Here is a 144179-nt window from a genome sequence, read left to right on the forward strand (position 1 = left end):
CTTCCCAGTGTTTTAGTTTTACAATTTTGTGTGCTGACATGAAATCATTCCTCTTTTGTGTTCTCTTACTTAGCTAAAGAAATTTGTATATCCTGGAAGTTTTTGTTGGAACTTGTGCAGAAGTGGATTTGACCTCAGAAGGCAAGTACTCAAGTCTTTTTGTCAGGTGATTTCTGTGAATTTTTATTTCCTATTTCTGGTTAGCATTTCCACCTTTAAGAAAAAAAGAAACTCAGGTGAAAACAAACGCTTTTAATTTAAAAATAGGCAATAAACAGGAAAGAGGCATAGTTTTGCAGAAATATAAATAGTAATATTACTGAACTTCTTTAACTTGTTCAGATGCAACTTCAACATGAAGTTACAAATATGTACTAACATACACTTCTGAAAAAGGCTTACTTTGTATGTTAATCTTGCTCTTCCAGTGGCTTTTAAAAGTCATAACCTTGTTCCAGATTTGTCAAATGAAGCTCAAGTACTCTATCACAAAATAAAGCACAGAACAGGTTGAATGGCAAACCTATTTCATCTTGGTTTATAATAACAAATATTGGTCTTTTTATATTACAAATTCATGAAACGGTTGAAGGGAAATTCTCACTTCTCCTCTGTAGCTTGCAAAGTCTTTACTTTTCTAAACTAATGAGGTAAAATCTGCATACTTTCATTTAAAGTTGTCTCTTTTTGTCCGGTGAGTTTAGGAGGTTTTGCATAACTTAGATATTCCTTGCACTTTCAAATATCTTCCATTTGCTCTGATGCTTTTTCTGTTGGATCCTTTAAAACCTCCTACATAGGGGTTATGAAACTCTGAAGATTTATTTAATGCAGCCATATTAATTTTTCTCAGTTTCTTTTATGGTTACTTCCCCTTCCTCCTGTTTTTAAAAGTAGTCACTGAAATGTCTGTCTTCTCTTCCTAGAAGAACCAGCTTTTTTGGTATATTGTAATAAGACAGAACAAGTTTTATGGCAATAGTTTGAGAGAAAACTGTTGGATTTTCTAATAGGTCTCCACTGACTTTGTTGAGTGAGATATTTGGACAGCTCTTTGATAAAGAATCAATTTCCATTGTCCCTGAGAATTTGTTTTCCAAAATGCCCTTGTGTTTCCTATTTCTAAATTTCTGTATGACTTACGGGTTTTTTACTTATGAGTCTTTGTGTCTGAAGACTGCAAATTTAAATAGTTCGAATCATAATGTGTGGACTAGAGAAGACTTTTTTGGTCATGATGACTTCATGTGGAGAAATTGTTGCATTTTTAACAGCAAGTCCTCGGTGGGGGATAACTAGACCAAATAAATACAATCAACAGAACCTTAGAGCAAATAGTGAAATGCAGTTCCCTTAATACAGCGACCATTACATATGTTGCAGTACAGTGTGGGGTATTAGAGTGACCAGTTCTGCTTACTTGATTCCAAAAGGTGATACGACTGCAATGGGCTGCTTTTGCTGTAGACTTACATACTCTTTAAGGGAAGCTCCACCAATGCTATCAGTTACGGGCAGTTTCATTGAGTAGTGATTCTGATAGCATCCTATTCCAATACTTTCAAAGCCACTGCAGTCTTACACTGTTGGGGAGGGTCCTGCTGCAGCCTTGCGTCTACTCACTTCTGCATACATTCTTATTACGAACTCATATATAGTCCACACTACACAACAGTGGTGTTCAAAAGCATATATATTTGTATGAATATAGATAGATACATGTGAACAAGCATGTATGGGTATAATACTTTCTGAACTGCTTTTTATTAATAGCCGTCTGATTGTAGTGCTGTTACTGTATGGACATGAATAAGATTCTTTTCAGAGAAAGAAAGAACAAAGAAAGGTTGTAAGAAAATACAATATACTAAAGAGTTGGTGAGTGTATTAACAACATTTTGAGAGTTATGCTGGTGTTTGTAGAAGTGTTTTGAAAAAAATTTTTTTTTTTCTATTTTCTTTTGAGAAAAGCTGGTAATGTAATCTTGAGATGGAAATTCCTGGAAAAGCAGTAAAGGCTCTGGCAACAATCAAAAACTGTTATTGGACTTGTGTTTAATTCTAGCATGATTTGTTTACCTATGTTTTTGTTTCAGAAGAAGAGTTTTGTTTCCAGAAATAGTAGTTGTTAATTTTTCGAAGTAAAGGCTGCAGTATTCAGCATGTGTTCTAGTTTCCCTGTATTGATAAGCTCACATTATTTTCCATGCTGGTTGTTGCCTGGCAATAATGTATTCTTTAGTGTTCTTAATAAAGGTGGCAATGCAAAATTGGTTTGCAGCATTGCCGTCTGTTAGAACTGTTTATTAAGCTGTGGGCTCTTTTTTCCTTCCTTTGCTAGTCATGTATCACTGCTCTGTTTTTTTTAGGCATCAAGAAGGATAAGCAACTGGTTGTTTCTTTGATTGAAGCTGCCAAAGAAACCCCTCAAAGCCGTACAATGAAACACCTGTATTATTGCTACCTGCTGCACTATTCCACCAATGCCAGAACGTATGGAGTCATTCAACTTTAGAGCTGCATTTCTTTGGTTTTTGTCTAGGCTGGGCATGTTTTTTTGCAACCGGTGCTTACCAACAGGAGCGGCCTCCTTATCCATGCCATCTTTCCATCTGATTGCTGGAAGGTCTGGGTTTTAATCAAGCTAATAATAATTTTTGGCCCTTTGTTATTTTTATTTTGTGAGCTCAAATTTTTTATGCAGGCTGAGATGATGATTTGACTTCCTTCTTTTTTTTTTTTCTTTTTTAATGCATCAGAATCCCTTGAGAATTTTTGGCATTGTACTTGCAAAGGTGATGTTTTGCTCCATGTCATCAGCACAACTTCTACCATACCGATGATTCTCTCACAAGCAACTCAGTCTTCAAATAATTCCGTCCTTTATTCCCCACATCACCTATAGCCTGTTCACCATCTGAGGTCAGTGTTTTGCTTTCCCCCTTTTTTTTTGGTTGTCAGTGGGGTTTGGGGTTTGGAGTGGTAGGATTTTGGACCTGAGTGGTGGATGATGAAATAGTCTTTCAGTGGACATCCTCTTGGACTCTTTTCTCAGTGTTTTGTTTCTCCTCTTGTGCAGTTGTTTGTGAGAATTATTAATGTCTGTCTTGGCCCACCTACTGTGTGTAGGCAAAGTAAAGTTGTTTTAGCATGTGTTCTCAGGATTAAAAGTAACTGTATTGCCGTCTGTCTTAAGAAATCTCTGCCCATCAAAAAGACGTTACTGCATGAACTTGCAAACTGGAGCATGCCAGTTACAGCATGTCACCCAAGTAGTAGTAGTCCCTTAACTTAAGGAGGCTTTGACTTGATTGCTTTTGATGACAGGAGGATAATAGGAGCTCTGTGTTTTTAAGGAGAAAATTCATTCAGGCTTTCTAAATCTTAAATGTGACATTTGTGTTCTATCTCAATATCTATTTGTAAATTAGAGGAGTCAGTGTTTAACTGGAATGTACAAAAACATTAACATGTCTGTGCTTTGCTGGAACTGCTCTGCTTTTCTGAAGATAAGTAGGAATGCTTAATAGGCCACATACTGGAACATTTCATCCACTCATACTGCATTTTGTACACTTTGCCCCTCATTGTGTTGTGAAGTGAATGGATAATCCTAAACATGATCTCTTTCCCATTCATTTTATTCTTCCTAAAGAGTGTTTTACTTCAGTGTGAGATCTCCTCTATCTCATTTCCATCAGATTACATCCTGTCACTTAAATCAAAAGTGACTTCTCTTTAGTGAGATTTTAATAACATGGTCTGGTTCCAAAGAGAACATATTTGAAGAAAATATTGTAAGCTGTGCTTTCTATGAGACTTGCACACATCTCCACATCTATTTTCTCACACGACAGTTATAGCATCAGCTTAGCAGGTGATTAGCAGTAAATTGTATTTTGTTGTATATTTTTCCACTAGGGGAGTGTTGGTGGCTGAAAATGATTATATTCCTGTTGGTAAGGAATCTGATGCATGGGTAGTTTTGTCCTATATTTCCTTTCCTTGATAAAGCTTAATTTCAAGCAGATGTTCTATGCCTTCAGAGTGATACTGTATAATTTTAATCATGCAGTAGATGTTGTGTGGGTTTTTTTGGGTATGATCAACACAGGTGTCGTAGGATGTGTTGCTCTCAGTATCTGTTGGCAGTGTTTTACTGTTGGTGATATTTAGCTTGTCCATGCCGAGTGAAACAGCAGGCTTTACAGGGTAAAAAGAGAGGTATTACCACTGCTGTTGCTGCCTCTGGCAGTTTTGTTAATCCAAACTGTCATGGTTTAACACCAGTCGGCAACTGAGCACCACACAGCCACTCGCTCACCCTCCCCCCGCCGTGGTGGGATGGGGGAGAGAATCAGAAGAGCAGAAGTAAGAAAACTCGTTGGTTGAGATAAGAACAGTTTAATAATTGAAATAAAATAAAGTAAAATAGTAGTAATAATAATAATAAATTGTAATGAAAACAACAAAAGAGAGAGAGAGGAACAAAACCCAGGAAAAACAAGTGATGCAACAGCTCACCGCCTGCTGACCGACGCCCAGCCCAGCCCCGAGCAGCGATTGCTGCCCCCCAGCCAACTCCCCCCAGTTCATATACTGAGCATGACGTCACATGGTATGGAATGTCCCTTGGGCCAGTTGGGGTCAGCTGTCCTGGCTGTGCCCCCTCCCGGCTTCTTGTGCACCTCCAGCCTTCTCAATCGGTAGAGCATGGGAAGCTGAAAAGTCCTTGGCTAGTGTAAGCATTACCTAGCAACAACTAAAACATCGGTGTGTTATCAACATTGTTCTCATCCTAAATCCAAAACACAGCACTGTACCAGCTACTAGGAAGGAAATTAACTCTGTCCCAGCGGAAACCAGGACACAAACTCTGGGTTCCTTTGACTTTTAGTACAAGTTCCTGAAAATCTAAGTTTTCAGCTTTGTTACAGTGTGCTGGTTTTTCATTTCCCAAAATGTATGGTGTGTTTTGGGCTTAGTTTTGTCTGAATCAAGATGGGTGCAAACTTCTTTGAGAAATAAAGGGAAACAATTTTCAAGATCTATGTTTTGGTTCAGGAGGTGAACCAAAATCCAAATTTATTTTTTTGCGCTTGGTCATATATGTTGTCAAAATAGTAAGAAAAATATATGTTCTTTCTTATCTTACTCTCTGTAACCTATAATTTGAGATTTCTGTACTTCTTTACTAAGACCAGAAGATTTTCATCACAAAAGTGGTAGCTTTGGTAGGAGGTACACTGTAAGAGGGGGAATTGACTTCCATAAAAGGCCACAGGGCTCTGAATTGATACTTTTGGTAGTAATGTAAGAACTATATCCTGAGGGTTATATTCTCCTCATGTTCCGTTCTCTCTATAAGTGTTCATTTGGTTTGACTTGAATATAGGATGAGGGATTGGATAATATTTTTTCCTTCCTGTATGACTCTGACTTCTAAAAACCTCGTGGGAGGAATTCAACCTGCTGACATATCTTTTGAAAAGTTGAAATGTTTTATATAGAAAATGTCAAGAATGAAACGTTTGGACTTTTCAGAGTGAAATGCCCTATTTTGAAAATGTTGCTGTAAAATGTGTCAATATTGTCAAATTCCCACTTTCATTAAGGCTAAGCTACTTTGCCAAATTTGACTTGCATATGCGATTCATTTTTCTTTGAGACAGAGCATCTGATTAATTTAGTATTCCCTGATGTGTTCTTTGAGCTTTAAAGAAAATGTCTGTCAGGTTTTTCTACTTTTTTCCAATTATATAGCATTTATAATTTCATTTGGTCTCCCTTATTTTCACAATTAAGGAGTACTGGCAATTGTAGCCTATATTTATGCATATATAATTTTAGCCTTTACCAGTTGTATTATGACTGAAATTAAATTAAAGCATTAACAAATAATGCTAAAAACTATCAGGCTAGACACAGCCTGAGGGGCCTGGGTTGTTTGAACTTTTGAAACAATTTCTGTTTCTAAAATCTTTGTGCAACCATTTCACAGCTCTCATGACTTTGTTGGTTTTAAAATCAAACTTTTACCAGAAGCAATTGTTCGTTAAACTGCCATTTTGATGTAAAAAATAAATGGGAGGCGATGTCAAGACAGCATTTTCCAGTGAAGCTATTTTTGGGGAGTTAGTGACATGGTTAGTCAGTGTATTGATGGTGCTACTGGTATTGAGGTAAGATGATGAGAAATCTAAGGTCTTCTATAACTGTTGCTATAATAAAGTTTACTCTCTCTCCTAAGTATTCCCATTATATGCATGTGGAAGTAGTCTGCTGTTTTCAATTTGCTTTGAACTGATTGTTTAGCTGTTTAAAATGTTTTCCCCCAAGTAATTCAACTTAATGTGTTTTTTCTTCTTAAAAAAAAAAAACTTGCTTTACCAATATTCTATTATAATCTGTAGCTTCCCTTTTAACGTGAAAAACTAAATCTGTTAAATAGAACAAAGTATGATGAATATGATAATGCCTGTGCTCTTTTATTATGAGAAGGACAGAGGTGGCCTCTAAAGACCAATGAAATCAAGGGAAGAGAGAAAATTTCCTACTAGAAAAGGTATATCTCTGGTCAGAGAAGGTATATCTATGTAAACAACTGGTACAGTGTGAAGAGGGGAGCATTGGAGCAGTGTAGGTGCAAGGCAGACGTACCAAAAAAGAGAACCTACTGTGCCCTTGTTCAGGTAGACCCACTCAGTGTCCCAGTGACTGACAGGTGTCAAGTGTTAAATGAAGGGACAGTAAAAATTTCTTCCTCAGGATGCTGCATCAAGTCTAGCAGTGATAATTCTAATTGTAGAGAAATTTCAGAAGTCGGAGATGCATGTGTAAATGCTAATAATACACTGCAGTGCTATTGGTCTTTGGGAGGTCTGAGCACAGTGAAATTATGAATTGAAGCTACTACAGTTACCTCTGAGTAATAAGAGATCATTTATCGGTCCTTGGATTATAGTTTTTGTGCATCATTTTAGGGCAAGATAGATTTTTTCTTTTTTTTTTTTTTTAAATTGATGTTAGCAATTGGTAAGTTAAAATACAGAAGTAATTATTTTGAATCTGGTCAATCGTTTTTCACTTGAAATTCTGCTGCCCTCCATTCATCTGGATTACCTGCAAGATTCCTGGTCATTATTTGTCCTTTTCTGGTAATGCCGAATTGAAAAAGCTTTCCTAAATGTCTCTCCTGTAATGAATACCTGTTACATTTTGAGCTCTATCTGCCTTGCTTATCTCTTTCAGTTTATGACTTGGGCCCACTTGAATGGATATAGAGTTCTCTGGCTCAGTCCTAGTCTGAGAAGTTACTTGCAGCTTCCAGTAATTCAATCAGAGCTGACGGATCCCCGCAGTACACCAGTCCTTTCTCTGTCACTCGGGGAACATGCTGCAAGGTGGCAAGAGTTTTTGTTCGCTCTGAGCACTGAGCTTCATGGGTGTAAGTTTCTATACATGCTGAAGACAACCTCTGTTCTCTAATGTGGGTGCCTACCACCTGGTGTCCTGTACAGATCGTTCACCAATTGCACAACTTGGGACACCTATACAATGACTGCTCCTTTGCCCATGCGGCTGGACATCCTCCCAAAGGAAACCAGCTTATATACGATGTGCACTTATGCGGTGTCCCACATACATTTAAGAGGTGCAAAGTGTGTGCTCAGGAATGAGGATGGTGAGGGCATCAGTGCTGTGGTACAGGCACAGCCACTATTAGTATTAGACACCTGCCTGCCTTCTTGCTAACTACTTCTCCATTATCAAAGAATTCTTGTTCTCCTGTGATGTGAATAATCTCTACTGAATAATTCACCTGTAGGAAAGGAGAGAGAATAACAGGACATTTATTATGCTTATCTCTGCTGAGCTGCATTGTACAGCAGAATTAGTTTGTTTTGCCAAATTTTAGAAGTTTTCATAGAATCTGAACACTTTCAAAACAACATGTGTGGCTGCTTTAGCTTCTTAGTAAGTTATATACATGTGTGGGTAAGCTGACAGAAACATAACTTTGAAAGCATTTTATTTTTAAACCAGGAAATAATGAAGCGATTGTAAATATTTATGTATTATTGGAAAAGTGTGAGAAATTTTGGTTGTCTTTTTTTTCTTCACATTGAAATTGATAATTTACTTGTGAAGTTTGCCATTCAATATTCTTATTTTAGTTGCAAAATTTGCCATTTAGTACTGCTTGCTTTAATTGTAAGAGTATGAAACATTGTAGTAATGTTTCAAACATTACAATGTAGTAAAGTTTCTACAATCAGTACCTGATTGTAGAAAAACCACCTCTAAATTAAGATGTTAAGCCTTTTTAACATACTGTACATGGCAATACAAAAGACAGGTTGTCAGAACTGGAATGGCGAAACCTGTGTCCAAATACTGTGTGGCGTATACTATGTTTACTGCAGTTAATGCTGTAGTAGAATATATGCTTTACGTACTTGAAACAAAAAAACCCCACGCTTTAATCTTACTTGTAAATGCCACAAATTCAAAGCATTTGGTAAGCTTGACTCAGATCTTCTATATTTACATTTTATTTATGGTGTAAACACAAAGTAGTCACTAGTCAATTTTTTATTATAATTAGTGAAGTCATGCTCGTCCCTTCATGCCAAACATTTGCCTTTGAGGGAAATGAGGGTAGAAAAATGAAGGGAATTTGATGTGATATGCATCTTTCATTGATTAGCCTAAAAGAAAGATTGTTATTGTGCTGTGGCAAAAGTAATTTGACTTGCAAATATGGATTCAGTGTGCCTTTTAAGTATCATTTTTGTGGTTGCTTTTCATGTAGGATGTAACCTCAGTCACTCTCTCAGTGCAGTTTAACAAGGTTGCATGGTATAGCTGCCTGCAGAATTATCTACCTAATGCAAAGCCAGTGGAAGAGATTTGGATTTCAGTAACCTTGAATTGTGTCTTCAGAACACTGACTTGGTATAGGGCAGAAAGCAAGATGTTTTCACGTGCCCTGTACAGTTCTGCAGTGGTCAGCGTGTGCAAAATTATTGCTTACAAGGTCAAGAGACCATCATCATGCAGGCCACCTTCCTTATGAGGAAATATTTGTCTCTCTTATAGCGTGATTTAAGATTTTTTCCTTCTTTTTTACGGTGGCACTCCTTATTTCTAACCTCAAACCTCTCTGCTGATGTAAATATCTTTTCCAGTTAAAAACAACTCTGACCTCTAGGGTAAGGTAAGCAAGCAAGCAGACATCTAGTAAATGTTAGGGCTTTTATATGAAATCATCATGGATGCTGCTGATTTTCCCCCCCTTCTGCTCCCCCCCGTGATAGCAAGGTCAATGACATTTCTATATCAAGTGCCATAGTGGTCAGAAGGGCATGCTATTGAAAAGGAGAATTATTTGCTCTTTGACAGAGGTCCCAATTGATGACAGGAAAGTGTAAGAAATACCCTCCTAGCTCAGAGTGGTGGTCTGTCAGTCCTCATACTCCATCTCTGATGGTGACAATGGGAGATGTGGGTTAGGGAGGGCTTGTGTGTTTGTACGTGTTCTCTGGTCCTTTGTCCTTGTACTTTTCCAGGATCTACAGCTGTATTAGACACATCAGAGTGTGCATCCTTGCCCAGTCCTTTTAGTACCCACCATGCATGGTGCCTGAATTTGTCTAACCTGTCTTTAATCGTGCTAATACTGTCTGCCTTCACAGCCTCCTGTGGCAGCAAGGTCTACAAGTTCTCTGCTTGCTGTCCAAAGAAGCACTTTTATCTGTTTTGGGCTATCTCCCACTGGTTTCATCAAGTGGCCACCTCATTCTTGTCTTCCAGGCTTTGCTGAGTGGCAGTTTATTGCTTTTGCAACTTTGTAAACTGCAATCCTACCCTCCCTCAGGCTTCTCCTGTCCAGACTTAGGGGTCCCAGTGTGTTGGTTTTTTTGGTCCCCAAGCTCTGTGTGTGTATCCCGCTTGTCTACCTGTGCTCTGTATACTCCATGTATAGGTGGAGTTCAGCCCTATGGTGTTGGACAGTCTTGAGGTAACAGGGCTGCCGGTACTGACCTTCAAGTATGATTTCTATGGTGCTACTAAAGTCTGCCACCTCTCAGATCAGCGAAACAATAATGTTATTTTCCACCTCTGTAGAAGTTTCCATATGAAAATCTGGAAATGTTTATATAAATATTAATGAGTTCTACTTTAAAGGAGTTTGAGGGTTGCAGTAAGAAAGAGAGAGAAGCATAATATGTTTCCAAGTGGAAAGTCCTAAAATATACTGTACATTAAGTGATATTCTGCACTGCCTAACTCTTTTTACATAAACTATTAAATCTGATTTTATTGCATTATAGGTTAAAATTGCTTCAATCAAGACATTGCTTTGGGATTTGAGTTTTTTTAACTATGATCTTTTGATTATACCCATTAAATCTGCAGAATAAAAGTGATTTAAATGTTATGTTCTGCATATGTCCCCAAGTATACGGAGTTTTTACCGCTTGTTAAAATAGAAAAGTGATGACATTATTATGAGGTAGCCTGTATATAACCTATTTAATATAAAATGATACTGAGCAAATGGAATTTAAAAGTCAGAGGGCACATAGATTCCTGTATTCCAAGTATTTTTAGGAGTTCTTAGAAATCCATAGTTTCTATTATGAATAGAATGTTACCCATATTGTGCTTATTAAGGTACAATAACTCCAAAATTTCCAGCTGATGATCCAAATGTTTTGAGAATTTCTTCTTGAAGCTTGATTAAATGCTTGCCTACAATTCAGGTTTTGTCCACACTTCAATTAAATTTGAGGATTACATTTAAGTTACTCTAAGGATATTTTTACTCTAGAATAATAATTCTGAATCTAGGATATCTATCCTAGAATTATTCTTATTATCCAGTGTCAGGACAGTATAAAAGAGGTTATGTGAAAAAGGAACATACTCTCTGAATATACTGTTACTACAAACTAACCTCTGAGCTCAGATTTCGGGAGAATAGGTTTCTCTCTAACTCCAGGTATGTTCACAATTGCTGATGGGGAATATATATTTTTTTTTTCTCTTTGCACGCCAGAGCCAACAGGAATGGGGTGATAAGGGAGGGACACGAAGATACCACTGTAGTACTGCAATTCTAAATAAACGTGATAATAAAATTATTTGCTGCTATTGAAAGACACTATGCAAAGTGCATGCACCCGTTTTGTCCAAAAGGCTTAGTAGTAATATCACAGTACATCGCAGTATTGAGATACTTTTTCTTCTATATTGTTCTGGAAGCCTTCACGTGGCATCCTCCCTTTCAAGTATGCACTTAAATTTCTGGTGACTAGCCCATTTTAAGTTGGCTCCATGGACATGGGGAGCGGTGCATACATCTGCGGTATGAAACTGTTCATGAAGCAGAAAACAAAGGTTATTTCAAGAAGAAATAGCTGTTTCTTAGGATGCATCTTTGGTTTCCTGGCATTATGTTGCCCACAGACGCTGCAGATTTCTCTAGCTCACCTTGTTGTTTGATGACTGCTTACACACTGCAATTTTATTCATAGTGCTTCTCTGTTACTTTTTTCTTGGTAGCTTACCTCTTTACCCACTTCAGGAAGAGCCTTTCTACATGTGATTTCAGACTCTGGACTGCACTAAATACAAATCACTTGCCTGTACTCTGGCTTATGAGAAAATATTTGTCTGTCATAGGCAATGCTAGAAGGAGAATTTGCTGCTTAAATATAGGTAATGAAGAGCTGACCCTCACCATTTTGCAGGGGAAACCATTTGGGCTTGGGGGAGAGGAGGGATAGAGGAGGGCAGAAAGAAGTCAACTCAGTTTTAAGATACGTACTGCTTTTAGATTTCCCTACTGGCTCAGTGCATTAGTTGGCTTGTCACATCACATTTTCTGAGCTTCTTTGTATTATGTCACATAATATGACAGAGATAACCCTCGTGACAAATCACACAAGCCAATGTGTCAGCAGGGAAATAGGAAACTGACAGTTTTCTGAACAGTCTCATAAAAACACTCAATAGAATTCTGTAAAAAGTAACTTTTTAGAAATCTAGACCTATTTTTTTCTTGCTGAAAGCCTTTTTTTCAAACAAACTTCAGAGTACTAATTTAAAAAAATTAAGAAAAAAGATGAAAATAACTGACGTAGGAGGGGCTCTGGCTGATGCGTTGGAAAAGCTTAGGCTGGGACGGTGGATAGGGGATCCAGCCCCAGCTTTCTGTTCTGCCCCACTGCACGGATGTCTGAGCTGCTCATCCCTCGCTCCTGACCTGCAGTTTTACAGTCTTAAAGCACAGCACTGGAAATTACACTGACTCATGAGCAGCTCATGTATGTAGCAGCTTCTGTATGAGGAGAGCCAGGTAGCATTTTGCCAGCCATATTAAAATAAGTAGCTGTTACTTGCCTTCATACCAAGGTGGGCAGAATCAGTAGATCTTCCCTCCCATCCCTAACCTGCTTTCTGTCTTTGCACTAGTAAGGAAATGCTTAGGCTCTCTTTCCTGTTGTAGGATGCTGACGTTGTTTGTGCATTCGTACTCATTATTTGTATTCATTCATGGTTTGCTGTTTCTAGTTCAAAGACCCACCTTTTTCCTCCTTAGTTTTCTATTTAGCAAGTGGCTCTATAATGGGGTGGGGGGGAAAAGTGGTTTTCACAAAATGTCTTTGGTTCTTGGGTGCTGCAACCCTGCAGCTGTTCTAAAAAGGGAAAGCTATTAGAGGTGAACTTTCACATTTTGAAACGCCTTTGCTGTATATTGCACCTGGTTTCTATTTTGCTTTTTTTTTTTTTTAGTGCATGGTGTGTGCTTGCAAACTACCCAAAGCAGCACATATCTCTGCTCAGTCTGTTCAAATCTAGCTGCAGCATTCTCACTGAAATTACAAGGACAGTCATAAATTTAGAAGTTTTGGGGGGAACCTTTGTCCTAAAATGAAAAAGAGGACTTATGCGTAACTGGAATTGGTAGCTATCTATATATGTAATGGGCTCTGTTTAATGTTATCAGTGGCTCTTTCCAAGTAACAATAGGAAAAAACCCAACTTCAGTACAGTCGGTGCTAAAGTTAAGTTGTTATGTACAAATATAGGACCTAGAACAACTGATATACCATTGCTCTCATTGTTTTCTTGTAGTTTTAAAATTTAAAGGAAGTTGAGTGATTGATAGAGCCCTCAGGCTCTTCAAAAAATATGATTATGTTTCTCTCTGCTACAGTTACTTCTGCTAGTTTGTGTTCTCCGTGTTCCTGGACAGCTAAAGCAGTAGCATTACTTGGAGAGCTTTATGTGCAATTTGACAAACTCATCTGGGGGTGGCATATCCCCATTTATTTTCCATTATTGTTTAAAATAAATAAAAGATACCGTAGTAGCTCCATCTCTCAGAGCTGTGACTTATGTTCCCTAAAATAAAAACATTATAGTAGTTTGGGATGCTACTGAAACTTTGAATGCTACGCTAGTCTTCTCGTAGAAGTTATGATCCCCAGGGTAGTCAACGCTTCCATCGATCCTGTTACAAAGCAATCATCTCTGGCAGAGGGGTATAATGGACAGTCAGAAGGGATATCTTCTTAAACTCTTGCGATTAGATATATATACCAGGGTCTGTGCAGCGTTCAGTTTAACCAGGTTTGTGTGGATAAGCAAAAGGTTTGTTGTAGTTGTACTCTGTTGTTGTACTGAGGCCTGAGAGGTTGAGTAGTGATAGGATGTTTGTTTTTGTAGAACTTCTGTATGTGAATAATGTCTGCATCCTTATTCTGCACCGGGAGGAGGTAGAAGACAAGAGGGAGAGAGAAGCGGTGCAGGGTTCTTTCTGGAACTGAGTAAGAAAGACCTGACAACAAATGAAGTAATAAAATAGTTGTTTTAATAAGATAGAATAAAAAGAGGAACACAGAGAGCAAGTAAATCTTAATGTCCATTCAGATGCTGGGAACTGCAGTTTCGTGCAGCATCAGAGGGATCCTGGATGGACTTTCCCAACAGCATGCTGCACAGATCCTGTTTGTGGAGAAGCTCCTCCTCCCTCATATACCCTTGTGCCTTTTATTTTGTGTAACAGCCAGAATAATGCATCTTCTGAGAGGTTGGATGTTACCTCTTCATAACATCCACCAGTGTGCAGCACAGGCTGGTGCAGGGCACTCCAGCACATTCCCTTACAGCAGCTAGTCATGCTAATATATGGGTTTCTCAAGCTAGTTTCTCAGCAGCTACCCATGCTAACGTACAGGTTTCTCCCAAGGTATAAGAACAAGTAGAGCAGACATGGCCTATTCAAGGCCTTGAAGTCTTCTGCAAGGTTCACAGTACAATCCTCTAGTGGATGTTAGCTACTGGTTTTCAAAACAATGTTTTTAAGTAGGGCTATGTTGAAGTTGCATGGGAGGAGAGGCTGGAATCCTAGAGAAAAGGGGGAAATTACATTTTTCCTGGATCCTTCATGAGTGGTCACTTGTGAACTTGAAAGGCCATAGTTATGTATTTTGCCACGTCTACTGTAGTGAATCTTGATGACATGCAAAAAAATCTCTGATGGAAACAGCTCAGGGATTATTCTTTGATCAGATAACTGCAAACATTATGAGTCAGAGATGTAGTTCTCTGTTCCCAAATTTATTTTCTGTGATGGCAGAATCAATTGCATTTATTCATGCTGATTCTGAAATAGGAAAATAATTTGTTGGATGATTCTTGCTGTTGTCATCAATATTTAAATATTCCTAAGAATTTGTAAAATAAGCTCCTGTTTTGCACTTGCGGGAAACTTTCCTGCACTTACAGGAGACTGTATAGGAGGTCCTGTAGAGTTTGTTACTGACTTCTCCTCTTCTTTGGGAAGATACTGCAATCTGTAAACCAAACCCAATCAAATTCTGCACCTGTACAGAGGGAAAATTCAATAAGGTGTATGTGCAACACAGACAATAAAAGAGTTCAGTAAGTTTTGGGGGCAGAAGGATCACTTAGTGTAATCTCTTGTAGATCACAGGTTGTTAAACCTCAGTTATTGCTGTTTTGAGCCCAGCAACCTGACTAAAATACATCCATCAGAATCGGATCTGCTGTTAACTTCCTTACTTCCATTAGCAGTCCCATGTACATCTTCTGTAAGAGGAAGAAATAGTGTCTGAAATCACAATTTCCCTGCATTCTTGTGGTTTGGTGTGTCATTTATGTAACATGGCTTTAGCAGTGTATCATCCTCCCTCCAAAACAGCTTAATCTTGGTTTTTGCTTGTTAATATTTATAAATTGCTCCCTATATAAAAGATTGCTTAGAGTTGATTATGTGTGGTGCATTGGTTAAGATAACTTTATTTTTCTTCATTTTTCTTACCTGATATTTAAAAGCGTCATAAGCCATGATATACTTCTGCAGCTGTTGCAGGAAAGCATGAAAATAGCGCCTTTCTTTCTGGTGTTCAGTGGGGATGTTTTAGGAGTCACTTCTGTTAGACAAGCTGCTTCTTGACCTCTTGTGTTTCCCTTTTGCAGTCCAACTGTGTGCAAATCTGTGGACTTTACCTTCAGCTGAATCTTTCATTCTTCCAAGCCAATTTCAAAGTCTGTGATAGCACCTGGCATTTGAAATTTATGACAATTCTGTACTCACTTTCAGCAGTGGTGTTGTATTCTCTCACTGTTAACCGTTCTGTTGTACAAACATAAACACTCTTCCATGAAAATGTTTAACTAGCCAGGAGTTTTCAAAGTTCAGTGCTGTGCTGTATCAGCGCATGGGTGGGAAAGTTATGCAGTACTGTATGGTGTTACGTAATTGTGTCAAGTGTGGTATGTCCATACGGTTCTATGATACACTATTATAACTAACACTTTCCTGATCTGATTTCCATGGTTTTTCTGTGTGGTTTTGTAGGATCTGTAATGCAATTAATTTGTCCCAGGAGTGAGGTTTTGCATCTTAATCCCTATTTGTTTTTAATACTCATTGCCTTTCCTACTTCATGACTGTTTTCATTTTTGTAGTTCTTACATGTATAACCTTACCACTGCTATGCTCAGTAGTAACGTGATATACTGAATACTGTGTTGAATTCACCCTTTTTTTTCTTTCTCCGAGTGGGGCATTTTCTCTGGTGGGGATGCAGTGACAGAAAAGCATTAATGAATAGCTTCTTCACATAAATGAGACCATGTAGTGTATCTGCATACTCTGTTTTACTGAACACACAAATATTACAAAATCAGCGTGCTTTTTTGTACTATGTAATTCCATGAAAGCTTTGGGATCATGTGAAGGCTATTTGGCTGACAAATTCATAGGAACGTCAGTTGAAGCTTAACTAAAATCTTAATCCAGTTTTGGTTGTTTAAGACAACGACCAGTTAGTTGAAAAGCATCTCAGTAAATGAAGTATATATATTTTCACTATTCAAAGTACTTTTATCAGTTCTTAGCATCTCCAGCACTGTCAGGAAGTGCAAGCGTGAAAATTTAGTGTTTACATACTTAGTATGTTGGTTGTGTACTCTGTGGTACATACTCCTGATCTTCAAAATGCTGTTAAGATCTCACATATGTATGTTGTTTGAAATAGTAGTGTACTTCAAATAAGAATGTGCTGTTAAATATGAATTTTATTTAGGAAGTATCTTGCTATTATTTCTGGCTCCCCCTCCCTTGTTTTAATGAAACTGTGGTTGATATTTTTTTCAGGGATACTTTTACCGGCTTTTACTTCTTTAAGGTTATTAAACCCACAGGGTCTGACTAACTTAGCAGTTTATTCGCTATTTGGCTTGGTCTTTCTGCTTTCTGTTTATAATCCTCCTCTTTCTGACAGATACATGTGCCTTACTTGCGCTTGGCCAATTTGTGCTTGATTTCCCTTTTCACTTTGACAATTGTATTCATGTTGTGAGCTTGCTAGTTCATTCTCTTTTTAATGATCATGAATAATTGAACATACCCTTTGAGTTTATTTTCTGCTTTACCATAACATGTGTGAGAAAAAATATCTTCCTGGAGTTATTTTAACACAGTTATGTTTAAAGTCAAAATTGAAGAGCTTTTTGTATGCATTCCTCTCTGTTTGCTTATATACTTGTTTGCCAAAGTGCACAAAAATCTGGCTTTTAAATGTTGCACGACAGTTGAAGATGGATATACCCGATCCCACTTGTTTTTATATAGCTATGATATTAAATGTCATGAAAATTTTGCACATAGGAAATTCAGTACAGATTGTTTTCCATAATGTTCGATTTTTCACAAACTTTTTATTATTAGTGATTTCAAAGTTTCTGGTAACAGTCATTAAATATATTGGGAAAGTTCTGTGTCTGTGAACATGTATGGATCACAAATATCAGAATAAACACACTGATTAAGTTTGTTTTTACCAAGTTAAATTCCTTTCATTGTCATAGGAAGTTATTTACTTTCCATGTTTGCAGATACACTCTATTGCAGCGTTATCAGCAGAAATGACAGGAATGTCACTGTCAGCTGAGCATTGATTCAATTTGGTGAAGTCGGACACCAGAGGTGGCTGGAAAATATGGCACTGTTGTGACATGTTTGAAGATTTTGAAACTTTTCAGTCAGCGATGAAAAAAAAAAACAAACCAGCCTGTGCATAGTTTCATGAAATGGGATTATGCAGAGTACTAGAATCTGAACTGGTTTTTTTCCTCCAAGTTTTTTTTTTCCTCTTGTGTACTTTGGGCTTGATAAGGTATCCCCCCCATACCTATTTTTGGCAAAGTTTGACTGAAGTTTCCAGCACTTATACTGGTGAGCTGCTGATTAAGTGTCAGCTTTTATCTGTTTGTAGGAAACAATAACTGACCACTGCAGCTTCAAAAGCTGGACAGATTGATGGTGTTCTGTCTTTTATCTCTATGGCAAAGCGAACAAGGTGGAGTTAGAGGGATGTTGCGGTGATGGATAAGTCTATACACGACTGGCAGTTATCAGGCTTCTTGTATGTAGTTTTTTCCTCTACAGCTTTATTTAATACTTTTGTTTCTAAGCCTTTTCTGTAGCATCATGCCAAAGATTTTGCAGCCATTTTCTGAAACCATGCATTTTAAAGACTCTGACAGTCTAGGCACAGGAGGGCATATTCCTTGCACATTGCTTCCTTTCTCTAACTGCCGGGTAATGCCTTTATGCCTGTAATCCTGTTCTTTTCAGGTTTTATTTTTTGGACATATGCCTTTACAGGACATTTCTCTCACATCTTCAAACTGCAGATAACAAGGATGATAAAGAGTAGGGGAACCATCTGGTATAAAGCTTAAAAATGGTCTCAATCTTGTAGAATTAAAAAAACAAACACCAGGAAAAATAGAAGAAGATGGGATTATATGAAGACAATACAGATATGTGCCTTGAGGAGCTATATCTCGGAGTTATGAAGTGACATCAAAGTTTCAAGCACTTTAGTGTTTCTTTTCTTGTTCTCGAATCTTTGTTACGCTGCAACTTACTTTCCCCTGGCATTGCCTTTGCACAGCTTGAGCTGCGTCCTGGGCAACAAAGTCCAGTTAGGAATCTGGCACTAATTAAAGGCCTTGGCCACCCTCCCCCTGAGTCACATGGCACGATGTTCAAGTAAAAATATCTTTGTTGGATCTCAATTACAGAATTTCTTCAGAAAGTTGGTAATGTTTTGGGGTGGAAGAGGGAAAGTTTCCTACGTTTATCAATTTAAAAAAGAAAAGAAAAAACCCACAAAATCAACCAGTTGGATGCTTTGGCTACTCTTTATTGCTTTTTCTGATGGTTTCTTTATTGTGTCCTTCATTAACTGGAAATGATCCTTTATTGGAGATAATCATCCAAGTGAACACTTGAAAGACATTTTATGTGTGAGACAGGAGTGCAGTTAGGTTTTTTTTGTAATGAAAGGAGCTTTAATCCTCTCCTTCCCTATCTCAGAAATCTGCAAAACAAGCTTTTTCATATTTGAACCAGCAACAGGAGAAGTGCTGTGTAAAGGTGCATGATGGTGACATATTGCAATGTACTTCCTAAATCTTAAAGCTGCCAGTGAGAAAATGAAATTTCAAGATCATTTAGTGGTAAAGGTGATATTCTGTTAAAACCACTTTGTTATCAAGTTATTGTTGCTTAATTATTACAAAGGTATGTTGCTGGAAAACCTAGTGACTGGTGAAATTAAAAAAAAAAAATTAAGAAAGCTGGGAATAAAAAAAATCACCTTTCACTTTGCCTTTTTTTGCTCTGTTTTTTTGTAATGATAGCTCATTTGGTACTGCAGTGAAAACTGTTCTGGTTATTTAATATAGTTAATATTTACTGAGTATGCTTAAGCATCAGCCAGTTAAATTGAGTGGTTTAGAGTCAACAACCTCTGGTCGTTCACTGTTTCCACATCTCTAAAATGATTCAAAATTAGGTTAAGAGAAACTGAGCAGGGAAAGAAGGAACAGAAAGTCTCCAGACACTGGAATTTATTTTGACACAGGAAATCGTTGCAGCCAAGCCAAACTGGTAGGCCTTGTTAATCTTCAGGGATATGCAGTGGGCACACAGGTTTTATCAGTGTCATTGGTATTGTGGTGTAATAATGTTGTCATGGTAAAATACACTGCAGATTTACTTAAACAACTGCCTTATTTTGTAAACATAGAGGTAAAGTTTCAGGAGACATAGGACTGGAGAAACATAAAGCTGATGGAACATGCCTGGGAAGAGGAGGTTTTTAGAAGAGCATTTTGGGATGAAAGGCAACAATTAAAAGGGGGAATCTGAGTAAACCTTTAAGTCAATGACTTATAGAAATTAATTTTGTTTCTAGTCTTTTACTGTAATGAGTTTTGTTTAGTGTTAGACATCCATACTCTTTTTCTCAACTTCTTTGATGATCCATCGAGATGCCTTGACATCTTGTACTTGGTCTTTAATCTTTTAGACACTTGAACTGTTTGGTGTTTTGCACCAGGGGGTACTGGTCTGTTATGACCCCGATCACAAAGGCACTTAGGTAAGGTATCATTTAAAAAGCTATTTATTAGAGCTAATACTATAAGAAGAGAATAGCATAGATAATCTTATGCCCCTTTAGATGCTGGAAGTCCTGAGCAGTGTATAGCATTGAACAGGACTCCAAGCCACACGCAGCACGCCATGCAGACCTTGTCCACAGCAGAGGTTCTCCCCTTTTGGTCATTCAAGCTGTTACAAGATTTTCTTACCAGGGAACAGCTCCATCAATCATGTCTACAGTCAAACAGAAATGATGTTCTCATGAGAACTTCTTGCTGCACTGTTAGATAAAGGCAAGGCCATACAGGTGGTGTAGTTGCAGGTACAGAGCAGGAGCTGCCTGCAGCCTCCTCTGTTACAATGAGCCGGTCAAGGTGATCCTGCAGCCAAGGTATTTGTGCAGCACAGCACAGGCCTGAGGGCCAGGCTGTATGTGCAGTAGAGCAGGATCAGGATCACTACATTTGCATCACAACTTTATTGCTGTGAGTCATCCTATTGATTTTTGTGGACTTGCTATCCGTCCTAGATAGGACCTTTCCACAAAAACAAGGTTCGGGGCAGTAGACTATCAATGTAGACCTCATTGGCCGTATCAGTGGACCACACTAGTCATAGGACCACATCAGTGCTCCATGATCCTTTTAAAAAAGATACTGTCTTTTGTTAACAGTCTACAATAGGACTCATGAACAAACCAAACAGCTGAACTGAGATGAGAAATGTTCCTTTGAAAGGTGGACTGTGGGGAGAAAAAAAAAAAAAAGGCACAGGGTAGCTAAGCCTAATCCTTCCAGAGTAAAACTGTGTGGAGAACTCCAAACTAGCTGTAAAATTACTGACAGAGTGAGAACATCACTGGTTGGGATTTCACATGATGTTAAGGGAAGCTAAGCTGCATGGGAAACAACATCCACAGAGCAATTGTATGCCAGATGAGTAAATTTGATAAAATATTATGCAGACAGTGTATTTTTGCATACTACTTTTCAGTCACATTTCCTTTGAAATATACTTTTTAGTAGTATGTAAGCACCTTTTGTGGTCTAAATACTATTTATTGTGAAATATCTGTTAAGCAACTTAATACAAAATTTCCAACCATTGTTACTCATGGGTGTGTTAAGTCAGGCTCTTACACGGAATTGAGCATGGTTGAATTTTTCTACTGACGTTTTCAAGTAATACTTATCTTTTGTCTCTTTGTCAGTGAGACAGTCTGTTGCTGGTTTTGTTCTTTGTTCTATGTAAAAAAAAAAAAATTAAAAGAATAAATTATGCTAACTTCATTGTGCACAAGAGAAGAAGGTTTGAGGTGATGCAGACGTCATCTGTCCACGCATTTACAGAGTGGAAAGAAAGGGAGAAGGGCTTGTAACATTGCTACGGCTGATTGACTCCAGAACTAGTATTATGTGGACAGGATGGTTATTTTGTTGCTGAAGTCAGTAGGAGACATGCCTTTGAAATGGTTTGCTCTGGGTTTTTACCGTGGTTCATGGAAATGAACTGTGCTGTGGGGTAACCTTGTTTTTTACTGTGTGCATAAACATGAGATATTCACAGTGCCTTGATTTTAAACTCCTACTGCAGGTTCCCGTGTCAAGCACATGATCTGGGCCCTTTGCAGTCAATGAAGACAGTCTTCTCCAAATGCAGCTCGGAGAACATAAATCAGCTCCTCCACCCAACTAACAACAGAACTGGGGAAGAGTAGTCTCTAACTATGATAAAGTGGTGTGGTTTTCCCCAGTGGTAATTCTACAGTGGCCTAAGTAATGAAAATTTTATTTATAATTCACAGTAGAAAAAGAAGAGAAGCTTGTGTTTTTATTTACACAGTACAGCCTGGAAAAATGTAATATTATTTTGGTAATGGTTGCATTATTTGACATTGGTCCTGGACTTATATTTTCTGTATGTTATTCCAAGAAGTACAGCAGAAAATCCACATTTCCTATGATAGGCCTTTTTTTGTCTAAGTTATTTATGCTGAGTATTTTTTAATATATTCTGTGCTTTAAATAGTTGTGTGTAAGGAAAAATGAAAATGAAGTTTCCTCTGGGAAATGCTGCTGTTATAAAAGGTCTTGTTTTAGAAGCTGTTTTTTCTCTGACATCCCCCTTAGGCAGTATCAGCTGTATTTATTGATATTGGCACATGGCATGTCTAAATCAGAAGCTGGACCAGAACTGAGGAAGGTTTCTGCCCCTCTACTCTGCTCTGGTGAGACCCCACCTGGAGCACTGCGTCCAGCTCTGGAGCCCTCAGCACAAGAAAGACACAGACCTGTTGGAGCGGGTCCAGAGGAGGGCCACGAAAATGATCAGGGGGATGGAACACCTCTCCTATGAAGAAAGGCTGAGAGAGTTGGGGTTGTTCAGCCTGGAGAGGAGAAGGCTCTGGGGAGACCTTCTTGCAGCCTATCAGTACTTAAAGGGGGCTTATAAGAAAGATGGCAGCAAACTTTTTAGCAGCGCCTGTTGCGACAGGACAAGGGGGAATGGCTTTAAAGTAAAGGGGGGTAGATTTAGACTAGATAGAAGGAAGAAATTTTTTACGCTGAGGGTGGTGAAGCACTGGCACAGGTTGCCCAGAGAGGTGGTGGATGCCCCATCCCTGGAAATGTTCCAGGTCAGGTTGGACGGGGCTCTGAGCAACCTGATCTAGTTGAAGGTGTCCCTGCCCACGGCAGGGGGGTTGGACTAGGTGACCTTTAAAGGTCCCTTCCAACCCAAACTATTCTATGATTCTAAGGTTATTTAAAAATATTTCAGATCCTGATGAGCAAACGGGTTTTATTGTCAATTTTCTCACCAATGTCAATATTATTTTAGTGCTGGAGATCACTTTGTTTTTGTACAAAACTACATAAATTTGGCTCTAGACCTCTAAAAATATTATTTGGACAAGCCAAACAACAATAAGAAAAAAAAGATTTAAAAAAACTTCTGTTGGTTTTGACAAAATAAAATTTCTGTATTAGTGCTACGGGAAACTGAGGGTCTTATCCTATTGCTTTCACTTGAACCCTCTTCAAAAATCAACACACTCTGTGCCAAGAGGCTTGTTCTCAACACTTACCTGAATGGTAAGCAGATAAAATGCTTAAGGACAAATAAAGGGCAAGCCTGTTTATCTGAATCTGCAGCTTTAGTTCTAGGGCTGTGTCTAGTAGCTTGAATAAAGCTGGCTGCCTTGGAGGTCGATCTGCGCAGGGAGTACCCGGTGAGCTGTTTCTGAGCACACGGAAAAAACTGCTGGGAAGCTTCTTGCTTTCCTTGATGACTATTGTGTTTGCTATCACTCCTTGGAAAAATTTTCTTTGTTAAAGCTAAATGCTCTGTATGTTGCTCTGTTTGGTGATACTGCTTCACATTCTTCTGTCCGACTAGTCTGGCCTCTGGTCTTAAGTCTCGAAACTGGTGTCAGGCGTGAAAGGGACTGATTTTTGTAATGTTTACTCGTGCCTTACCACTGGGCGGGGATGGGAGGGGGGGCAGTGTTGGTGTGTGGGTGTAGAAGACACATCTGTGCTCTGAATATACCATTTCAGCGGCACAGTTCTAGCCTGATTGCCATAGGATAACTGAAGGTTTGTGAGGATCTGTGCTACTAAGACAATTGTGTGAGCCACGTGGACATATTGTGAAAGTGTCACGGGACAGCTGATTAAGTATGGAGCTGCAGTCCTGGATAGAAGGCACTGGGGAAGTAGGACAGCCAGAAGGGGTGGAATAGAGGGGTAGGCATGAGAAGTAGGTTATGAAGCAAAGCAAGAGTAAGACTGGTTGGGAAACACAAAGGAAGAGAAAAAGAAGTAACTCAGAGGACAAATGGAATTCCCAATAAATTCTTGTTTATACTAAAGAGATTTTGCTAACTTCTGTGAAGTGCAGCACTAGATTCTGAGGGCTTGTGTTAACCTGCAGCCCGTTAAGTAAAGACAACGCGTAAGACATAGAAAGCACTCTAGCTTGAGAAACAAACAACAAACACGTTGGCTTGCCCTTCAGTCCATCTGATGTTGTTATCTGCTAGTGTATTGCCAATAGATTTTTACCTCTTTATTCTTGAGTACGAGCTCTTGTATTGTACATAAGCAGATGATCTAGAAAGAGCTATATAGACTGGGCTGTGTAAGAAGTAAATCCTGAGTATGTGGCCAGGCAAGGAAGAGTTCTTTTAAAGCAGTGCTTGATTTTTATTGCAAATGCTGGAAGAGGGTAAGAAAAGAAAGGAAGGAGAAGGTGACAGGCATGGAAGGTTGAGTTGGCCAAATTACTTTTAAGAAAGGGTTTTGCTCATGTTCTCATGTTAGGCTTTGTCTATAGCTATGTAAGCACAAAAGTTTCCAGTCAAAATATGGATTTCAAGCTGGTTACAATGCTTTAAATCAAATCACTTGGTTTCCAATTAAATTGAAAAGTTTTGCCATTTAATCTTCAAGGGGAATCCCTTCTCAGCAAGTGTCTGCAGGTGCTCCAGTAGGTATCTGAGCCATCTTCTGCCAACCATCTTCCTATTTACCCACTTAAGGAGGGGCGAGCACAGAAAATAATCAATGTTCTGCATGGAGCTTTGTTTGTTGTGTGTTTTCCCCAGCTATTTCTCTGTGTAAGAAAAAGGCAGGTAGGGCTCAGTTTGGAAAAGATACAAAATGCTGCTTTGCCAGCTTACCTGGAGGATATTTCGAGGTTCCAGCTTTTATAATGAAAGGGAACCACTCATGATCCTACCTAAGAGATGGCTTATCACCATTGTGCTGAGCCCACACAGTTCTGTCTCTGTGGGACTGGATAAGAGTGTGCCACATTCCCAGTTTAGAGGGCAAGCTTCATCCTTGCTAATGTAAATGGCATTCTTCCCCTCTAGGCAATAAACCTGCTAGAACGGCAGTCAGACACGAGAACCAACTTCTATTGCAGAAGGAGAGGTTCATTGCATGAATAGGGAGAAGCTTTCCCAGATGTCTTCAAAACTTCTGAACTCTCAGTATGAGAGGTAAGAAGCTGCTGAACTTTTATTGCAGGCATTCAAACAAAAATAGACAAGATCTTCAGCTAGCTTCAGTAGACCTGTGGTGTGTGTAGGAAACGGAGATGTCTCTCTTGTAGTCGAACTTGCTCTCTGTTGCCTATTCTTGATTATAGAAGAAGCATCGGGGTTGGCCTGTGGGCAAATAATCAGGAATGGGGAATTGCACATCAGAAGAGTCTTTTATCTTAATTTTTCAACGTGTTCTTTGTGAAATAAGGACAAACTCGCACACAAACTGAAAAATAAATAAATCTCTCGCCAAGGGAGACCAGAAGAGAAGATCCTTCCCTCTACCCTTACAAAGCTGCTGTATATTATACTAGGCAGTGTTTATGTTCACAGACAGTACAGACTGAGCACCAGAGAAATGTCAGTAAATAACAAAAACAATAATCAGTGAACTGCCTGAGAGAGTTCTTTCTCTTTTATTCTGGATCTTTGAAGTGATTTTCATATGGGGTAGCTCTGTTTTAGTAGTGATACATTTATGCAGTGCCTCAGACAATAGCTGTAGGCTGCTGGAAAAGATTCTGCTGTCTGTGTAGAAGAATAAAGGACATACTTCAGTAAAATATTCAAGAAGTGGCAGATATATTTTGTTACTGTGTTTTGCGAATGTACAAAATAGATCCCTGCGGAGAGGGAGAATGAGATGAAGGGAAATCCACAAAACTGATTATGCTGAAACCAGTGCTGCAAAGGCATGCTTGAAAGGACAAGGGGTAGGTACTTGAGAAAGTCTGTGTGCATGCACACTTGTATGCTAAAACAGTGGTAGGCCAAATCTCAAGAGCTTTGGGTGACTGAAATCATACCTATTTTTGATTCTCTCATGGTGTCCCTAATCATGTGTGAGAGGCATTTTGCAAGGGTGAAGCTATTCTCAAATGTTCTGAGGTCCAGGCCTGGACTTCTTTGCTGCTGTTTGCCATGGTGCTTACCTTTCTGCACAAATGAGCATGACAGCCAGTATTTGAGAATGACAGCCAGTATTTGAGAGGTGGAAATACATTTTCTTCCTTGGCATTAAGTGCTATGCTTAGCTTGCTGCACCTGGCTTGGCTTTTTCCCTAAAGCTTCTCTGGATTCTGTGGATTTAAAATTTGGAATGAATTAAATCCCTTGTATTAAACAGATGGTTTTAACAAGCCCGAAATATTAAGACAGTTATTCCTCCAGCATTTTGGTGATTCTTTTTTTTTTTTTAAAGACTTGAACAAACGTTTATTATATGCAGTGCTTATTTATAATCAGCTTCATAATCCATATGCTTGAACCTCCCAACCAAAAGCCAGAGCAGCTCTCAGAGTCCTTCCCCCCTTCCTCTAGGACACATTAGTAATCATTTTTAAAACTTTTTTATTAATCTGCTAAGAATAAAATTTTGCTATTAAAGAATTACATGTTATAACGTGTCAGTATTCCATACTTCCCTGTCTTGACATTCTTAGCATTACAAAAACGAAGGGACAGAGCCTGTGCATTGTATGCATGTGTTAAGTGTGACAGTAATTCATTTGGCTCCGAAAACATATATCTTTTCCTTGGAATGTGCATTTCTGAAGTCTGCATTTCACTCTGAATGTTTGTCTACCACTGCATACAGACCTGTCCTCTCCTTTTCTTCCTTTGCATAGCTCACTGCTGTTATTCTCTCGTTCCTCATGCCCTTGATGAAAATGTAGCACTTACGGTTAAAAAGGGAACTCTTTCTTGTTTCATTAGGATCTCTTTAGTTTGCCCTATTAACTGGTTGAAGGGGCCTTTTGTCCTTCAGCTGACCCTCTCTTGCTTTCACAAAGGGCTTGCGTTCCTCTAAAGGCTTTTTTCCTGTCACAGCTAGCTTCTGCGGCCATTAGCTTCAGAACTGGAGGGAGGTGCTTTGACATCCAGAGGGCCATACAGCTCTCTGCCTTGCGAGACCTCTTTCCTGCCACTGCAGTGGTCCAGCAGCCCATCTCCCAGAGTACTAGCAGTAAGTTTGCCCTCATTTGGCCCTCTCTTGCCTTGCTCTCCGCTCAGGTCAGTGTTTTATTATTTGATTAAATGCAATTCTTCATTGTCATGAGTTACGTGTTAAGTGAGATAAATTTTATGTTTTGAAGAAAGCGCAAAGAAAAAGAGACCTCAAGCCTTGTACAAATTAAATGTGTCAGACTTGCATATGACAGTCTTGAAAAAATTGTTTAGGGAGGAACAAGTGCTGGTTGACCTAACTGTTTTTTTTTTTTCTCTTTGCTGCTCACCCAGAATTGACTCAGGCTAATGTTATACACGTTGTTCTTTGTGTGATTTCACTAATAAATGCGTGACTATTTCCAGTGCTAGGTCAGGTCAGCCGTGACTTTGTGTAGCCACGGCAAGTCTTGAAAAGCTCCGAGGATGGGAATTCCCCAACCTCTGTGGTAGACCTAAGTATGTGTACACATATCTCTGAAGGACGCAGCAGAGAACAAAACACTCTGAATAGTAGGGCTGAAACACTTTAGTAGACCTGAGGTTTATTGCTGCTACAGTCACTGGTGCTAACAACTGTCAGCTTTGCAATGGCACAGCACAGCTTTGATTCACAAGCTTTTTCCTGGGAGGAACAAACTAAGTAATACTTCTGCAGTGTTTCATCTCTGTTGGTTTTAGGACAGGCGTAATGGCTTTCCCTTTCTTAACATGCAGCTTTGTTTGCAGTTAGTAGGTTGCTGATTATAATCCTTTTGTTTGCTTTTTATCAGTGTTGCTCAGTCACTTGTCCTTCAAACGGTGTAATCGTCCTTGTGGGTTTGCGCTTCAACCAGTACATCAGCGTCTGTCTCACTAAACACATGATTCCATAGTCACCCAGTGAGCTCTGGGTAATCCTTGTAGTTGGCATCTTTGGAGAAAAAAAGCAGCACTGTATCTTGTTCAAATGAAACAAAGGTGCAGGAATCCAGTACCATACCCGACTTCTGCATCTCATCGAAATTGGAGAGGCTAAGCATTCCTGCTACTGAAAAGAAATGAGCAAACAAAACATCAGCACAGCTAAGGCAGACAGCAGGAATTGAAACTGGAAAATTTGTGTGCAAAATTGGTAACAAAAAGAACCAAATGTATTCAATCATCATAAACCCATTTGTCTCACTGCCATAAATAACATAAAGAGGTTTTTTTTTAATTTTTATGTCTAGAAGACCTAGTTGTGGACAAGGACCGTTGCACTAACTATTGTAACAATACGCTACAGAACAAGGCATATTCCCTGGTAGCAGCAGAGTTACAAATGTACAGGCAGACGCAAACCCTGAAACTGATTGCAGCCACCAGTGGGGATTTCAGTGAACATCTAAAGACTTGTGCAGCACAGCAAATACATTGGACATAGCTAGTAAGGAGGGAGAGTCCAGCCCTAAACTCATAGAATGACAAATCTCATCTTGAGTCCAAAAGATAGATTTTGGTGTTTTGGGGGTTTTTTTAGAGCTGGCTGGTAGAAGTCAAAGCAAGCTGTTTCATGAGTAGCAGAATTAACATCCCTAGGTTTTCTATGGATTTGTCCCCCATCCCCTAGTTTTTCTTCCTTGTCTCCACTGTACTCCCCTACCAAATACGTTTGGCTGAGGAGAAACAGCAGCAGGTATGTATAGTTACAAACTAACCATAATGTGCTGACTTACCGGCTGGGCGCTGCCACTTGATTACATAAAGACCTAAGTAATTATTTAATGATCTACTCGGCCACCTATTTTTTTTAATGAAACTTGTAAGAATTTAATTAATATGTTTAAGGCATCTGCCTTCTGTCAAACTCACTCGAATATGGCTAATATATTCAAAAGTTAGAGGAGAGTGCAGTGCTACACTGTAAGGTCAATCTGAATGAGAGAACATCTTACAAGGCATCGTACGAGCATCATGGTCAAGTGTGCTCTTGTACGCTAGAAGCGTGGTGCAAGGGAAATGAGAGGTAATTAGTGGTGCCACATTCCACAAGGGCTTGGTAGCCTCACAAAAGCGCACCTGCAGGCACCGAGAGCAAAAGTCAAAGTAAAGGAAGAGCAGCAGCTGATCTCTGAAATGGAACAAAATTACCTTTTCAGTTAATGAAAGACTCTAAACAGAGACAGCTGAGGGCAAGTCTGTCATGTAGCAAACTGATTTTTCATACATGCAGGTTTGGACTAATGTTCTGTCAGACTGAGCAGAATAGTTTGGATTTTGACTAATACTTGAATTTTCTGTAGTAATCCTTAGTGTGTATTTGCTAGCAATAACGGACAGAAGGAGCTGGGAGCTAGATAAACCAAACATTGCACAGACTTACTGTCATCATCATAAAAAGAAACGGTCAAAGTTTACAGAAGGACGTGGCTGGGTGGAAGTTATGTAGAATATTTATGGTAGTTCCTTAAATCTGCCTGTTTTAATTTGAAATACCCACAGTGTTTTTAGTTGTTGAACACATTGTCTGCAATTGGTTGTTTTCTTTCTGTAAACTTAAATGCATAGTGAAAAACATGTAAAACAAGTATAAGGAAAACTTGCATAAGGCATACATTTCATATCTAATAGGAAAAATGCAGTCATGATTTTCACTTGAAAATAAGCTAGTGACATGCTTAGCCATGGTCTGTGGTCTGATGCAGCATTTTAGAAGTGTGGTGTGTTTCTTTAGCCGTTTGTATTTTGAGTAGCCACAAAATACTTGGCAATTCCCACGTATTCAAAAGTGAGACAGATGATCAGACTTTAAAGTAAAATGAACAGCAAACAGTGATCACTATATAAACTCCTTCACTTTGAGGCTGAGTCATGTAAACTCTCTTGGGCTTCGTGATTACAATATATATTCTTGCAGTAGGAGAAAGCCAGAGTAACTTTCAGTAAATAATGGTTTGTGCATTCTTCAAAATTGCACAGCTTGATTTCAGGCACACAAAAAACCCCAATGCTCCCCTCAACCCTCCCCAACTGCAGTGCTTTTCTTTAAGAAGCAATATATAAGCCATGGGTTTGTTGTCACAAAAATGTGGAGTCACGCTGTTATGTTCATGTAACATACAGTTTATTCAAATCATCCCTCATCTGAATGATACTCTGTAGTTCATTGTGGATGTGAGTCAGGCTGCCTACAAAAATTTCAGACTCTAGCTTGCTTTTGCTGTCACTTTTTTTGTCCTCTTTGTTCAAGTCCTTTATTTTTCTAAATGTATCTTATTCTGATTTCCTTGGCTTAGTTTTTGTTTCTCTGTTTTCTATTGTTACAATTCAAGCATTTTGTACTGTCTTTTTGAAAGCAGTGTAATCAATTCAGTATAGCATTAAAATAATTCACTGTATAATTAACTTCAGGTCTTTCAATACTTGCTTTTGATATGATGTACAAAGTTATTTCCCTTATGAATTTCAATAAGGTAAAACTCTACAGAGCTTAATGAAACGTTAATGAAATGATGTTTTATCACACTAGTAGTATTTTCTACCATCTTCAGTTTTGAAACGGGTGACAAATCAGTGAATGTAACTCTCGCATTTCCTAAGTATCTTTGTGGAATATAAGGGATAAATAGAGGCTCCATCCAGCTGCATTAATGGTTACTGGTTAATGATTGTTCCTTGTATAAACACATGTGAGCAATATTCTTTTCTGAGTTTTATTCACATTCTTTTACACTGGAACATGTTTCCCATCCTTTAAAAAAAACCCATAATGTTGGAATTAGATTCACCACTTGCTCAGTGTGTTCTTTTGCTGTTGATCTTTTTTCTTTTTTTCTTTCTTAAGTATCCAGTTCCTTGATTAAAAAAAAAAAAAACAAACAACCCCAAAACCAAAGCAAAAAAGAACCCAGCAGGAAGTGGATTAGGAGGTGGCATATCTGAAGCAGCTTTGGGACTTCATTTGGTTTTCTGATATGTGATACGTAAGGGACCTTTCCTTTAATAATAGAAATGTGCAGGAGTCTCACAAAGCAGTGAAAGGGAGGAATGAAATGGGGGGGCTCAATAATACAGATTACAAAAGGAATGGTGACTTATATGAATTGACTGATTTGCTGGAGAGTTTCAGAGTGACCTTACTGGCTAGCTTTTTTTTTTTTTTAAATAAAATGTTATTTCTAGCATCTTGTTTCTTCTTCCTGAAGTGTTTTCTTCAGTGTCTTATCACCATTCAATTCATGCAAGTTTTTCACATTAAAAAAAAAAAAAAAATCTGTTAGTTAAAAAAGAAAGATAAAGAAAAAATAGTGGTAAAGAGCAGGGCAGAAGGAGAATATTTCTACTTCAAGGTACTATAAAACCAACAATTTCCAAGACAGTTTTTGAAGTTGGCTGGAAAAGCTGTTCCCCCACTAGCCCCCCCCCCCTTTTTTTTTTTTTTAAATAAAATGAAATCTTGCATTGTATGTAAATCCAAGCTGCTTCTATATAGCTACATTTGATAAGACAGTAGGTCCATTCTTTTGGCATAGGAGGAGATTAATTTTTCCATTGCCAAAGGAGAGATTCTTGCTTTCAGTTTTAATCCTCCATCATCCCCCCACCACCTCCGTGCAAAAGTGCACAGAATAATTTAGATATGTTTCCAGGCTCAGAAGGGCTGAAGGTGGATTTGGGATTTAATTTAATTTTTCTCACAACTTTGTTCTGAAAGCATGAATGATAATTGAGTTGTGTGAGCCTACTTAGTACTCCACTATGAGGAAAGGCAGTCCCTTCTACAGAAGCTAGTAGTTAAAAAACTGTAGGCTACACAACTTGGATTTAAGGCTCACAATTTTTTAACATGATTAGCAATAGCTGAATTTTGATCTATCAAACTGACGATTGCGCCAGTAATTGAATGGAAGTAAAGTTAGACCAAAAGCATATCCAAGTTACATTGAACTTCATGAAAACTTGTTGTTCCTCTGGCATAGATATCCTAGCCAAAGTTAGAAGATAAGTAACAGCTTGTTGTCCACCCCATCAGTTTTTTATTTAAAGATTTGATCTAAGATGACTTATTAGGTGTATTTCAGATTAGCCACTTATGTGTAGAAAGTGGAATAGCTTGGTGACTGTCATGGAAAAGCACACCATTGAGAACAAAGAAAGGGAATGGTCAGGGGATGCATAAAAGTGGAATGAGTTTGCAGAGGAGATAACAAAATATTAAGCAGTGTATGTATGGAAAATGAGGATGAGAACGTAGTTTGGAGTGCACAGTTCAAAAGAACTATTGTAGGAGCTCATGAGCAAGCCAGGAGAGGGTGCGACTGGAGGATGGCATTTAGCACCAGTGTTTTGAATGAGCTGTATGTGAGGAAAAAAGATTAAAGCAGATAGGCAGCATGCAAGGAATGAGTAATTTAGTAAGGATGGGATTAGTCTTGAATCACTTTCTGTCAAGAAGTTGCACATATAGCTTAGTATGGTTTGCCTGGATTTGCTATGGAACAATTCATCCTATGTCTTAAATATGGCTCTTAAAATGGAGCCAGTTGTCTTTTGGAGGTGCCTGTTTCTCTTTCTTCAAGAAGAAGAATGTCTTAAGTGGTGGCCTCAAATGAACTTCTTAGCCTGCAGGCAGCTGGAGCTAGGAGCTTCTCATCCTAAAGAAGGGTTAAGAACTGGAGGAGTGCCAATAAAGCACAGGGACAAGGGAGTGTTGACGAGATTCCTGACTTTGACAGAAACCTGAGTTCATTGGTCCCCAACCCATGCTTGCCTGCACATGCAAGTGTCTGTCTGTCCTTCTGGCCACAGAAAGATCGAGTTAAAACTGTAACCCCAAAGACAGAGCTAATTGTGATGTAACCTGGAGCATGCTGCTTTCTCAGGAGGCTTCCCTGGCTTCTGACAGGATTAGGCATCCTTGCTTCAGTTAGCCTGAAGAGTCTATCTCTGCATTCAAGAACTCGTCCTTCATGCATTTTGAGTAGCTAAGATCTCACTGCTATTCCTGACAGTTTTTCCAATGGAAAGAAAGAACTATTTATTGATTTCTTGCAAATCACCTGACTCTAAGATTCTCTTTCAAAGGAAATCCCTAGAGGCCATAGAAATTGTAAGTAATACACAGAGTTTTCATGCAATTCAGTGGACTCATTTCTATGAATAATGAAAATGGAACTTTACCTAAAACTTAGAGAAATACACTATATGTTTAATTAGGTAAGTTTTCCACATACTGCATTTTCTCTACTGTTATTTAAAATGTTTGTCTTTTAGGGAGGATTTAATCCCCTGGGCCTTTTTAAGTCTCTAGAGTTTTCTCTCCTAGAGCTTAAAACATTGCATTCATCATACCTTTTTTCCCTTCAAATGGCAATTCTTCTTTCATAATTTTAGGGTTTTTTTTAATGTCGCTATCATGTTGAATAACAGGAGATTAGACTATGCTGCAGCAAATTTGTATTGAATGCGCATAGTTGTATTAATGAGAAAACACACTGAGAAACTTCTCAAAAAATCTTAGACTTGGAAGGAGTTAAGTTTTTCTTATGTTCTGGGAGGAAAATTCCTACTGTAGCACTCCTTAAAAATCCAACTGCCTTTGTGTGCAGAGACAAGAATTGATCTGTTTATTCTGAGCATTTTATCCTGGACATTCGGGAAGAAAGACATGGGGGAAGGAATATGGCTTGACTAAGCCTCCATTTTCACTTGTCACCTGGGATAACTGAATGTTAATGCATAGCAGAATGATGTTCTCATTCTTTTCTTGAGCTTTTCCATTTTTTGAAGGGGCTGTCCCAGTCCTTTCCCTTTTAATCAGTTCCCAGCCCATCACAGGACTTCTGCTGTTTTCCCTCAAGGATGCCATGCTTCCCTATGTAAAGGTGAAGGAGGCGTTTCAAAAGTTGTCATCTGTTCTGGATGTTAGGAGTCCTGACCTCCAGTTTTCAGATCCTCTAGGAATTTCCCTCTAAATCCATTACCTTCTGTATTATTGGAAAGTTTTATCCCATGAGTGACTTCTATATGCAAATATATTATCTCATGAGTAAGTAAATGACAATTTAATTAAGTCTAGTTGAAGTCAATTGGAATTCTCATGCACGTGGCTTTGCAGATGCTAAAGGGTAGGTCATTTTGCATTTGGGAACAGGGACTAGAAATCAAACCTTCATAAAACATGCTTGAGAATTTGTTCTGGTTTTATATTAAACACTTGTCAGTTCATATGCTATCCTCTATCAGGATAACAGTATTGTATGACAAATGGTCATTCACAGATATTTAAAATATTTGCTCTTTAATGCGAAACAGAGTCACCAAATGTAAGAATTTAAAAATTGTATTACGAATATTTGGGATTGCACTAGCCAATAAATAGAAAAATACATGTTTAAAGAGACACACTAATTTTAAAGAACCTAGAAGATTCCACACTGAGACATAGTGGGTCTTATAAAACTCTCCTAAAAGATTGATTTAAAGATGTTTCCAATTCAAATGTGAGTTGATGTTCTTTGCACCATTTTTTATAAAAGCTTTGCAGCAAACCATTATGCATATGTTCATCCTTGTATTTTTCTAAATGAATAGAATTTCTTGTTTATGTCATATCTGTGCTTTTAGTATTATCCTACTAGGTATATTAGGAAGCTAACCTTTAAAGGACACTGAGTTTTAAAGCATTCAAAGACTGTTGATTATTTTAACATCAGAAAAAAAACCCGAGATGCAAATCAGTTCTTCTGTATTCTTGAAGCAAAGTTCTGTTAAAAGTAAATGTTTTCTTCACAGTATTAGGAAGAAGAAAAGCAGACTCAGACTCTAAAGGAAATAATTGTGCAGTACATTGCATTTTTTAAACAATAAGTACAAAAGGTTTTGCTCCAGGGAAAGCTGGGTCCATTTTGCTGTCAGAAGAGTTAGAAATTAAGTATTTTTTTGGCATAAAGCCCTGAGGCTCCACAGATCTTCCCTTGTTTCTTTTACCCAGGTGAGTATGTGAACTTGGCTTTTTTGTATTAATTAACTGTTTGTACCTTTGCTTCTGATTTTTTATGTTATCTGGTAAGGTAAATCCTGGGTTTTTTTGTTGTTGCTGTTTTAAGAAAATGCTGAACTTCACAAGTTTAAGTTTGAAGCTTCTCGCTAGGTTTTAAGACGTGTGTGCTTTTCTGAATTAGTATTTAAACTTAAGTCTTTAAGCACAGCTTTCCACCTCATTGGAAATGTACCTGGACATCCAAATACAAACAAAGCAAAACCAACGCCAATAGCATTATGTATTTTAAAAATGCCAAGCCTACTACTGTAGAAACAGTATCCCAGTCCTCTTGTTCAGCCAGGCTAATTAGCAGTGCTATGTTAGATGAAAATTTCCCACATACAATTCCAGACCACAATTTGTTCAGAGCTGCCTCTGTTTCACAGGTAGGAATAGCTCACCCTCCGCAGTACTTGGGCTGGTGTGCTGAGATTCTGTACTGAGACAGAGTGTGTTAGCATATGTGTTCATAGGAGCTAGCTGAAGTACTTATGCTAGGAAAGAGATCTTGTGTCAGCTCACCTAGAACACTGGCTGCTTATTAAGCAAGAAAGTAGTCTTCAGCCAATCAGTCCAGTTAATTAAATGATGAACTATTTTATTAATAGCTAAGAGTGAGACTCAAGTGAGAAAAAGTAATAAAACAGCAGCTGGAGGAATTACTTGCTCTTTGGAGCATTTTTTAAAGTTCGTCTAATTGGAATATTTAATCAGAAATTGGAGGTGGCAGTTGCAGATTTGATTAAGGGATGGAATGAATAGGAGATAGTTAGTAACTCATAAAAAGAAACCTCAGGTCATGGATTGCAGGCTTTTGCTGCAGTGCATGGGCACTTTCCGCATTTTTTAGTAATATTCTGAAATGAAGCAGTAGTAGAAAATTAGCAAGCAAGTAATAAAGAATAAAATAGACTAATGTAAGAATTCTGAATACCAGTGTTTACCAGGTATCAATATTGCATAAGTATATGCATTTGTGTACACAGGCACACATATTTGTGTTACATATGTATAAAATAATCTAAGACCCATAGAAGTGTAAATGGCTGCCAACGGCTGTTTCATAAAACTATTGACTCCAGTTCTGTTAAGAGCTTTGGGTGTGTATGAGGTTGCATAGAGTGATTGGTGGTATGAACAGCAAAATTAGATACTTGCTTTTACAGCAGAAGTAAACTGTTGAGGTGCTACAGAACCTGCCACCGTCTGATGAAACACTGCAGATTGCAAACAGCAGATCAGATGTGGCAAAAAAACCCCATTATTTCAGTGTTTCTCAGCATCTCTTCCTTTTTAGTATTAGACTGAAGTTTAAATGTATGCACATTATGTTGTTAAATAATGCAAATGAAAATGAATGTGCTTTGAAGCTCATTGGAAATCTGCTGATGACAATGAAAGGAACACTGTTAACTTCAGTAAACACTGGGTCATGCTTTGCATTAAGAAACACTAAAAATGGAGTTTAAGTCAGCTCATATTTATTGAACTAATTCCTAATGCTGTTACCGGTTCATTGAGAAATACAGTCTTGCTCAAGATATTTCCTAGGAAACTTTCAGTCTTTAATTAGAGTCTTGTCATTTCATACCACATTTCTAAACACAGACACACACACACAAAAAAAAACCAAACCCAAAAAGCAGATTGTACATTCACAACCAGAGTCTGTTAAATGTTAGTGTATCTCACTGACATGTTATTTCCAACATCTAAGTTAATCTAACAATTTTAGTTACATTTAAAGTTTGGAACAAGGAAATTATTTTTATCATATCATATGTATGCATGCATATGTATGATACTGTAAATGTGTATTCAGTTTCTCTTAGGAAGCTTGACGCTTTAATGGTATTGGTGTGAATTGGTGCTTAAACACATAATATATTATGTATCTGTTGAACACTATTTAGTAAAATATAATTAACATATAGTTTTTGGTGATTTAGACTGGAGAACTGTACATCTTAATCTTCAGTAGCAAAAAACTTAGTAAGGTACAAAAAAGTATATGTATAAATGATCAATAGTTGTAACAATTATGTTAGTACATGATGAACCTGAAGTAATTCCTCTATCTAATTCCTAGAGGTTAGTGTGAGAGGTGATGCAAATGGAAGCTCATTGCCATTCCTCTATCTGTGCACATCGTACACTTCACTCGCTTCTTTGTGGTCCTGCTTTCAGGCTTTTGTGTTGACTGTGTTAAAGGCAAGATGCTTATTTATGGGGACTCCTGATCCGATGCGGTATTTAATTTCTACGTTTCTAAAGATATTTTTAATTTTCAATGGTTGTTTAAAATAATGTGTTAACCGTATCAAGCTGTCAAGAGTTTTGGAGAGAGGACACCATGCAGAGATGCATGCAGACACAAAAATTCGGACTGCCTAGGGAGCAGGTTTTAAGAACACACCTACAGATGGTCTGTTTAGTGTGGCTCAGCCCTAGACAGGTAGAAGCAGGTTCCATATCGCCGATGGCACAAATTCTTTTCAACTGGTTGGATGTCTCAACAGAAAATTTTCTGGTAGACCTGTGCGCGTGCATGTAGGATCTCAAGGGATGCTTTGGCTACTGGGCTAGTTCACTGGGCAGGGTTGTATGAGCAAGCAAGAGGACCTAGTTGGTACCAGCCCTTATTGATATGGGCCAGATTTAGTCATCCTTGCAGTACTTGAGATTATTTTGTATCCAAGGTACATAAAATACCCAGGACAGCTAAACTGCAACTGTAGATCTTAAAAACTACTGATTAAAGATGAATTTAGTAAAATTACTTATGCATATGTCTGTGGAAGACAAGCCCTTGGCACCTTGTAAGGTTCATTTTTTAAATCTGTATAACACAGATCAGATTTCAGAATATTGGGCAGCCTTGTCATTGTCACTCATCAGCTATTGTGCGCACTGTATTGATATCCATAGCTCCATTTGTTCTGTCCTTAAGTGTTACTTTATTTGAAAGATGAATCTGTAGTGAAGCATCATCTCATGTGCAGCATAATATACATCTAGTTCTGAATACTGTTGAAGCACTCACATTGCAATCATGGTGAATTTCTAGCCTATGGAACCTGCGCTTGATTAAATTAGCATTTTCTTGACAGCTTTATAACTTTCAGAGTTTGTGACTGTGACTTCTGATAAATGCTCTCCTCTTGAGAGAGCGAGAAGTACTTTTAGCAATCTGTGTTGTGGATGCTTCTGTGCCAAACGCAGCACATGGCATGTGTTCAAACCAGTTTTATCCCAGTCTGAAAAGATCTATTTTACTTACCATCAGATTTAACTCACCCACCATTGTTATATTTCTTTGGTAATTATGTACACAGAGCATGGGCTGATTAGGTACAGCAGACCTTTCCTTTTCATTTTGATGTCCAGCATGCAATGATGGCTTGTACAAGCACGCTCTGATGACAGTGAGCAAAAGCAGTAATGAACAGTGAACAGCCCTGAACAACTGTTACGTTTTTAAGTGGAAGTTAAGGATGTGATGGCTGGTAGCTTCTTGGTTATTGTTGGCCTTTTGTTCTACAACTAAACAGCATTACAAATAACATTTTCTGTTGATGTGTTCAGAACATGAATTTAGTTAGCAAGATTACTGTAGATAGGATAAAAAAATGTAAATGACTATTGAAAACGTTGTTTTAGCGTGTTGTTTTAAATCACAGGGCATAAAAGAGAGGTGCATGTGCCTGGGTGATAACTCAGTCGTGTTGTCCTTACTGTTGGCAGGTTATAGCCATCAGGGCCCCGGGTTCACCAGTAGGCTCCAGTTGTCTTGATCAACCTGTAACCCTCAAGTTTACCCAAGACACATTGGTTGTTCATCCGCAATCGCCTGGCTTTTGAGGATGGTGCAGGAGGACGTGGTTGCAGACGAGGGGGGGCTACAGACTGGCCAAAGCAACTGGAGCCTTCTGGCACACACGGGCCCCAACGGTGAGATGGAGCCTTTAGAGTTAATCCAGTTCACGTGGAATTCAAGGCAAAGGTTTCCTGTTGACCTCAATGGATTTTGAGGCAGGTTTTAAGGAAGTAAACACAGCTGTGCTTGCTCACTTAGCCCTTTTAAAAAATACATGATCACTCTCACTACCCATCTCTTTGTTAGCTTCAAAGGCCAGCATTTCTGTAGGAAGAGGAGGCCTTGTTTTTCTCTTTCTGCAAACAGATGTGCATATTGCCACTTCTTACATTTTGCTTGTACTTAAAGTTCATTTCATTGCTTCATAGAATTTTATTTGTGTTTATTTAAATTTGTATGAAGTCCCAGGTCAGGCTGTTAATAGATTATCAATCCCTTCTCTCTTTTTAAAGGAGGCAGTCTCCCTCAAAAGATTGCTTGCAATGCTAGAAATTCGATCTGTGAATTAATTCAGTGCTGCAGTTCTGGGGTTTTTTTGTGTTGCATGTTTTCTTGTATATAGCTGTCTCATATACCCTGAATTTGTAAAAATGGTAGAGAAGCATATTACAGTCTGCTGGCTATTTTTATGGTGTCTGAAGAATATTCTAAGAGGAGGTTTATTTATGTTTTCAAAAAGTAATGGACAGAATTAATTGATGGAAATTTCATGTTGAGTTAATGACCCATAAACAATCTGTCATCAGATTTCCTCCATTGCTAAAAATGGGATAAAGAGTTATTAGAGTGAATGTACAGAGACTAGAAGAAATTATGTACTGTGTTTTTAATATCATATGGTCACATTATTAGCCTTGCTTTTAAACGGTCTACATTTGAAGAATTAAATCAAAACATGATTAGTCTGCTGTTTATTGCCAATATAAATTCCACAGTTACAGATTTATGGCTGCTTCCTCCCGCAACTGTATTAATTTCAGTAATTTTAATACTTTTTGGCTAACCAGTATTTTTGAAATGTTCAAGATTGTTCTCTTGTTGAGTGTCACACATTTCTTTTCATTTTTGTAAGTTTATTTGGTTTTATAGATTCTATATTTAACACAGAAGGAAGTATCTAACCTTTCATAACACAAAGTGTGATCTTGACCATTGTCATCTTGTTTGCAGTTTGAATAGGGAAGGGATAAAATAATACTTGATGGTAACAGCTTTGGATTGGTTAAATGGGGAATACTGAAATGCAGCTTGATATGCTAAAATATTTTCAGCCACATGCAATCATTGTGATTGTTGCTGCATTAAGGTTAAAAGAAGTCACAGGATTTCAGAGTGGGTTTGGTTTGGTTTGGTTTTTTTTCCTCCAGAAGAGCAATGTAAATGCAACTTCTATACTGGAATAAAATCCAAGAAGCAGATATAAATGAGGCTTTAGGGGAAAAATCAGTGGTGATGACACTTGGTAAGTTAGTCTGTCCTGCACTTCAAGTGTGAAAGCTTATTATTTTTTTTTCTTGATTCATATTACATTTATAAAGTAATAGAACAAAATCAGCTTTTTATGCGTTGGTGATCTAAAATTATATAGATGCATACTGGGTGAACTAGTCTGAGCTAAAATCAGAACGAGGTGTACTGCGATGCCAATACATTAAGAGTTCTGAGTCTGTGAATCAAGTGTTCTGTTGATTTCATTCAAAGTAAGATTGTAAAACACAGTTTCAATGACAAAGTCATAATAAGGAAGCATAAAAATGAGGAACAGGAATTCTTTGTGTTCTATAAATTTGGAGAAGATTGGAGTATGGTAATCCAATGCTGTTCAAGTCTGTTACTATTATATTGAAAAACATACCCTGGAAATTACTGATGTCCCCTGTTTCTTCTTGCTCCTCCCAGTCTGATACCAAACTCTAATTGAATAATATATCCTTGGCCCCTGGATCTCTCCAACAGAAATAATTGTTTTCAGAAAGATGCAGTTCCAGGCCTGTTAGTATATTTGCTACATTTCAGACATAACAAGAACTTCTGCAGTTATTGCTGGATACCAGTATTTTTTCTTATGACCCCTCTTACTGAAATTCTCAAAACCAACCAGTGAAGTTTTGAGCAAAGACCTGTTTTGCTACTTTCTGCATACTCCGCACCAATCTGCTGGGGAGCATGTAGGAGGTATTAAGGATCACCATATGTGAAGGTCTGGAATACAATGAGGTTGAACAGTTACCAGGGGACCATTCTTAAGTTAAGCCAATTTAAGATAAAATACCAGTTTAAAATAGTTGCTTACAAGATTTGATAGAGCATATTGCATTTTGCTATGAAATGTACAGATGAAGAAATGAGAGAATATTAATCTACTTTAATCGGGATCAAACTTAAATGAGTTTCTCCCTTCACTCTGCGTTCAGTTGTGTTGCTGCAGGTATCAGGGAACCACCATGTTTCAACACTGTTCACTACTTAAATCACATTCATAAGACACAACAAATTCCTGGTGAAGCGTATAGTTTTTACAGCTAGTCTTCCCTGGAGTTTCCAGGAGTTCTGTTTATATCTGTTTTTTTTTCCTTCCTTAAATCTTTTTTGCTTCTGAACTTCTTGGGAAGCAGTCTTGCTGATTCTCCCCTTATCTTGTGAACTGCCCTTCTTCATTAGAAATACCAATGTTGTTTTATCAGATCTGTTGTAATCCCTGAGTCAAGACTGGCTGATTGATGGCTTCACTTGAGGCAAAGTAAAACTTTCTTTATAGCAACACAACGTGTGAATATATCCAGCATATTTATTTAGTGTGTCAACCTGCTGAACCTGGTGTTTCATTTTGACATGTGGAGGGTGAAATATTTTATGTAATCATATAAATTGCATCTTAATAATTGGTTTTTTGCTTGAGATCCGGTATGATAGTAATTGACCACTGTGAGCTGTAACAGTTTTGGATGTGACTGAGTGCAAGCTGTAAATACAGTCTATTTTTAAAAAAAAAAACAAAAAACCTCTTACAGAAAAGCTTGGGTGATTTTCAGTCTTCAGGTCTGTTCAGAAAATTTACTTTACAAATGGAATCGAGAGCCTTTTTTCTTGTTTCTGCAAGTCTGTTCGAAGATTAGAAAAAATTATACCTGTCCTTTATTTCATAGCACATTTGGTGAACTGGAGTTAGAAACTTTCACTGACCACCTTTCACAGAACCCCTGGGAGACCAAGTGATACTGGGCATGTATGCTAATATCCCATGGTTAAGATAAGGATCAACTACTCAAGCTCTTCCATTTTCAAAGTGCTCATTGGGTGCCTGGAAAATAACGGAGGAATCAGGGTGTGCATCTCACACTTCCTAGGAATGTCTGTGCCCTTTTGTTCCTAGATATCCACAAACATATTTTTTAATCTAACAGATTTCTTTGGCTGTATGGTTTGTGAATAAGACATGGCAATCTGTCAGAAATATATTTTTAGAGGAATGGATGTAGAAACAAGCAATGCTTTCTACCCCTTTCCTTCCCACACACAAATGAAGAAAAAACCCTATCCAAACCAAAAATCTTACCATGCAGACAACATTATCAGTCCCAGCACTGAACACTGAAGAGTGTTTTTGTTCCAGCTGTGAAGCTCTTCTCCTGCCTATAAGTAAATCTCTGATCACTGACCATACATAAAAAAGAACGAGGGGAGATGCGTCATAGATTGAGGTTCTTTTTTGGGATGTTCAACACTTTTAAGTTAATTAATACATTGCCTCTCTACAAAAGACTAATGAGCAAAATTAATGAGTCTTTCTGTTTCCTGCTAAAGTTAGGGTGGCTGAATGTAATTTTTGTTTTTTGATACTGATCTCAAGTTCTTCCATCTTTGCTCGTCTTGTCATATATTCATCTTCCAGACCTACACTTTGCCAATGTGTTAATCTACGCATTTGGCATTGTGAGAAAGAGAGACTTGGTTTTAATTAAATTGTTGATGGATCTCATTAAATAATGAAAATATTTTTAGACTCTGAACTGCAAAACCCCTATATAATAACATATAATATAAAAGCATATAGTAAATTATCATACTAGTATTTATATTACAGCAATTTGTATCACGTGGTTAAAATAATGTCCGTATTTCAATCACAGTTTCTATGCATCTTTCCCTTTCAAATTTGTATTTACCTACTACTCTGGTCTATATTCATTAGGATTAGAGGAGCTTCCACCGTATATTTAGTCTTGTTGTAAAACTTTTGAAAATGATCATCTGTCATAGGGGAATTAAACCTCTTGATGCCATATATACCAAAAGCACTAGTGAGACCAGATCGGTCAAGTTGTAGTCCTGAAAAGTAAGTGGCTGATAGCTGGCTTTGTCATTGTTACCTGTCAAAGTATCCATCTTTGACAGGACGTGATGTAATATTTTGACTATCGTATATGAACATTCAAATGTCATATGTTCTTCTAAAGCTTTTACCTATGGATCCGATGCTGTGAACATATTGCAAAGATGAAAGTCCATTCTGTATTGTGCCAACCTGCATCTAACTTTGCTTAAGGCTTACAATGGATTTATGAGGGATCCTGAAGGATTTTTCCAGACATAGAGCTAGGATTCAACCAAAGATTACTCATCTCTGGCCCTATAAGAATGGGTCTTTTGTTATTTTATCTGCTCTTCTCGATTGGTTTGTAGCCCTTCCAAACAGACTTCTCTTCCAGTTTATCAGCTGACAAGTAAATATGGTACCAAGTCAAGAAGCAGCCTAGTTTCTTGGTTAATGGCTTAGTTAAACCAAAGCGCCAGCATAGAAATAATTAAAATTACATCTTCTGCTATTTTTGTTCCGACAATCATATAGAGAAATGAGAAAAGTAATTTTACATCTGAATAAACTGAAATCTAAACACTAACAATAGAAGTTCTCACAGTGTACTTTTAAATCAAAAACAAACATTATGCCTCTGAACCAGTTGGTTATAGTGCTGTCTCACCAGGTTCAGAATCCGGCTCCTAACTTCAGTGGAAAATGAGCTTCTCTGATATCCGTTGCTTGTTTTTTATTTTTAAAGGCACTGTGTCCAGATTCTTTCCTGTCGGATTGAGTCTTGGCTCTTCCCACAGTGACTTACGGTGCCAAAAGGTCAAAAATGGCTTGCTAGTCACTTTGACACAGTGTAATGCTTAGTGTGAGATCCTTGTTGTTCTGGCCACAGGATGGGGAAGTGTAAAGGAAATGTGCTTTTCACTATATGGCTGCAAGCAGCATGGAACGTAGGTCTGATTAGCTTCAAGGGACATGTCAAGACTCAGTTTTATCTTGAAATGAATTAAAGAAAATGAGTTTTAAGGACCTTGGAGGGATCAGAAGTGCAAATATGGACTGTGAACCTATCTAAGATTGTACAACCAGTCAAAGCTTAAAGTTGTCTGAGCTGCAAAGTGGCTGCCCAGGAGCAGAGCAGGAGGGTGGGTACAAAACTTGACTCAAGTAGAAGAAATAACTGGAGGATAAACAATATGAATTCACTATCGGACTGAATGGAAATGGTGAGAGTAAAAGTTGCTGCCCCTGGTGAAACCTTCCAGTAGTAAACAGAATAAAGCTGTTAAGCAAAAGTGTCCTTAGCAGCCGCCCTGCTTTTTCCTTGTTTGTTTTTGAGGGATATAATTGAAATCTCCAGGTACGTGAAAATTACAGGCTGTAGTTGATAATTTCCTTTCTCTCAGGAAACAATGGTGGAGTTCAAGTTATAGTGGATCCGGGGCTATCATAGAGCTTCGGTCCTGCGAGGCTCCGAAACTCCTGTCATCACTCTCGCAAATCGGTGCTTCCCTTTTGCTTCTTTGTCTTGAAGATACAAAATAGTAACATTGTGTATTTCAAAACAACTTTCTTTTGTATAAGGTGTTTACTGAGAGTGAGCATACAGCACACACCCCTTCACCCGTGCCACTTTGTAGCGCGCATGGATTGTTAATGGACTTGAGAACTTGTGCCACCTTAGTCATATATTTTTTTATTCCGGAAATGGTTGCCTCAGTTTCCAGTGTGTTTGCCAAGACAGTGAGCTGTACAGTCAGTATGTTTGTCAACAGCTGCAAGTTTACTGACAAAGAGGTAATTAGATTCATGCCTAAGTGTACTTCCTAGGGAAAAGGACAAATGTTACCTGTCAACAGAAATGTTGTTTTCCCCAGAGACTGTTTTAAAGGGACAGGTTTCCCATGGAACTCCTGTGCTTTCATTTGACAATCTGGGGAAAAAAAGGCTTTTATCAAAGAAAGTACCATATGCGTGCCTAGGAATTCTTGTATCTCTCTTGTCGGTGTGGGCTGCATTCTTAATCTGTAATTGGAAAATAGGGGGGGCACTGAGAGACTGAGATCCAGATCCCTAAAGGTATTTAGATCCTGACACCACTGAAGTCATTGGACATTAAAAGCTTAGACAGGAGCTGGATGGTTAAAATCCTTTGCAGGTTACCTGTGTGATTTAACCAAGATTTTACATAAAGACCTAAAACCTAGTTTTGCATACTGTTGAGCAAGAGCACAAACAAATCTGATGATAAAAGACTACTCTGGTGCTATAAGAACATATATAGCATGAATATTAAAATTTAAAACAGTTTTGTGCTTACCCTGATTTTATTTTATTTTATTTTATTTTATTTTATTTTATTTTATTTTATTTTATTTTATACTAGGTTGGGAGAGGGAGATCCTTACCTGCTTATGTCCTAGGGGAAGTACAGTGATTGCTGTCCTGACTAGCTATTTTTGAGTCTTACCCTCTCGGAGATTTCCCTTATGTCCCACACTCACTTAAATAGCTGGGATTGAGATTCTTGGGGCTGAACAACTAAATGAAAATGTTGGGGTGCTCTTGGCACTTTTTGCCTTACCTAGACATGGAAAATAGCTATGCTTTAATGTATTTTCAGTCTGGATCAGACAGAGTTTTAAACCAGTGTTTTTCTTAATTCAGAAGTATGGATTCCTACTTGGTCCAGAAATGTTATTATTTCAGCCAGTAAACACATGTTGCATTATAATCTCTTGGGCCTTTCTGGAACAAATAGAGTTATCAATACTCTGATGTTTTCAAATGTAAAATTGGAGATCAGATAAGGCACTTGGAATTGCCCGACTTGTATTTTCTAAATCTTAAAAGTGGTGTCAGTGAAAAGAATTTTTAAATGTAATGTTTTACCTAAGTGGTAAATATACAAGGTGTATTATTCTCATCATGACTTTAGAGCATGTGTTGGTAGTTGGTAGACTTAATTAAAAAAATGAACAGTCATTGGATGTAATATATACTATTGTTTTCTGTTACTAGCAAAGACAAATAACTTCTAGTAGCATATAGCACATAAATGACTTTTACATTTAATTGTATTGCTTAGAGGCAAAATCATATCCCTCTGTAAGACAAGGGCAGGTGGATGGATAGGTAAATGGATAGACAGATGAAAACCTAGATTGCTTCATTTGATGACTGACACACTGGGAATAATAAAAAGGAAGGAAGAAATGCACAGGAAAGGATGCAAACTGCATCACTCACAATTTGGGACTCTACATATTTCTGATTTTCATTTAAAAAAATTGAAAGGAAAATTGCTGTAATATTCTGTGTGTGTGTGTATGGTAGGAAACCAATTTTAATAGAAATAATGGAAAATGTTTCTGCAGGACTTTGAAAGGGAAGAAGAAAATCCCTTGGACTTTTCATGTCTTGCTTCCTTTTATGTGTTGACAATATTATTGGTATCTGGAAATGGAAAATAATGAACTGTGATTTTACATCATGTTTTGGTAAATAATTAAGAGGACACATGTTTGGTCAGCTTTTAAGATATTTTGGACATTTGGGGGGAAAAATAAAAATTTTGGATTCACTTGGACCCAAGGGATTTCCCAAAGATCAGAACAGTTAAAAGCAGTTAAAATATAATTTAAGTTTTAAAATAAAAATTTAAAGAAATTTTCCATGAATTAAGAACTGACCCTGATGGAGAGCTTGTACAAGGAGGAAAGCAAGTAATTTCTGAGAGCCAAAGGAAAGTTATGTCAAATCTTGTTCCTCACATTTGGATCCCTGACCCAGTGAAGGATTCTGTCTTGATTTGCCAAAGGTCCTAAATTTGTACCAGTTAACATTGTTAAATGGCAGAAGTTTGAGACAAGTGTTTGAAATAAAAGAGAAAGGAGGTAGGAAATAACTTGCAGTCAAGTCAAAAGATAGTGGAAAGGTCCACACTGTAAGACATTGTAGTGTTTGGTAGGAACGGTGAGAGTGAGGTAGAAGTGGAAAAGGACCATAAAAGATGTAAAAGTTTTTTTTTTTCTTGAGTTTCACATGGGAAGAGAAAATTACTAGGTATGGAATTATATATATGTGAGCAGAATATCTCTGTATAGTAGACTTTCCAGTAGATTTATATATGTAAATATATAAATGTTATACATATATATGTTTCTCTTTACCAGACAATAATTTGGAAGAAACCACAAATGAGATGGAATTTTCAACTTTAATAGCTTGTAAATTGGAACATTGTATGTGTGAAGCAGTTTTAGGAAAGCACCATGAACTACCTAGAAAAAAAGAAGGTAAAATAAACTTACAGAAGAAACTGAAAAAATAAGAAATATTAAGCCATTTATATCCTGAAACAAAAAGGTGACGTTGAAATGTTGAAAGACTGACTAAAATGGCACTATGAAGAAATAGATAAGAAAACAAAAAGATGAGACAACTGGATCAATAAATAGGAAAAACAGGAAAAGTGGAAGCTGGAAGATATACATTGGGTATAAGTGTGCAGGAAGGTGACTAGAAATTCTGAAGGCAATTCTAGTCTGGTTGAAGACAGAACTGAAGAATGGAGGAAGATGGAAAAAATGAATCTGAGTGTTTTCAAAAATGGTTTCCTGGTGTAGCTGCAGGTGGTTGCCTGAATTCCATAACTGGTGTAGTAATCAAATTTTATTATAATACTTGGATGAAACAAATTATGATAGTAAGTAAATATGCAGATGAAGAACACTAATAACACATCAGGAATTCATACCATATCAGTAGGGTTCTTGAAAGTAAGAGGACCCTCCGTTGTGAAATTTTTTAATCCTTGGATAAAAGAAATATAGAAGAAATTAAGGTCTGGAATTTGAACGACTTGTCACACTAGTTACATTCTCAGATAACGCCACTGAAGATTAAGTTTTAGATGGTAAAATTTTGATGGTATCTCCTGCTCCACATCTTAACAATAAATTATCTCTCAAAATTTCTTTTCAGAAGAGAATAATCATTTACGTGCAATTGTGGTTGCTATTTATGTAACCATGTAGTCCTAATCATGATTGTATCTGGGCGTGTATTTAGAATCCTGACACCCAGATTACATTTTGTATACTTTCTTTAACAGCTACAAGTCTGATTAAGATGAAGATGTCTGCGTGACTCATTTAAATATTGAAAATAAAACAATTTTGAAAGCATTTTTATACAGTTACCATAATACTTTGCTACATACTGCTAAGTATTCAGAACAGGAATTAAACTTTATGTATGTTTAATTGGAGACATATGGAAAATAAATAGTCAAGAAAGACTTAAAGCACACTATGAAAGTTCAAAAATTCCTCTGTCACCAGCCCCAGCCTTGTATATTTCCCGTAATTATTTCATTAACCAGTATTTTGGCATCATCTTTCCCTTGCTCGCTTGTTTATTCATTTGACAAAAAAAAGGTTTAGGGAGGCTTTTCCTTTAAAAAGTTGTGATCTTTGACTGCAAGGCCTGGAAGTTTGTATCTTACCCTCTTAGTCCCAGTTAATGTTAAACCAGGCCATATGCCAGTGCTCCTCTCTCTATTTGGTCTGGTGAAATGTATTTGACTTTGTCCCTGCTCCATCTAATTACGTCCAAACTTCCCCTGATGGCTGCCTCCCCTTTGCCTCCATTGGATTCCCCCAGTGCTCTTACAGGGTGGCTTATACTTAACTCTGCACGTCCTATTCTTGTTTTCTTCCCTTGGAGAATAGTATTTCTCTCCTCTCTTTTCTTATCCTCTCATACTGTTTTTAAAACTGATAGGAGTCAACTAGTACGTCTTTTGACACCACCTTAAACCTTCTTAGGAGGAATCCTCCATGGGGAGCCTTTCCTCACAGTTTGTGTTTTTCCTCATTTCTGTAGAACTTATGCCACCTTTGGGAAATGGACATGTCAGATGGACAGCTTCTGGAGCAGAACAAGAAACGCTAGAAGAAAATGTTGAAGTATCTTGTGTGTGCCGAGGCCTCAGTTTCAGTCTTAATCATATTAAAAGGCTTGTGAATACACTACTTGTCCCAAACGCTTGATTGGAGTAGGTTTGAAACTTGGTGTTTGTAATTCAGTTGCTAATACTGAGCAAAGAGGATTCTAGAGGGCAGCCTGTTACCTTTCAAGATGCATCTAAGGAAACGGTCTTGCACTTGCTGAAGACCATGAGCTGTGTAGGGTCATTGATACAGCTGTCATAAAAACATTGTGTTTGGCCATTGAGTTCTGCTTGGATATGTATTTAGCTTTCTTAGACAGAAACTTTTGAAGATTTTTGTTTTTTTGATGAATTATCACCAGTACAGGCTGAACTATTTTGTAGTTCTTAATTGTACAGTTTGCATTATTGCTAATGTATTTCTGCTGAAGTACTTAATTTTGATGGCTTATTTTTGTTTGATAACATTTTCCTTTTTATGCACCATGTAAAGAGGTCCAAATCTGTTCTGATACCATTTTTGCAGGGATATCCTGTACAACTTTAACAGGTATTTCAGTAAATACAAAACATGAAAATTCTCACACTATAAGCTTAGATATCATTTAGTATGTGCAACACAGCCATCTAACCTGCAGCCCACTCATAGCTATTAGAGTGGTGCTGTGTGTTACCTCTTATAGAGAAAACAGCATTTTCGAGACTTTCTGACCTGCATAAAATAATGAAGTTCAGAGAGAATATTGGTGCATACTTAAGCAGACGATAGTTGGCTGTAAAGACAAGTGTCAGTGGTTTTATGCATCAGTAATGATTCCTAAGATTTCATTGTAAATCAGCCCAGGAAACAAACAGTAGGCGCAATGCCTGATGCGCATCAGGGGTTTGATTAGTCATGATTTCTTCACGTCTCCGAGCAAGCAGATTCAGCTGGTGGTGCTGTATAAGCGCTACTAAATCCGCCTAGAAACACATTAATGCAAATACAGAGACGTAATTAACCCTTATCAGACAAGTTACCTGAAGCAAATCCTCACATGCCTGTGATCAAAAATGAAAGACAGAATTTATCTGCTGGCTTACAGGGGAGCCTCTGTTTTGTTATATTTCTCTCACTGATGCTAAATACGCTACTTTTTCATTCTAATCAGGTTTGTTACTTTCTGCTGCTTTGATGAATGGAAAAGGTGTTGTATTCTTATATAGTCTCAGATGTCTTCCACAGTTGTTCTTTTTGTTTCTGATCAAGTTCTTTACTTCTTTTACTATGGTCTTGATTCTAATTAGAAGCCTTTTCCAAAAGGAGTTTGCTGGTTTTGTTTTTCTTTACAGTCATAAGGCTCTTCTCTCTTATTACCTTCTTTGGCTACAGGGCTAACAGAATTAAGCATAAAAGAATGTATGAAAATCAGTATGTTTAAACAGTATGACATAATGTAGAAGAAATATATAAATACTTACATGTAAGGAAAATGTTAGTTTTTGCAGCTGCTTACTGCTACAATATTTGAGGACAGAAAAAGGACTGTTTCAGTCTGAGCATGCTGACTGAATATAAACCCCTCCATATATATGTGTGTGTGAAAGGGCATCTTTTGAATTACTGAATTTTAAGAGTTAACTAGAAACTAGAAAACTAGAAAAATGGATCTTTTTTGTATTCAATCTCATCAGTTTTAATAGAATAAAGACTGATTTTTATGTTGTTTTTAGGAAAAGATCCGCAAAAAGGAATTAAATATTTCTTTAGATAATATTGGAATGGTATTTATAAATTTCTAAATTTCAATATAGATTTTTTTCTAATTTTTCTACTTTGTATTATGTTGAATATGTGCACTTTGAACTGTGAATTTACTGGATTATAACACAATGTTGCTATTATTCCTATTACTTTTATTTTTCCATTTATTACAGGTAGTTAAGAACAGTTGCTTCTTGATTCAAATCAGACATACCTTTCTGCACACACTTGTCTCTATTTGATTTATGATTTGACATAGCCCAACTGGGTTATGTGAAAGAAACACAGTTTCTCCTTTGCTTCCATCCTGCCGCAAGGTTATCGAATGCTGGCTGCTGGCCTCCTCCTCTCTGGATTTTTCTGTGACTAAACAGGTACAGCCAGTGGATGGCTAGAGACTGACTTGACTATCTCCTCACGTGCTGGTCTGTGTCGAGGAAGATATGTACTTCTTAAGGTGACATAAATTTACTTTCCCTCAACTTTTCAGCACTGTAAAGGAAAGGGAAGCATGGGGAATGGGATAGATGACCATTTAATGTCGTGGGCATTATTATTTAGTATTATTTTGTTTAGACCATCTTTTTCTAGAAGCCTTGAAAATTCAGGACCCCACACTGACTGGATTCCTCCTTCCTTCCCTCCTCACTCAGTGAAGTGCAGACTTACAAGAGATTCCTTCTCCCTGCCTTCTCCACAACCCCCCAAATTCCCCTCCATTTCCTAGTGATAATGTTTGCATAAATGTGGTCCTAACATAAAGGGGCTTTCTTGTATCATAAGCAGTTGCTCAGCTACTGCCTATGAAATAATAGGTTGATGCTTCCTCAAAACCTAATATCGAAAAGAGCAGCTTAAAATTACGTTCTTTTCCAGATGATGATGATGCATTTTCACCTATCTACTGTTTCTTATTTCTGTTTAATGTAGATAAGTGTATTTTTAATCAGGTTAAGCTATATAGTTCAAATCTTAATTCCGGTAGGTCCACGAACATTGCTTTTTTTAATATGTCATAACTTTGAAAATATTGCCATGTGTAAAAGGAAGGCTAAAATCATTCTGTGTTGCTTCAAATAGTCCGGTGCATGCAATGATGCTGTTATCAATCAAGAAAGTTGATAAAAATTGTCATTGGCACATGACAGATGCTGGGTAATTTTGGGTAAACAGTTCACTTCAGTCTGCCATACGCTGGGGAGTAATTTGCATTCTTAGTGGCTCAACATACTAAGTGCTTAATAGAACATATTTTTCTTATTGGTCTCCATGTGGCTGTAGTTCATCCACTTCATTGTTCCACCAGGTTTAACTGCATATGTTTGCTCAGTTTGTCTAGAGTTCAGATATTCTTCTCCTATTGAAGAAAATGCTTTAGTTCTCTCACAACTTCAAGATGTACAAATCGGTCCTGGATGACGCTCGAACTGCTGTTAGTTGTTTTTGGAGTGTTGTTTCTCGTGCAGTGACTGTCAAGTATCAGATCTTTGTTTGTGAAATAGATTCTATTTCTTTTGAACTTGCAATTTTTATTGGTTGTCAGAATGCTCTTTCATGCAGTTGTAAGAGTAAGGAGAGGCGTATTCATGGTATGATCTTAAATTCAATTTCAGCTCTTTCGTGAGCTGGCTTTATCCTTTAATACTTAACTTGGAAGGCCCTTAGGCCTTAGTACGTATCATAATTGAACATATACTGTATTTACACTATATTGATTCAATTTCCTATGGTAGTAAAAACTTCAAATGTAGTCCTTTCTGATTTCAGTGAAACTCTCTTACTGGTTTTATTGCCCAGTTGGAAAAATATTTATTTAGAAAACTGTCTGCGGAATGTTTTGCAAATTGTTTATTGAGATTTTCTGGAATTTTGGATGCCAGTGATTTGAAGCCTCAGTTCATTATTGCCATCTCCTAATTACAAGTGCACAGTTCACATACCAAAGTTACCAAGGCTAAGCCTCAGAATTAATTTCCTGGGAAAATTTCTGTAAAGCACTATAAAACTTCAACTTTATCATTGTTCTGTTGCTGTTCAGCATTGCACATTCATGTTCATGTATTTTTAATGTGTTTGCTAATGTCTTTTTTATACGGTGTCTGAACAACTACTAGCTGCTGCTTATTTTGATTGTGTATAAATTTTGTTAAGTAATTGTGATCTTGAGCTCCTGTCTCTCTTTGGCTGTAAACGTTTTTTCAAGCAGAAGAGTGACCAGCATGAATTCAGTGAGCTGACTCTCATTTGATAATCATATTCCACGTTTTTTTTGCTCTTCATTGTTTGTAGACAGGTGGCTGAAATTTACATTGCCTTTCTTTTAGCAGTCTTTAAAACTGTACATGTAGGGTGTCATTATGGTCTGGGCACCTTCAGCTTCATCTCACCAGTACAGCTACTTATTTTAGGATGAGAGAGGCCATTCTCCAGAGATTTGTATCTCTTTCTACATTGCAGAGCATTCTTCCTTAAGCCATAGTCAGAGAACAAAATAATGAAAAGACTCTTTATGTTTCTGATCTTGCACTACTTATGAAACTGCTATCTATGCATTGAAGTCATTAACCTGCTTATTGGCTGCCCAAAGAAAATTACGTTATGAACCCCTGATCTTTACATCCAGAATTAAATTAGTTAATTTGGGATTCATCTTAGATCAAGTGTGATTGTTGATGTTAATGGTGGTGGTCAGTTTATTGATAGATAAGCCAAACCATTTTCAAGGCATCAGTGCTGATTCTGAGATTCCACTATAATATGAGGAATGCAACTTGTCTCATTAGAGAGATGAATGTTACAGAAAATAGAAATTCTGTGTGATTGATTGTGAATTCATAAATTATTTCTAGGTGAGAGACTCAACTTACCCGTCATTAAGCTGCGGAGGATTGCATTGTGTCTTTTGAAAGACTTAGAGCATCCTTTACAAACTTCGGACTGGAAATGATCCTGCATTACAACTTTCACTTGTACTGTAAATTTTTTCAGATTAAAAGCTCTAGAGACATCGTAAGTCATAAATACTGCTGTGTATGTTGCTGCATATTTGCATTTCAGCTAGAATTACTTTTTTCAATCATACGTTAAAGAATAAAATCCAGCCTTTTTGAGTCTACTTTAGGTGGTTATTAGACTTGCAACTGAAAGAAGTAAATCATCTTAACTTTATTTGCTAGATTTTTACATGGAAATGTTTAAACCCCTCCCGCAAATAAACCCCACCCTCCATAAAGACAGATTTAGATATTTTTGTTTAAATGGATTCCCCTTACCATCACAGTGTTATTACTGTGATCTAAATTCATGTTAATTTTGGGAGTGTTAATTTTGGGCAATTTATAAAAATTGAATAAACATAATGATGTGTGTGGGTGTAATTTTATATACTTAGTTAGCTTAACATCACTGATGAGCTCTCCATAAGAGCTAACTCAAGATTTTTGTGCATTAAAGAACTTGTTAACTGCACTCATTTACATGTTCACAATATCTTGTTGCAGTGGCATCTATGATGTTGACACCTGAAGTGGCATGTCTTCCACAGAGAAGGAATAGGAGGAGAAAGAAGGAAGAGAAAATGATGAATGATAGGGACTTCCTTCTTATCACACTACTTTTCCAAAGCCTGGCTCCTGGAGAAGAGAGCAATCTCGTAATCTTCTGATAAGAAAAAGTAAAGGAGAAACACGCCACACAGGTCATTAAAATAGAGATGGATATTGGTGTGGAACTGGGTAGCAGAGAAATGGAAGAATATCTGCTGATAAGAATCAGATCATAATGAAGGCTTCTGTGGAGCTGAGATGGCAATAGGAGACTCAACTGATCTTTGACCTCAGAAAGGTAAGACAGAACAGAAAGGAGAAGCAAAGGGTCCTCCTAGATGTGAATTATACAGATCTGGTTCTTTAAGGGATTTGCGTGATTCCATTTTACTTGGAAGGAGTTGTAGTTTAATATAGCATTTTATTATTTTTAGGTACAAAATAGAAGAAAATACTCTGCTTGGGTTTTAGCAGGACAGAGCTCTCTGATATGTGACAGCCACTGTATACATAGATAAATATATGTATGTAAAGGTGGATGTATTCCTTTAGTTTAAAGGTCTGAAAAGGCTTTTGTGTTGAAGTTAAGATGTGATTTGCTCTAGTCCCCTAAGCAATGAATTTGGGGATTACGTGCAAAGGTTTGTAGAGAGAGAAGCTTTGGTATTTGCAGTGGCCTTGCTTCCTATACTGTGCACAACCTACTATTGTATAGTCTGAGCATCTGTAGCTATTGCCAAACAGCATTTTGCTACTCAAGATGACATCTGGAAAATTGTGTGAGGCAAGGTTGTAACTTCATCACTGTGCAAAACACGGATGGTAGTGCACTCTCTTGATCAAAATTATTCTTTACTCTTAGTAGTAAAATAAAAGGGATCAGAGAGGAAAGAAGGTCCTGCAGTAACCTAAGATACATGCATATTGTCCTAGGAGCTTGCCTAGGCCAACAAGTTACCTCTGACTCTTTGTGTCTGTGTATCCTAGATTCATGTTTTAGTAAGAAAAGTTGCACAGTTTTTTTCTTTGGAAGTATATCTTCAAAATGCCTATTCTTTCCTAGGAAATTATGTAGAGGAATGTGATATATATTATTGCTTATAAGCAGATTATATTAAAACTACTAAGATAGTAATTAATAGGAAAAATTAAATAGGTTCTGTTTAGGGGAATAGCTTTCTCAAAAATGTAGAGATTTAGTATACTGCTTACATGGTCTGCTACCAAAAGCGAATCTGCTTCCTTCCCATTTTGTAGACAAGGTATTTTTTCCTCGAGTGTAGACTGCGGTTGTAATTACTTACCTCTAAAACTATCTTGCCATAATATTAAATTGATTAATGTCGCAGTATTGAAATGACGAATACAGGTGTTGGACGTTCTTCTGTTGCTGTTAATCATGTGAAAGCCTCTTTACTTACAGCTTTCATAATTAGAATTCCTTCTTTTTGTTGTTTATTTATCATGATAAGCATTTTACTGCTAGGATTTGAAAATCAAATGGAAGGAAATACATTATTTAAAGGGGTAAGTGTGAACTTTTCTGGTCAGTAAGGGCTAAGATAATAATGTTAGAAGGTGTCTTTTCTCTGTGGTTTTCAGAATTTTTGTGTATGTGGTGTAGGAAGCAATAGACGTTTAACAAGCTAAGATGCCAGAGAACAGTAGAAATTTTATCAGCTTGTGTGATATAATGTCTAAATATTACCTGTTATATCTGTAGACCTATGAGAATGTAAAATATTCTTTATCAATTAAAGATGTTAGAAAAAAACCAAAACACAAACCAACAACAAAAACCAGTCTTGGAGTTTATTCCATCTAATACAGTTTTGAAAAATACGTATTGGAAATACATTATTTTAACATTTTAATGAATGTGTAGAGAAAAATAGAGCTCCAGTATTCGTGAAAAAAAAAAAGCAGCAGTGTAAACGATGTCTCAGAGAAAATTAGAAAACCTTTCACTTCTAGGTCATTTTTTGGAGTGTGACTGAAGGGATTTTGTGTTAGGTTGGGTGGCAGTCTCTGCCCAGTGTCTAGAAACAATTGCTGGTACGTAGGTAACAGCAGTGTAATTGACAGCAGATGTGAATTTGTAGATTCACTCCTGAAGTGAATTCATAGAGCATTTTTGCAAGAACGTTTTTACGTCCGAAATTGTTCTATATATACTTCTCATATCAAATGTTAGAAGCTGTCAGACTCCAGAACTCAAAGTGATGACTTACATAAGCACTGTCTTTGCTTTAAAAAGAAATTAAAACACAGCCACACACATGAAATGAAGATATCCACCCAATTAAAGTGAATATTATCACATATTTTCCTAGAACATAATTCATGATGTATGTTTCTTAAAGATGTATTAATTTGATCTAATTGCAATCAGTAGCTAATTAGATTAGGGAGAACTGGAAGACTGGTTTACAAGGAGGATTAGGTGAAATAAATGTGCATTGGCTAATCAGATGTCCACACCTATATTAGATTAAATCCCAAGCAAAGTAGATAGTTATTTAAGCATAAGAGAAGATGTCTTGCTTGTTAAAATAATTCAAGTTAAAAAGGCTGTTCAGTCTAAGTAACAAATCATTCTTCTGGGCTGAGGAATTAACCATGGGAAGCAGTAGCATAAAAGTATCTTGTGTATTTAAAATCAGAATCCATAATATTTGTAAAAGCAGTCGTATCCTGGGATGAAGGTGACCAACGTGATGCTGTAGGTGACCAAAGTGATGCTTTATGAATTCTGTATTTCTGTTACATTGGTTTTGGAAAAAGATCCTGAACTTTTTGGCATGGGAAATAGATAAAGTAAAAAAACTGTTAATCTTGGGCTCCAGCTTAGTGTATTTCCTCACATGGCACATACTATATGTGCAATGTATTCTTATATACAGAACCAGAATCAATACAGTAGGATACAGTATAGGGAGATGTATGGAAGCCAACTCTGCAGTCAGCTATTTAGCAGTGGAGGCTTTTTAAGCATGTGAACAGTATTGTTCTTACTACTTATATTTGCTGTGTTAGTAGCTGGGGTCCAGAGAAGTCTTTAGCTCTTCATGCATAGTTGTGATACAAAAATATTAGTAATGAAATCATCCTACCTCCCCAACTGATAGTTGAAATAGATGAGCTGGATAAAAGGGTGGAAGGTCCAACACAAAGAGAAGTAAGACGCTCAGTGAACAGTAAATCTCTGTTATTTTATTGCTCTTAAAGAATCATTGTTATAGCTATGTTCCATCTGTAATGATAGAGTAGATCAGGAGTTTTCCAAAATCCAGTAGTCCGGGCTGAAAGGCGTGGTCTGCAAAAGTTTTATTTAATGCCTTCTAGTTAGCCTCAATGCCACCAAGCATGCTCCGGACAAGACTCCAGGACTCTGATTCTTACAAAACAGATGTGTTCTATTAGCTAAATAAGTAGAAAAGCATGAAAAAAACCTGTGAAAAGTAACTGTGCTGTGGAAAAGAAACTAAATTGGAGCCACATGTGCACAAACAAGAAACCCACCCACATAAAATGGGTCAAAAAAATTTAAATGCACATTGTCATACTGTATAACTGATAATGTATATTGTTTCAAGCTATATTAATTTTATGTCGTAACTAGTAACTCATTATATCTAGATTAGAGAGTACTCCTTTATAAAGAGATTATTTGTACTTAATGTGCACTGATTAATCATGTAGCTGTACCTATTTTTAGAAGAATTAGATGTCTCAAGTTAATTATGTGGCATAAAAAGAAAATACAAACTTGTGATTTGCTGTAGGAGAGAAGGGGGTTTTATATTAAACTAGACTTGTTTTGAAGATTTACTTTACAGAGATTACAGATTACGCTAGTCATGACTGGTTTTGGCTGAATCGTGAATGATAATAACTACTCTATATGAGATTTGACATGTAGTATCTGATAGAATTACTGCATATTACTTTGCATTCTGCATTTGTTCTATAGGTTGTGAGCAGCTCACCAAGAGGAGGAATTCGGGTACTTGCATGCTATTATTTCTTTCATTTGTCCAACCAGAGCATCACAACAGAAAGCAGAAGTGGACAGAGCCTGTATCACCATGGCTATCACCATGAAGAGGGAAAGCAGACTTCCTGAAAACTTGTACTGATTTGTCCCTAGATTACAGTGCTTTGATTCCTTACAAACAAGGAAGGATGTGGAGCTGTTTTGCCCCCTGCTGCATTGACTGTTTTCAACCAGTTGAATGTATGACTGAGCCGTCACTGGCTTCCTTCTGAAATCTTGGATGCTTGTTCTTGTCACATAGGCAGTCGTTCTTCTGTTCCCTATAAATCCTCGCTCTAGACCACCTCTTCTTCCAGTAACACTGCAAATATCCTTCTTCCCATCTTTTATCATGTATGAATTGCAATACAGTCTTAAAAAAATCTACAGGTCAGTTCTAATAATTCTTGTTACTGCTGTTTGGCTGTTTTTATAGGCAACAATGAAACCAGGATGGAAAAAAGACTGAACACTCTTTCTCTGGAAAAAGGGTGTTTCTGGAAAAATGAAGTTTAATGACAGAGATATAGTAACATCTTCTCCAGAAAGTAGTAATATCATCTACACATAAGCATCTAATATTTTAATTTAATAATTGTACCTTAGCACTCGGTGACCACAATGTAACACTTGGCAATTACAGTTCAAGTACACTTTTGTTGTGGTTTATACCAGTGACTACTGTATATTAATCTAGCCAGAGAGTTAATTATATGAGCTAGAATATTTCAAAGTAAATTTGGTGTGTTTTATCATCCTCAACTTAGAAAAAGTGAGTAGGAAAATATGAACCCAGACAGTAAGTTAGTCTCCAGCTCATGTAACTAACCTGAGATTTGACTAATAAATGGTAATTACTTACCGTAAATTCTATGGCAGGGTTTTTGCACTATGATGGTGAATTTAGAACGTCACCGCAAACACTGTACTGTCATGTAAGCAGTGATTACAACATGTAGGTTGCTAGGTTTGAGCACATAACTTTTTTTTAAAGATACAGGATAATTAATTGTGTAGATCAGCATATGTTTCTTGCAGGTTTTTGTTATAGAAAACAGCTACTGTTAGGTTTCAAAACATGAGAGCAAACTTTGTGGTTTCAGTCTGTGGTGGTCTACCTTTTTCAAGGAAGGTGAGGCGTCTTCTAGAGTTATCACCTGCCCACATTGCTGAATAATATAAATTAACCAGCTTTTCTTTGTCTTCTTTCATGGATTGGTCAGAATTTGTTCACAGAGCATCCCCCAGATTCTGCAAACCACCAACTGAAAGTAGAGCACAGGACTGGAAATCAGTAGTATTGACTCACAGTCCTAATCTAGTGTCTGCGATACCATTTAATCTGTTTGCCTTACAATTCTTGATATTTTTTTCTATGTATCTATAATGCTGCTTCCTTTCTTCCATGCAGGGGACTTTATTAGATCAGATCTGTAAAGCATTTGAATGTAAAAAATGTTCTTTAAACCCTTAGGATTGTACCATGGCTGCTATTTGCACTAATCCCTGCTCTCTGCTGTGTGACAAATGCCATTAAACAAACAAAAAAAAAGACTACTTTTCCTTCTTAAGGAAGTTAAATGTACTGTTATCTGTGATACCAAGCAACTTAAATATATTAAATGATGGCAGTGCTTTGAAGGTGTTCATCTACTGAGGAGGAAGGTACTGATTTCGTTAAAGTCTCTCTGAGGTATGTGGTAGATTAACATCAGGCATCTGGGAGCATTTGCAGCTGTGGAATATGTAGTCTGTCTGGTGGCACAGTGAGGAAAAAATTATTTGCAGGGACAGTTGTCTTCCAACATTGCTTACAGGTTGACCTGTGTACGCTGAGCATTGCTGTGGTCTCTGAGGACACAGAGAAATTACTCCTGTTTTATTATTAAAATTAGGCTATTAACATTTCTGTACAACTTATAAAAGGTATTTTTTGTTCCTTATACAACTGGTTCTCATGGTTTGTATTAAAATAAAACACTACTATTAAAAGCTAGCAGGTAGCTTTAATAATGTGCATCAAACCATGTAAATATGAATGGATACTTTAGGGTATGAGCTCTAAATCAATTCATCAGAGATTCCTAATAATGAAGCAATTAATTTGAGATGGGAGAAGATATCGCTTGTCTTCCAGAGCTGACAAGTTGCATTTCAGTTCACTCTCCCCTCACTTCCTCCTTCCCTCCTCTTGGCACAGCTGAGTTTTTACTCACAGCCATGGGTGTCAGACTTGCCATCTGTCAGAGTCCTAGCACTGCCTGAAGAGACATTACACAAACACGCGTATCTAAGCAGTTTAACTAGAACAGGCTCTATGCCATGCACTGTTAAAACTGTATTCAAACCTGTTTGCATCTTATGTCGTGCTTTTCCAAAGTAACAGTGACTTTGGGAAGGGAAAAAACCCAAACAAACCAACCAACAAACCCAACCCCCAGTAAGTAGTGCAGTTGGAACATGTATCACAGCTCAGTAAAGGCAACAAGAGTATGGAGGAGAATTTGATGATGTAATTTAGGTGGTAATGAGATCATTGTTATTTCAAAGCTTATAGCACGATAACATAAATCCAGAGACTAAATCCTACAAATAAGATGTGATAACTGAGCACAAAATGAAGGTGTGAAGAATTAATGCTAATCTTCTGGGCAAATACAACTGCCACGTGGAGCTGTGCATTACGTGAAGCTGCTATGCTGAAACAACTTGTTGTATCTGTGGTATAGTAATGAGTTCAAGTACTCCCCAGCTGGGCTGGAAGAAGGCTTGCACATGACCTGAGCCAACCTTTTCTGTATCAGAACTGAGAGTGGCTTTGGCAGGTGAGCTGACTGTAATTGGCTGCGCTCAGCACCTTAGCAGATGGGCTCAGCGTGCATTAGGATCAGACTATTTTGTCTCTATGCAGCAAAACACCACTGAAAGCCACTGGAGGTTTTGCTTGAGTAAGGTTTCCAAATTGGCCACTGGGTCTGTTTTCACTCCTAAGAAATATGTCATTCTCCCATGTATGTTTTTTTTTGGACATCTTCTTAGCCTAGCTAGTATTTTGTGTGCTGAATTGGAAATACCCTGAGAGTGAAATGTGGTATGTGTTGGATTAGACAGGTTCACCTCTGCATTTGTACGTGTTTAAGAATGATGCAGAATGATTAAGATGATGCTAGGTGATGCGGCAGTGGGGGTTTATTTTTCACATAAAGGGTTAATGATAATATGCTCCCTAAGGAGTTTATTTTCTAGGGAAGTCTGTTTTTAATTCTATCACCTCACAGGCCTGGTCCAGCCTTCATAGTGGTCGTTATGGAAAGATAGAGGTTGTACTTGGGCAATATTTTGGTAATTTTAGTTCATGTACTCTTAACAAGTGTGTTTCTGTGTAGTAACAGAACCTTACAGTTATTTGCAGGATTATTATGTTGTTTAAAACTAGGAAGGAGATGGCTCCAAATAGTACATTTCCAGAAGCAATATATTTTGTAGTGAGTAATGTATAAGGCATTAAGATTCGAAGTCTCTGAATCCCTGTTTTCATTTGGGAATCCATTATTACTTCCCCACCAAACAGTATACTGGGGTGTTCTTCTTTTTGTCTGCCTGAACTAAAGCTATGAACAAAAGGTAATTGAAAGTGCATTGCCAGGTAGCCCTTGAATGTTCCCAGGTCAAGAGATACAGCCTGTCTCTAGCTACGAGTAGAATAAAAAGGAACATTTGCAGTGATGTTTGGTAAAACGAGGAAGGAAATGTCCAACAATTTACTTAATTAGTAATAACAGTGAGTGAAATACGTGCCAATAAGAATCAGACTGTAATCTGTATTTATACAAATCCACAGTGTGTGAGTACAGCACAAGACATTTCCTGGCTAGCTTTGCTAAATGCCAGCATGAATAGCAGGGACTCCGCTCTCATAATGCCCAATATGCTGGTCAGATTTCCCGTTGCAGGTGAGGAAGAGGCGAGGCTTTGGCTCTTGTCCTTTTCTGCTGGCTCAGTTCCAGGGCAGCAGGCTCTGTACCAGTGCTAATCTGGGCTGGATTACTGGTTGCAGAAAAATCATCTTCCAGAAGCATCAGACCTACTGTAGTGGCTGGATCTCTGAAGTTGGTTTCACTCCCAGCGCTTTCTCGGAGACTGTTTTCTCTACATGCTGTCTTTTGAGGGCAGAATTGGTTTTTAGCCTTTGAGCTAGCTTTTTAATACAGAAGTTGATTAAATGCTAGGTTGTAGATGATAAATAACTAAATAACCAAATTATATCAGATTAAGTAAATTGTTGGATGTTGTGAGAACTCGCTCTTGCCTCGTGTAGGAACTTTGACCTTCGACACAGAGCTTAGTACTTGAAAGAGTTCTTTATCAGAATACGTAAATATTTATGTTCAGCTTTTCTGCAAGGTAGCACTGTCTGCGTGCATTTATTCCATGACTACCTTGCATTGAGGACCTAACTTTCCCTTCCATGAATTTTTCCCAATGGGTTTACAATTATTTGTGTTCAGAGGGTTTGTTTTAGCCTGTTACCCAAGAAAGGGGTCTTACCACACAGCTGTAAAAGAGCAGTGAGTGCCTTTGCACCCATTAATTTTTCTCCCTGAAGATGACTTTAGACATTGAACTGAACTGTCTCTGTTCTTTTCCATTGGCTTAACTGTTTTTTAAAACATTTTATTTTATTTTATATTTATTGTATGTTATTTTATTTTACTTGGCTATTAGCTTAACTAGAGGTGTGGGAATAAGGCTGGGTTCTTTCCACCTCCTGCCTTGTGCCTAGTTTCTCAGTTCCTCTCTCATGTGGAGTTAACACTTTGCTATTACCCTCAGAGGCTGTAAGAGTGAGATGCATTAGTGCGTTAGGGTCATGCAGCTACCTAGGTAAGTGTTAGATAAATCACAGTATGCCTTCACAAAGTCCTCTTATGGCTTATTTGAATCCTGGAAGTGCCGTGGAGGTAGAGAGAGAAGACAGTTTTCAGGAGATAAAACTTTTTTGACTTTTGAAGAGATTAAGGTGAAACCGATGAAGCAGAAGAATGTCAGTGGATCTAAAATTCTTAACATGGCAGTTTTCAGAACTAAAATATGACAAAGGCTTCTTTAGACCCAGGAAGAAACTTTATTTCTTTGGAAACATTGGATCAGTTCCAGCTACTGTTGCTGGCTCTCTTTATGTACAGAGATGACTTTTTGGTATTTTAAACATAAGATGCCAATACAATTTTTCTTCAACAATTTGATCTTCAGTAGAGAGATATTTCTGTGGAAGCATACTTCCTTGCTCAGAAACTAATAAAACCTTAAAAAACCTCACAGCCCTCAAACCTCAGAACTTTTGAGGATTTTCATGTTTATACAGATCTAATCATAGTTGATTGCTGTTATTTTTACAATATACCAGTTCCCAGCCTGGTATGTGTTGGAGAGACTTCCCCTTTTCCCAGTGTCCTGATCCTTACCAAAGAAATTTAAAAATGAATTTCAACTTTGGGGGGGGAGGGGGGGAGAAAGCTCACTTGGACACATTCCACAACGGTGTTCAAATACCACTTTAGTGAAGAGAGAACCTTCTTCTGTGCAAATTTGAGTGTAGAGCAGAATTCTCATATACATCCCAGATGAAATTTCAGACCCCCAGGCTACACAGCATTCCAAAGCCTTGCAGTCACTGCCAGACCTTGAGAAATGGTTGAGGAGCTACTAATAACAATTGTAGCCTGGCAGGCAGAAGCAGCGAGAGTGCCTCATGTTGGATGGGTAAAAAGGGATCTAAACTGAGTAGGCTGCTTATGTCTCTCACCAAAGGGAAAGCAAAAGCAACAATATGCAATGTGGGTTCCCTTGAGATAGGTGTGAGAACATTGATGTTCAATATCTTTATTAATGATTTGGAGAGAGAATCAGATAATAAAAGTAACAACATTTCTTGCCAATGTACAGCCATCCCTAGGACGTGGAAAAACGGGCGAAGTAAGGAAGAGATTTTAGAAGTATTAACTGAATCTGTGTGTAAACTGCAAATAAATTTTATGTTCACTTCCTTCTGCCTGCTTTCCTAGTTCTTCTGTCTAATGCAACGCACTTCAAAATCATCCTAAATCAGAGCTTTCTGGTTGAGAGCCCTAATGAAGTCGACACATTAGGACTGATAGCAGGACAAAAAAAAAAAAGTAAGCTATCTGCAGATAGAGCTGGGAGTGTTACCTCAGTGTGGCAGGTTAACATTGCCCTGTGAATGACAATGGATTCAACCTGAAGCTGGGAAATGCTGTAGTCTCTCTTGTGACTGGGAAACCAAGAAGTAAAAACTGCATTGGTGATACAAAACAGGGCAGTATAACAGCTTTTACTGATGGCAGAAAACTCATTCTCACACCCAGGAGGTGTCTGGGACCTGACAGCATCTGTGTCAGGTCATGTATCTCACAGTTCTGTATGTTTCCTTTTTCTTTATTGTGGTGTTGCTCAGTGCTTTGAAAAATTCCAGCTATCTATTTCTTGAAGAAAACTAAAGGACCTATATAGTAAAGGTTAATAAAATCATAAAGGTCATAGAGAGGTAAAATAGCTTCCCACAGAAAGGATAGGGAGTGTCAGATGATGCAGGTGTAACGTTCATAACAAACCAACGGTAGGGGTTCTTTGACTTACACATAGCTTGTAAGTAACCTCTACAACCCCTTGCTTATTGTGGATATTTAGGATTTATGAAAAACAAATAGATAATTTCCCTAAAAGAAGGAATCTACAAGAATTCTTCCTGTGCCGACAAACACAGTGCTTCTGGCTCAAGGTTTCACTGAGCTGCAAATTGGAAAGTATTCATAGGAAACAGCAATGCCTGCTTGCTTTCTTTGTTCCCAAACTCTTTCCTAGGCATCTTTGACTGACCGTTGCTAGAGACTGAGCACAGATCTAGACAGATCTTTGGCTGGGTTTTGTATGGCTGCTCTTTGACAGCTGTATTGCATCTGCTATGCTCGGACTCACTGAGCTGTTGGCCATAGGGTTTGGCTATGTCTACGTCAGCATGTAATTCCGCACAGTAGGACAGGATCAGTAGACTGAAGCTGAGGCCCCTACATCTATGTTATACACTACTCGGGGTTTTTGTTTGGACTAGGTTTAATCTCGTCTTCTGGACTGAACGTCCTCATCACGTATGCGATCATGATGTATTTGTTTCAGTATTAGGGAATAGATAGTGGCTTGTGTACTGCTGAAGCAGAGCTTCCAGTTTGATTTCCTGCAGAGGTAATCTAATTCGTGCTCACCCAATCCATCCAGTGTGCTGAACCAATGCACAGTAAGTGGGGACAGCAGGGGATTTGTTTCAAATTTACACTGATACTCTGAACCAAAATATTAATACAGCTTAGTTCAGCTTTGTCTTGGTTTCTTGCAGACAGATTTTTCCTTCCATTTGTATAGCAGTGATGTTGGCAATGGCTGCTAGTTCTGAGTGACTCTTTTCTGGTATATGGGGCTGGTCTGATGCCCCAGCCAAACAAGTCCAGTAATTAGTTAATTAGTGTTATTAATGTGCATGTTTAATAGGTGTGTCTGCAGAAATAAGGGAATTAGCTAAGTTGAATATTCTTATAGAGCAGGTTTGTATCAAACGTGCTGAAGTCCATCCTTTTGCTTGGCTACACAGAAGAAGAGATTTCAGTATGACAAAACTCCTAACTGAAGAGTCAAGAACAAATTCAACAGCATGACAACATGAACATTTTCTGCTTGTATTTGTGAATTACATCTCTGTGACATAACAGAGATAGCAGCCTGATAACAGTGGTACAGGCACCGCAGAGCAGATCTGCGGAAGCTCGTTTACATTTAGATGGAACAGTGCTGCTGTCCCGAGGCAGATGGTGTAAGGCACTGACAGAGGCAGGACCTTCGTGGAGGCACTGGAGTGTAGGAAAAAAGTGTGAGGCCATGAACGCTGGGGAGACAAGGACCAGAGCAAATTTCCTTTGGCTTCTGTGCAGGTGGAGGAGGTTGGGATTTCCTTCTGGCATTGCAGAGCAGACTGGTTTGGGAATTGGACTGACAGTCAGTGGTTGTGGCACTGGGAGGAAGAATGTGGATGCCGCTGCTTTGAGGGGAAGAGCTGGTCAGTTGTGTCTTGCCTTTGCCAGCGGCTCCTGGTGATTTTTTGCCCGCGCTGAGACTGCAGTACTAAACTAGTCGATGGTATCTCATCACGCTGCAGGTTATCGGTGTCATGCTTATGTGGCTGAAAGGACTGAAGGGGCAAAAATCTTGCTTGTGACTTCTGTTCTTTGGTCTTTCCCAGCTCTTTTTGTCCTTTTGAAGTAAGGTTCTGAGGAGATTTAATTATGGAAATAATCAAGTGCAGACATACTGAGTTTTTTAAAACCTGGAGAGCAACGCCTGGTATAATTAACTGGATATAATGGGAATAGTCTGGGAGTAATGTATTTTGTATTCTTTCTACACAAAATCGCATAGCTGAAGCAGATGGCTAATAATTTTCATCTTCATCAAAAAAAAAAAGTCATGGCATTTGTTGGCCCTCCATAAATGAGAGAATAGACACCATGGGGTTCAAGCCAGAACTAAGAATACTTAGTTCAATTTGAAAAAACAGTGTAATGTATGTGATTAAATGTCAGCCATTCTGATAGAGATGAAAATTCCATATTCAGAAGGGGTTTTCCTTTATTTTTAAAAAATTTTTTTTATAATGAAGTTGTGTTTCATTCTGAATTTTGAGAGAATCACAGCTGATTTGAGAGGCGTATTTAAGGACTTCTGTGTGAGACATCATTACTTTTTGAAATCTTTGGCAGTATATTATCATCTATTGTATGTCATTTTAGATTGTTTGGGTACAAAAAATGTGAATTCGGACTTTTGGTGGTTGTTTTCAGGCTTTTTTTCATAATATAAAAGAGTGCTAGTGTTTAAGCCGGGAGGCCGCTAAACACCACATAGCCCTTCGCTCACTGCCCCCTCCGCCCACTGGGATGGGGGAGAGAATCGGGGAAAAAAAAAAAAGTAAAATTTGTGGATTGAGATAAAGACAGTTTAATAGGACAGAAAAGGAAGGGAAAATAATAATAATAATAATAATAATAATAATGATAACAAAGTAGACAAAGCAAGTGTTGTGCAATGCAATTGCTCACCACCCACCCACCGATGCCCAGCCAGTTCCCGAGCAGCAGTCACTGCCCCACAGCCAACTCCCCCCAGTTTATACACTGAGCATGACATCACATGATACGGAATTTCCCTTGGGCCAGTTTGGGTCAGCTGTCCTGGCTGTGCCCCCTCCCAGCTCCTTGTGCACCTCCAGCCTTCTCAGTCGGTAGAGCATGGGAAGCTGAAAAGTCCTTGACTAGTGTGAGCACTGCTTAGCAACAACTAAAACACCGGTGTGTTATCAACATTGTTCTCACCCTAAATCCAAAGCACAGAACTGTACCAGCTACTAGGAAGAGAATTAACTCTATCCCAGCCAAAACCAGGACAGCTAGACTTAACAGAGGGCTAACCACGTGAGATGATAAATCTCACAAAACACTTCACTGCCAAAATGAATGAAAACCTTCAACACCCAATGAAGTCAGTGAAAGCTGAGAGTTTCCTCTGAAGATTTGTCTGGTAAATTTTGGGTTAGAGCTTTCTCTGCAAAATACATCCTACTCTGAGTCTGTGCTACAGCCTTTTTTACTGGTTGGTCAAAGACCTAGATTTGACCTTACATTTAATTAAGCAAGGAATGTAGATCTTAACCCATGATTTACAGCGGGTTTATGTTCAGTTTAAGGGGAATAAAACGTTCTCCAGTTGTAGGGTCTTCAGTTGGATGATGTGAGTAAGAGTCTTCAGGTACAAAACATATTTATTTGTATGTAGTAAATCCTCCTATCATTCATTCAACTGCACAGATAGAATTTGCAGCAACATCCAGGAAGTAGTCCTAGAATAACTTTGTGGGTTTTTTTAAATGCAAAAATGACACATATCGCTGGCTAAGTCTAAATAATACTTTGTTCCTAAAAGCTTTTCCACATTAGACTATTACACTCTAATGATTATAGCTGTACTTTACATACAAATACTGTCATAATTTGGTGGTGAAAGAATAAGTCATGCATACATAAGTTTGAGCGGATTCTAGCTTTTGAAAAACAACCATTTACAAGCTTATTACCTCATTTGATGCAAAAATGAGTCATCTTTTGCAGTAATGCTCCTTTGAATGAGGTAAGATAGCACCCATACAGTGTATTGGACAAATCCATATGTAAATACTGGGGGTTTGCTGTGCGCTTTTGTATGGATTGTAACCATATGGTAGTCTCTTCCTTTTACAATACGTGATAATCAGCCAAACATTTCATGCATAATAACATGGTGTGTCTGTGTAATGGAGCAGAATGAAATACTTTTGTTTAAATGGGTAATTTTGCCTTGTTACTGAAATTCACAGTCACACGTTTTGGGATCCACGTATTTGTGGATGTTTGAGCATGACAGAAACTTTTGGGGTAGGTAGTGTTCTGCTAGGAATGAAATTCCTTTCCGTCAGCATTTAAATTATAAAAGAAAGGAAAACATAATGGAAAGGCAGTAGTCCTTGTTAAAGCTGCAACTGCCCTTTCATTAAAAAATGGATTTTAAATATTTTATGCTAGTAAATTTTGTGTTTCTTTGTTAAAAATGGCATATTTAATCTGAGCGTGAGGAAAATTTTGAGCTAAATACCAAGGAAAACTTGAGAAATTATTGCTAGAACAGGGCTATTAGGAAAAGGGGAGGCAAATGCTTTTTAAAAATTTAGAAATGTCTTTTTGCCCCACTCTTTTTTTTTTGTCAGAAAAGTGATTGGATTGGACATGCTGCTGTCTGTTTTACTGAAGAGATGAAGTTAAGAAATACGGGAAGGGAATCCATGTGGCTGAACTAGCGATGTTGAAATGGCTCTGAAGTATATTAAAACTTTCACACATTCACATTTCCAAACAAATAGTGGACATCACCTGTCCCATCCCAATATAGCCTGTCAAGAGGCATGACAGCTGGCATAAAATGAGAGTTCCTTTTAAGTAAATGGGGGAAAAGTGCTGATGCTTTTGCTCCCCTTGATTGTAGAACATGGGACACAGTGGGCTGCGTGAAGTAGAAAAAAGGGCTTTGTCTGAAGAGAGATGTAGTAAAGGAGGCAGGAGTGAAGCTGCTGCAGATGTTTCACTTTTAGTGATCTAGGAAAGGAGGAGTAAGATGATAATAGGGGGGGGAACAGTAAGGAAAGAATGAAAAGAGGAGAAAGAAATGGAGTATGTAAAAGATGCAAAGGGAGAGTAGTAAAGGTACGCAAATACAAAAAGAAGACGTTAACCCCAAGAAGTCACCTCTGGTTTATGAGAGCCGTGTTGGTGGAAGCTGAGAGAGTATGTGCAGGAATATGTATCACTGTGTGCTCTATACTTGCCTTCCTATGCTTTTCTTGCAGTTTTTGGTCCTAGCTGTTGCTGGGATGGGGCATGGGACTAGATGGCTTTGTGTGATGACCCAGGAAGGGCATTCTTGTATTCTTGTGATATTTTGCAAGAGTAGTGAGGAAACAAAAGCCGGGGGGGGGGGGGGGGGGGGAAGAGGCAGCCTTATGATGAGCAAAATGCATCCTTATAGTTCGATTTCACGTTTGCTGCCTGAGGATGTGATTTGGAAACTGGCCAAAGAAATAGGAATGCCAGAGTCTGAGTTTAACTCTGGTCTAGCCTCAGGCAAATTATATCATCTTGCTACATGAATGATAAATACAGAACAAAAATACAGGCTAGCCTCACCCAAGATACTGAGGGGATGCTTATGTCAGTGGTCATGTGAAGTGTATGTTGCATGCTGTGTAAAAAATATTAATGTGATTCCTTTATTTTTAACTGAACTCCTGATAAAACTGTGACGTGCTGGTGGAAAGGCTTCTGGGAGTCTGCTGCTAAGCTCTGCCTGCCACCAAAGTGAAAGCGAGGTACCGTTGCGTCAAGTGGAGTTCAGCTGCCTCTGTGTACTGTCAATCGTACCTTCATGAAATGGAGTTTTTTCTTGGCCTCCGTTAAAAATATTTCTGGAGTTCATTTCTCTTTGTTCATTAAAGGTAAGGAATTAAAAATTAAAAATTTCCTTGGGAGGAGATGCTTCTATTCTTCCACTGTCTTTTACACATATCTTTATGTGCAGGCATAAGTTCTTGCATCTGTAAGAAATATAAGTTATTTGATGTATACAACATTTATATGTACACATTACATATATTTAAAATAAATAAAGTTAGTAATAAATGTTATGTACATGTATACACACACGCAAATAAATATTTGTATTTATTTATAGAAGATGGTAATTTTTTCCAACCTGTATCACTACTAGGTTACTGCTCTGGGTAGTGCTGCACTTGGGGAGGAACAGCCCCAAACACCAGTATATGCTGGGGCTGAGTGGCTGGAAAACAGCTTTGCAGAAAAGGACCTTGGGGTCCTGCTGGACACCAACTTGGATGTGAGCCAGCAACGTGCCCTTGCAGGGCGAATTGTATCCTGGGCTGCATGAGCAGGAGTGTTGCCAGCAAGTCAAGGGAGGTGATCCTTCCCCTCTGCTCAGCACTGGTGAGGCCACATCTGGAATGCTGGGTCCAGTTCTGGGCTCCCCCAGACATACTGGAGAGAGTCCAGTGGAGGGCCATGAGCTGAGAGAGTTGGGGTTGTTCAGCCTAGAGAAGAGAAGGCTTCAGGGAGACCTTATTTGCAGCCTTTCAGTACTTAAAGGGGGCTTATAAGAAAGATGGCAGCAAACTTTTTAGCAGGGCCTGTTGCGACAGGACAAGGGGGAATGGCTTTAAAGTAAAGGGGTGTAGATTTAGACTAGATCTAAGGAAGAAATTTTTTACGCTGAGGGTGGTGAAGCACTGGCACAGGTTGCCCAGAGAGGTGGTGGATGCCCCATCCCTGGAAACGTTCCAGGTCAGGCTGGACGGGGCTCTGAGCAACCTGATCTAGTTGAAGGTGCCCCTGCCCACGGCAGGGGGGTTGGACTAGGTGACCTTTAAAGGTTCCTTCCAACGCAAACTATCCTATGATTCTATGATTAAGGGACTGGAGCATCTCACATATGAGGAAAGGCTGAGAGGGCTGGGACTGTTCAGCCTGGAGAAGAGAAGGCTCAGGAGGAATTTTATTAATAAATACCTGAAGGGAGGATGCGAAGAGGATGGAGCCAGGCTCTTTTCAGTGGTGCCCAGTGACAGGACCAGAGGCAATGGGCACAAACTGAAACACAGGAGGTTCCCTCTGAACAACAGGAAACACTTTTTCACTGTGAGGGTGACTGAGCACTGGCAGAGGTTGCCCAGGGAGGTTGTGGAGTCTCCATCCTTGGAGACATTTAAAAACTGTCTGGACACAGGCCTGGGCAACCGGCTCATTGTCAGTCTGTACAGACATAGTGGAGCATGTTTAATTAATGAAAAAGAAGAGCCTGTGAATGAGAATAAGTCAGCTGTGATTATTTGGAACAGTGCTCACATTTCTTCTGATCCAAAGGAAGATACACACGCACTCATGCTTTCTCTCATTACTGTGGTACATCAGAATGTAAAGGAAATAACTTACAGTAGTTTACTGCAATAAAGATAAAAACTGATTTTTATAAGGCTAAAGTGGCAATTTGCCACAGTGGAAAAGAAACAATGAAATTTTCTGTAAGCTTAATTCAAGGAGCTGAAAAGAATGCAGGTCATAAAATCAAATTTATTTTTGAACAGGTATAAAAATTCTATAGGTGATTTTACATTTAAGGAGAATGAACCAGCCTGAAGACTCCTCATTAACTTTCAAGGGCCATTTGGCAGATTATGGAACTCATCCACTAAAACATTTATTTTTCTTGTCTTATAGACACACATGCTTATCTCTGAACAACAAGATCCACTACAGGAGGAAAAAGCTGCTGCTTTTGCATAGAGGCCAGGAGGAAAAGTGGCAGAGAAATAAGACGGGGGAGTGATAAGGCTGAGGGTAGAGAGGAATATATAGAGTAAACTGAAAAACAAACAAACAAAATTTCCCATGCTACAATGAACAAGAAAAATGGAAAACTACTGGAGGCTTACACTTTTATCCAGGAAAAACCATGAAGATACAATTCCAAACTGACAGCCTAGCTTTAAAAATATGCATCATTTGTTTTACTGAAAAACTTGTGATGATATTTAGCTTTTTTTGTGTGTGTGTGTAACTATGGAAAAGTTGAGAGTGGTTTGTGTCCCCCGTCTGTCTCTCTCCCCCCCCAGGGCTTCAGCATCCTTTCATCATGGAAAGGGAAAACCTGTGAGTTTGTGGTTTACTAAAGCTGACATTGTAACAATCGGAAGACTTCTCAGTGGAAAGCAATGGATGCAATCCTTTTGGGTTTTGAAAATATCAATGAAACAAAGTTGAGAATCTGACATGAAAAGTGAAACCTATATAGTAACAAAGCAAAATCATTTATACTTCAGAAGTTATTACAGACTTAAGGTTTTTTTTGTGCTAAGAAACTCAAAGCGCTTTATATGTCAACAAAAAGTTGAGAGAACAAAAGGGTGTAGAAAAGGATTGGTTTTTTTTTAATTTTTGAATATGCAACACCTTTTATTACTTGGAAACGAATGATCCATACTTTATATTTTACTCAATGAAAAGCTATACAGTGGGTTAGTCTCTCCTGCATTCTTTCTGATGCCCCTAATTTCACCAACTCCTTGTGCTGGAGAGTACACTTTAGTTTCAACAACGCATTGAGAAACTGGAAGAAAATATAAGGCAGTGTAGGACCAACTCTCTAAGATGTTATGAAAATATACTGTGTATTCGCAGAGGATAGGTATACACCATATGTCTTCTCCGATTTTGTGTTAGGACCTGTTCAAGAAGTATTGTTTCTATTTATTTTCCTTATTTTCCATCATCACCCATGCATGCCAGTCTACAGCTTGAGAATAGAATCTGTAGAACAATCAACAGAAATGGAAATTGGTCGTCTTGTGAATTTATTTTTGTTGCAATTTATTTGCGTTGTAGGCATGGAAAGTGGAAACCAATCAGTCAGTCTCCAAGCCACAGTGAGTGCTTTCCAGTACCTACATTTGGCTTCAAGTTTTCCTCCATAGATTCTGTTTTCTGAGGTCCATTGATCTAGGGTGTCCCAGCCTTTCTTAGTGAAGGAATTAAAAAAGCACAAGCAGCCTTCCACACTGTCTGAATTCATTTCCCTTCCCATTGCTGCCAAAGGTTGCTGGTGTGGCAGTGGCCGCTGTAAGGCCTTGCAGAGAACAGCAGGCAAACAAGTTTGATCACCTGAAAAGGCATTTTATTTTTCATTTTGTTTGTCCCGCAAAGCTGCATAGGAAAGCTTCTGTCTGGAGAGAAGAAGGTATGCGAGCAGCAAAAGAGGTTTTCTATTTGCAGTGGGCTCTGATTTAAAGATAGGATAGAAAGAAATAGACTTGCATTCTTGATTGCATGCATTCTGTGACTACACATATATTTTTATTAGAAGCAAGTGTAGTTCAATCTATACCGGGATGTATGTGGTTTCAGTCAGAAGCCATCTTGTAACATCTGTTGCTGCTCAACAGAGGGTCAATGCTGGTGTCAGAGAAAGCCCCTCCTGAGCTGGTATGTTCTGTCACCTGCTTATCCCTCCCTAAGCCTCTGTAGCCCTGTTCTTTTCCTGTTCACTATCTCCTTTTCCCAGTGTCACTGCTCTGCCAGTTCTAGTCTCTTACACATGCGTCTCCGTTTGCCTTCTTGCCCCCCCTGCCCTCCTCCCTGCTGGGGCAGGTTGTTTCCCCATGTGTTAAAGGAGATCAGTAGAGGAGGGGTGGCAGCAGCACTGATTAATCATTTCCCTGGTCCTTTGCCTGTCTCTAAAACAACTCATGGTCTTAAGTTGCAGGGCAAAATTGCTGGCCTTAGCCATAGGGTGAGCTACTTGTTATGTGTTCTTTGGAGAAGGCAGCTTCCAAACCCTAAAAACGACGTCTTCAGGAAAGAAGCCTGCACTCGGTATATGCAAAATACAGTTTTTCTGTGGTTTATTATGTGGAGGCAGACAGCTGTCATTAGATGGCACATGCTTAGCATAAGGTGGATGCTGTCTTTCACAAACTTCTAATCTTTGTCCCACAGATAGACAATTAGAGTTTTGAAATAAAATGACTGTTGGAATTTTTATATTTAAGTAATTGGATTTTTAAAAGAAGCTGTTTTTTTCCTGATGGTTCTCCCAAACATTCAAACTACAGCAAATACTGCCAGTGGAGTTGCACTGAAGTGAAAATAGGATCTTGGAATGAGACAGGTTTAATAGGTTTAAGTAAATACAGATGTAGTCTCTGATATTTTTTGGTATGGGTACCCTGCTCTTCCTCTTCAGGAACAGGAAGAAACAGATTATTTGGTCTTGTAACCCATCCCATAATAAGGATGCCATTTGTATGGGGAAAATGGAGGAGAGGTAATTTAAGCCTTGTCTGTAACCCAGTGTGCTGGGCAGAGGAGTCCTAGGGAAGTAATCTACAAAGTAGAAACTAAAGACCTATTGTGCAAGGTCTTAGCAAGGAGGTACCATTCTGTGTAACTGTCTCTCTTCAGGCTGTCTTCTGGAGTCATGCCACCTGCCTGTTAACCATTGGAAAAGTCTTAAAAATTAAATGACTTGCCCTATGCCATTAATCAGGTACAGTCATGTCCTGTTTTTGGAAGGGAACTCAAAAACTTTTGTCTTCCATGCTCATGCTTTCACAGAGAAATAAAGAGGGGGGATTTTCCTTGGTAGCTCTGAAGAAACTGTTTGAAGACAAAGGTAAACTCAATGCTTTATGATTTAGTCCAATTATATCAAATACTCAGAGTAGTTACAAAAAAAAAGTTGTCTAAAAACCATCTGTTGAATGTGTTAGAAGTGGAAGTTCTAACTTTTTTTGTTAAGACCCACTGCATCTTTTTTTAGAAAGTGTGATGAGATATGACTGAATGAAACTAGTATGCATCTCATTTAAGTAAAAAGTAATTCAACTGATTAATTTTTAGGGACTTGGAAGATTTATTCAAAATACTGACATCAAAACTTGTATGATTCAGAATTCTGTGCCTTTAAAACTCCCTTCAAATATTTCATGTGCTTTGTACTCTCAGAGAGTAAGATTTGCATGATGAATGCAGAGTGTGCATTAGAATTGCAGGAACGTCCCAACATCTCATTTCTGTTTGAGGAAACCATGGTTAATTCAAGTGTGTTCCATCACTGTTCTAGCAGGCACCAATTCAATGGCAATAAACAATTACAGTACTTACCAAGGACTAGGCAACGGTTTAGCTTTATTCTTTTATTTTTATAAATCATTGCTTTTGATTCCCTCAGGAGTTTCAAAGTTATGCAAAGAATAACATTCTCCTTCTTTTCATGTTTTTCCCCCAACCCTCTTATAAATTTTGTATTTGTACTATTTCAAAAACTTGTTGATTCTGAATGTTTTGGGCTACTTTAGTAACAGCAAATGAGCCCAACCCAGTCTGTATAAGTCTTGTAAGCCTAGATGATCCTTTTAACAAGTGCTTTTGTGACTCTGCATTTATTCAATGTTGTGACCGGCAGTCCCATTATACTACCTTAGATTTCCTGACCCAGTTGATCCTGTATTCATTTAAAACTAGGTTGATGGGTTTTAGAAAAGAAGTAGTACTTTAAATTAAAGGATGTGCATTTTTATTGCTGTTGGAAATGGATGTGTTGACATTTCCATGAACAATTTCTTTCTCGTAGAAGGCTAGGTTTTTTTCTTTAAGAAAATAGGAATCAAAATGTATGATTTATGTCATTATTTAGTAACTGTTTTATAGAATTTTATTCTTGTGAGCTTCACTCACCATGTTTCATACTGTATTGCCTTGTATAATAAGTTAAGTCCCAGTCCCAAACCTCTTGAACTTTGTTTCTTACATTTCTTCTTAAATGAGTACTGGACTAGGCCTCTGACATGTACAGCTCCAGATGTGCATTTGCATAGTCCTACATAAAGCAATTTAGGACACTACTCACCATAATCCGAGCTTTTTAAGAAAGGAGCATGGCCTTCTTTCAGTTTGACAGACTGCACAAGGGACAGATGACAGGAATAAAGAAGCATGGTGTGTGGGGGCGTTTCTGGTTTTGGTAATTGTATAGGCCAAACTCTGCCTGCATTTGCTTGTGCATTGCAAGTGTGTTCCTTCTTATTGTGTATGTTAAGGAGAGCAGAGAAATACTTTAGATCAACTGCTTTTTTCCTGGTGGTACAGCTGCTGAGTGCAGACATTGCAATGCATCATTTGGGGAGGTTTACACGGCACTGGGCCTGCTGGCGACAGATGGAGTTCAGTCGTCTCACAGGGGAAAAAGGATTCTCGCTCATGAATTGGCGGGGCTCAATGAGAGGGCTTTAAACTAGGTTCGAAGGGGGAAGGGGATAAAACCAGGCTCACTAGAGATGAGCCTAGGGGTAGCATGCCAATGCTGGGGGCGAAATCAGTAGCCCAGCTCAAGTGCATCTACACCAATGCACACAGCATGGGCGGCAAGCAGGAGGAGCTGGAAGCCATTGTGCAGCGGGAGAGATACGACTTAGTCGCCATCACAGAAACATGGTGGGGTGACTCTCACGATTGGAGTGCTGCAATGGATGGCTATAAACTCTTCAGAAGGGACAGGCGAGGAAGGAGAGGCGGTGGGGTGGCTCTGTATGTTAGGGAGTGTTTCAAATGTCTAGAGCTCAATGATTATGATGATGGTACGGTCGAGTGTTTATGGGTAAGGATGAGGGGGAAGGCCAACAAGGCAGATATCCTGCTGGGAGTCTGTTATAGACCACCCAACCAGGATGAAGAGGCAGATGAAGCATTCTAACAAGCGGCTGGCAGAAGTCTCTCAATCGCTAGCCCTTGTTCTCGTGGGGGACGTCAACTTCCTGGATGTCTGCTGGAAATACAACACGGCAGAGAGGAAGCAGTCTAGGAGGTTCCTGGAGTGTGTGGAAGGCAACTTCCTGACACAGCTGGTAAGTGAGCCTACCAGGGGAGGTGCCTCGCTCGACCTGCTGTTTCCAAACAGAGAAGAACTGGTGGGAGATGTGGTGGTCGGAGGCCGTCTTGGGCTTAGCGACCATGAAATGATAGAATTCTTGATTCTTGGTGAGTAAGGACAAAAAAACTGGCTGGACGGCCGGGCCCAGAGAGTTGTGGTGAACGGAGTTACATCCAGTTGGCGGCCGGTCACGAGCGGTGTTCCCCAGGGCTCAGTACTGGGGCCAGTCTTGTTCAATATCTTTATCGATGATCTGGACGAGGGGATCGAGTACACCCTCAGAAAGTTTGCAGACGACACCAAGTTGGGCGGGAGTGTTGACCTGCTCGAGGGTAGGAAGGCTCTGCAGAGGGACCTGGACAGGCTGGATCGATGGGCCGAGGCCAACTGTATGAGATTCAACATGGCCAAGTGCCGGGTCCTGCACTTCGGCCACACCAACCCCATGCAGCGCTACAGGCTTGGGGAAGAGTGGCTGGAAAGCTGCCTGTCGGAAAAGGACCGGGGGGTGTTGGTTGACAGCCGGCTGAACATGAGCCGGCAGTGTGCCCAGGTGGCCAAGAAGGCCAATGGCATCCTGGCCTGTATCAGAAATAGTGTGGCCAGCAGGAGTAGGGAAGTGATCGTGCCCCTGTACTCGGCACTGGTGAGGCCGCACCTCGAATACTGTGTTCAGTTTTGGGCCCCTCACTACAAGAAGGACGTTGAGGTGCTGGAGTGTGTCCAGAGAAGGGCAAGGAGGCTGGTGAAGGGTCTGGAGAACAAGTTTTCTGAGGAGTGGCTGAGGGAACTGGGGTTGTTTAGCCTGGAGAAAAGGAGGCTGAGGGGAGACCTCATCGCTCTCTACAACTACCTGAAAGGAGGTTGTAGCGAGGTGGGTGTCGGTCTCTTCTCCCAAGTAACTAGTGACAGGACGAGAGGAAATGGCCTCAAGTTGCGGCAGGGGAGGTTTAGATTGGATGTAAGGAAAAATTTATTTACTGAAAGAGTGGTTAAACATTGGCACAGGCTGCCCAGGGAAGTGGTTGAGTCCCTATCCCTGGAGGTATTTAAAAGACGAGTAGATGAGGCGCTTAGGGACATGGTTTAGTGGGCCTGGTGGTGTTGGGTTGATGCTTGGACTCGATGATCTTAGAGGTCTTTTCCAACCTTAATGATTCTATGATTCTATGTGCATAGAGCAGAGCAGTCAAGTGGGTCAAGGTGGGCTCAGCATGAGTTGCTAGATACTGTCCTCCTGTCTGCTGCTACCTGCCGTCTGTCTCTACCTCGCTGCTTATTCTGCCTCTTGATGCTATTAGTAACGGTTTGTAGTCATGGCTCGATGGTTTCTGATGAGATTGCATTGAGAAGATGGCATACATTTTGGACTGTAGGACACCAGGAGAGGAACAGGAAAGCTTTAAAAAAGTAGGTTGTTAAATTAAAACCTATACACTCTTTATGATTTTAGGTAGAAATTTAGACACACACAAAAAGATCCATCAGTTCCATATATCATAGAATCATAGAATAGTTTGGGATGGAAGGGACCTTTAAAGGTCACCTAGTCCAACCCCCCTGCCGTGGGCAGGGGCACCTTCAACTAGATCAGGTTGCTCAGAGCCCCGTCCGACCTGACCTTGAATGTCTCCAGGGATGGGGCATCCACCACCTCTCTGGGCAACCTGTGCCAGTGCTTCACCACCCTCAGTGTAAAAAAATTCTTCCTTCTATCTAGTCTAAATCTACCCCCCTTTAGTTTAAAGCCATTCCCCCTTGTGCTGTCACAACAGGCGCTGCTAAAAAGTTTGCCCCATCTTTCTTATAAGCCCCCTTTAAGTACTGAAAGGCTGCAATAAGGTCTCCCCGAAGCCTTCTCTTCTCCAGGCTCAACAACCCCAACTCTCTCAGCCTTTCTTCACAGGAGAGGTGTTCCATCCCTCTGATCATTTTCGTGGCCCTCTTCTGGACCTGCTCCAACAGGTCCGTGTCTTTCTTATGCTGAGGATTCCAGAGCTGGACACAGTACTCCAGGTGGGGTCTCCCCAGAGCAGAGTAGAGGGGCAGAATCACCTCCCTCGACCTGCTGGCCACGCTTCTTTGGATGCAGCCCAGGATATGATTGGCCTTCTGGGCTGGGGGTGCACATTGCTGGCTCATGTCCAGCTTTTCATCCACCAGTCCCCCCAAGTCCTTCTTGGCAGGGCTGCTCTCAATCCCTTCATCCCCCAGCCTGTGTTGATACCGGGGGTTGTCCCGACCCAGGTGCAGGACCTTGCACTTGGCCTTGTTGAACCTCATGAGGTTCACATGGGTCCACTTCTCGAGCTTGTCCAGGTCCCTCTGGATGGCATCCGTCCCTCAGGTGTGTCGACTGCACCACTCAGCTGGGTGTCACCTGCAAACTTGCTGGGGGTGCACTCGATCCCACTGTCTAGGTCACTGATGAAGATATTGAAGAGTACCGGTCCCAATATGGACCCCTGAGGGACACCACTTGTCACTGATCTCCACCTGGACATTGAGCCGTTGACCACTACCCTCTGGATGCGACCATCTAACCAATTCCTCATCCACCTGAGGATGTCCACCCATCAAACCCATACCTCTCCAGTTTAGAGAGAAGGATGTTGTGGGGGACCGTGTCAAAGCCTTACAGAGGTCCAGATAGACGACATGTATATGATAAGAAGAATGAAGAAGACCGTCTACTATAATATTTGAGGAGAAGGATTGTATGTGTGCAATAAACATTTGCTCAGTGTGAAAATATACTCCTATATAAAGGTATGTATAGCTTGGTTTTTTTTTTCAAACTTCTCAGATGCTGGTATTTGTTTCTTTTTAGCTTGGGACATCCAATTCATGTGCGATAAAGTAAGTATGTGTATGAGGCTATTCATGCTTATTAGATATTTCCAAGATTACAGTACTGTAAAAATACCTAAAACATTTGCTATGGAGTTTTGTCTTAAATTTGTGTGCAGTGTCTTTATTCAAAGGAAGAAGGGTGGCTGGGTGGGTCATTTTTTCATTGGCATACTGACCTTTCAACTGCAAACTGTAAAGCTTTGGTTTTCTGATTTATGACAAAAAATATTTTTGTTGTAATATTTTTCCAGTGCTTTCTGAGCAATTCTGTTCCTGACCAAGTTTTTCAAAACTGTGTTAGTATCTTTAATTTCAGAAAGCACTGATCCTAGAAAATATTGACATTTGGTCGTCCCCCCATAGGGAAGTTTTCAGAACTAGATACCTATCTGTAATTGATTTATGAATTACCAGCTCTCTTGTGGATAGAGCATCTTCAGTGCTTGCTCTCTGCTCCAAGTTCTGATGAGATTGCTTTTTAGTGTTAGTACCATAAAGAAATTTATTGTTATTGGTACATGCACTCTTGTGCATTATCAAATGGGTTGAGACAACTGACTGAATTTGCAGATGCCAATAACCCGCCATCATATACAAAAGTAACTGATGTAGATTATTACACTGTATGCATAAACAAGGTGTATGAGCAACTCTGCTGATTATCAACAGAAGAGCTCCAAAGCTCATTAGCAGTTACATAAAGAACAGCTTTGGTCTATTAGATTGTAATAAATATCCCTATTCAGTTTTCCCTTCCCACTTGGTATTGTGCTTTTCTGTTCTTGTGCTTTGTGATGGTTCATGCTTTCCTAATTTATCGGGATGTCAGTTAAACTGGTCAGACTATTTCTCTGCATTTTGTTTAAAGAAAAAGATGTTCTTTCTTTACTCCAAAAAGTGAGGGGGATAGGAAGGGTAGGACACACCTATGTTCTATGAAGACAGTAGTATAGTTAGACCACAGTGTCTGGACGTGTGGTGCGTATTGCATTTATATAGCAGTAATGCAGAACAGAAGTTGAAAATATGGTATTTCTTGTGTCTTGGTTGTATTACTGTCTCAGCTGTATAATGGGTAGGATTGTGTTTGCTTTTCAGTGCCTGCGTTATCATACTTCTTATAAATAAATCTTTCTTCTGTTTCTTTACCTGCTGCTCCTAGCCACTTGTATTTTCTCTCTCCGTTTACCCTATGTTGTCTGTCCTAGGAACAACTTAGAAAAAGACCAGATTATGGTTCCCATTACACATTTCATAAGGTTACAATTCAGCTGTCAGTTCTGGGCAAATTCTTTGCCCAGTCTTCTAGTGTATTTAAATTCAAATTCTCTCAGTCTGCCATGGACATCACAGGGTGTGAATTATGATGCAATAGAACATTTATTCTTATGAAGTATAAGGCTAGAATTCAGGTACTGTTAAATGCACAAATGCGTGAATGGTTATGCTGTAAGTCACATATTTAAATGTCATGTGATTGTACATTGGCCCAGTGCAATTCTTTACTTAAAAAATGTTGGAGAGAGTTCAGGAATAATTTGTTTAAAATTATTTCAAAATTACTTTATAATTCTGGGTAATTCATTGTTTTAAATCGAATAAGAATTAAATGGGTTAAAATGATGAAATATATGGTCTCTATTTTAGGTTAACACTAAAAGGTCTGTAAGTGGTTTTAGATGGGAAAAGAGTGTAGGTGTGCATTTTCAAAGCTAATGGGATCTCTGTATTCTGCAAGATGAGGGTCCCTAAATTCTTTCTAAACCGTTACCTTTTTCTCATAGGCAGAAACTTACAAAAATGTCTGAGGATTTTGAGTATCCAGTCTAAGTCGTAAAGAGAATAGGTCCTCCAGTCTTTTGTTATGGTTTCTTCTTGCACTGGCAGTTTAGAAGTTGATCAAAGTAACCTTGCAGTAGAGTAGTATGTGGTAATTTTCTATTAGTAAAAGCATTATTGTAGTGCCCAATATTTAGAGCTGTATAAGATCTAAAATAAGGTTTTTTGTAGTCCTCAAATGCTTTATGCTTAGTTTAAATATTAGAACTTGGACGTTTTTGATTTTGTTGCATTTTCTGGTGGTTGTGGGTTCTGTCAGAGAAAAATATTTGACAGCTGTAATTGTGAGCAATGTTTAAATGGGTGATGGTTACAAAGGCCTCCTTTTTTTTGTATGGTGACTGAGAGAGGTATGAAAAATTAAGCCTCTTTCAAGTTCTGTTTTTTTAATATTTTTGAAAGATTATGTCTTACTGTACAGAAAAATAGAAGTGTGTTACCTCACACAAAATGAAACTCAGAGTACTTTGAAGTCCTGAGTTTGAAATACGGTAAATTCAATGGGTGGCAGTTTCACCATCTGTCAGACAAGTTTTACTCAGAGTAACTTCTCATAGTAGGAAAAAATGATGCTGAGATTGCAGAAGACTGATGAGTGAGGATGATCAAAGGAGCTCTGGGCCTGGGAAGTAAAACTTTTGGCCTTACTGTAACTTATGTACAAGGATTTTTGTATTAAAACTTTGCAGTTCTATGCAACCTTAATTTAATGAGGAAAATGCTCTAAAGAGGTAGGATAGCATTATTGGTTCCATTGACGTGTGTGACAATTGCAACATAGAAAAACGAAGGAGGAAAAAATGTGCCTAAAGACTCATGTTTAAAAGTGACCTCTAAACCAAACTTCAGCAATAACGACTTAGGTTTGGGAGCAAGTGCATGCCTTTAAAAGTATTTAAAAGTGCTTTAAAAGCGGTATCTGACGTGTCTGGCCTGAAAATGCACAATAAACAGTTTTGGGAGCAGTAACTCTCACAGACCCGTCTTACCTACAAGGACATCCAAATTCCCGTTGTTTTTTCTGCTGCAGTAGTGCTTCACACACATCTCTGCTTGAGTCAGAGTCCCTCTCTTGCTTAGCATTTGACTACCAGTAAATACCCCCACAGGCAGAAAACAAATCATGGGCTTCATTACTCCCAGCCTTCCCAGTTCAGACAACTTGTGACTTCTTCTGCCTCCAAACAAAGGTCTCTCTGTAAGGCAACTTGCCATTGGAACCTTCTCCATGCCTTTCTAATGAGCAATAAACAGGTAGTTATGATTTATTAATATCTCTGGTCACAAGCTCTACAATGTAATTAATGCACTGCAAATTTTCGGCTCATTTTACAGCATAATATGTGGCTATTAAAGTGTTTCAGGGAGCTGTGGAGGCCAGGTGTGTGGGTGGCCCTTAGGGGTAGAAAGATACAGGAATGGAGGAAGGTAAAATTAAAACAAGTGCTAAATGTAGTAGTTTATTTTTTGTCAGCAATTTTTTCTGCCACATTCTTATATAATCCCTTATGAGTATTAAAAAAAAAGCCAAAAGGTGTTGACATATGCTGTTCTTAGATCGGGAGCACTCAGGCTCAGTGAATGTCTCCCAGCTACTGACATCCAGTAGATGGTGGAAGTATGATTTAAGGTCAAAGAACAGCTTCTCTATTTGAAATAGAGAAATCTCTATTTTCATCTTTTTTTTCTTTATCTTAAGAAAAAAGTAATCAAAGCTTATTAAACTCCCTTTGGGAGGGTGATACCCAAGACTCGTTTTCGTGAAGGTGCTCCCTGAGTTTTAAATGTTGAAGTTCCATTTAATAGTATCATTCTTCTTCTGACATTTGGATTTGGATTAAAATGGTTCCAAAGCTTGTCCTACAGCTGCTTGTCAAGTGCTCAGACTGTAGAAGTAAGGGAATCTTGTCACATTACATCTAATTGTTCCGGTTTTGCCTGCCAGCCTGTGACAAGGTCAAAGCACAGCACAAAGCTCCGAGTTACAGTTAAAAACAAGATATAATAAATTTCTCAATATAGGTGCCTGAATTTGAAACAAATGTAGAAAGGGAACATGTCTACATTGCCAGAACTGTGAGAAAATGGTATTGCATTGCCCCTCGCTGGAGCCAGATTGTGAGAGATGCCAGGCACCTAGTATTCCAAGATAATTGAATGTGCCTTGGGAATTTTCATTCAGATGTTTTTCATGTCTGAAGATTTTGACCGATAATTCTCCTATGGATGTATTTGATGGTCAACAGATTTTATCTAATTATTGAGTGATGAAGATATAATTTCTTGTGGTGGGCTTTTAAATTATACAGTTCCACAGGTATTGTCACTACTAAAGATTCTATAACCATGCCTTCAGTGTTGCGGACGTAATGCATACGTGGGGCTGTTTCTTCTTTTTTTTCTTTCCTTTTCCTTTTTTCTCTGGGCTTCTAAACACTCACCTTCATTTTGGAAAGGTATTGCACTGGTACATGCAAATGAATTTTCACTGACAACTCCTTATGTGTGTATAAATGCAATTGCATTGCCAGCTCAGAACTAAGCCTCAGAAAAAAGTACAGAGCTGGAGGTTGGCGGAAGTACTTAAAGGCCTAGAGATGGAGGTGGGTTTTCAGTGGAATTTTCAAAAGAGGATATGAATTAGTTCATATCTCAGTTTTGAGAGGTTTAAAGGGAGTAAGGCAACTAGTCTGTCAGGAGATTAGTTATTTATAACACCTTCAAATTACATTTTGCTATGTGTGACTATGACTATTGTCCCCTTTGTCAGAGCATGGACAACATGATGGAAAATGCTAGTGAAGGATGTTCTTTTTTAATACAGTTTTGACATGAAAGCAGAATTCTGCAGTGGAACTTGCAGCATTTAGATTAACTACAAAATAAATAGGAAAACTGCTTCATTCAGATGTAAGTATGAGGTATGGAGAAGCTACATACTCTAATTAAAATAACCCACTTTAATCTTTATACCTTCTCATTCAGATAACAAAAAAGATCTCTTGGAAGGTGGACACATATTCTGTATTACTTAGGTGCTAAGTTATCCTGTGTGTGTTGGAACTACTAGTAGATATGAACAAATAATGCAACCAGTTTCTCTGTGGTGCTAAGCTTCAATTAAACAGCCCCTCCCACCAAAACACGATACTTCCCTCTTCCTGCCTCTGCAGATCCCAAATTTTTGTGAGTGGCAGAGTAATTGAAATAGAATTTCCTATGGCATTCAATCCACTGGATAGATTATCTAATGCCTGATAGCTATACATACAAGTTGAAGATTTTATTCAGGTGAATTTTCTACTGTCTTATTAAAAAAGTTCACTTCACAGTATGATCTTTTTTTACCAGGGCACTAATACTCTTTTTTTTCACCAGCCAGTCTTTCTGGATTCAGGAACTTATCCTGAAGTTCCTGCAGGAACTTAATATCATCAGAATATTTTTTTTGTTTGGTTGCTTATTAGAAAATTATTGACAGTAGACAAGAGGATAGATGTGTGCACATACAGATAGTAGGTCTGTGTAAGATTTGTCTCCTTAAACGCTAGCTTAGAGAGCAAATATCTGATCAGAGTTTGCAAATCTCTAATGGTTGTTCTTACCCCTTAGAGAAATAACCAGCTGGCTGATGGTACAGATGGTCACAACTGCACATTCAACTCTGATCGGTGCATGTGCAAATTAGAGTCATGGGATGCATATTAGCTTGGCTGTGACAAGGGATAAATCAGTAAAGTTGTTGATCCCTAGCTGTTGGAAAAAGAATACAGCCCTGGTCCTATAAGCTCAGTTGTATGCATGTGAGAAGGCCGCTTACTTCCATGGTGGTATTCATTAGGGACATTTGTCTCCCTCTCTCTCTCCCCTTAAAGGGCTCAGTAGGGAATGGTTTGGCATTGACAATAGGCCTGTTTACGAATCAGGCACTTGAATCATTATCCTGAAGTTATTATTTTTTATGTAAATATGGCTGCTATGATGAGGATGAATATACAAATTAATGAAGCCAGTTATAGGAATAAACATGTTAATCTACCAAAAGCTGTAAACGGTATTTTTAATCTTTCAAAGGAACTGCAGGTAATTCTTCCCTTGCTTTCTCTATCTTCCTACTTTCTCACACATCTGCGAACTGTTTAGAGAACAATTTGGCTTTTAATGTCCAGTTGAGGCAGTGTAGAATAAAAGAAGGTAGTGCAATCCAAATCCAAAAGTGACTTACAGCCTATATAAACCCACTAGAATTGTAATTGTAATGAACTGTGGTGCATCAGTCAGCTCCAGATCTAATCTTGTAGCTTTTAACAGAAGTAGCTCGTGGTAAAGCTTACTGTCTATGGGCTAAGCCAAACTGGAGGAATGCAATCATCTGTTTCTTCAATACAGATTCCTCAGTATAAGGCTTCTGTTCCTTGCAGGTAATCAAGGCTTCACTTGAAAAGCATGCAAAATTTATCTACCAGTAAAGTTAGTGAGAATATTGCTATTAACATCTAAGGGAATAATGCTGAGAACATCTGAAAATCCTTCCTAGTTTATAGACTTCAGAATGTTCTAGTTTTTTCTTCTTTTAAATTAAAGAGATTGTATATCAAAAGAACCTCAGAAGATCAAAAAAAGTCTGCCTGTACTTACTCCAGTGTTAAATTTTCAGTGATTTCTTCTGGAGGCTGCTGTTTATTGGAGCCCCTGGGAAAGGTATTATTACTTGAGAGATATATATGAAGATGGAGATGGTGTGCTTTACTTCTTGAGACATCTTTTGTTACAGCTATGTGCTGGTCTGCTTGCCTCTCATCTAATCCAGTTTCTCTTGGCTGCCCAGAAAGGATTATGATAATTATCCAATACTGTTTGCTGGAATTACCAAATCAGTATTGAAAATATGTCGGCCTTGGGTATTTCCAGAATCCAGCAGAACTTGCGGTATATATGACACGTATATAGTTAAATATGTTAAAACATTAGGTCACTAGAATTAGTTACAAGGGTTGAATGATGTAGTCTAGCAATTAGTTCATTTTTTTAATGAAGCAAACCCTTTGTGGTGAACTAATTAACTGTATAGCATACCATTCATATACTTTTTATGCTACATTTCCATTCATAAGTCCATAAGGACTTTTGCTGGAACAGATTTTATCTAGGTTTCTCTTTCCTACATAGTGAAAGTATGAATTATTTTGAATGTTAAAATATTATTATTACATGCTAAGGGTTCCCCACTTTAGCTGTTTGGAATAGGAGATAACGGTGGCAGACACTGATGATGTTTTAGCAAATATTGGTACTTTCAGCCCAACTTTAAAGTGCATTTCTGTTTCAAAAACTGAGTCTAAATATCCCTGTCTTTCATAACAGATCGGGTATGTTTGCATGTGCATGTATCCTTTGGGTTAAGAGCTGTATCTGTTTCTTTGGTATTAGTTTTTTCTTCAGCTGTAGATTAGGGATGTTTAAAAATAATACTCTGAGTTTGAAAAATGGGTAGATATTGTAGTTGGAAATGTTATTAAACATATTTATTTCAGTGTTCCTTAGTTTAGTGCCTATTTTCATATCTGAACTGATGTGATAAAAGATTTATCACAGGAAAAAAAATAACAGTTTTTAGTTGAGTGGATTCATAACTATCTTTGCTACAGTGGTTCTGTAGAGGTCAAATTGTAGCACACCGCCACATTACACATTTCATTACTCAAAAATCTTGTTGGGAGGCTTATTATTGATGTCAGCTAGCTGTGGTCGCTTGAATGCTTTTCCTAGCTGGACCACTAAGTTGCCAGAAAGCCACTTCATCTTTGTTTCTAAGTATAGGATACATGTATTTCCAGTAAAGAGTAGGAATACTGTGTAAAAACCTGACCAGTCATGTTTGAGAACGGTGGGTTTAAATTGGCATAGGTGCTAAGCTGAGCAGGAGAAGGGAAAGCCAGTGTTGCTCTGGAAGGAGATGAGAAAAGCCTGCTTTGCATCCAGTGGAACAAAGCTGGAGAAGATGTATGTTGAATTCTCTGAATTGGTCAGTGCACCAAATACTGAGGAAGAAAAACTCCTTAAGCAAAATGACAAACTTAGAAGATAAATGGACATAAATTAAGCATTAATATATTTTAAGCTGGAAATTAGGAGAAGTTTTCTAATGAGGAAAGGAATATGGTGGTGAAACAAGAATAATAATTGTGGAAAAGTGAATTAAGTTTGCATATCCAACATGATTTCTACAATTTCACTGGAATGTGCTCTGGTATCCCTTTTCCATTTTGACTGTCTCATTATAAGCTTTGCTGAGCAGCTCCTCTGTGTCTCTCCTGAACTTGTACAGAACATAGCACTGTAGGACACCAGTCCCTCTGGAGACTTTGAGGTCCTGCAGATATTAATGTGGGCAGAATCCGAATTATATATTCAATTCCAGTAGTGAATCAAACGCATCTTCTATCTTGTTTTGTAGCAACTTACGTATAACATCTAGAAACAAATTTAGCAATTAATAACAAAGAGCATGAAAAAAATCACTACAAAGGAACAAAATGTCATGGAAAGAATATTCAGCTGAATGAATGGATGGATGAGCAAAAATTTTTGCTGGTGAGTGAGAGATTTAGATTATGAAGTCACAAATAAAGTTTTCAAGGAGACCCGTTCCATTGCTTAGGCAGTGTTTAATTGCTTTTTCTCAAAGCAACAAATTTACAGCCTGGATTTATCGGAGTATTGATGTGACTCCCTGCAAAGGAAGTTTGTCTTAAGTGAGATAAATGGCACAGACTAAAAATGGGCTTTTATTAAATGTAGTATTCTAGTCATTTAAAAGTGATTGTATATCTCATTGTGTGGGAACAGGCAGAAGCATGAACTGTGGTGAGGCTTATTGATTGCTGCAGGAGTGAGTACTTCCTAAACAACTGTATCAGTGAAATGAAAAATTTATCAAAAATGTTGAGAATTTGTAAATAAAAATAGAATTTCTTAGTCAAAATATTAGCAAGTTCTGTCAATTTGAAAAATGGCACATGCATACATGGGTGTTGCTGTTCACGCTGAGCATTTGGAGTATTATGGCTAGCTCCAGTCATACATATTACTGCTACATAGCAGTGATATTGACATCATGTATTACTGAATAGTTAAGTATTCCTAATTACTTTGTGTCACAAGTCCTTTCATTTAACTAAAAGCATAAAACAAGCCAAAATTAAAAAAGAAGTCTTTCCCTAAGTCTACAGTATCTTTCACGTCTTAAGCTTTTCCTTTTAAATACTTAGTTTTGGCACAGTCTACCAATTGCAACCATTTACTTACACTGGTAGCAGATGAGATGACTTGAAACCCTGGATCAGCTGAGAACATGAATTTGTTTCAAATTCAACTCATTCCCTTTTGTCTTTCATTCTCTTCTGTTACCTTAGACTCCTCTTCTTCCTTTTGACTTTCAGCTTCTCCTTTTAATTTTTTCCTAATGACTCTGGACTGGTGTTTTTTGGTGCGGTGTTTTGTTTTTGTGTTTGTTTTCTTAGGCGTTATGCTTGGCCTCCTGGCTATACAATTTAGTGTTTTTAATCTTCATCTGTGTTCCTTTTGATGTCAGTCTACTCTGTTCTTTATTTCATCTTTTATAAGCTTCCCGATAACTTCTCTTTTGCTCCTGATATCTCCTCTTTTGCAGGATTTCCCTTTTTTGGCTGATTCATGATATCTCAATAAGGTTTAGTATTGCTTTCCAAGTGAATAGTTTTATTCAGTGAAAACTGCAGTTTTAGTTAACCTGAAACCTTTGTGACTTGTAAAATTGGGTGAATACTTTTGGACCTTTAATTTAAAAAGCAGTTCCACATTAATGTTTGCTGAAATATATCCAAAATATTTCTCAGTCTGGATTAATCGGGGTTGTAGCAGCATTTGTAAAAGCAGTTTGGAGGAGGTAGCTGAACCTTTTCAGAAGCTTGTTGCAGTCACAAAATTTATAAAGTAGTCTTCCATGTCTAAGAGGATAGATAAAAAATGAACAAGAATTTTGAATAGATTTTTCCCGTTCTTTCCTGCTGAAGCTGTTCTGTGTTAATAATTATATTCTTATACTCCAGGACATAACGTGAGAATGATCGTATGTGCAGTCAGGAAGATCTGGGTTCCAGTCCCTATTCCAATGATTATTTAGGTAGATGCCATAAAGTGAATCTGTTCAAAAGGAAATGGAGACAAGTCTGCACCAGAATATCTTACATTTTCAAGTTCGGGGAAATGCTCTGAAGGTGCATGGAGGGGATTTGAAGCCTGCTCTCCAGAGGAATCATCTAACCAGATGTTCATGAAGTAGAAAGAACAATATAACTTTCTTTGTTCACCTAGCCCTCCACTTGAACAAAAAAAGCTGAAAATGAAATAATTTTGCTTTAAAGTTATCAAAATGTATGGTTTCCAATGCAAAGTATTATGTCAAATTTTACTTTTGGCTCTGCTTGAAACACATTTTCACTACTTTGGCCATTGAATTGAAAAAATCAGTCATCCATTGAGCCGTAATCGAGACCAAAAAGATCAGACCAGTCATCATCTTTGTCAAATTCTTAAAGCGATGTGTCAGCAGCAGCTCTGTTGCCTTCATTAGAGCTTTAGCCATGTATTATATCAAACTTGGGTGTCTGGAAAGGAAATTAATCTTCTTTAACAAAAGCAGTTGGCTAGCAATTGACTTTTAAATCTCTACCTGAGTCTAATACCTTGGCTGAGAGATCCCAGTGTGCACCCAGTAAATCTAACCAGATAATTTATTTAGTGGTTAATTTCTTATTTTTCAGAGAGATCAACTTTGGAAACCTTGACATTGTTATTAAACTATGCTACGATAGTCTCCTGTCTCCTATTGTGAATATACAAAACCACTTTCTATAAAATACAAATGCTTTTAAAGTCTTTTTTTCCTTATTTTTTCAATGGGGGAAAAAAAAAAAAAAAGATTTATTCACAGAACTTGGAGGAAACTGGATTTTTTAGCTTGGTTGTTGATGGCATAAGCCATAAACTATCAAGCTATGTTCATGGGTCAGTGAGCATTTCATGACTGGAGATGTATGAAAGTCTGCTGAGAGAGCACATCACGCCCTACTCTCGTTCTAACATCATTCAATTGCTTTTGAGAGGTGAGAGATTTCTATTTCCCATACCATCCCTTTTTATTTTTTTTTTAACACCAGCTTTCTGAACATCCTTTTTTTCTCCCACCCTTTGTCCTTGTTCTTTTTTCTTTGCAAGAAGGTGACTGTGTGGAAGGAAAAATACCAAAAATATGATAGTGACGGGATGTTGATACAGACTAGTTGAGGTAGTGAGCTGCTCTCACTGTCTTCTGCTCCTGTCTCCAAATTCTAGCTACGTTTTAAATACTTTATACCTTTTGTATTTTTAGATAAGAAAGGGAAGGATTGGCTTGTGCACAGGCTGAGAGACTGTAAATTAGCAGAAATTATATTTATGCTTTAGCCAGAGATTTTGTACTGAAAAACACCTCTTTGTCCCAAAAACTTGAAAATATTCTTAGAGATCTCATTTTATTGTTGTGTACTTTAATAGCGGTGTATTGTACAAATAACTGTATCCATTTTACCTGGGACATGGGATTGTATGAGCCTCCCTCTTCCTCAGCAAAGCTCAGGGAATTTCTCACTGCCAGTACTGTGACAGGGAGGCCTTTGTTTATGCAGTCAGGTAGATTGAAATAACTGCCTGTCTTCTGATATATTTAATTTGGTAACCAAAACGCCAGATCATATTTGGATCCATTTATGTCTCATGGCATCCTCCTAATTTACACTCTAGATGCATGATTTTTCTGGCCACAAAGCAATGCTAATTGAGGTTGGTTTTGTTTTCAGTTGTACCGTTTGAACAACTACAGAAAATGGGTTTTTCCTTTTCTGTTGGGCTTTAATATATTCCTGAACCACACAGGATTAAGTTAATTATCTCTATAAATGTCAAAGTTACCAGTGTTCTCAAAAGTAAAATACAGAATAGCTGGCATTGTTAGTATAATGATGGACTTTTATTTAGACATATATCAATCACAAAAGCAATGTGTGATCCACGTTTAATACTTAGTCTCAGATGAACAAAGTGCTAAACACTCACCATTTTCGTGTTAATTGCAAAAAGTTGACGTTCTTACCAATCCTTTTTGTGAAGAAACAATACAGGGAAGGCAGACTTTGTGGTGGGTGGGTGACACTAAATCTGAATCAGATTGACTCACTTGTATGTGACTGTTTCAACACCATTAAAACCCTGCAGATTTTGGATTTTAAAACCAGTGTGAGCCTCATTTGGAATCATAGAATCATAGAATCATAGAATCATTGAGGTTGGAAAAGACCTCTAAGATCATCGAGTCCAACCGTCAACCCAACACCACTATGCCCACTAAACCATGTCCCTAAGTGCCTCATCTACACGTCTTTTAAATACCTCCAGGGATGGGGACTCCACCACTTCCCTGGGCAGCCTGTTCCAATGTTTCACCACTCTTTCAGTAAAGAAATTTTTCCTTACATCCAATCTAAACCTCCCCTGCCGCAACTATAGAACTGGAATTCTATTATGTTGTAATTCTATTGAATTCTATTATGTTGTACATCTTTGCTCAGCTATTGTTGTTAGTTTAGTTAGTTTAGTTAGTTTAGTTAGTTAGTTTAGTTAGTTAGTTTAGTTAGTTAGTTAGTTAGTTTAGTTAGACTGACTCTGCTTTACACGTGAAGAATCATGAGAGAAGGTCCTGTTTAGAAGTCCTTGTAAAGTGATGTACAGTTAATTGACGAAAGTTACACATTAGTAAATATTCTTAAAGTGATTGTTCATCATCATACACATGCATAATTATTTGGTAGAACAGACTGTGCTCATTGTCAGCTAGGTCCATGGAATGATACATAATTTTTAGCCTTACTGTTTATATTTAATTCTGAATATTTAAGCCTCTAAATAAAATAGGTCTGAAATATTTTATGGAGCTTTTTAAAAAAATATTCTGAATGGCAGTATCATCTTCTAATCAATGCCTTTGGTAACATTTGATTCTACATAAACTAAGCTAACTTAAAAATTGCTCAAACAGCTGCTTTGTCATCATATAACTGACAGAGTTTCTGCTGAAACATCTATTGCCATGTTGCTAAGTTTCCCTTTTTAATTGTTTATGTTCAATCTCTGTTCACAGAAGTTGTCAAATTACGGAAACATAGAAGTAGTATACTAAATAATTAGCAAGATAATACATTTTAATATTTTCATTTGATTATGGATACTTTTATCCCGTACCTTCATTCTTCTTTCTTCTTGCAAGCTCCATGTTCACCCTCAGCTCATTCCCATCCTTCCCTTTTTTCCTCTCTTCAGTGGGGGTCCCATTTCAGCAACTGGAATTTCACTCAATTCTCCCTGCCTTAAGAGGGTTTTGGATCAAAGCTCCATACAGGACCTCACTGTTATTTCTTAGATGGAACACCTGAATTGACACACTGAATTTGAGTGTGCCATTTGAAATATCCCAGGCAGATATAGTTCAATACCTGAACTCTCTGTTCTGTATTCATAGAATCATAGAATAGTTTGGGTTGGAAGGGACCTTTAAAGGTCATCTAGTCCAACCCCCCTGCTGTGGGCAGGGGCACCTTCAACTTGATCAGGTTGCTCAGAGCCCCGTCCAACCTGACCTTGAATGTCTCCAGGGATGGGGCATCCACCACCTCTCTGGGCAACCTGTGCCAGTGCTTCACCACCCTCAGCGTAAAAAATTTCTTCCTTAGATCTAGTCTAAATCTCCCTCCCCTTTAGTTTAAAGCCATTCCCCCTTGTCCTGTTGCAACAGGCCCTGCTAAAAAGTTTGCCCCATCTTTCTTATAAGCCCCCTTTAAGTACTGAAAGGCTGCAAATAAGGTCTCCCCGAAGCCTTCTCTTCTCCAGGCTGAACAACCCCAACTCTCTCAGCCTTTCTTCACAGGAGAGGTGTTCCATCCCCCTGATCATTTTCGTGGCCCTCTTCTGGACCCGCTCCAACAGGTCCGTGTCTTTCTTATGCTGAGGGCTCCAGAGCTGGACACAGTACTCCAGGTGGGGTCTCCCCAGAGCAGAGTAGAGGGGCAGAATCACCTCCCTCGACCTGCTGGCCACGCTTCTTTGGATGCAGCCCAGGATATGATTGGCCTTCTGGGCTGGGGGTGCACATTGCTGGCTCATGTCCAGCTTTTCATCCACCAGTCCCCCCAAGTCCTTCTTGGCAGGGCTGCTCTCAATCCCTTCTTCCCCCAGCCTGTATTGATAGCGGGGGTTGTCCTGACCCAGGTGCAGGACCTTGCACTTGGCCTTGTTGAACCTCATGAGGTTCACATGGGTCCACTTCTCGAGCTTGTCCAGGTCCCTCTGGATGGCATCCGTCCCTCAGGTGTGTCGACTGCACCACTCAGCTGGGTGTCACCTGCAAACTTGCTGGGGGTGCACTCGATCCCACTGTCTAGGTCACTGATGAAGATATTGAAGAGTACCGGTCCCAATATGGACCCCTGAGGGACACCACTTGTCACTGATCTCCACCTGGACATTGAGCCGTTGACCACTACCCTCTGGATGCGACCATCCAACCAATTCCTCATCCACCTGAGGATGTCCACCCATCAAACCCATACCTCTCCAGTTTAGAGAGAAGGATGTTGTGGGGGACCGTGTCAAAGCCTTACAGAGGTCCAGATAGATGACATCCATATCTCTTCCCTTGTCCGCTGATGTAGTCACTCCATCATAGAAGACCACTAGGTTAGTCAGGCAGGACTTGCCCTTGGTGAAGCCATGCTGGCTGTCTCGAATCACCTCCCTGTCCTCCATGTGCCTTAGCAGAGCTTCCAGGAGGATCTGTCCCATGATCTTCCCAGGCACAGAGGTGAGGCTGACTGGCCCGTGGTTCCCCAGGTCTTCCTTTTTTCCCCTTTTAAAAATGGGGGTTATGTTTCCCCTTTTCCAGTCAGTGGGAACTTCACCGGACTGCCACGACTTCTCAAATACGATTGATAGTGGCTTAGCAGCTTCATCTGACAGTTCCCTCAGGATCCGTGGATGGATCTCATGAGGTCCCATGGACTTGTGCACCTTCAGGTGCCTTAGATGGTCTCGAACCTGATGTTCTCCCACAGTGGGTGGCTGTTCATTCTCCCAGTCCCCGTCTGTGCCTTCTGCGGCTTGGGCGGTGAGGCTCGAGCACTTGCCGGTGAAGACCGAGGCAAAAAAGTCATTGAGTACCTCCACCTTCTCCGTGTCCCTGGTAACCAGGTCTCCTATTTTGTTCTGGAGAGGGCCCACATTTTCCCTCATCTTCCTTTTATCCCGGATGTACCTATAGAATCTTTTCTTGTTGCCCTTGATGTCCTTGGCTAGGTTTAATTCTATCAGGGCTTTAGCTTTCCTAACCTGATCCCTGGCTGCTCGGACAATTTCTCTGTATTCCTCCCAGGCTACCTGTCCTTGCTTCCACCCTCTGTAGGCTTCCTTTTTGTGTTTGAGTTTGTCCAGGAGCTCATTGTTCATCCATGCAGGCCTCCTGGCGTTTTTGCCTGACTTTCTCTTTGTTGCGATGCCTCGCTCCTGAGCTTGGAGGAGGTGATCCTTGACTATTACCCAGCTTTCTTGGGCCCCTCTTCCCTCCAGGTTTTTGTCCCGTGGCACTCTGCTAAGCAGATCCCTGGAGAGGCTAAAGTCTGCTCTCCTGAAGTCCAGGGTAGTGAGCTTGCTGTGCGCCCTCCTCAGTGTCCTAAGGATCTTCAACTCCACTATTTCATGGTCATTGCAGCCTAGGCTGCCCTTGAGCTTCACATCCCCCACCAGCCGCTCCTTGTTGGTGAGAACAAGGTCCAGCATAGCACCTCTCCTCGTTGGCTTCTCTACCACTTGGAGAAGAAAGTTATCATCGACACATTCCAGGAACCTCCCGGATTGCTTATGCCCTGCCGTGTTGTCCCTCCAACGGATGTCGGGGTGGTTGAAGTCCCCCATAAGGACCAGGGCTTGTGAGCATGAGGCTGCTCCTATCAGTCTATAGAGGGCCTCATCCGCTCAGTCTTCCTGGTCAGGTGGCCTGTAGCAGACCCCCACCATGATGTCACCTGTCCCTGCCTTCCCTTTAATCCTGACCCACAAGCTCTCGGTCGGCTCCTCATCCATCCCCAGGCAGAGCTCCATGCAATCCAGCTGGTCATTGACATAGAGGGCGACACCCCCTCCTCGTCTCCCCTGCCTGTCCTTCCTAAAGAGCCTGTATCCCTCCATCCCAACACTCCAATCATAGGAGCCATATTCTAAATATTTTACTTTCACGTATACAGATACTAGTGCCACATCTATGTATTCAGATCTCATTCTGGAGAATATTTTGTGAGCTAATTTGGTTTAGGTCTAATCTCTAGGCAAGATCCAAATGAAAGATTTCTGCTGACTTTGGCCTTTTTGTCAGATCCCTGAACTTTTGATGAGTGCAACTTTGTCTGATTCTGTGTATCTGTAGATTTTTAATGTAGCAAAAGCATTTGGAGCACTGTGAAATTTACTGTGAAGTTAACGCTCATAGTTTTTACTTTAAGATTTGACAATTTGTTGAAATCTATGTACTTATCAAAGTCATTTTGATCACCACAAAGATTTGAATTTAAGTAAGGTATAAAAGAGCTCTTTTAAAAGGCTACCATTTTTTCAGGAAAGAGGAATAGCAGGAAGAGGTGTTGCCTTCTGTGCCGATTGCTCTGAGTTGCAGGAAGAGGGAAGGTTTCCTTCCTTGGGGGAAGGGGATGGAGAAAAGGAGAAAGAAGGCATATTTAGAGTTTCTTATGGAGCACTAGGCAAGGGATATCAGAAGGTGATACTTCAGACCAATCATCCAAAGCATAGAGTTTTGTAGTGATGGGGGACTTGAGCTAGAGCAGTATCTGTTTGGAAAGGTCACAGCCTACAGCAATTTTTTGCAAGTTGCTGGTGAGAATTTTCATACAGAAGTTGGAGAAAGTCTCCAGGCCTTTCTGTGATTGACTAACTACTAATTTTAGGCTTACTCTTACATTTTCAAGTGGACAATTAAAATCCATTCTTAGAAAAGGCAGGTGGAAGAATGTTAAAAAAATAAATAAACCCACAAAAAAAGCCCAACCCAATAGACTTTAAAAAGACAACTTTAACAAATTTGAAAAAAAAAAAAAGATAAATTAAATCCTCTGAGAAACAAGCACATGGGTAAATGGAATTCAGAGTAGCTGACACTTCCCTAAAGTATAAGGGTGCTAACTCAAACTCTTGCACTCCAGAGGAAAGAAAAGGTAGTACACAGCAAGGGAAACTAGGCCAAATTATAAACTATATGCATGAAGTAAGAATACAGAAACAAACCCTGAAAGACTGAGGCACAAGTGGAAACCCGGCTATCGGTGTAACGAGTTTTATAGAGACTCACTGCTATTGCAGGGGCACATTCAGTTCCACAGAGGCCTTTCCTAAGACTGGTGCTACTTAATATTTTCAGTTACAAGTTGGATATTGGGAAAGAGAGTCTGTTTATTAAATTCACAGATTATGCCTCCCAGAAGGAAGTATGCTGGAAGGGAGCATTGGAATTCAGGATGACTTGGACAACTTATGGAAATGTCCTAAAACTGTGGTGAAATTCTTTAAGGTCAGTACCAAGTTTCCCACTAAAAAAGGATTAGTCAATCGTGTAAATGCAGGATAGCTAAGTAGCAGCTCTTCCAAAGTGGATGCAGGAAATAGAGAATCGCAAGCTGAACGGTGATTCAGGTATTGCAGAAAGGGAAAGGAAAAAGCAATACTGTATTGGGAAGTGTTAATAAGAATACTGTTTTCAGATATGTGAATTCATCTGCCCACTGCTTTTGCTGTCCAGAAAGCGTCAGTTGCAGAACTGCTTTCAGTTTTAGGCATTGCTATGCAAGAAAAACATGATGCTGGCCATGTGTGTATGTCTATTCAGAGTGTGTGTGCCACCTCGCTGCTGGCTAGGCCTGGCGATATGGACCTGCAGCAGCCTTGGTTCTATTGAGCTACCAGATTTGGCAATTCATGACAAGTATGTTTGGAGAAAGCTCAAAGACAGACAATAATAATTATGAGAATTGTGAAGAAATGAAAGTTTTCTAGGTAAAAGAGAAGTAAAGGAGAAGACAATGCTCTTTAGTATGTAAGAATAAATGCATAAGGGAGGGAAATAAGCTGTTCTCCAGATTCAAGTACTCACAGCAAAGGAGATTAAGTTTAAATATTAGGGCAAACTACCTGATAGATAGGAAGGTCGATGCTAGTGTAGTTTGCATGGGTAAGCTGTAGAACTTCCATCCATAGAGGTTTTTAAAGAGTACGTCCTACAGCCTTCAGTGATGAATGCTGTTGTTCATCCTGCCATCATTCCCCATATTTGGGGAATAGTTATGGCTTCCTTTACACTTGCATGCTTTGATCTTATTTCACTTACAAATTTCTCATTTTATTTTGATTTGACATTGAAAATCCCATGTTTTATGATGCCAGATGTGTATCTGCTGATAGGAAGTTGAGGGATTTGTCCTGTTGGACCTCTAATGTCCTGCAGCAACTGAGTGAATTCCAGGTCCTCTGCAGCTGGAAGGCTAAGCCTCAGACCCAAGCTTTCAGAAGAAGTTTTTGGGGTCTCATAGGCTTTGACTGAGGCTTGGGTCTAAGAGCTTTTTGTACGGAAAACTAACAATCAGGACCTGAAGACAAATTTTAAAGTTGACCGGTCCTTTGTGTTGACATAGCTTTTTAAAATGTTAATATAACTCTTGTTTTGTCTTTTTTCTGTGTCTCTTTCCTTGGATGAACATATATTGCTTTGCAAGGTGCACTTATTCTGTGTGAGGTGGCTTGAAGCAGCATACAGATGCTTCTTGCTCTTTGATGACAGATATTTAGCAGGCTGAGGGCTATCAAGGAAGGATTCTTCCAACATCATTGGTACTTATCTGTCTCATCCGTGTAGCTGTGCTAGGGGTTCATGGTGCACTGCTATATGAAGCGGTAATTATTTATTGATTTATTTCACTGCAGAAAGCCTTCCATCTTCATTCTGTGAGATGAAAAAGGAATCTTTAAAGCAGAATGTCACAGAAAATATCTGAATGATAACTCTAGGATAAGCCACAGCGAATGGGCCCTACTTCTAGCAGTGGACAAAGGCTGAGGCAACAGGCTACTCTGAAGCAAGTTCCCTCAGTGGACCCCTTTAGAGAGGGAGGGAGGAAAGGTAGTTCTGGTTCATGTGGGAGAGAAGTAGCTGTGGAGCCTTTGCAGGATGAGGGCCAGGGAGTGAAGTGAGGGAGATCTGAATAAGGAAGAGTGAACAGAGTCGATGTTTGATGATGGTGGTTCTGTTGGGAGAAATGCAGCCCCACAAGCACAGCTGGTCAGGGCTGCAGGAAGGGGAGGCAGGCGTTGGGAGGAAAGTGAGGAATTGCTTAGCGCAGTGTCAGTTGCTGTAGTACCTCGTTAGAACGCCGCTAATGCGGGTACTGGTGAGTAGTTTCTCTTCACACGTTGTTTTGCTACTGCTGTCAGCCTGGAAGGGATTTGGTAGTGGCTGCCCTTGGGCTGCACCTGCACACCTCATGGAGTTTGCTTCTTTCATGTCTGCTGGACATGTCTATCAGAGCAGTCATCAACCCCATTTGCCTTCTGTGAAGGGCCTGAATATAATGTCTCCTGGAGATGGAGTCATTTCTGATTTGGTAACGGGGACAGTGCCTAGAGTCAGCAGTACCTGTAAATGAACAGCCTCTGCTGCAGCCCAGAAGTCAGAGACTGGTTATAATTGCAAGAAGGAAGAGGAGGCTGGGCTTGAGAGCATGTTGGGCCATACTGAAAACACTGACAGGAGCTGTATGAGACACAAAACTTGGATAGGGAGAGAGATGGGAGCCTCCTAAACTGTTACAGGCTGCTAAAGAGCAGAAATTTAGTCCACATACACTCTATGATTTTGTTTCCAATCCCTGTTGAGCATATCTGGAGGGGAAAAAACACGGTCACATGTAGCCTAAGGCAGTGACATTGTCTACAAAGTACACAGGAATGGAGACTTGATATGTCCCCACTTTCTTGAGAAACGTTTCCTTTCTGCCATAATGAAAATAATGACATCAGACAGCTTGTTACTTTACTTTACTGTTTTGGGAGTATCAAATCTCTGTGCTGCTTTGAGAATAGCAGTATGGCCTTGCTGGAATAGTTGGAAGGTGGGGCCAGGAAACATGGAAGATCGAGCTCACATCATACTCTAAAACAACTACAAGCAAGATGCTGCATCTTTTGCTGAGAAGACATTCTGCATACATGTCTTAAAAGAACTATGGATATTAGAGCATCAATATGCTGTTACAGAGGAGTGGCTCTTCAGTTGCTGCCCTCTCATACCACTTCCTCTTAACAGGTTAAGTGACGTGCTGTGACACACTGAGGATTCAAAGGCAGTCAGGGAAGTTGATCTGGATATCATTTAGGTGAACCCTATCTTGTGGTCTGCTAGGGAGAAAGCTGACACACAGTGAGCCTCTTCCAACAGCATCACTGTACTGAGAAAGCAACAACACTAAAGAAATTCCTGGTGGGAATCTCACTGAGTGCTTTTCTGGAAAGTTTCACATGGGAGTCCTCAGTGGAAGGACTGCTACTTGATGTCAGCGAACTCCCTAACTCTAAGTACCTGTGCTTTGTTCAGCAAGGAACAAGGAGGCAGGAGTACTTCTGCAGAGGAAGAGGTTTCGGTGTTAGTCTTCACTCATGATCAGTCAAGATATCACCATTACTGGGCGTTCGTATTATTGCAGGTGCTGCAGCAGTAGAGAGCAAAAGATCTCTTTAGCACTGAATGCAGGTGCTTGTCCTACCTTTGGGAGAAGACATTGTATTGCTGCTGCAGTACAGGAGATAGGGAAGGAACAATAAAAGACACTGTGGTGTGGGGGCAGGGGTGGAGGTTTGGCTGGTCAATCCTTGTTTGTTAATGTGCACTGGGAGGGATTCTCGCAGCATTGCATCGAGAGGGTTTTTCACATGTTTCTTGCCCACCAACCAGTGCATGTTTGGAATGTCTCTTAAATCGCTGCAGAGGGTTGTGGTCTGGCCTGCAACAGCGCCTACTGCCAGGGAGTATGAAAAGCATTAAATTGCAACAGAGTAGTATTAATTTCCACAGAATGCGCCCTGAGGATTGCCAGAGGTTGCCAGAAGCATTTCAAAGGAAGAACCTGTCTTTAGGGCACATAATAACTTAAGAACAAAGTGTCTTTAGGTCATCTTTGTCAGCTCAAGGAAGGAATGAGAGTTAGGAACAATCCTTCCCTGGAAAGGAGGGAACAGGAAGAGGAGATGCTAAGCATGAACGAGTGTCATGTTGGTAAATGCCAGTAATCCAAGAGGTAGCAAGAGCTCCAGATTCCTAATATCTTACTACATCTATGTAGTGCTTTTTTGTCTGTGTAAAATTAGCAACTGGATTTTAATATTTATCATCATCTGTGGCCAGCAGGTTGATCTCCAAACACTGAATTAGCTTTGGAGCTGGATGGTAGCTTGAGCCTATCACTTCAGGCTCCTCCAGTGACTCTGAAAGCACTCATTAGTACTTTTCTGCGCTGTGATGCCCTGTCCAGGAAGCAACCCAGGTTGAGCCCTCACCTCTTCTTACTCCTCAGCAATGCTTCATACCTCTGTTTCCTCTGTTGTGGCACACTTAGTCATGCTAACTTTCAGTGCACCAGGACAGGATCTCTCTGGATGGAGAAGTGGGGAAGTTGGCCTGAGGAGCAAGCGTAACACTGGAATACAAAGCACTAAGGAATACAAGACAAAAAACCCAAAGCTGATTCCTTGGGGTCTCTATAGGTAAGTCCCAGAAATGCTCGTCTTTGATTCTGTCCTCATGTATGCTAGATCTCCCTTTTTAGCAGTACCAGGCCAAATGAAACATTCTGAAATGGTTAAAATGATTTGTTTTGATTCTGTCCAAATATTTTTCTTTCTTTTGTGGATACTGGGTTTTCTTCCTGTTTGTTTGTTTTTTTTTTTTTTTCTTTTTCTTTTCAATACTGTAGGATTTTTTCTCCAAATCAGAATGCAAACCAGACTTTGAATTTTTTTGTGAAAGATGCATTACTGTTCTTCATCTAGGTCTATAAATAGTGTTTTAATAGTTTGCATAGTTTTCCTTTAGGGCCCATTCCTTCTTTCATCTATTGTCTGCTCACTTTGTGGTTAATGCTAAGGGTTGAAAAGATTTTGTTTTTCTTCTCTGAAATATCCACTCTCTTGAAAATACTTTACTTCAAGAGATATCTTACTGGCACCCCAGGATCTTGAACTTCATAAGCAGAAAAACAGAAAACAAAAATGTAATAAAACCTATCAATTGGTTGTCCTTAATGACTCACTTAAACAGCAGTCATGCTGGTTTTGCCCTAATTATTATATGTTAGCCATCTTTGGTCAAAGGAGTCAACTGTGAATTCAGTAAAATATCTTGCCATTCTGGCTGGGAAGAGCATTTGTTTAAGTTCATGTGAGGAGTTAAAATGCTTTGAATGCTTTATTTTCCTTCTTCCCTCTGCCTTTCAAAAAGCAGTTTTGAAACCATACAGAGTCTACCAATTACTTAGTAATGCAGGATTACTGTTAACACTCAGTCAATTACTGCACCCTAATTAGAAATAAATTAGCACTCTTATAAAGACAGGCCTGGTTTCGATTCACCATTTTGGGAATGTGTGAGCAGAACAGTACTTCAAATCAGATCTCGCCCATAGCATCAGTACTTTCCTATTTTTACTGGAAATATCTCTGTGGATGCACTGCTGTTGTCTTATTTGCCTCTTTTATAGTAGCATCACACTGGTGGGCCAAAGTCATAATGGCTGATGGACTGATAACTTTAAGTCTTGATACTTCTTTATCCTTTCCAGCCATTTCCATGAGTGATCAATTTGAAGTTGACATTCTTCTAAGCCTTATACAATATTCCAGTTCCTCTCCTTGCTTACTGGTGATGCCACACATCTTCATGTCAGTGGGTATCACATGCCTACTTTTCAGGCTAATGCCATTAATGAATGTATGGAGCAAAATTTGTCCCAAGATTGATTCTTTTAGTACTCCATTAATGGCTTTTGTTTGTTCATTTTAATCTCCTTAATATGGTCTAATTCAGTTTGACTTTTGGATGTTTTTGTTTCACTCTTGCCTTTCCTGACATCTTATTCAGAGCTTTCCTTGGTGATATTTCTCATTTTCTATTCCGTTCCCATTCTTTTACATTTGGAGTTCTGCTTATTACAATTACTAGATATTCAGGTATTAAGTTGGATATTCATCCGGCTGGGTTTAAACTCTAGGGGAAGTTTTCTTCCTTTTCCTTAGATTTCACATTTGAGATAACTTCTGTAGCTTTAACTTAAAAGGGTTTCCAGATCTGATTTTTCACTGAAGTCATTCAACCTTTAACTATCACTCTCGGTTTCATGGCTTAATAGTGTGGTGCTGTGTGTGAAGGTAATCAGATATTCTGAAAAATTAACCCGGTTGGAGTTGTCTGTTGACCTTCACAGGAAACCTGGTACGTTATCGTTACCCTGATCAAGCAAAGGACTAAAGCATGTAATATGCAAGTAATCTATTGGGAACTTGGTGATGTTACTAAAGCAATTGCTCACGCTTTTTTCAACGTCAGAAACATTCTTTTCTTCTTCCTATCAGGTATGGTCTTTATATCCTGATTTAATGCAGTTTTATATATGATCTGCAGATTTCTTAATGCCAGAAAGGCACTGTTACAGCTTCCTAATTTCTTATGTGACAGAGTCTGTAGATTTTTACTTAGGGGAGCATCTTAGTAAATGCTTACTGAAGATCTCTCCCGTTTCTGCAATGGCTTTGGGAAGAGGAAGTCACCAAACTTCTCCATGAATAGCATGAATACCCAAGGCAGAATCCAACATACATCTCTGTCTAGATTTTCCTGTGATTTGAGTGAAATAACAATCTTTCAAATAAAATGTTTCTAAGAGTGTTGTGAACCCTTGCAGTCTAGGCTGCTCAAGACTGTTGTGTATAGGCTGAGGAAGTACACATGTACTGCTCAAGAAGTATGTACAAACTAATTCTTCTTTAACCAAAACGGTAAATATATTCATACATTCAAGTGGCATAAAAGTGGCATAGCTACCTCAATGTGCAATGCAGGTTTCTATCAGCTGAAGAGCTCACGCAGTATATCCTCACAGTAGCTTTACTGTTACTCAGATTCAAAGCTTGACAATTCAGTCTTTGGTCCAAAGGCTCTGAAGGCCAATGTCCTGTGAAAGAAGGCAGCTGACAGAAACACAAAGGCTTCCTTGAAAAGTGTGTGCGCTTTTGGTCTGTTACCAAAGAAAACGCATCCCCGCTGAGACTAGCACTGTTGGCAGTCTCAAGGGAAAGGGGAAGGTCTGATTTACACTTTATTCCCTGAAGAAGGTCTGTCTGGTTAAGAATCACACCAAGCTGGCAGAGCAGCATGCGGAAGCCTCTCCTGCCATGGCTTGCACTGTAGTTCCTTTGGGGGGAGAATAGATGGGTTCAGTGTACAGGTCAGTTGATCTTTGTGCTAAGGAGCAGATCTCCAACCTTAGATAGCACTCCTTCTGAGCTTCCCGGCAGTGTTGCTCTCCTGAGCAGTGGTGTGTTTGTCTACATGCATATTGAAAATATAGCATATTGTGGGGATTTAAAAATATTTATTTGCAGTGTTGCAATGCCTCAGTGTGTCAAGTTAATTCAAATCACATTAAAGACTAGCATATAGTGTGTGATATAACAGCAACGTAATAGGATTGATAGAATTCATCTTGACAGGACACAAACAGACAGGTCAAATAAGGATAGCTGTCATGGTTTAACCTCAGCTGGCAACTGAGCACCACACAGCTGCTTGCTCACTCCCCCTGCCCCTGGTGGGATGGGGGAGAGAACCAGAAGAGTAAAAGTGAGAAAACTCGTGGGTTGAGATAAGAACAGTTTAATAATTGAAATACAATAATTATAGTAATAATAATAATATTGGGAAATATTATTGGGAAATATTGGGAAATATTTTCCTTACCAAAGGAAAATGCATCTCCATGACTAGCATGGTTGGTAGTCTCAAGGGAAAAAGAGAAAGTCTGATTTACACTTTATTCCCTGAAGACGGTCTCTCTGGGTAAGCTTTGCATCAAGCTAGCAAAGCAGTGTGCAGAAACCTCCCCTGCTATGGCTTGTACTGCCATCTACTTACTAATTACACTGAAATTTTCTGTAAATCCTCTATTAAATAGTATTCAAATAGGCTTTATGAAAAAATAAAGCAAGTTAAATAACACACTGGAAATTCCTAGAGCCTTCTGCTGATTATGCATGAAGTTATTAGTTGTTGTTTTTAATACCGAGAACACTCCATCTTGTTGATTCACATTATTTAATAACATGCTATAGTTCTCTTAGGGTGCTTATAATTGTCTGAATAGTCTTTATGATTGCTTTTTATTACTTCATTTATGTGTAGAGCTGCATGCATTCTTAGTGTCCATCATAAAATCTGAGCTAGGAATTGCTGAATAAAATACTTGTGCAAACATAGAATGAATATTTAAAATAAAACCAGATAATTAACATTTCTGGTTTTTACAATCCTTTTTATTTGTGGTCATTCAGAAGAGTGATGTTTTTCTTTTTTCCAACCAATGCTTGTGAAAATCAGAAGTTTTGCCACTAGGTATAAATACATTTTAGTGAGCACATTAACATCAGAAATGCTCTGGAGGCTTCTCATGAGTAGTCATGCATCAGCTCAATTTTGAGCAGAAATTCAGGGGTGAAAGAGCTTATTCTCAGAGATTTGAAGCTAACTGCAAATTTTAGTGCTTTCTTGGATTGACAACGTGGTATGATCAGGAAATGGGAACTTTGAAGAAGTATAGCAGAAATGTATTATATAGAACCATAGAATCATTTAGGTTGGAAAAGACCCTTAAGATCATCGAGTCCAACTGTAAACCTAACACTGCCAACTCCACCAGTAAACCACATCCCTAAGTGTCACGTCTACATGTCTTTTAAATACCTCCAGGGATGGTGACTCAACCACTTCCCTGGGCAGCCTGTGCCAATGCTTGACAACCCTTTCGGTGAAGAAATTTTTCCTCATGTCCAATCTAAACCTCTCCTGGCGCAACTTGGGGCTGTTTCCTCTCATCCTATTGCTTGTTACGTGGGAGAAGAGACCGACACCCACCTCACTACGACCTCCTTTCAGGTAGTTGTAGAGAGGGATGAGGTCTCCCCTCAGCCTCCTTTTCTCCAGGCTAAACAACCCCAGTTCCCTCAGCTGCTCCTCAGAAGACTTGTTCTCCAGACCCTTCACCAGCTTCATTGCCCTTCTCTGGACACGCTCCAGCACCTCAACGTCCTTCTTGTAGTGAGGGGCCCAAAACTGAACACAGTATTCGAGGTGCGGTCTCACCAGTGCCGAGTACAGGGGCACAATCACTTCCCTACTCCTGCTGGAATCATATCCTACTGATATTTTTTTTGGTACTGGCTTGAACTGGCTGAGCAGAAAAGAAACTATTAATTATTTTGTAACTGAAACAAAAGAAATGATCAGTGAAAAAAACATACGTTTAGCATCTTGTTATTTATAATCCAAAGGTATATGTTCATAAAAACTTTCAAGAATCTGTTCCAGAAATTTTCATATGATTTTTTATTTTTCAGTGATTAGTAGATGTTTCTTATTTAGTTAGTCACTCTTCTCCTGCCAGAAAAGTCACTCATGCACTGAGTAGTAACACAGCTGTGTCATTTGGCAGGCCAGTTACACAACCCAAGCAATGGCAAAGCAGTGAGCTTACAAATAAACGCAAGATAGCGTTGCATGAAAACTCAGTAACCACCTTCCAGTAATAAATTAAATACTGGCTTATGAATGGTGATATCCACCCTGACTTTCTGTCTTCAGAGAAGCTATATGCTCTTTTTTAGTGAATCTCCTGATTGTTCCCATTTCCTAGGCATTCTTTAAGCTTGCCAAGTAGTTTTGGTACATGGGAACTGTATTTTTTTTGCAGGAAACTGATCTGCAAGTTACTGTTAAAATCTATTTTTTTAAATCTCTGCCCCCCCCTCCCCCCCTTCCTCTTTTTTTTACTCCATCAGGGCTTTCTGAAGAGGGGGAAGACCTGGCTATTTTGCCAACCTCAGTTTGGGTATGAGCTAAAATCCACCAAAATTAGTGAGAGGCTTTCCATTGAATTCTGTAGGTACAGAATCATCCCTCTAATTCTGTGAAGATTATCACAACATAAGCAAATAAATTTATATTGAGAACAAAAGATATATCTCACATCTATTGATATTTTTTCAGTAAAGAATAAATGCGTGTTCATCACAAAACCTATAGTTTAATTGCAGTGCAGTAAAGTGTAATTATAGTATTATTCTATCCAACTAAAAGGAATGTTTACATCTGTTTTTTCAGTAGTAGAGTTTTGTGAGATAAGTGGCTTGTATGAAAATAGAAGAAAATAAAAAAATATGAGAAAAAATAATCTGAGAAAATAAAAAAGAAATACTTTACTGCATCTGCTTGTATTGTTTTATGGGCGAGGCTAACTAGTATTTAAAGGCTAATATCTTGTAACTAACTCACTCAGTTATTTTATTGAACACTGAGTGTTTGTAAAGACTTTAGAGGGAAAGTCTCTTTTAATGGATGTATCATAAGCATGAAAGCTGCTGTGCATGAGGCTACCCAGAGATGATTTGGAAAAGTATAGCTTGAGCTTTTTCAGTCAGATCCCTATCTGAAGTTATTTGATTGTCTGTGGGAAATAAATGGAGCTCTGGGCACTAATGGGTTTGGTCCTGAAGTGTTCAGTCGTTGAGAAATTAAGGCACTGTCTAGAAAATTTATCTTATTTATTGCCAGGCTTCCAAACACATGGAGGAATTTGGGAACAACCTGACAGAAACTCCTGAGTGACAAGTCAGAGGATGATTAAGGGATGAATTAAGACACACGAGGCCAAACTATGCTCCTGATTACTCCTATGGGGACGTGCAAAGGCATCTCTGTGCAGGGTTTTGTGGACAGAATCAAATTTGCTCTGCCTGTGTTGCCAGATGCATTCAAGCTGATTCTGCACTAAAAGCTGGGAGACTGTGGGTTTAAGATGAGGTCTTAAGCCTGAGGTGAAGTGTGAAGTCTATTAATATTTAAGGATTCAGAAGTTTGTGGGATTTTTTTGTTGTTACTGCTGTTTGAATTGTCTACATCTGCTTAAGGTTAAAGTATTAAAAATAAAGCCTTCTGTCTCCCAGTGTTATATAGAATCATAGAATCATAGAATCATTGAGGTTGGAAAAGACCTCTAAGATCATCGAGTCCAACCGTCAACCCAACACCACCATGCCCACTAAACCATGTCCCTAAGCGCCTCATCTACACGTCTTCTAAATACCTCCAGGGATGGGGACTCCACCACTTCCCTGGGCAGCCTGTGCCAATGTTTCACCACTCTTTCAGTAAAGAAGTTTTTCCTTACATCCAATCTAAACCTCCCCTGCCGCAACTTGAGGCCATTTCCTCTCGTCCTATCACTAGTTACTTGGGAGAAGAGACCAACACCCACCTCGCTACAACCTCCTTTCAGGTAGTTGTAGAGAGCGATGAGGTCTCCCCTCAGCCTCCTTTTCTCCAGGCTAAACAACCCCAGTTCCCTCAGCCGCTCCTCATAAGACTTGTTCTCCAGACCCCTCACCAGCCTCGTTGCCCTTCTCTGGACACGCTGCAGCACCTCGACGTCCTTCTTGTAGTGAGGGGCCCAAAACCGAACACAGTATTCGAGGTGCGGCCTCACCAGTGCCGAGTACAGGGGCACGATCACTTCCCTACTCCTGCTGGCCACACTATTTCTGATACAGGCCAGGATGCCATTGGCCTTCTTGGCCACCTGGGCACACTGCCGGCTCATGTTCAGCCGGCTGTCAACCAACACCCCCAGGTCCTTCTCTGCTGGGCAGCTTTCCAGCCACTCTTCCCCAAGCCTGTAGCGTTATGTCTCTGTCTAATTTCTGGCTACCACCTGGAAAGGCAAAATAGAATGAAAAGGGACAAAACTGAAACCCAAAGCTTCCTACATTTCAGACTAGTCTATGGCTAGCAGAACTAGGCATGCTTGTTCTTAAAAAGAAAAAAGGAAAAAAATATACACGTGTTTATGTTTTGTTGACCTTTGTTTCTAACTCTTAATGACAGGCCCTACCATAATATTCTAAACACTGTACAAAGAAATGTTCATATAAGTTATGCTTAGATATATATTCCTGGAACAGTTACAAGATGTCTGTGGGCAAAATATAATAATTGGTGGATTATCCCTAACTTGTTTTTCAGGTCGGTTTTACTCAAATTACTGCAAATTCTGAATTACTTATTCCAGATTTACAGTGGTATGTAAAATAAAGGAAAATGAAGTAGTTAAACTTTGCTATTAACGCAATCTGTCAATCTCCCGTGTTGGTCATTTGATTTCACCACAAGAGCTGAGAGAAATGTATGGCCTTGACAGATACTGTCCTTTGGCAATTTCTTTAACTGAGGTAGATGATGATAGGTTTATTAAGACTGAAATGGAACAATATCCCTCAAGAGCTGAACACTGACATTTATTAAGGGGTTATTTTAAAACTAAATGTTAGCCTTGGCATGTTGCTAAGTTTCTATGAACTTGAAGCAATTCAATTTCAAAACAAACCCTCCATAATCTCAAAGTAAGGGCTGGGATGAGCAGTGACCTGGCTTTGAAGAAGGAGTTTCCAGAATATTGGCAATGAAGGAAATACAATTCTCAGTCACAAGACGTAGCTTAGGGCCTTCCAGTCCTGCATGCCTCCAGGTGAGAGGAAATAACACAAATAGTTTTGTGTATTCACCTCTCAGTTTCCAGGTAAGAGAGGGTTGGATTATTGTTCTTTGAAGATGTGGAGAGACAAGGTGAAAGTGGAAAATGGGAGAGAAATGAAGGGGGAAGGCAGGAAAACTGTAGGTTTAGTGTTCAAGGTAACCGGGACTCAAAAGAGGTGATTTTTAATGCTAGGCTCTGACAGTGGCTTTCAGCAGTCACCGTTCCCCTTCAGCTTCTTTGCTTCCACAGTGCTGTCTGCTTTGTAAGGAGTGAAATCCTCTGAGGCTCAAGTCTTTTGAGATCAATTACTGAATATATAGGAAGAAGGGAGAAATAGTCACAGGGACAGGACAGATTAAGAAGGGTGAGATGGGCGAGCAGAGAAAAATAAGGCTCAGTTGTGAAAGTGCTAATACAAACTGGGAAACTTTTGAAAACCAAGGGTAATGAACAGAAAAAGAAATAGGAAAAAGGGGGAAATCAGCAAAGAAAATTGAATGAAAGTAATGAAAGTTAGAAAAAAATCACACAAATCCCAAATTTTGTTAAATATTTTTATTTAAAACTGCCTTTTGAACAGTAACGATAGCGACATGTGGTGTCCTTTAATTGGTGTGTGAAGCCCTTCAAGGTTGTTATAGTGAAAGATTAAAAGAAGATAAGCTGGCCAGGAGGGGAAGGATTCATAATCCATCTATCATTAAAGAAACATGGGAAGTGGAAATAACTTTCCTATTTTTCTAACATACTTATGATTTTGTGTAGGTATCCTGACTTTTGGTAACTGTAAAATGGAAATAACAACAATCAATTTTTGCCTTTGAGCACTTTATCTTCCACCTGATTAGTGTCTTAGTTGTCCTCTTGTAATTTGGGAAAATTAAGCTCCAATACGATGCTGTCACTGACATGAATGGGAAACATTCTACATTGCAATGAAAACTTCAGTGCTTCTGGGAAAATGTGTCATGAAATTGAACAGCTGTGCAAAATGTTCATGCCAAGTCTGACCATACCACTTAATGGTATGATGGAAACTGACTTCGGTACGTTTGAAAATAGAGTTATACAGGTGACCTAGCTGGGACCAGGGGCTGCTTAGTCTTGAAATCCTTTCCTGCCTTCAAACTATCTTTGGCATAAATTCCTGTCTTCGCTTATCATGACTCATTGCGTAACTAGTAAGTGAATAAATAATTAGACAAAATATAAATTGGGACATTTCTGATTGAAGGGTCCTCTCATTTCTTGGTTTCACTGTGAAGATGACACTCTTCTTTAGGAGTTCTTCTCTGTCCTTTTTTTGCCAGTATTAAAGCTGTTTTGGACCAGACCAGAAGTCACTTTTTTTCTTTTTCAAGGTTTGTCTGCTTCTTCACAGGTGCCTATTTATGTGGTAACTTTTCGGGTGCCTGTCCAAGTATTTTTCTGTTCGTGCAATCTGTTGCTGGCTATGGATTTCCATCTTAGCCCCATCATGTAGCTGTTTAGAGTACAGCCAGTTCTGCCTGTCAGTGGACGAGGTATTTCTAGGAGTATCAGCTTCAGAGCTCTTGATGAGATAACACCTCTTACAGAAAGAACAGCTGACAGTAAAATAAAATACATATGAAGACTGCAAAAACTTTTCTCTCTGAGCTGACAAACATTTACACTGCACTCTCATGTCTTTTTTAAAAATGGTGTTGGTTCTACATTTTAGTCAACATTTCTACGTGATGACATTATAAGCATGATGATAATGGGTCTGAATGTCTGGTAAATTTAGGCAAACAAATTTCCACAACTATGCTTAAATCATGGTGGCTTGATCAACAGATCTTACAGTTGACTCTCAGTGTTTTTAGGACAATTTTTATCATCTTTGCTCATACAGTGGATGTTGAGCTCCATATTGTTCATGACTAATGACTAACATCTGGGCCTGCAAAGTATAAAGTATTATAACTGAGATATGCCATATGAAAGGAAAGAGAAATCTGGGCCAAAATCAGAATACTTAGCAAGAAATGCAGTTGTTCAGCTCATGTTCCAGAAAAAAATATTTTGGACGAAGACCCTTATTTTAATTTCCACTGAATTTTTTTGAAATCTCACACATTAATGAAATGTCAACAATTATAGTGAAAAGATACAAACCATCCAACTGTAGATTTACTACCCCTGCTCACTTCTTTAGTGAATTCATTTTAATAGCACATGCAGCTAATTGCTTCAATATCAGGTTTAATATGGAACGAATGATACATGCATGATTGCAAGTCTCTGCATTAGATCTCCCTGTCCTTGTGGGTTAAATATGGTAGTACAATTATTACTAAGAAATAAATTTCTCTGTAACTGCACAGAGTTGGCTTTTAGTAAAGTTTTCAAGACTACTTTAAAGAAGGTAATGTGTTCATTGAAAATAATGGATTTAGTTCTACATTTTCTTAAGCTTCTCTCCAGGCAACTGCCTGACAGTTTAATAATGATGGGATATTATTTCATGTTCTGCACTAATATTTTTAGCACTAACATTTCTAATGATCTTCTTTTGTAATCACCTTGTGAAGAGTTTTCCTGAAATATCTGCCAGGTAAAGTTTTTTCTTTTCTTCTTTTTTTTTTTTTAATTGCTTTCTTTTAAGATGGATTTTTTTTTTCTTTTGCAGTCCGGAATAATTTACACAAATTAAAAAGTTATTTTTAACTCTCAAAACAGCAGATGCATTTCTGGAATGTATTGTATGTTAGGCAAACCATCTTTACTTACTCAACAACCACAAGGAAAAGAGGTTGATTTTGCTTTACCCCATTAATAGTCTTCTTGAAGAAACAATGGAGAATCTATTTTCACCTTACAGATCAGTTCATTTATTCTTTCAAACTTGAACAGCGCCATCCTCAGACCTGAATATTTTCCCTGTTTCTTCAGGGATTACTTCTTCCATGAATCTTTGGCAAAAGCAGGTGATAAATGTTTTTTTGCTGCCTCCAGAACCAAGGCTGCTTGCAGGTATGTATTCCCTAGCCTTGCTTCACTTTTGTCCTGGTATGGCTGATGAACTGTTAGGACCTGGCAAAAGGCATTAGTGTCAGGCAACAAGGGATTTACACAAGGAGCCTGGACAAAAGGTTAGATCTCTGTATGCAGATCCAATCCTGCCTGGAAGATAGAAAACTCTCCCTGGTCAGTACAACAATTGAGAGAGACTAGGAAGCCCATTTTCAGTGCGTGGCATGAAGTTTTAAGCTGTGCAAATCTCATTAGTATTAATGGAAGAAGTATATCTCAATCTGTGTGGATTTTCCTAAAGCCTTGTCCTCAGCTGTCCGTTATTATCATGGAGAGACAGAGGTGAGAAAACATCTGTGTATGCTTTGTGGTGTTGATCAACAGCCTCCATCTTCTGAAGTCCACTTGCCTAGGTGACATGTCCCCTTACCAGCAACTGTATTTGATTCTTTCAACCATGCTCAGAAGGGAGGTGCTCACAAGTGACACTAAAGACCAATTTAGGTATGAAAGTATGGACAGATCTGTAACTCCATTGATAAATGAGTACAGTACTTCAGTGTTTTGGAGAGAAGAGATGACAGTAGAATGCCCGCTTGAAAAACCACATTAAGAAACTGTTCCAAGTATTAGCCAGATGTGAGGCTTTCTGGTATAAGCAATATGTCTTTCATATTTTTCGTATTTCATGTTTTCATATTTCACATTTTCATATGATATAAGCAACATGTCTTTCAAGGGCAGAAACTTTGGGTTGCTTTTCTAGCCATAATGACTTCTAAAATCAACTTGCATATCTATGAAAACTCACATTTGAAATAATGCTCATTTTCACTCCTTTTTTTTTTCTCCAGGAGAATTAGATCCTGATTATTTCATATTTATTCATCCTTCATGTGACCCAGACATGGTTCTTCTGCACGCATGCTTTTATTGAAAAAAATAAAGATGTGGAAGAAGGAAGCATGCCTATTGTAGCTTCACCAGTTTCTATTGGTGCAAAAGCGCAGATGAGGTTGCTAAAAGTAAACCACACACCTATAGCCCTTTTGTACTCTGTTACTTGTATAGGCTTGCCTTCTGAGAAGCGTGTCTGTCTCATCCAACATACTCACATTGTGCCCAAATTTTGCAGTTCTGCCTCTATAACTTCTGTTGCCTTCCTTTTTTCTTTTCTTTTTTTTTTTTTTTTTAGTTTTCTGACTAGTCTCCAATCATGAGTTCAGAAAGCTCCCATAGGTCCTGTGTCATACCAGTTGGCCCCATGTGGATATTTAGTATAACCCAGGGTATCTCAAATGCAAGAGGCCTATGCTTTGGCATTTAGCCTGTGCCCACCATGCCCTGCTTCTCAGATTGCCATACTTCGCTTTTCCCAGCGGTAGCAGGTAACTGCAGTCTTGTAAGCTGCTTCCCACAAGAGGAGAAATCAGTGATGTTGAGACTTGTTATTTTTTGAATTTAGCAGGTTTTATGTATTGGAATAGCGAAGTTTACATATAGCTGGTTATTGGGCCACGTTCCAAGTACCTCTGTTTTAAGAACTGATTTGAATTAGACACAAGGCAAAGAGCACATTTTCCTGCTTCTGGCATAATGCTGTTTGTAAGGATGACAAAGTGCTACATAGCTTAACCCTGTAAATACCTCTTAGCAACATGGATCATCTTCCCAACCAAGGAAAGAAAATCTCCGTAATAGTAGCTTTTGGTGATGCTTGTCATCCTAAAAAATCTTCCTCATCTCTTCTGAACTGTTTTCCAGCCTTCTTCGATTTGTTTTCATTAGTCAGGCATCTTTTACCACATCACACTTGACCTTCCTAAATTTGCATTAAGCCCTTTGTATAATAACATTTCCATGTATTTATCTGAGGGGAGACCTCATTGCTCTCTACAACTACCTGAAAGGAAGTTGTAGCGAGGTGGGTGTTGGTCTTTTCTCCGAAGTAACAAGCGATAGGACGAGAGGAAATGGCCTCACGTTGCGGCAGGTGAGGTTTAGATTGGATGTAAGGAAAAATTTCTTTACTGAAAGAGTGGTGAAACATTGGAACAGGCTGCCCAGGGAAGTGGTGGAGTCCCCATCCCTGGAGGTTTTTAAAAGACGTGTAGATGAGGCGCTTAGGGACATGGTTTAGTGGGCCTGGTGGTGTTGGGTTGACGGTTGGACTCGATGATCTTAGAGGTCTTTTCCAACCTCAATGATTCTATGATTCTATGATTCTATGATTTCTCTTCATGTTCTGGCAATTATGAAGGTGTAAAGATTGTTTCTTTTTTGCAGTATTTCTCTTACTCTCTCACATTATTTGCATGTTGCTTCTTACTCACATAATGTATTTTCTTATACAGGCTAATCTTCATCTGAACCCATCTTTAAATCTGTTATGCATAATACTACAAGAACTGAAAAAAAAATTATCTTGTATATAAATTATTAACATTAAAAGACTATATTAGCTGAAAAAGTAATTGTGCTGTAATTGTGCTGCTGCGCTTTCAGTCTCTCCTGTGTAAGTCATTGCATTTTCTCAGTATGATCATTGCAAGCAATGGAGAACAAGTGAAAATGGGCAAAACCTGAAAACTGACTGACTAAAATTAAACCCCTAAATCTATATCTAAACATCTATGAAAATGTCCTAATTTTTAAAGCTGAGGAGCCACGCTTGAAGTCACTGGAGCACAAAACTTTCTCAAAATCAGGCTCATTTGATTTAATGCTTTCTTATTGTTAGGAAGTGAGGGTTTTAGCATCCCACTTTTTATCTTTCTAAAATGCTGATCTATGCTTCTTCTAGAAGATGTACCTATGTGGTCTTAAGCAGACTTATCAAAAGAAAAACATCAAAAGAATGCTATTGAGCAATATTTTCAAAACTGACACTTCAACAATCTTTACTGATACTAAACAAACAAGTATTTTGTTATTACTCATTCGGTAAATAATAATTAAACACTGCTCTTCTGACTGGCTGTGTTTGTCAGGTATGGAGGTACCTGCATCAGGGAGCAGCACATTCACTTTGATACCTTGGGGCACGTGAGATTCAGTCTTCTAACTACCACAAGCTGTAACAGCAGCCCAAGTTTAGGCTGCCCACAGATGCCCATCTGCCTTTGCAGCAAGTGCCGCTGGGATCCCTCTAGTGAGGAACCAGTTTTTTTTTTTTTTGCTGTCTGGCACTGGCCACCAGATGAGAAAGCAGCTGGGCCATTCCTTTGCTGCTGGTGTATGCCTGGGTCTGTGGAAAGGCTGTATAGGCACCCACTTCTGCTTGCCTTCCACGGCTTCCAGCTTGCCCTTGATATTTCCATCTCATTTATCCATGATCATGGACTTATGTGAAATCAGTGTAGATGGCTAATGAGTTCAAACTCAACTGCGCACTCAGGTCAGTATTTGATAGGCAGTGGTATGTATCCTTATGTTCATATTTTCAATGCCTATATCATGTAACGATTTATCTGTAAAATATGTATGGTGTGCTTATCAGTCATAATGTGAAGGAAAAATAATATGGAAATGAACTTTACAGCTGATTTTCAAAAATCTCTCATGCTTGTAAGTTCATAAAAAAAGATTATCTGAACCTGTGTGTTTTCTTCTTTTGTGGAGAAGTTGCTGCTTGGGAAAGTTAGATTTCTTTTTTTCTAATTTTTGATAAAAGTTAAGCTGAAAATAAGTTAATGTGGTATGAAACAAGTTCTGTGCTTTAGGGAGCTCTTTATTCCCACACTGTATACAGCAATGGAACTGCAAGAAGTTTATGAAAACATGAAGTAAATGAATATTAGGTGCAAAAACTCAAGGGGCAGAAAATACTTTCCTTTTTTTTAAAAAAGAACTTAGCGGGGACAGAATAAACTGTCTACTTGAAGGCAGCTTGTCTCATTATTCTGTGTCTAGGTGAAGATGTCTCAGACTAGACTTTACATGAGCATGTTTTACTTGCAGAAACAATTAATAGACCCATGTGAGTTACAATTGGAACACTTGCACTATTCTGACAGCTTTTAAAATGTGATTTGAATAAACTTTTTTGCATTAATTTAGCTGTAAATCAAATGTTACTCTTCACGGTTCTAGTTCTTATACAACCTCCTGGGCTGGGATTTGAACTATTTTAAACCTGTGCTGCAAAGAGTTTAAGTAAGGGTAAATGTCGTATTTATTTCTGGAGCTCTCACTACTGGTAGATACTGTAGTATCTAAATGCTCAAAATGTGTTTAAAAGGAATTAATGTACTCAAATTTCAGTCTGATCAAAGCTACCAATACAGCATCAGATGTGTTCTCTGTTTTTTACCCTACAGCTTCTTTCTCTGTTTTTAAGGAGTTTGGGCCTGAGTAGATCAGATAAGAATTTTTCATCTAGGTTGCTTCAAAGAAAGATGTGCATTATGACACAGATTCAGCGACCGCAGAATCACAGGTTGGAAGGGACCCTGGAGATGGTCTAGTCCACCCTACACTCAAAGCAGAGTCAACCAAGCCAGGTTGCTCAGGACTGTGTCCAGTCGAGTTTTGAATATCTCCAAGGATGGAGACTCCACAATCTATTTGGACAACCTGTTCCAGTGTTCAATCATGCTTACAGTAGAATAACATATTTCGTATGTTTAAATGGGATTTCTTGGGTTTTTTGATTTATGCCCAGTGGCTCTTGTCTTGTCAAGGGCACCACAGAGAAGGGTCTTGCTTCATCTTCTTTACTGCCTACCATCAGTATTTATACACATTGATAAGACACCCCATGAACCTTCTCCTCTCCAGGCTAAACAATCCCAGCTCCCTCACTCTCTCCCCATATATCAGATGCTCTGATACCTTAATTATTTTTGTGGCACTTCACTGGATTCAGTCCAGTATGTCCAACTCTTTCTTGTGTTTGGGAGCCCAGACCGGGACAGAGCAGCCTCACCAGTGCTGAGTAGAGGGGAAGGATCACCTCCCTTGTCCCGCTGGTGACACTCTTTCTAATGCAGTCCAGGATGCCGTTGGCTGCCTTTTCTGCAAGGGCACATTGCTGGTTCATGTTCAATTTGCCATCCACCAGGACCCCCAGGTCCTTTTCTGCAAAGCTGTTTTCCATTCCAGCTGCTTGGCCCCCAGCCTGTGCTGGTGCCTGAGGTTATTCCTCCCCAGGTGCATAACTTTGTATTTCCCCTTGTTAAAGTTAATAAGGTTCCCCTCTCTTTTAATTTCTCCAGCATGTCCAGAACACCATTCTGGTGTATCAGCCAGTCGTCCCAGTTTTGAGTCATCTGCAAACTTACTGAGAGAAGATGCACACTGTCCCATTGTCTAGATCATGGCAGAAGATATTAAACAGTATTAGTCCCCCTATCAACTGCTGGGGTACACCACTGGTGACTGGCCTCCAGCTGGACTTTGTGATGCTGATTACAACCCTCTGAGCCCAACAGTCCAACCACTTTTCGGCTCCTACACAGTGGGTAAGTATTTATTGCTGCAGACTTTTCCACTGGTCTCAGAGACCTGGCATTCCTGAAGGCAAATCTTACCAATAAAGACCAAGGCAAAGCAGGCACTGAGTAGCTCGACCTTTTCCATGTCATTTTGCAGCAGCACTCCTGCCGCATTCAGCAGTGGGATCAGGTTTTCCCCTGTCATCCTTTTGCTGCTGATGTATACTTGTAGCATTAAGAATAATATTTCTGAATTTGATAGGGAGGTCTTACCAGTCAGTTTCCCTACTTGTGCTTCTGTTGTATCTCACGTTCGTTTCTGCTGGTGTTACGCTAGCAGCTTAATTCAACTGGGAGCATGTTGCAAGTTACAAAGTGGTTTTTTTTCCTGACTCTTTGGTAACTTAAAAGGCCTTGTGTGATCTCTTCCACTTTCTTCTAGCAGTGCAGAACTGGAAGTGTAAGTCTGAAAGATTATGCAAATCTTACTGGAGAGAGAAGAGTTTTGTCAGTATTGTCTGTGAAATACTAAAGTATGAGATCTTTTGTTAAAAGAAGTTTACCAACCAATTACTGCTGTCCCATAATCAAATTAAGACTGCAAGCAATCTCAACATTAGCACCCGAGGTTTGTGCATGCACTCTGTTGGTTATGTTTTAAATACGAGTCTTACCCTTTTGGGAGTTTGATTTCTTTTATTTAACTGATGTTCTTTTTTCCAGTTCTCTCTTCTTCATGCACTTCTGCATGTGTGTTCATGGCCAGACAGCACCCTGTGCCTATGGAACCAGCTGGCAGCAGCACACTTACAGGTCTGCAAGACTTAGTGTTGCTTAACTTAGCAAGTTAGAGCTCTGCCATACAAGTTGTTTTGGCTCTAGATGCCTTCACTAAATGCAAATGAGAATCTTTAATTTAGCACAGGAGGGAGCATTTATGTCCGCCTTGTGTTTCCTGCCACAGTGCAGTGGATGGATTACGTGTTGGGAAGATACACCACATTGACTAGAACGTGTAAAGCCAAAGTTGTACGGTTTGCAACTCATCCCCATACAGTGTGAAAACAAAAACCCTTCACTGTCCCTAGTCAACTTCATTCACACTTCAAGGAAAATAAGAACAGAAACACTAATACCAAGCTGTTTTCCTAGAATGACATGGTATTTAGACAACCCTTCTGTAGTGGTATAATTCTCCTGTCTTGTTTACCTTTTGAAGGGTAGGAAACATGAAGGGAATAACTCTAAAAGAAAACCGTACTGTTAGAGGAAAAGGTAACCTGCCGAAATAGGTTTTCTGATGCTACTTTAGCTAAATACCAGGCACCGATCATAGTTAAAACTGTTGTATGAAGTGGACCATGCTGAATCCCCCTACCTACCCTGGCCCCTGTTATACTAGTCATTTATCAAGGTTTATATCCTGCAAAGACCTACGACCTGTGTGTATCTGGAGACTTGCTTTCTAAGCAGATGCACTACTGATGCATGTGGTGATCTATGCCTGTAAGTCTTTTCACTGTGAAATAAATAACTTAAACCTTATCCTTCTTAAAGTCAGTAGCAAAAGTCTTACTGGACTGAGTGTAGCCAAGATTTTCTATTTTCTCTCTCCTTTATGGAACCAGCTATTTTCAGTAACTACTAGAAGCACTGTTGCTTCCTTTCACTTCTCTGAATGTCCATTTATATACTGCTGGGCAATTTTTATTGCTGTTAACTGTTACTATTGCTAATCTTTCAGGTCCCTATTAATTTTTTTTCTGAGTCACTATCACCCCAGAGTTGTGCCACTGGAACTTCTGGTCCATAGGCAGGAAACTGGGAGGAAATTTTTGTGCTTTCCCAGAATGTGCCCAGATTGGAGCTTGGTAACTGGAGAGTTCATACGGCTCAATGCCAAAGCTGCTTAGCTCCACAGTCAGGGGGTGGTGGAAATGTAAGACATCAGGAAACAATTTGTCTTATTTATGTCAGAGCTTTTTATGGAGTCAGCGTTGTGCTGTAGAGTGTTGAGATACTGTACAGTCAGCATTCCAACATAAGACTCTCCTAGCAAAAGATTTTCAGCTGACTCTACCACCTGATTGCATTGAGATAGAATTATTACAGTAGTGTATTTCATGAACTGTGCAGTTCACGAGCAATGAAATTTTAATCCAACAGCACAGTAATTTTGAGAACTGTGAGAATGTCGTCTTAATATACCTGCCACTTTAAATGCTGGCATATGCATATGGAGAGAAAGAAATTAGATTTAGTAGTAGCTGGCAGGGAAAGTTGTGAGAGTAAAAGGAACAAAGTTAGCTAATAGGGAAGTTTAGGGATTAAACTAAACCTTTCCAATGTTCTCACCCATTACTCAGTAAAAGAGAAAATGGTATATTGTGCACACAGCTTGAATACACTAATCAACAGTTTCCTGGGTGAGAATTGCACTAACGAAAATATATTTCTAGTGACACATGATCTGGAAACATCACTGTGTGTGTCTAGGCCAGACAAATTCATTCTCGACATAAGGAATGGGAACAAACATCAGCTATATCTCCGGTCATGCATAAATAGCTAAATAAATAAAATGGCTTGCTAAGGGTTTCCAAGGTGTCAGTGAAAATCATCTGTTTTGATTCAAAAAGGTGGCTGTCAAGTCATCATGTTCTCCAGATGACTTAGCGAGTACCAGCAGGTGCCCAAAGCACATCCTCAGTGCTCGTAGTTGCATTGTTGTGGGCAGAATGACCATTCTTAAAATAGAGAGCGCCACACCAGTTTTTAAGATGGATCTGGAAACTTGCCCAGATTATACATCTGTTTGGGTGCCTTCCACCTCAACGAGAAAGTAAAGAGATTGAAAAAAGCTTTTAAAACTATTATATGGCTTTTTCTTGAGCATATGCAACTATAATCAATAATTGTGACTTTCTTCTCAGCTTTCCTCTTCCCTTCTCCACACATCCACCCTTCCACCTCCTTTACCGTGCCAACACAGGGTCCAGCTGGTGACTGGCTGACTTTACACGTATGTACATGAGTGGGAGAGCTGTAAACTGTGGATGCACTGACGAACTGCGGGCATGCCACTGCTGACCCAGCTGTAGAACCAATTGCTTGCTGTAGGTGGGTAGAGGCAAAGGGGAAAGCCTATGTTTAGCTTCTCAGTTAATACATTGCTGCTTATTCATGTGGCCCAACTTATGTATTTCATTGCTACTGATGTATCTGCTGTTTCAAATCTATCAGATATTTCTTTCTGCTCTCACTCATCTATTTCCCCCCTAATTTGTTTTTTTTTTTCTTGTGAATACTGAGTTTTAAGAAGAGCTTAATGCTTTTTGCCCAAGCTGTTTTATATTCCTGTCTTCAACCTAGAAATGTTGACAATGGCAAGTTTTTTGATTGTGTTGTAGATATTTACATCAAAAGTATAAGCTTAGGTGTACAGGTAGGTCAGCTTGTGGTTATATTGCTGCTTATTGACTACTCCTGATGGACTGCACCATGCAGATCCTGCCTCTTCCCTAAGTATCTCCATATCTGCAAAAGATGGCCTTTAAAAATGCGAATTTGAAGCCTTGCATTCCTTTCACTTCTAGATACAAATGCTGCTACCTTTCACGCTTGTGGGGAGTTTGTGAGATAATAGAGATAGATGTACTGAATGGGTGGGGTTGCTGATGGTCCTACCCATAGCAGCACTCATTTCAGAAGTGTTTCATTTGGATGTTTTTTGGGTGTCCTGGTTTTGGCAGGGATAGAGTTAATTTTCTTCCTAGTAGCTGGTACAGTGCTGTGGTTTGGATTTAGGATGAGAATAATGTTGATAACACACCGATGTTTTAGTTGTTGCTAGGTAGTGCTTACACTAGCCAAGGACTTTTCAGCTTCCCATGCTCTGCCGACTGAGAAGGCTGGAGGTGCACAAGAAGCTGGGAGGGGGCACAGCCAGGACAGCTGACCCAAACTGGCCAAAGGGATATTCCATACCATGTGACGTCATGCTTAGTGTATAAACTGGGGGGAGTTGGCAGGGGGCAGTGACTGCTGCTCGGGAACTGGCTGGGCATCGGTTGGTGGGTGATGAGCAGTTGCATTGTGCATCACTTATTCTGTATATTCTTTTATCATCATCATTATTATTATTTTCCCTTCCTTTTCTGTCCTATTAAACTGTCTTTATCCCAACCCACGAATTTTACTCTTTTTTTTTTTTTTCCGGATTCTCTCCCCCATCCTACTGGGGCAGGGGGAGTGGACGAACGGCTGTGTGGTGTTTAGCTGCCTGCCGGCTTAAACCACAACAATGGGGAACCTAACATTTATGTCCCACTTTCATATGCCCCTGTAAGTTTTACGTATGCAAGAATTCTCCTGTGTTTGCAGGATTATGTGCATTTGTGTGTGTTTAAAACAGATCCTTGCCGTTGCATATTTGAGCTTCTACTTAACTGCCTAGAATGAACCTACTGGTTTAAGTCATCCTAATGTATGGGCCAGTGATCCTGCTGTAAGTGTTCTTGAAGGCTGTGTTATGTCTTTGCTCTGTATATGCAATAAACCAATTAGAAGAAATCACCCATAGCTGCAAATGCAGAATAATGGATATAATAAATACTGCTGTTCCGAATGATTTCTGGGAGCTTCTAACTTCCAACATAGTGAGCATAACTGGAGGGCTCAAAAACTGTTTAAAAGGTTGCATGATACGATTTCTTTTCTTGACAGGATCTTTTACTATTTTGGGGAAGTTGCACCTATACCTTTGCAATGCATGGGCCCACCTTCTTTGCTCCTGAAGAGCAAAGAGTTTCCTTCTCTCGTTCAATAGCCTGTGTAGTTGCAGACTAGGAAATCTGTGTCATGGAAAAAGGAAAAATCATGGGGTTTTGGGGCATTCCCTCTCCAGCTCTCATAATCAACAAAACAAGGACACTCTCGAGCTGTGGGGTGTGTCAGGAACACTTTATTTAAAAACACTGATTACCTTCTCTTCTGGGGACTTGTCTAATTCTTTTTTTAACTCACTTCTGTGTTTGGCCTCCATGTTCCATAGCAATGAGTACTGCAGTTACCTTTCCTTTCCATGGAAAAGAAATTCTGTTTATTTGTTTTAAACTTGCTACGTCATGATTTCATTGATCATTCACAGGTACTTGTCTCATAACAAACAGTGAAAATCATTCCCAGCTTAGTTTCTCCACATCTTTCAACACTTTATTGACTTCTAGCATATCCCTCTTTGTTTTGTATTTTTTCAAAACAAAACTATATAGTTTTCCACACATCTGATAACTCTTTTTTTTTTTTTTTTTCCATTTACAATACCTTTTCTAGTTCTTTTGCTTAGTTTTTTGTATGGGGTGATCAGAATTAGGCATAACATGGCTTAAGCAGTAGTAAAATAACACTGGTGATTGACATTCCTGTTAAAGCAATTGCAAATGTTTTATTTGCCCTTCTTTTGGTGGAGCTTTGAATTTTCAAAGGGCTCAGTATGACAAGATGTCTTTCTGAATTGGTATCAGCAGAGTTCATCACTGTAGATGAAGTGTTAATGTTATTTTTCCATGTGTGTTACTATGCACTTTTCTATGTTGAATTTCATCCGCTCCTGTTTTTATCAATATATTATCTTTCAGCCCCATCAGTATTGCAAGTGCCTTTGCAACTTTTTGCATTCAGCTTATATTTTGATGATCCTGAATAATTTGTATCTTCACTTCACAAGTCAGCCCTTTTCCCAGATCATTTATAAAGATGTAGCAGGTGACGTGCTTTGAGGTGCTCCAGCATGACCTCATGCACAGCCACTGACGCTTCAAGGTGTACCTGCTGCAGCATGGACTTATCCACAGCCACAGATGCTTCGAGGTGTACCTTCTCCAGCGTGGACTTATCCTTGGGCCGCAATCCCTTCAGAGGTACACCTGCTGTGGCACAGACGTAACCACGGCCACAGACGCTTCGAGATGTACCTGCTCTGGCATGGGCTTATCCAGGGCCACAGATGCTTCGGGGTGTCCTGCTCCCATGTGGCCTCATCCACAGGTCACAGTCCCTTTGACCTGAGTTCACGCTGGCATTCCAGCCTGTCCAGTACAGCAGCACAGAAACAGCAGGGATGCCCTGGCCATCTGCCAGCCCAGGCGCATCACCATTGCTGTTATCAAAATGTTCCCAGGCACAGCAGAGTAAGATGATCAGCAGCACGGCAGTACAGCAAGCAGCAAGAGCAAAAAGCAGCCGCTAACGAGCACTAGACTCTAATACACAGTCAGGCAAGCAAGCCCCATGGCAAGAACAGGAGCCTGCCAATTAATAGCTAAACAGCAATAACAGCTATAAATTCGATCTAGCACATTCCAATCAAACCTGTCATTATCTCAAACCCTTCGAGCCCCATGTTGGGTGCCTGATGTTTCTGCCCGGTTACTTACCTGGCAGGGGAGACACCATGATCAGGCAGGTGGTTCTCCTGGGGCGAGGCTCATCCCCTGCACAATTCAGGGGTGGAGAATGTGCTGGTTTTGGCTGGGATAGAGTTAATTTTTTTCATAGTAGCTAGTATGGGGCTATGTTTTGGATTTGTGTGGAAAACAGTGTTGATAACACAGGAAAGTTTTCTTTACTGCTGAGCAGTGCTCACACAGAGTCAAGGCCTTTTCTGCTTCTCACCCCACCCCACCAGCGAGGAGGCTGGGGGGGCACAAGAAGTTGGGAGGGGGCACAGCTGGGACAGCTGACCCCAACTGACCAAAGGGATATTCCACACCATATGACGTCATGCTCAGCATATAAAGCTGGGGGAAGAAGAAGGAAGGGGGGGACGTTTGGAGTGATGGCGTTTGTCTTCCCAAGTCACCGTTACACATGATGGAGCCCTGCTTTCCTGGAGATGGCTGAACACCTGCCTGCCCATGGGAAGTAGTGAATGAATTCCTTGGTTTGCTTTGCTTGCGTGCGCAGCTTTTGCCTTACCTATTAAACTGTCTTTATCTCAACCCACGAGTTTTCTCACTTTTACTCTTCTGATTCTCTCTCCCCCATCCCACCGGGGGGGGGGAGTGAGCGAGTGGCTGTGTGGGGCTTAGTTGCTGGCTGGGGTTAAATCACGACACCAATATGTTGCACAACTTCCCTGATCTATTGTGACTGAAACAGCAATGTTTATTCCAACGTCTGCTATCTTCACTGTCAGTTTTGCAACATTTCAGCCTGTTTCACGCACTAGCATATCCTTTGGGGGTGGCAGTTCCTCAGAGACAGCTGGGGTTGAAAGGTGCTACCTTTCCTTTATGTAAGTCCCTCTTAAAACTTGCTTCAAGACCTGAAATCTCAAGAGCCTTCTGATGGACAGGTAAGGAATTCAGAGAGATATATTGAACCTTCGGTATAAATGACAAGCTATCCGTAAAATTAATATTAGAGGCAAAGCAAAAAAACTCCCACCAAAACCACCCAACAACCCCCCTCTAGATGTGCCTCATATTTTTTATAGTTAATGGAAACATCCAAGTTAGAAACCTAATTGCCATACTCACCCTGTGTAATTAGTAGAGGGAGTATCACCTCACCCTTTGACGGTATCTCAAATGTAAATGAATATACAATGATATTGATGTGGATTTCTTTGTAGAGCCAAAATGTTGTTTGAAGTTTGCATGACATGGAGTTTGCAGGGTATTCTAACTTCTAAGCTGTGACTTGCTGTCATGTAGATATTCTTAAATTTAGCTGGACTATTGATTTTAGAAGCCTGCACTTTTAATACCTGATGATTAAGCTAAAAAACACTCAAGTCAGTAGAAGCCTTTATTCACTTTTACGTGTTTTTTATTTCACTTGCTAAGCTGGAAGTTCTTGTATTTCTCATTTGTAAAATTATGTCCAAAATTCTGGTGCTTCATTACTGAAAGCCTTCATTTCAGTTATAAATTTCTTATACATTATCATCGAGTTTCAGTGTTTTGTCATTTAGCAAATTCTCTAAAAGAAGTAAGTTGCCCTAAGAAACTATACCTCCATTTGTCTTATAAAGAATGCAGTTGCTTTAGTGGAAACTTTTTTGGTAGTCCACTAACAAAAAGGAATATGGAATCAGAATTCCTCAAAATGAATGCTGGCATGAAAATTACAGTTTTATTGGGTTTTTTATTTTATTTTTTTAACCTGTGGAAAAAATTGAAAACATACTCTAACTGCACTTATTGCCTATACCTGCACTTGGACAGAAATGGGGAAAAAGATGCAAATGTCACACTGAGCAAGCCTGTGAATAGTGTTAAAAAGGCAATTTCAGCTGGGCAGCAGGCATGCTGACAAATGTTACACCTTCTCTGAAATAACCAGACAATCCTAACATGGTATTGTCTGGCTTTGTTGGACTGGGGAAACAAAAACATTAAAATACATGAAAAAAAGTAGTGCAAGAAACAGACTTTAGTATAATGGCAGATGGAGTGTCAAAAATATACATATATAACTATAAAGGAAGCTTTTTAAAGATCCAGGTTTAAACCATCATGAATGGATACGAAAGCATATGACAATATTTAGTTTTAATGAAACCTAGGAGTCAGTAGGGATCCCATTTTTCATGGAGCCATGGAGCTAGCTGTTCCTAGTCCTGTAGTTGTGCAGCTGAGTATTCCTCTCTCAGTTAAGTACTCATGCTCCCTCATCCTGAAACAGATCTCTTAGAACACCTGCTCAGTGCATCTTTGCCTTTTCACAGGCCAGCAGCCGCCTGGGTGTGGTTACCACTGAGCTTGGCACCTACCTATAGTAGTTTCATCAGGATTATATTTCCCCAGTTAGGCTGTGAGAATGCCCGTCAAGAGTAACAATAAAAAAAGCTTTACTAGGTCAGTGACTGCGCGTCTCCCTTATCCAGAAGTTCTTATATTTTGTTCTAAAAAGATGTTTTTTTGTTGCTCACTGTAGCTGCTGCTGTTTCAGTTGTAAAATGCACTGCAAAGCAGGGAGACAAAAGGAAAAAAGAAGAAAAATAGAAAAGGGGGAAGGACTGGTTTGGTATTTTAAGGAAATGCAAAAGTATCACATTCCCCCTTTGCTTTCTCAGTGAAGAAAGATTTTGGCACTGGCATGAATTTTTAGGCAAATTTCTTTCTCTCTTTTACTGCATTCTCTAAATTGTAAAGTCAATGTTGGCATGCAAATCATTTGCTTTCCATTACAGGGTTTTCTTCATATCTTATTTTTAGTAAATTGCCTTTTCAGCATTTTCTGGATATCTTTTTTTAGGTAATATACACACCTAGTTGGCATTTGTAATTTTCTTCCAGATGACACTGTAAGCAATAGCCCACTTAGTAGTTCTCTAGCCATCACAACAAATAAACATCACACAATATAGTATATTTCAGCATGGCATGAGATTTCCCAACAGATTCTGTCATCATAAAGTGAACTACATCACCATGTTCTGTACCACTTGCTGGTTAAAACAATATTTTTATACTTTCTCTAAAGAAAAGAATACAATAAACAAGGACAACCCTAGCTAAACAGATCTTAATGATAGTGTTAACACACTTTTTCATATCCAAGACATAGTAATTGATTTCAGGAAGAGATGGGTTGAATATTTTTAATGCAATAATTGAGTAGAAAGTGATTATTTTCATTGTGTGGTCGGTGACACTTTAGTTCTTTCATCATTGAGAGATGGAGTAGTTTGGCCAGTACAGAACAGCATACGCAATATTAATGTGATACAAGTCTGGCTTTTGTAGAGTTCTTCTTGCCTGTTTACACATGTTAATTAAGGACACAATATTAATTTTGAGATCTACTAAATCAACTGAAATGCTAAACTGAGTTTCCTCTAGCAACTTTGACTCTGTGAACACAAGGTAACTCAAATGCTAAGATAAGATTTTGTTGCTTCTGTTGACATAACTTTTGCTAGAAAATTGTAGTGTGTTCCAAAACATGTTTATGCAGACAATATTCATGTTTTGAAGCTGCCCATTGCCCTGGCGCCCCTTGACCTCAGTGGGCATTTGATTCAGGCATTTTCAGAATACGTTTAAAAAACCTTTTTCTCTCTTAATATCTCAAATAAATCTGCTGCTGCTGTATTTCTTACTCAAGTGAAACACTAAGAAGCTTTTTGCAGTTGTGTAAATGACAGAGTAGATATTTCAGTGGTTACCACTGAGATTCAAAATTTTAATTTTTTTTTCTACATAGGCTTAAATGAATACCCATCTCATTTTCTTGAATGGATGACCAAGTAAACGTCTTTTGATGCTGTCAGACTCCACATGAGAGGGCAACATCCAGCTCATTATGGCTACAGCATCAACACTGAGCATTAGTTATACCAGAAATTCAGGAAGGGCAGGACTGGGCCTTCCATATATGCTGTGCACATTATGCATCACACACTGTCCCTTTATTTACCTGCAGGGCAACAGTGGGTTCAAAAAAGTATTTGTTGCGATATAGGGAATTGAAATACACAGTATAATTTCAGTGATTAGAGGAAAAGGCTATTAAAGCTGCATTCCTTAGTAACTGGAAAGTGTTAATTACATGATAGTCCTTTTTCCAATGTGATATTTAACAATTTTACTAAATAACCCTCACAAAAATATTCACATTTGTATTCTTACATGCTGATTTGAAACTCTTCAGTAATGCAAATGTGTAAACCTCTTAAGACAGTTTTTATTCTACACACCCAATAGAATTTAAAATCTTTTCATAAACAGCTGAAAGGGAAAAATACCCTGGAAATTCATTGCAAGAATTTAGTTAGAAGTCATGTCAGGTTTAACTAAGATGACATTCTTTAATTTCCTTGTCAGCCACCACACTTGTCTTCTGATTCTCATCAGTTGTTTGTAACGAAGGTCACTTAAGTACGTGTTACTGCCCTTGTTAAACTGACAGGATGGAATAGTAAATACAATATGTAGGGCATTTATTTTAAGCTTCTAAGTCTCCTAAGAAATGAGGCACCATTGTGTTGGTCTGCAGTGTTGATTCCTACTTGGCTTTTTAAAATGATAGCATTCATATATAAATTTTGTTGCATCTCAGATTTCTTTTAACTAGAAAGATCAACTTTATTATTATTGCTATTCTAATTCATCTCTAGGTGTTTGAGTCTTTTGTAGCTAACACTAATCCTCCGAAGCTGGGAACAGAGTTCTCTTAATGTGACGTGTTAATGCCAATATAATAACACTGACAGTAGGGAGCCTAGATTTATGTTCTCGTAGAGATTAACAAGGATTTAAAGTACTTTTTCTAGAGAGAGATAATTATTACTGTTTTCATTGTTCTTTTATATCTTAATTGTTTACCAAAGGACCTTAGGTACCACCAAGGCACCTCACAGTATTTGTGGTAAATCCTTTAAGTCAGACTTCATACATAATGTCTCCAACCTCAGAAGAAACAAACCAAAATATGTTTCAACACTACTAACCAGCTCTTCACATCTCCTTGGTAGATTTGCTAGGAAGTCAATATCCTGTACAACTCTGATGTCGACCAGTATAAGTACCTACCAGATTACTATTTATTTGTCCCAAACTGCATACCCCTTTTAACTGTCAGATACACTGTTTATGCTGGTTTTCATCCCTGTATGTGCAGGCTCAGCCTCCTGTTTCTAGTGTCCAGAGAAGGTTCCTGTGAAGGTAAATGCCTCTGTTTTGGAGGGATGTGTTAACTCACGCTTATGTCCAGCAAATACGTCTTTTCCCTCTGTAATTACTCACAATGGAGTTGCATTCAGACAAGGCACTTTTTCCTGCTATAAAAATGAGAATTGTTTTTGTTTCTTAGTTAAAGGCTTTTCACATGTATTCCTACCTGTTGAGGCTTTGCTATCTGAAAGCTCTTTGCTAGGGTGTATTTCTGCTTGCTTAAAAGTGGAAACACAACCCCCGCCTGAACTTCCTGCATATCCATCTCTATGCAACCTGTAAATGCACACAGGGTTTGCATTTTGATGTGTTATTAGAGAAAGGAGCATGTATTTAAAGAGTATGAATGAGACTTATTTGTCATTCAATAATTTTTATTCCATTCAACAATGCTTCCATGCAAATGGGCACGGCCCTTTTCTTTATGAAAAGCTTTATTTAAAATAACTCTCAGAGGTCCAAACTGCTCTTAGGTGGAAGCAGGGAACTGCACAAAGAGCATGGGACCAAACGTGTGGGAAAGAATCAGTGTTTGCCCGGAGGAAGGTAGATATGTGCTACTGCTTCATGCTAGGTATGGACGAGTTTCACTTCAAGTTCTCCTGAAGCCAAAGGAACTTATTCAAGAAGAGAGAAGGTACTAATATATTTTGCTGACTCAGGGCCTTTGTGTGGGTACGTGACTGCGTTGCTAACTGCAGGCATGTATTTGCTAGGGGGGAGAAGATTCCTCCTGCGCAGGCTGTATTGCCTTCTCTGGAGTGGCAGGCACCGCAGAAATGCATGAAGAGGAAAAGTCCTGTATTTCCTAAGCACTGAATTGTAGTTGTTGCTGGCTTCAGGGATAGATTGCAAGCCAGTATATATAGTTTGTCTACAGAAGGAGATATATGCTTTATTTTTCTTGTAAAATGTCACCTGTAGGTTTATAACTGGTTGAGTACTGATTTATTTCCCACATACAACTCATTTTTGAAATACATTGAAGTATTTGTGAAGAACCTTCGTTTAAGTTACTCCTCAAGAACAAGATACATGATACTGCAGCTGCCAAACCCAAGATCTCAAAAATTATGAATGTTTGAATCGCCTCCCCTGCCTTTGAGATTATTATAGTAACAAGAATGATAAATTGTTACTGTTGTTTTTTTATTTCTGAGTTTTTTTACAGAACATCTACTCCTTGCTTTAAAGGCTTTTTTTTAAATTATTTTTCCTTTTTCCTAGCCAGTGCAAGCTCTAGAAACTTTATTTGGTAACAAAAGCTAAAATTTTCTAACAGTCTAACTACTGTAGCTTTTGGGGCATAACAGAAAAAACATACTGGAAGACTGATTAAATCTATGGCTATATGGAATGTGTAGCATTGACAGGAGTTTAGATGGTCATTTGTGGTTGTAATAGTTTCGTTTGTTTCCTCTTTGATCTTAAAAGAAAGTTCTGTTTCTTGATGTTGCATAGATTTAAATCTGAGTAATGTTTCTTGTCAAGATACTGCAAAATACTAGCTGTTAATTTTTATCTTTCTAAGAATCTTGTACAGGATATGAAAATAAAAGAAAACTCAAGAAATGAAGCCTGAGAATTAAGTTGTTCATACAATTTTAACAAGAAATTGAACATGTAATTGGCAGTAGAACAACCCCAGTTCTACAGTAGTGGTAGAAGCTAACCAGTGTGTGTGTGCTGTCCTGAATATTGCATTGCCGTAAAATTTGAAAGTGAAGCCCTTGAACAAGTCACAGGTATAAGGGGTTTTTTTATGCAATTTGAGCACAAAACTCAGTACCAGGCGATGTAAACTCACACTCTTGTATTCTTTAACTGAACAGAAGGAAATAATTTTGGAATAATTCTGGTTCTTAATACTTTTTTTTTAACCCTGTCATCTGTTAGTTCCTACTACTGGGTGAACAAGCAATCCCATATATTTTAAAAAACGCTTTATTTTAGTAAAAAATATCAAGGGCCATCAAAATTTGCAGCTTTCATCTTCTTTCACTGGTTTTATGTGTTTTGTCACAAGGAAATTGTATTACTGCACCATAACATCATTACAAAAAAATGGGCACAGCCTTTGTTTAAATTTCAGTCAGAACATCTGGACCACAGCCTTGGAATACAGCACGAAACTGGAAATGTTTGCCTGGAAATCTTGTGAAACATGTTTCTTAGGCAAGATAAATTAAAACAAAACAAATAAAAGGATCAGTGGTGTAGATACGTACCATGGATTCCAGTGCAAAACACTTAGAGGAGTTATTTTACATAACTTGGAAACTATTCCTTTGTGAGCAACCAAGAGGAAGCTCTGATTTCTAGAAAACAGTAAGTTCCAGCTCTTAGGAATCTTATAAGTTAGAAAGTTACAAAAATGCCAGCACCTTAATACTTAAGGGCTTTATTAAAAGGCCTTCTGAGAATGGGAGGGGTTTTTGTCTGGTTACTGATAGGACATTTAGGCATAGAAGAAATGAGTAACTTCGGTACAGTCGTCGTGCAGCTGTTTCCAAACCTACAGACCTTTTCCACTGCCTTTACTATTCTTTTGCTTTTTTTCAGCCCGTCCTTGCAATAAGGCATCCCTGCTATGAATAGTAGGTAAAAGCTTTCTGTTTCTTTTCTCTTAGAAAAATAAGTCTAGGGCTATTCATGATACCTAGCAGCATTCAGAAAATTTGTTGGACCATAGTTTAAGAAGTTTGTATCCTAACTCGTTTCCAGTTGTCTTCTCCTACAAAATGCACCTGTAGTCCATTCTAGTTGGAAGGGACATGTAGAAGCTCTTTTTGCAGGATTTCTCAGGAGCACATGGGGATGTGATGCTTTCAAGGGAGGTGTTGTTTTATTGGAACTGATGAGCTTGTCCCAGTTTTTAGTGGATTTTCTTATCTCTATAAAACAATAAGTGCATTGCAGGGGGTCATTTATTAGTTATAACACTAGTTATATGTTTGTCTCTAAATGCCCCTAATTAGAAGAGGCTTAATGTTGTATTATTTGATGACAACTTGTTAACTAGTTGTTGACATAACTTTGCAAATAGTCGCCTGTTTCTACTGCTTCTATTTGATGAGGAAATTTGAATGTGTTTTATAAAAGCATATCTCACAGAATTGTAAGACAGTGTATTTTTCACTGTTAACAATTAAAAGAGATGAATTAACTGTGTCCTGTCAGAACGTATATGGTCTCTTGTCCGATGAAAATCTTATTAAACCATCCATTGGTAACAAATGAAAACATCTGTATTATCACTAATTTTTGTAAAATCTCTAGTGGCTTGGGTGATTAATTGATATTTTTGTTTTTTCTTTGATTTGATTTAATTTTTACTACAGCACTCCATTTTAGGATTATAGCTACCTCCTGACTGCAAGCTTGGCAACAAAAAAATGGAGCCAATGCCTGCCACAAATCAAAAAAACAGTGCTTAGTAGTAAATCACAATAGTCAAGCAAGGACTCTCTTGAGACGATAGAGGAAAACTAATTGCATGTGAGGTGCATGCCACAGAGAAATCTTACAGGAAGCCTGCCTCACTTTGCATTGGGCTATTACATTATCTGTAGGTGTCAGTAACACGTTACACCTTAAATCACATATAGCCTGATCCAGCTTCAGAAATCCCTTTACCTGATTCATATCCCATGTGAATGGCACTATCTATATGGTTCCCCTGTTACACATTTGTGCTTTTACAGGAACGTGCAAGTATCTTCACATTGTACATTCTATAGACTTGTAAAAAACCAGATCTATCAGACAAACTACCACAATCATTTGTATAGCTTGGATCCCACAACCCTTGTGTGATTTTTGAGAAACTTCTGAGCAGAATATGTTTTGTAGGCAGAGGTTTTAGATGTTATATTGTATAGAGAGCATGTGTACTCAAAGCAGAAAAATAAATGACACTGTTTTTTTAATGATACAGAATATTTTGGGTTTTTTTTTTGACTTGAGCATTCTGTAAAACAGATTACTGAGTGCTGGCTGTTTACATGTGAATATAGATACAGGTTATCTACTGATTGTTGATACTGTCATAGGATTCTCATCCAGAGTATAGGGAAGTTTAATCTTATTGGTAATATTAAGTTTTCTTGGAATTGTAGCAGAGCAGGTAGAAAGACCTCTCAAAGGTGCAATTCCTATCTAATCAAGACCTTTGTTAATTGACCTAATGATATCTGTGATGACTTTCTTTTAATGCAGAATAAGGCATTAATTTAAAACACTGGGTGGTAAAACAGTAAAGCATGAGGGCATGCTTATTTCTGAGGTTGGAGTTTGTTAGATTTTGGTAGGTTGGGAGACTGATATAAACCATTTGTGAGATTGAGCTCTTTGAAATTTTATGCTGTTTATGAGATCACTGGGGTCCAAACAATGTTCATACGCTAGGAAGCTTCTTGCAAATAAGTGGATGTTTAATGAATGAAACAAGGTACCACAGAATTTTGCAGAAAATAGCATCATATTTATTTGTAAGTAAGTATGCATGTGAGATTGTATCTGTTATATAAAGCCATGTCAGAGGAGCAGTCAGGATGTTATGTTGAATATCTCTTGATCATCTTGTCATGACAGATAAAGAAATTTTAAATATGAAAGGGATAGTAAACTAGTACCAAGCATTTACTTTGTAAGCATGCTTGTTTGATTATAGTAATAATGAATGTTAGCTTTCCCTCTTAATTTCTGCTCAGCTAAATCTGTGATTAAAAAAACAAACACAAATTAGTGTTGTTACTGGTCAGAAAAAAACTTAACAAAAGTGACATGCATTAAATGGGCTTTATTTAGTCTCCAACCATGCCTGTGATCAGCAGGGGACCTATGTGCACAGACATACTTTTTTCCCCAGAATTTCTTCACTTCTGGGGAATACTCTGAGTCCAGTTCAGATTATTCTGAAACCACCAGCCCCTCTCAAGGCTTTCTCTGACAGTGATGTTGCTCTGAAGTACCTCTTTCAAGCTGCAGGGGCAAATCTAGTTGTAGAGATTTGTAGTGACATTAAATGTGGAAATACTAAAATTGGTGTGAACGAAGAATGAAAGGGAATGTCTGGACGTGGAAGCAAGAGAAGGAAGGGAAGAAAGGCTTTCAGAATGCCAGGTGCTGGTGACACTAGATTACCCACATTATCAGGATCACAGCGTATCAGCATGCAACTTCTCAGGACACCCACTTTGGGAAAGCACAGAAGAGCCTTAGGCAAGAGACAGCCCACACCCAGGCTAGATCAGATTCACGCCATGAAGAAATAATGGCAAAAAGATAGAGAACAGTGTTGGAGACCTAACATACCCAAATCAGAAGACTAAAATAAATTCACAGAAGTTGAAGAGGACAGATGCATCATTAAATCAAAAGCCAGCACATAGTCTCCTGCCTAAGAAAAAACAAGATGTAATGAGGACTTGATAGCCAGAGCCCCTTACTCTCCGACGTCATTACAAGAAATTCTGAGTACATATGTCTTGGTGCCTGAATGCTGGACAGTCTGCTTGGATGTAAGCGTTTCAGTGTATATGAGGACTTGGCTGCGTGAGTAAAACCGATTTTGTTTTAAAATAAAATTGTTTTCTCCTCCCACAACTGATTGCACTGAACATTGCTATACGGTTGCAGCTGCAACATGTTTTCCTACACTGTGAAAGTGATTTTTCTCTCTTGTAATGCTTGTCGATATCACTGCTTTAACTAGAAGGTCGGTAGGGTAGAAATCGGGGGGCTGGTGGGTGCTGCATGCCTGCATGGATGGTTGTCTTTCCTCCTTCACCCCATGGGGTGGGTTCCACAAGACACCTGTGAAAGATGCAGGTCATGGCAAGCAGAAGCTGAATCACTGGGAGTGATTTTAAAGGAGTAAACCAAGGAATTAACGCTTGTGTATATCAACTGGGTAGGAAAAATATGTAGATAAACCTCCAGATATTCAGAGAATGAAGCGATATAATGAATAATGAAATCTGAGTGTTTTGAGGGAGAACGTGGGCTATAGATTTTGGGAAAAGTTTAGAAAATACTCATATTTTGGCATTCCTTCAGCCAAATAGGTATAACACGGATCCTTAGCTTAAGCTCATGGTGGAGGAAGAAACAAATTTGTTTCTCATATGAAAATAGGTTGGTCTTCCTGACCCCATAGCTATAAGGCCCCATTGTGCATGAAGAAATTATAAACTCCTGTTGCAGTGCATCAACTTGGGAGAGTACAGAGGGACTTTCTTCAGCACGTGTCATTAGAAGATAATAGATGAAATGGGGTCTTAAAAAGGCAAGCATTTTATGTGAATAACATCTATATCCTTCCGTCACATACTTCTACAATAAAGAGCTCCTAAAATATCCTAGAAGTCAAAGACTAGCAATACAACATGAAGTATTCTCTCTTCAAATTATTTATGTTTCATGTTTCTACCTACATAAGCTTAATGGAAAGACACTTATGCAAACTTTTACAAATAGCCTTTCTTATTTTAAGTGTAATCTATTTACAGCTAGTTTAAATCAGTGTCAGGGCTATGTTGGGTGGGTACTTTTAAAACCCACGTAGGCTTTCCAAAATATTTAAACTCGCTAGTTTTTGTAAAGCTGAGATTCTCTTCTCTATAAGCACCTAAGAATACTTATGTTAAAAAATGTTCTTCCACTCCAGGAAAAATGCATATGCACAAATTTAACTTTAAACACTTAAAGTAACATATATTTATAATGAAGGCTGTGCTGAAGTGTTTGGTTAGGTCTGATGCAGTTTGTGGTCAAGCCAGGTACTATGTGTATTGCAGTGATGACTGTAAGAGTGAAGGTGTGTTAGAACTGGTACTAAACAACAGTCCTGTGAGCACCAGGACTAACAACCTAATTTTCAGCAGTTTTGTAGGTCGTGAACATGCAGCAATGCTAGACTGAGGACCAGCATCAATGCCAGATCATTGTGTCCTTTGCTACATGTGCTGTGTTTACTACATACTTCTGCTAAAACATCTCATGGTTTAGTTTTCTTCCTACCGTATGTTTCTAGAGCAAGAACTGGCAAGTAAATTGCATTTATTGTAAGCAATGCAATCATCACTATCCTATGAACAGGGGTTTTCCTGTATCTCTCTAGATGCTGCTCTGTATCTGGAGAGAGGAGATAAAGGGCACACCATAAATTATTTCTGCACAAGCAAGGAAGAGCAAATGGTAATTCACAATAAATAGAATTGTTGTGTCCTCTGTCGTCTGTGCATATATGTATGAGGGACCAAAAATGTGTCATAGGTATACAGACAGACAACATAACCGCAGAAAGCCTAGTTAATTTAGAGACGTTATTAAAAACTAGGCTGAAAACAGTTCAGGGGAAGCTACCGAGGAGTTCTTAAAGTCAGGTCTTTTATATCAAGGAACCTAACTTTTAATAGTGGTACTCTGATTGAGGAGAACATTACTGGTAGGAAGAAAACGTAAGACTATGACTAGAATAAGTTATGTCCTCCAAGCCCTTTAAGATATGCAAAGTTTGACTCATAATAAATGCTTTCCTGAATATAGATGAAAATAAGCATGAGCTTTAGTGCTTTCTTAACCTGAGGCCTAAAGCGGAAAATGCTTGTTCACATTGCCAGCAAAACTTTGCTGAGAACATACACATGATTGGGATCTTCAGATTTATTTTGCTATGTCATGTTTTATAAGAAGCACTACTCTATTTTCATAATAGTAAGTTTTAGAATTACTGGGGAGTTTATGGGCTGGACCTCTGCTAAAAAGATCATCATGAAGAAATACACAGAGAAATGATGGTGGGTAGAGCTGTTTGGCTATAAAGGTTGATTAAGAATGGCTATTGGTGATTTTTGTATCAACTTTATTTATCCCTTTTTATCATACGTTAAAGTTTCATTCATATAAATGGTTATGAGAAAATGAACGAATGTTTATGAGAAACAAACTAAATTGATCAGTGGCATTCAATAATAACTCTCAAACATCAATGTTGTCTTGACTTGATATAGATAAATCTGAAACTAACTTATTGAACAGCCCCTGTGAAAGTCTTTGCCTCTCAGCTTACCTGGCTTAAAGCTTTGAACATTAAACTTCTGTGCTTTTACAATCCAGGCACAGTCTGCCAGAAATACAAGAAAAACTGTCCCCCAAATCTATGAAATCTCAGGAAAATACTCACCCTAGAATGTTTAAAAGGCTCTCCAGGCTCAATTAATTAGTATTTTCTAATTATTTTTTTAATTTCACAATTCTACTTATGAAATGGACATTACTGCATCTGGTGTGCTGCACTGTAGAGAAGGACATGATCCTGAAGTTTAATCTGTTTTATCAGACTAAGGAACTTTGTCTTCATTTGAAATCTACTTCCATACATCTGTATCTGAGGATTTGGAAGTGTTGCCAGGGAGATGTTTTTGCATTAGAAAAAATGATGTAGACTGTCTATAAAGAGTCATTATAACTTGTCAAATTGCTTGCACTAAGAAGTTGAATGCTGAATATGGAGAGTTTCAATAGCAAGTAGACAGCTGCATGAAGGGCAATAATTTTTTCACTAATTTCATGGTAGTCTTTTTAGTAGAATTAAAGATCCTTGATTAAATATGGCCTATATGTAGGAAATATTAATGCCATATATTAGAAGAATAATGGAAATTCTTGAAGCTTACCCCATTTGTGTTTGCCTGTGTCTATGGTGTGAGATACCTCCGTGTTTCACAGATGTGACACAATCAAAGATTTCTCAGAATAAGCTTCATCTTCCTTCATAAATCACTCTGATCTAAAGATTTATATCATGGTTTATTACATGCATTTATAATCTTCTACCCTATAAGTAGCATCAATGAGATTTTAGAATAACTGCTGAAAAAGAAAGTCTTAGCCCTTGGCATGTGTTCCAGCAATGCCCATTCTTCTTGTAGTGATTGTTGAGTAGAAATGTCGTATCTGTGTAACCAGAATGACTTCTCAGAAGTTGTGTAAAGGTATGCAAGTGCAAAGACAGTGAGCTCTGAAGCAGGTTCTTAATACTTAAACAATTTAAGTCTTTAGCAAATCACATGGTCCTCACCCATTCAAATTTATCAATCTTTTGCCCTTTCAAATGGTGTGGTCACTCATTTGCTCTAGGAAGTTGCATTTCATGGAAGTTTTCTTATGAAATAAGAGAGAACTGGACAAACCTCCAGTTTGGAAAAGAAAGTACAGATGGACAAAAAGAAGATGAAAACTCTAAGCATACCTTAGAGAAAGTCTTAGGCACATATTTGATAGATCTATATCTACAGTGGAAAGATCCAGGACTCTTCACATGAAAACCCTGTTCTTGGTATTACCACTTAATTAGTCATTGCGTACCCCTTTCATCTGCAGCTTTGAAATGTTGGAGGTATTTGATACCTGATCACCCTAGAGCCAAAAGGATTTGAGTGTGGAAAAAGGTGATGATGCACCCATGGCTAAGAACCTGAGAACTCTCGACGTTTGCAGAACTTGGGAGTCTACCACAATGATTTTTCACAGAGGCCGAAGAAACTTTGCAGAGTACATTTCTTTGTCCCGTATAGCACTTTCCATGTATCTTCTTGTGGAAATCTACCTACTCTTCCTCTGTACGCCTGCTCTGAATACTCTTGTTTGTGCTCTGCACAACAATATTAGACCAGTACTTCACAGTCTGGCTAGATTACCTCAGGCAAAGAAGACACTATCCTTGAGCAGCAAATTAAGTGAGAGGTATAAAGAATCTCCTCTCCTATGTAGTGGAGGATAAAATGGGAGGTAGTTATGAGGATTTAATTCCCTTTTATATGTGAAGAGCTTTGAGCTCTTCAGGGGGGAGCCCCACGGCCGTACGATTTTCTATACTGATGGTAACTGAATAGAAAAAAAAAAAAAATTGTGGGCCTAAAGGCTGTTTCCTGTGCTTTATTCCCTGAGAGATTAGGTTATAGCAATGGTTGGGACACTAGGCAGCTTCACACCCAGAATAAGTGGCAAAAAGGCTCCTACAGCTCTGTTTGTAGGATTGTGAATTTCATTCAAGGGAGTGGGAAAAGGAAAGAAGAGGGATATGTGCTATATGAGATGCTATATGATGAGATGGTATATGATTTCTCTGTTCCTTCTGAGTATGGGGTAAATACAGGGTACATGAACTAGCAGCTTAGCCTCAGGGCTTTAGTTAACTCCACTTCCTTTGATTTCACTCCAGCTGTGGCTTACTGCTCATTGGCCTTACCTCAAAAGAGGTCCCTCCTGGGGCCTGAAGAGTGTGAAAAGTGTCTGTGTGAGACTATTGGAGGCAGAAATCAGCGGACATTTGTACATCAGGATCTCTAACCAGCCAGGCCTGGTCAAAGTCTGGAAAGACTTAATTGCATAAAGAAGAAAAGACAACAGAAAATATAGCCTCCAGAGCAGCTGAGGTTATTGAGACGTAAGTTTCTATGTCCTTCTTCATGCCAAGTGTTTTCCTCTGACACCAGGGTATTGATTACTAATCACTTTCTTCCTCTGTCAAGAAGTGGTTGCTTTCACAGTCATGGGAGCCAATGCCAAAGATCACTGTGCCTCGTTGTGCCCCAAACGGCTACAAAGTGGGCTTTGATACCCACCATCATAGAATCATAGAATCATAGAATCATAGAATCATTGAGGTTGGAAAAGACCTCTAAGATCATCGAGTCCAACCGTCAACCCAACACCACCATGCCCACTAAACCATGTCCCTAAGTGCCTCATCTACTCGTCTTTTAAATACCTCCAGGGGTGGGGACTCCACCACTTCCCTGGGCAGCCTGTGCCAATGTTTCACCACTCTTTCAGTAAAGAAATTTTTCCTTACATCCAATCTAAACCTCCCCTGGCGCAACTTGAGGCCATTTCCTCTCGTCCTGTCACTAGTTACTTGGGAGAAGAGACCGACACCCACCTCGCTACAGCCTCCTTTCAGGTAGTTGTAGAGAGCGATGAGGTCTCCCCTCAGCCTCCTTTTCTCCAGGCTCCATCGTTACTATGATGGTAGCCACGTGACTACTTTATTGTCTTTCGCAGAGATAGATGTCACACTTTGCTGTTTCCTGATGCTATGGGGCAGTCAACTGGAGATCACTCCTCAGTGTTCAGGTTTGCTAGGATGCCTACAAACACAGGAGAGGCAGCTGATCTGTTATGCCTGTTTATCACTTGAATCTCAAATGTCTCACCATTACCATTTGCTCTGTCCAATTTTTTGCAGGATCCACCCAAGTTTTTAATTTTAAACTGTGGGCTGTACCTCGCATATAAGACCTTTTTATTTATGTATTTTTATCATGCCTGTTGTGGAGGAACTCACTTGTCTTAACTGAAAAAGAAGTAACTAAATTCTGAAGGCTTGTGAGTACTATTGGGGTACATATAAAGGTACATATAAAGGTTTCTTTGCATTATTTCTATGAGCTGTTTTTGTAACTGAGCTGCTGGTGTTCATCAAATAAAAATTTGAATCTCTGTGAGGTGCTTTAACTAATACTTCATTTCACACTATGACAGGATGTGTTACACAGCAAACAATTACTTTTCATCGCCTGTGTATTTCCATATATCTTTAAGTAATATGTACTACTCATACATAAAGTTATATCCAAATATTATCAGTGTCTCCAAAAGCTGCTGCTTTTTCTGTGGTATTCATTCAGAAATGCAACATTCTGGTTAGAAGTGCTTTTATTGAAGAAATTCACTCATTGCTTTTTTCCAGCACTCATTCATTTTTTTTAACAAATGGCAGGGTGATACTACTTTGCAGACAAATCGAGGCTGTTGGTTCAAATCCAAAGCCTGCTTCCTTTTTCTTTGTAGCTGATTCATTCATAGATCATCCTGAGCTGAACTGCAATATTTTTTCCCTGAAATCCTTAACCTGCTTTTGCATGAGGTTGTTTTTGTTGTTTTTTTTTTTTTTTTTTTAACATGCTGTTGCTTAATTTTATTACTAGAAGGAAACAAGTAAAGGAGATTCCAAGATGATGATTACTCTTGAGAAAATCATTAATCTAGCTGAGATACCAAATTCAAAGGGGTACATTAAGTAGGTAAAAATAGGCTGTTGGAATAAGTCCAGGGCTAAAGTAACCAACACTTGTTTCAAGAAAAGATCTTTCTAGGTCAGCATTGTTCATTCATTAAATAACCTTTATGGGGACAACTAACTGTCACTGTTTAAGCTCATATATTTGTCTTATGATATAAATATCAAGTCTTCTATAAGCAATAATTTGGCACACACATACAGATATGCTCTTTCACATGCAGTGAAAAATACATGCAGAGCAAAGCAGAGGTTTTAGCAGAAATACAAGCTGTATAAGGGGAGTGGGTCAGTCTTGGTGAACACACTGCCCTCAAATGATCAGTTACCATCTAGGATTATTTTGCGTGCAGGATGGGAATGTCTTTTTTAGCCAGAGTTTCTGCATTATTGTTTGCTACTTCCTGTAAAGCCATTGCTAAAAAGTAATATAATTGATATAACTTTTCAAGTGTGGTATGTTTTTTGTTTAAAGATAGGAATTCAGCCACTTTTGGAGTGTGAGTATAATTGCCTTCTTCATGCTCAAATTCAGTCTCTCTGAAATCAGCGGCTTCAAAATCCACTTGATGCTGAGCTTGCAGGAAGCCTGTGTGCTGCTAATTCATATGCCACTTTCTCCTCCTGCTTCCCCCTCAAATGGCATTGCCTGGGGCCGAAAAATATCTTAGAAATATCAGGGGAAGCTTTGACTAGTAACAAATAATGCTGTTATTTAAAAATAAAAGTTTTAAAAGTCTGATAGGACTGAGATTCAGGTTTCCTAGGTGTCCCTTATCTTAAGCAAGGGAAAAACCACATAGAGTTTTTTCAAGAAAGCCTTCTTATCTTCATTTCCTCCTCATTGCATGGCAGTGTTGGTTCTTCTGACATCTAATCTCAGCTTTTCCCATCTAATGAATCAATTTGCCTGCCCCTTTCCAACTTCTAATTCTGTTTTCTTTTTTTTTCCCCAACTTCTTAGCATACAATAATCAGTAGCAAGAAAATCTCAATTAAAAATATGGCAATGTAAAGTGGTTTGAGCTGTGCCTTTTGAGCTTTTTTAATTGGTGTCATCATATGAACTTTGACCTTCTTGTCTCCTTGTCGTTTATCTCCTCTGTTCTTCTACTTAAGCTTGACTCCTCAGGCTTTAGTGTGGGTTTTTTTCTACTCTGGCCTAAGAAATTTTTCCATCATTTCCTGTATGTTTGAAAATTCTCTCTGTTCTTTGTATGAGACACATGCCATCTCTTAATTCAAATCCTTCTTGAAGGCATGTCTTTCTCCTGAGGGTCAGAAATGCTCAGTCGTTGTAAGTAGATCATCACCACTGTGTAAACTAATAAAAATAAAACATAGTAAGGAGAGATGAATTTATAGGAACTCAAGAAGCTTCAGGGTCCATCTCTTAAAAATGCAGTTTCTCAGGTTAAATTTTATTTTCCTTTAAAGAACTTGTGCAATAAACAGGAGGGATTGTAGAATGTTCTTCCATTCATATTCCTGTGAATAAGTGAGTGTAGATGCCCACACTGATTTTGGAAAAGACTTTCACTTGCTTGTTTTGTAATAGAGGAACTTCGAGAGGCCACAGGAATTTAGCTTTGCTTTTTCAGTGCAGGGAAGGAGGCAGTGAATCTCATGGCCTCAGAAAGA

General features: G+C 39.0%; 1 long non-coding RNA gene across 4 annotated transcripts; it reads left to right on the forward strand.

Moving 5' to 3' along the window:
* The first annotated feature begins 2376 nt into the window (after nt 1–2376).
* LOC143156571 (uncharacterized) lies at nt 2377–60398 on the forward strand. Of its 4 annotated transcripts, XR_012994650.1 has the most exons (5): nt 2377–2626; nt 2760–2922; nt 53740–53899; nt 54391–54733; nt 58409–60398. It is a non-coding gene; the product is annotated as an uncharacterized LOC143156571 (long non-coding RNA). The 4 variants fall into 4 exon arrangements; XR_012994652.1 differs by lacking the exons at nt 2377–2626; nt 2760–2922 and adding an exon at nt 19402–19504; XR_012994651.1 differs by lacking the exons at nt 2377–2626; nt 2760–2922 and adding an exon at nt 51075–51347.
* The last annotated feature ends 83781 nt before the right edge of the window (nt 60399–144179 follow it).

The sequence above is a fragment of the Aptenodytes patagonicus genome, chromosome 2 (assembly GCF_965638725.1).
Source record: "Aptenodytes patagonicus chromosome 2, bAptPat1.pri.cur, whole genome shotgun sequence".
Taxonomy (NCBI): domain Eukaryota; kingdom Metazoa; phylum Chordata; class Aves; order Sphenisciformes; family Spheniscidae; genus Aptenodytes; species Aptenodytes patagonicus.